The 129,942-nt window shown below is 34.7% G+C and overlaps 2 protein-coding genes across 2 annotated transcripts; one reads left to right on the top strand and one right to left on the bottom strand.

The window, feature by feature from the left end:
- Window positions 1-41,497: 41,497 nt before the first annotated feature.
- Window positions 41,498-78,780, top strand: LOC149414831 (nose resistant to fluoxetine protein 6-like). The gene is made up of 14 exons (XM_089643565.1): window positions 41,498-42,014; window positions 43,725-43,960; window positions 47,207-47,400; window positions 48,725-48,861; window positions 49,944-50,121; window positions 50,241-50,396; window positions 52,872-52,988; window positions 54,188-54,439; window positions 54,912-55,007; window positions 70,081-70,210; window positions 72,285-72,459; window positions 75,021-75,163; window positions 77,332-77,487; window positions 78,617-78,780. Exons 1-13 carry the CDS (start codon window positions 41,804-41,806, stop codon window positions 77,461-77,463), a joined length of 2,157 nt encoding a protein of 718 aa, XP_089499691.1. The 5' UTR covers window positions 41,498-41,803; the 3' UTR covers window positions 77,464-77,487; window positions 78,617-78,780.
- Window positions 78,781-79,904: 1,124 nt separating this feature from the next.
- Window positions 79,905-119,644, bottom strand: LOC149414830 (uncharacterized). Its single transcript, XM_089643399.1, has 10 exons — window positions 119,557-119,644; window positions 110,559-110,785; window positions 105,082-105,275; window positions 100,216-100,371; window positions 88,060-88,308; window positions 86,573-86,668; window positions 85,785-85,914; window positions 85,460-85,634; window positions 84,046-84,188; window positions 79,905-80,045 (listed from the first exon to the last, which is right to left on the bottom strand). Exons 1-10 carry the CDS (start codon window positions 119,642-119,644, stop codon window positions 79,905-79,907), a joined length of 1,599 nt encoding a protein of 532 aa, XP_089499525.1.
- Window positions 119,645-129,942: the final 10,298 nt, after the last annotated feature.

Genomic DNA, 129,942 nt, shown 5'->3' with positions numbered 1-129,942 from the left:
TGTGTGACTTTTTGGTGCGGTTTATGGTCCGGCGTAGTCATTGGACCTTATTTTTTCGAAAATGAGGCTGGAGCGACAGTTACGGTGAATGGTTCGCTATCGAGAGATGATTAATGATTTTTTATGGCCGGAATTGGATGGTATTGATCTGGATAACGTTTGCTTTCAACAAAACGGCGCTACGTGCCACAAAAGCAACGAAACCATTGATATTTTACGATTGAATATCAAAATAACACCTCTTATTGGAAAACCCTGTACAAAGCCAGGTAAAATTTTAAACACCCATTTGAGGTAAAACTTAACTGGTAACTTTAAATTCAGTAAATTTAAATGTTTCATCTCTTCTTGGAAAATAAAAATCTAGAAAATTCTAAAACAGTCTGGCAAGTTATACTGACTATAGATAAAAAAAATTATATTTACATAAGCTGTGCAAAAAAATTATGTTTTTAATAAAATATTATTAAAAAAACAAAATGCATTATTTTAAAATGATTGCTCAACGCACTTTTGAAACTATAAACTGTCAATGTCAAATCGTTCTCATAAAACCACAAGAGTACATTGCACACGTGCGAAGTCTTCACTAAAAATAAAAACAAAAACGGTTTGAGACTTAATTAAACAAAATCATTATCTTTTTTATAACCATATTTGGGACTCGTATGTTAAAATCAAAGAAAACTGGTTACTGCTCTGAAATTTTTACAGCTTTTTATGTACGGAATTTCTTGCTTAACGCCTTAACACCCATTTCCAACGACATTATTTCTTAATGAGCTAAGACGCTTTATAATATTCGATATATGCAGAGTTCGGGGGTAAATTGCACTATATTTCGATAGGTATTTCCACAAAAACGCAGAAGTTAAAAAAAAAATTGAAATGCACTTTTTTCAATACAAATAATTCAACTTTTTAACACGAAAACTTTGTTATTACGAAAATATTATTTATATTTTTAAATACAGTTTTTGAAATTTGATATTTTTCTTGATTTTCTTGAATGAATCAATTAAAGTAATGTGTTGTGTTCGTACAAACAGGTCTCCAACTCGTCTTGGAAGGAGTTTATAAATAATTGGTTCTTTTAGATAAATCAGGGATTTATTATTACTCCACGTAATATAATGGTGACTCGATAGTCGACCTAACTAGAAGCTGGCTAATTGGAATCTGAAACAGTAAGTTTCTCTGAGAGCATTCCCACTGGCCCTGGCGACTACTGGACACTGGCTCCATCTTGCGGACTTCCACACAAGCTCTATGCACTGCCATCTGTGCGTGCATCTATGAAGCTCTTACTTCCCAACATCATGTAATTTAGGAAAAGGAAATTAACCCACTTCCTGACATCCGATTTTGCTGAAACTCATCAGATAGACTCGTTGTCCATGACAAAGCATTTTGTCTAGCAAACACGCATACACAATCGGACAATAAGCATTTCTCTGAAATTGGATGACATTATATTTCAAAATTTACATCATTTAATGTATAAAGTAATTGTCGGTCCTATCTAATAGGGATTTCACATAGGTGTTAACACCGTAACCGGTGTACACCTATTTTAATCTGTCCCTCGAATGAATGATTCAATCCTTAGTCCTTAGCCAAACCAAAAAGAACATCTTTAAAATTGGCTACAGATGGCGCAAGTGGGTCGGATATTGAAACTAGATGTATTATAGTAAGCAAAACTTTTTACTACAAACGTTTTTAACGTTTGAATTTTTAACTTGTCATAAAACGTCTTTATGTGTGTGTACGCCAAGGTTATATCCGAACTAAATACCAAAATTGGGTCCAAGTCCATACATGAAAATTTTTTTTATTCAAAGTCCAGATTTTATTCGCATCTACAAATTAGGTACTAAGGTAAGACCAAGTACTCTGGGTATCGATTCTCCAATCCAGGCCGCTCGCAATCGCCGTCAAAAGTACATACGTTGGTCGACATTCATTTTCTTGAGTCTTGTCGAAGGTACATACTTACATACGCCAAACGTTAAAAGTCGTTCCACTCGAAACACGAGTGAGTCGAACCACTTCGAGAAAACCTAAAAGTTGTTCGAGTAGAATGACTGTGGAGAATCGAAGCCCTGGGGCTCTATTCCTGAATCGAGGGCGCTCGTAATCGCCGTCGAAAGTACGTACGTTGGTCGTCGTTGCTATTCCCGAAATTGGTCGAAGGTACATACTTGACGCCAAACGTCAAAAGTCATTCCACACAACAACTACTGGGTATAACCAGTAGAAACAGGGCAGCGAGTGTTAGGTTGTTGGCGTTTCTATGGAATTGGCTGTCAAAATCTAGTCTAGCTGTCAATTTTTGTTTTACCGCGCGGATTCCGCAAATGTAAAAGTGGGTGAAAATTTCCCACTTACTAAGTCTTTATCGGAGCTTACAAGCTCAATTAAGAGTTGCTTTTGGCAATTTGTAATATGTCCCGCAGCCATTTCTGTTTTGAATAACGAATAACTGTTGTCTGTTTGTCAGTCACACCATAGAAATCCCAAAAACATCAGGAACATAGACAATATTCACAGGGGTGCCAATATAATCATCTCTTCTACCAACTTCGACCGTTCGACGCTCAAGAATACGTAAAATTGAAACATTCGAAAAAGTTGATCCGTTTAACTCCAAAATCGCAGGCCTGGGCTTTTTTATTGCGGTTTTGCTGGCGAACTTACGAGTATTTATGTTTTTTATAGATGTAGTTATTTCTTATTTTCGTGAAAAAAAAACGATGTACGTACTCATATTAAATATAATCAAAGGTATTGCCAATATTTTTAAAATCTACAAACCGCCCATATTTATAAAAAATAATAATTAGTATCAATACACATCACACATATGTTTAGTTAAAATTACATAATAATGAGTTATTATGAGGATAAAAGATAAATCTTAATGTTTACCGGTACATTTTTTAAAGATGATCTTAGAAAGTCGGATAATTTGTGTGTATATAAAAATTCTCAATAAAATCCAAATCAATTTTGAACGTACCTAGCCAAAAAGAAATAACAGTTTTTGAAAGGTGATTAAATACGCTTTAATTTTTTTAAATTAGAACAAATCAATTTTCAAATATTTAAAAAATCTTTTCAAATTTTTGGTAATGGTTAAAAAAGGGATTGTTTATGACACGGCTCAAACAATTTCTAGCATCGTTTAGATGTGATCTTTCAGCAGGGCGATAATGAAACTATCTTTCACTCTGAAATGTGCACGGAGAAAATTTCCTAACAAAAAATCCTCATACTTAATTTTACTAAGAGTCTCTTAAAATTATTCATTAACCGATTAAAAACGGGATTGCAGGCTCTATGAAAGCGAAACTTTTTTTTTCTTACCCATTCCATAATTAGGTATAATCCAGCAACTTGTATCGTGCAGATTGTTTGTCTTGTCTGCGCTAGGCAATTCATTGTAAAACAATACAGTAGCCGTGCACTACGAACCTGAAATAGGTAGAAAGCGCCCGGCCGAACCTTCTTCCGTCGATGCTTTCGTACGCTGGCTAAAACCTTTTTTAACTGGTGGACGCATACTACTGGAGTTGTTTTGACAATAGCAGTCGAGATTGGGCTGGCTTTTAAAAGCCAATAATTCCCCAACTTTAGGGATTACTGATTAATATAAATACAGAGATTTTTTTTTTAAAAAAGCAGTTTCTTAATTTTTTTGTTGATATATTTTTATACATAATCATTAAAAATATCTTATGTAAAGAGAATTATTAACCGACAATATATATATATATTAATAATGTTTAATAACACACTCAAAAGAGCATTATTAACACATAATATATATTAATGATGTACAAAAACACATTCCAAGCACAAGTGTCCCATTCGAAGAAATAGATTTTGTTAAACAGTATCTATTGAAATTTTGTACACAGTTCTCACCACACCACATTCATAAAAATATTATCTGAAAATAGGCCTAGTTTTGTAATACGACTCCATAAACTGAAGTTAAAATCAGTATTTAGCCATTCGCCATCTCCGGTGCGACAAGTGGAAGGATTTATTACCCGTTCTACGGGTTTATATATAGTTTCCTTTTGATGAAATATTCTTCCAAACAAGAGACAAGAATTGGCTCAAATTCTAAGAGATAAAGGCGTAATAATGAAAACAAATTTAGAAAAACAAGTAAATTGCAAGACTAGATTCGGTTTTTCGTGAATTCCAGTGCCTTTATGAAAAATTTACTGAACAAGTTTAGTAGAGCATAATTTTTTTTAATGTTTTTTACCGACGTTGAACTTATGATCCAAAATCAGGTTGAAAATTGAAACGGAGATAGGTGGGTATAGAGTTTCAAATTTGCCATTCCCGGACTTTTTTTTGCAATTTTTATATTTGAAATTCATAGTGTGGGCGCATCAACCATATTTAAACAGATATGGCCAGAAATTTTAAATCTAATGCAATGAACTAGTTATTAAAAACTAAACAAAACCATAAATTGAAAAACGTAAGTCCACTTTTCCTGAGAATATTTTTCATTTTCTTACCTTGCTTACATTTGGATAATTGTTTTCGTTTTTACTCCCCATCTTCAATTATGGACCAATAAAAAGTCATTATGAATACAAACGGACAGTATTTTTCCACGAGAAATGAAAATCAACAATTTAGGAAATAAGGAATAAAACTTTCGATTAACAGGTAGAATTTCGATATTAAAAAAATCAATACATCTATCTTTATTAAAAAATATAATTTTTATAAAAATTAAAAATTGGTTTTACTTTTGTTCAACGACCAAATTGCACGAATCAACTCTCTTGAATGATCTAAAAACGAACTTCCATGGAAAAATATGATGTTTTAATAAACCAGCTTAACTTTGAATGATAGGGTCAGGTGTTTCGAACCATATTTTTTATAAAAGTTTGGAAGGGGAAAATTTGAAAAATTAAAAAAAAAATATATATATATATATTTTTTTTTTTTTTTTTTGACCTTACCTGAAAACCTTCCTTCTCAGAGACTGGAGTCAACCACGCTAAGAACTGAGCGAAATCCTAATTTGGAAGGACAGAAATTGATTTTGTTCATCCGATAACGAGTATATTTGCCGAGTTTCAGCTCGATTGGATGTGGGGAATTAAGTTAATTTCCACTTAATTCATACATTCTAGAAAATGAAAGGGAATTTCAAATAGCTGTATTTAAAAAGCATAATATTTTGGTCACGTATAATATAATATCAGAAGAAACACAAACTTATCTTCACCGTTTGAGAACCAATAATGCTTCTAAGCGCCAAACTTGTTTTCATTTATTTTCTGAATAATTTTATAAGAACGAAAAAAAAGTTAATCAAAAGAAACGATCGCAAATAATCTTAAGGGCCTTCCTTACTAGCGATCTCAATCGTTGTATGAAGAATCATGAATTGTCAGATTCAAACGACAATCTAAGTTATTAATCGTCAAAATATCGATAATGTAGCCACGCTTGGCTATCGTAAATACATTTTTCTGTCGAGATATATGTTTTTACTAACAATTTATTTTCGTTAAATACTATATAATGAACATCTAAGAATTCTCCTACTCATTCGGCTCTATGAGGTGGCCGTGAATGCACGCTTTCTACGGTCCGTCGTGTCAATATTTTTTCAAAGTTCGAAATTCCGCGTAATTATTACACTTCCATGAGACGTTTCAACAATATTCCACTCTATGCGTTGCGCGTAGGGACTATAATAGTGTGTCGCCTTTTTTTATGTTTCATCTGTGCGTTTCCGTCGAAGCTGTGTAGTGTCAAATAGTATTATTAAGAATCAATTTATTGTTAACATTTTTTTGGGTTTCTAGGTAATAAACAATTTAATATTATTAAGAATTAATATATTGTTAACATTTTTTCGGGTTTATAGGTAATAAACAATTTTATATTATTAAGAATTAATTTATTGTTAACTTTTTTTCGGGTTTCTAATAAATATAGTAATAAACAATTTGATGTTTTTAAAATATAAAAGTATATAAAATATTCCAGCACTTACAATAAAATAAAAGAAGCACATCGTATAAAAATGTTTCAGTCGAAAAGATCGAATGCCGAAATCACTTCGAAATTATTGCAAAAAACTTAAATCACTGTTAGAAGTATCCCTTAGCATTGAGAAAGATTGTGTCAAGCCGTATTTTACGCCTGAGAACGGCTGTACGTTGTGCAATAACGTACCGGAAGACTATGAATTAGGAAAAATAAAACAGTTTTATTTGAATATATTGAATGGTCCAAAACATGTATTTGGAGACCACTCACTATGCAAGGAACGGGCATACTTTTGCAAACGGGATACTGGCGACACTAATTACGTACCCAATATGACTTCGAGCTTGATAATGTCAAGAAACGCTTTTACAATTTTTGCATGCTACCCGAATTAATTGATCCTCGACATAATCGCTGCATGCCTATTAGAAATCCTGAGTATTTAGAAAAGTGCATAATAGCGAAAAGAAACAAAGTAAAATTGGTTTCAGCTAAAACCAAAACATGTAAAAAGGAATTGTTTCGAAGAAATCAATAACATTTTATTTCATTGAAGTGTCTTCAGAAGAAATTTCATTTATATTCCTAATGTATGTAGTAGGGCGGAGTGAAAAAACTTTTTTTCAAATTTCGTGTTTCCTATACTACCAATGGGTGCCTTGGTAGTACCCTATAAAGTACACAAAATATCATCAAATTCCAACTTCATCTTCAGGTGGCGCACTGACCCTAAAGTTCTACAAAAAATTGTGTTTTTTCAGATTTTGTTAGTAAACAAGCACATCATCTAATCCAGCTTAAACGTCACAAAATGTATTTTAGTTTTAGCCATCTAACTTACCCCTCTTCTCCCCACCTTTTGACACTATTTTGCGTAACAACAGTTGCAGTCAATCAGTAATTAACAGACATTAGCGCGGAGTGTACGTTCGTTGGAACAGCTGCGAAAACTTGATTGTGATTTCTTTGTAATATGCCTAAAACAAGAAAAATTTCTATGTGTTCTATGTTTGGTGGCCCAGAAAAATTAAAATACAATGTGTTGCCAACTTATTCGGATGTAATGAAGTATTATTTGTGGATTAGAAATGACTTGCAGTGGTTATCAAATGGAAAAGATCCTTCTGTGAAAGATATATGTGAAATAATTGCAATTGATCTAATTACGTTGTAGAATAAAGCGTCTATTCCTATTGTAACTGAACGTCAAATTGTAACTAAACTATCACAAGTACAAATGCTTAAAGAAATGTCGAGTACCTAAAAAGAAAACTGAATTTTATGAAGATGCAACAAAAAAACTCTTTGATATTGCTGTTTGCAAGTGCATTTGTGTCGATTTTTGTAAATGTTTAGTGAAAATACCCAAGAAAGAGCTAGAATTCCTGCAAGATCAGAGAAGTAGCCGCAAAATGTATATCGGCTCAAAAGATATAGTGGCAACCGAGGCTTTGGAGCGTAGGCAATTACGACTGATGAGGCATAATAAATTCCTTCAAAAACAGACTGTTGAGAAACCTCTGAGCCCCTCACCAGAGACTTCAGAGACCTCGGATGATAGTGTAAGATTATCAGACAGCAATCAAGATCCAGACTTTTATACACTTTTTCCGGCATACTCCACGCCATACACATCAAAATCACAAACAAATCAGATGAGGCATTGATTGAAAAATCTTGCCACAGCCTGTGACAGGACTGGTGTCTCCGACAGATCAGCATCAACCATCGCCAGTGCAGTTCTTCAAGATATTGGTTTTATTTCTAAACAAGATTTCTCAAAAGTAATAGATAGAAGTAAATTACGACGCGAGCGCCGAAAAGTTCGAGAAGAGTTGCAAAGAAGGCAGATTTCGAGCTTCGGGAGTTCTGACGGTAAAACAAGTGGGTTATATTTTGATGGTCGGAAAGACAAGACCATTGTGCAGGAAAAACATGATAACAAGTACCACAGGAGAGCCATTACTGAAGAACATATTGTTTTGCTCTCCGAGCCAGATTCTCAATACATTGGCCACGTCGCGCCTCCTTCTGGAACCGCTAATTCTATCAAGGATTCAATTGTAGAATTTTTAAATTTGCACTTCGGAGATTTATCAACCATTGTAGCCATTAGATGCGATGGAACGGCTGTAAACACGGGCTTCAAGAATGGAGCAATCGCATTGATTGAAAGACATTTAAATAGACCATTACACTGGTTTATATGTTTGTTGCATGCCAACGAATTACCACTGCGTCATCTTTTTAATACTTTGGATGGCAGTACTTCAGGTCCCAATACGTTCGCAGGAGTCATTGGCAAGATGTTACAGCACTGTGAAGACCTCCCTGTGGTAAAATTTGATAAAATTGCGACAGTCTTACCCGATATCGACGTGAAAATTCTAAGCAATGATCAAAAATATCTGTATGAAATTTGTCAAGCTGTAACACAAGGCAGCGTAAAAACTGATTTGGCTAATAAGCAACCAGAAAAGCTGGCACACTCTCGTTGGCTAACCTGTGCAAATGGAATATTGAGACTATATTTAGCAACAAAGTTTCCAACTCATAGTCTGGTTGAGATTGCTACGTTTGTGATAAAAGTGTATGCGCCAATATGGTTCACCATAAAAACAAAACCTCCAAAACAGGCTGTGGAGAGATGTGTGAAGCTGGTCACTGAAGCTAGCTTGGCTGTTTGCGGAAGTACAGCACGCCATGGATATATTCGAGCAACAATAAAATCGAGAAAAGAAATGCCGAAATTCGAAACAAAATTACACTTTTCCTCTGGAATTCAGGGAGCTACCCCATACGCATATGACACGACAGAAGGCTGAAATGATTAAAAAATATATATATTCTTAATGTTCCTTATATGTTAATGCAAATAATAAAGTTAAATATGATAATAATTTTGTTTTAAATTTTTAAAAAATTTCTAGAATCGATCATTTTTTCAAAATTTCAGGTCCTCTGCGCCACCTGAAGATCATATGTCAAAAAAAAATAAAAAATATTTTTCAACAGCTATTTATCTACAGCAACATTAAATGATATAGGGTTTTTGAAATTCGAAGAAAATTTTTTTTCGACCTCTTTCACTCCGGGCTAGTATGTAGTCCACATTTTTAGAAATAGGGAAAAGGAGGGTTGGAAAGTTCCTGGCTATTCAGATCTAGTCACTAAACAACTAAAGAAACAAACTACCTTAAAAAATTGAATATTAATAGTATTATTACTTCAATAGAAGAGAGTCCAAATATAATTACTAATCATATAAATTACTTCTTCAGTGACATTGGTCCAAGCTTCGCTAGTAATTTGTGCAGTGCTAATAAAACTATTGAGATGTGTCTGGTGAATGATTTTAAATCTGAACTTCACGTTACAGGGGACAATTTTTATTTTATACCAACTAGCATTTCTGAAGTCACAAATGTGATAAATGATTTAAAAATGTCTTTCTCGTGCGGTATTGATTCTTTAAGTGTTATGGTGTATAAAATGCATGTAGCCGAATTAGCTTGTCTCATATCTCACCTTGTAAATACAGGAGTTTTCCAATAAGAGGTGAAATTTTGATATTTAATCGTAAAATATCAATGGTTTCGTTGCTTGTGTGGCACGTAGCGCCGTCTTGTTGAAAGTAAACGTTGTCCAGATTAATACCATCCGATTCCGGCCATAAAACATCATTCATTTTTTTTCGGTAGCGCAGTCCATTCACTGTTGTCCATTCTGTTGCTCCAGCCTCATTTTCAAAAAAGTAAGGTCCAATGACTCCGCCGGACCATAAACCGCTCCAAACAGTCACACGTTGAGTGTAAAGAGGCTTTTTAACAATAACTCTTGGGTTTTTCGAGCCTCAGATGCGACGATTTTGCTTGTTGACGAAGCCACCGAGGTGGAAATGGGCCTCATCACTCAAAATGATTTGCATTTGATTCACTCAAGTGAATTTTAATAAGTTCAATGCGTTGTTGAAGCGTGTATCGTTCCATTTTATTAATGGCGTTGTTTCTACTTGTCAAATGTCAAAAAATGACAGCTTCAAAAGTAACATCTACCGAAATAGCGGGCTATTCAAAATAACACCTCTTATTGGAAAACACTGTATTAGCTTCGAGAGTGGGATGTTCCCTTCTCATTGTAAGTAATTCCCCTTTTTAAATATGGAGATCGTCTAGATGTTAATAATTACAGACCTATATTCTTACTCAATACTCTTTCAAAAGTAATAGAGAGATTAGCTATGTCGAGATTGGTATCATTCTTAGAAACATATAATATACTCTCTAGCAATCAGTTTGGTTTCAGAGAGAATACAGGAACAAGTGATGTAGTGTTGAGGGTATTGTCCAAAGTCAAAGTCAAACATGAATACAATGTCCTGAAGGAGCTTGCAGAACTAGAAAGCATTACCATAGAAAAGTGTGGTCTTTTCATACATGAAGAGTATCCGTATATGGGTGCGACACCAGATGGAATTTCTTCTGAATACACCGTGATTGAAATTAAATGTCCTTTCGCAGCACGCAGCATGCTCATATAAGAAGCAGTAAAATCCAAAAAAATTATGTTAGCAAAAATGGAGAAATTCTGGTAAATACATCTCACGATTGGTTTTACCAGGTTCAGGGCCAATTATATGTAACAAAAAAAGCTATTTGTATGTTTGTTGTATGGACTGAACTCGGATAAAAATCGAAAAAATTTTACGGGATGACGAATTTCGGCAGACTAATATGGTTGAACAGCTGAATCGCTTTTAAAATTTTTGCATGCTACCCGAATTAATTGATCCTGGACATAATCGCTGCATGCCTATTATAAATCCTGAGTAATTCAAAAAGAAGTTAAGTAAAATTGGTTTCAGCTAAAACCAAAACATGTAAGAATTTTTAAGAAGATCAATAACATTTTCATTGAAGTGTCCTCAAAATAAATTTCATTTATATTCCTTATGTATGTGGTCTACATTTTTAGAGATAGGGAGGATGGGGGGTTGGAAAGTTCCAGGCTATTCAGATCTAGTCACTAAACATATCTACGCCGTTCTCAAGCAACTTTCAATCCTGAATTATGGTCTCTTACCAGGGTGATACTGAACGTATCTTCCACTTTTGAACGAGGTACAGATTCATTATATGTAACTATATAAAATTTATTTTAATTCTATAATATGACATACTTATATAAATTAAATTAAATTTGTTTTGTCCTCGCCGGCTTTTGAACCCGTGACCTCAAATTAAACTATACAATTTAGTATTAACAGTGCCCCGCCGCACTGCGAAACCAGTCTGGAACAAAGGGAAGCCTTTTGTAACTCTTTATAATTGTATTTATCAAAAAAAAAATCCAAATAAAAAGTTATATTAAATGTTGTTACTGAGAACCTCCTCCATGAATCAAGCTATTGTAATATTGCATTACATTCTAAAATATATTTTAACATAATTTTCATAATCACAATATCTTTAATTAATAATAATTTGTTTTGCTCTGTGCGTGTCTTGTATTGAATGGAACGCACCGGCCAGCTGCCAGGTGCAGCGAGTTAGATATTCGAATTCGCGCTAGAAACATTTAGTAGCGAGGGCCGTTAACCATAAAACTGCATTTATGAAAAGTTTTTTCTTATACGAGTTAAAAACAAATTATTTAGTAGTTTACGCTTATATTTTTCATGACGTAATTAACAATTTTATTTTAATTCTGATGAAAGGAACCAATGGAACAAGCTTCATTGTACCTATAGCATATTTTTGAGTATTTATAAATATTATTTTAAGTGAACAAATTGTGACATAACACAAATTATTCAAATAAAATTCGCATGCGCACGTCGGGTTATGAAGCCGCGACCTGCGGATTCACAGCCGAGGATTAAATGATGTTTACGATCAGTTCAAATTTGGTTCACTTAATTTTTTCATGCTTCCTGGGGTGTCCCTGACTTCTTCTGTCATTCACAGTTTCATTGAATATTCTACTAACACACCTTTCTTCGTTCATTCGTTCTACATGCCCAAACTAACCAAGGATAAAAATTTTATAAAATTTCATAGTTAAAATTCAAGTTCTGTGAAAGCTCTATTCAAATTCTGTCATAATAAAACCTTAAGAAGACTTTCACAGAACTTAAACATAAACTTTGAATTTTGATGAATTATTCAAATTCTGTAAAAGAAAACCCTTTCTCTACTCTTGCTCTTCACGATTACAAACTTCGTTTTCTTTCTGAATCACCATACTGTACATTGTATAGGTTTTACACACATATGTTTTAGGAATCTCATGTATGCAGCATTCAGTCGAAGCTAATTTATTTAAAGTGTGAAAGTAGATCTGATGAATACCAGGCTCCCCTATTTCTGTAATCATTGACGGTGTTTATAATGATATATTATCATGTTCTTTCATAGGCAGTCTGCTTAGTTCCACTTGGCACTATGTTGAAACAGTAAAGAGTTCTCGTCCAAGTGAAATAGTGAAACATTTGAAAGTTCGTGAAATTGTTCCTAACATTTATTTATAGAAGTTCTTTGTTTTAACCATTTTTTAAAAGATTTTGCAATTATTTAAAACAGTTTTTTATCGAATAAATCAACTTATTTCTATTACATTAAGGACACTTTACAATACATCTAAAAGTTATTCTTTATAGTATTTAGGCATAACCCACGAAAAGCAGAAAGGCTTTTAGCTTCTTTAACATCTGTGGGTAATTCTTTAAAAATCTTAAATCCTTTAAAATAGAGATTATTTTGGTTTCCCGACAAATTTATTTTTGGAAGTCTAAACTCTCTGGAATGAATTCCGAAATTAAAATTTACATTCTTAAACATGTATTTCGGGAGCTTCTTAATTTTAAGCTAAAATATTAATATTAGGGTAATATTAATATTAATTTATATTGTAAATTATTCGTTTTCTCAAAATTGACATTCATAGTTTTTTCTGTATAATAATTATCATAGAATACCTACTACAATTCAATACTGCTCTATTTTGAACTATTTGCAATTTCTTTATCTGTGTTTGATTGCACCAGAGAAGGACACTAGAGCAGTAATTTAAATGAGATGCTAATATACTATTATTAACTAATTTATTTATATTTACATCTAATTTATTCATTATTCTTCTTAAAAAATTAACCTTTTTGCCATTTTCTTAGCTAATAATTCAAAGTTAGAGTTGAATTTGAGTCGATTGTCTATTATAATTCCCAATTATAATTTGAGTCGATTGTCTATTATAATGCCCAAGCTAAATATGAGTCGATTGTCTATTATAATGCCCAAGTATTTGTGTCGATTGTCTATTATAATGCCCAAGCTAAATTTGAGTCGATGGTTTATTATAATGCCCAAGTTAAATTTGAGTTGATTGTCTATTATAATGCCCAAATACTCTACTTCCTCTATTTCTTCGTTGTCTATAATAATTTTACTGAGTCCGTTGAATTTTTTACCTATTATCATATATTTATTTTTTGTAAAGTTGCACCACTCTTGGGCCGCTTGTAGCCGATTACAAAAAAAAATGATTTTGCCTGATAATTATATCTTCCTCCGCAGAGTTAGCGAGTCAGAGGCAACAGCGCTAATAACTGAGCGAAATCCCTATTGGGTAGGACCGACATTTATTTCGTATATTAACTGCTGTAGTATCATCCAATTTATAATAACCCTTTCAGACCCTGTACTCACTTTTGTGAGGGTAAGTTACTGATTTAATTTCTGACGGTGCAATGCTTCTATGGGTGTGTGACCAGTCTCGATCGTTTGTGAGCATGGCTGGGTACTTGAAAAATATTTTTTAATTGGGTAAAATTTCTATGCGGTGGCAACACCAGGATTCTTTTGTTGCACTTTTATGACAGTTCGATAAAGTCTTGTCGGTCTCCCTGTTTTTGCTCATAACTTTGCTTTTATTCAATTTCTTTAAATTGTTATTGAAGTTATCGTTGGTCAAGAGTGTAGTAAACAATAGTGTAGCTCTATTACAAGTTAAAAGTGTATTTTGTATTGATTAGATACATTTGAATTTTACAACTCACGTTTGTGAGCTCTGGTTCTCTACCCTGCCAATGTAAGTAATGTATGGGATAAGATATTTGTATTCATTAAATAAAATGCCTTTGTTTTTACTGTGTTTTTATGATTTGTATTTTATTTACAGACCATGGAGAATCTTATAAATGATCCAGATGCCATTACTGACTTGCTTATGAACGGAAATGAATCAGATATTGAGTTATTTAGCGATGATGATAACGAAGATGAATGGACCCCACAAAATAGAACCGTAAGCAGTTCATCTGATTCTGAGCCAGACGAAGAACCGGATAATCAACCACCAGCACAAAGAAACTACCAGTGGAGGAAAAGATCTTTTGTGAGAAAGACAACAACAACAACATTGAAAGTACCATCTCAAGTAATATCACCAGTCGCATTCTTTGAGAGGTATTTTACGCAGGAGCTTTTTGAGCTGGGAGCGAAACACACTGCACAATATTATTTAAATAAAACTGGAAACATACTGAAAACTTCTGCTTCTGAAATAAAAAAGTTTTTTGGTATAAATGCCCTGATTGGCTGTATTAAATTTCCGAGGATCAAGCTATATTGGCATTCTCGATTTCGATTTGATCCGATTGCATCAGCAATGAGTCGTGACAGATTTTTTATGTTCCGCGTCAATTTACACTTCGTTGACACATTTGCTGAAAATGCAGGCCATGCTAATAATATTTTTTGGAAAATCGATCCAGTGATAAAAGCAGTGAGAGACAGATGTCTTTCTATTGAGAGAGACTTTGGGTTTTACTCAATTGACGAGCAAATGATACCATTTCTAGGAAGATGTGCCGTTCGCCAATTTGTAAGAAACAAACCTCGTCCAACCGGACTGAAAAATTTCGTAATGACTGGTTCCAATGGAACAGTGTTGGATTTCGAGATATACCAAGGTGCGAATACACCATTACCCGATCGAACATTAGGTCTAGGTCCTGCAATAATTTTGCGACTTGTTTCAACTCTGCCAGAAGAAAGCTCTGTCTTCTTTGATCGTTATTTCACAACAATGCCTTTATTTGATAAACTCAAGGAGAAAAAAATTTATGGCACAGGCACCCTTATGCCTAACAGATTTAAAGGCTTCAAGTTTACCCCAGATAAACAAATGAAGAGAGGGGATTTCGAAGAAATATGCCGATCAGATGATGCTGTTTCTATTGTGAAATGGAAAGACAACAAATCTATTCTAATGGCATCTTCCTTTGTAGGTAGTACGCCCAGTACGCAAGTTGAAAGATGGGATAAAACTGAAAAAAAACACATACAAGTTCAGTGCCCAGCTGTTGTAAAACTATACAATGAAAAAATGGGTGGAGTCGATAGTTGTGATCAAAGTCTGGAATGTTACAGGACTTGGGTCAAGACAAAGAAATGGACGTTAAAAGTAATTATTCATATGTTTGACTTAGCTATCGTAAATAGCTGGAATGAGTACAGAAGAGTTTGCAACGAAAATAATTACAGAAAAAAAGATATACTGGACCTGCTGGATTTTAGGCTGACGATTGGAGAGTATTTGCTTGGAGGACTGCCACCCAAACGAAAGTTTGATGCAGATGCTGAAACGAGCACCCAAACAATACAGTCACCTTCAAAAAGATACCAACCAGCTGCAATTCCATTTGAAGACAAGAGGTACGACGGGTATGAGCACTGGCCCATTGTCGAATCTCTCAAAGCTCCAAGGTGTTGCAGACTGGAGGGATGTTCAAAGCGATCTCGCACCAAATGTATAAAATGTGATGTCTACTTATGCCTATCAAAAGATGTCAACTGTTTCTTAAAGTTTCATCGCAAATAATCATTGATTTTTGATAACTTACTTCGAATATTTTGTTAAACCAGTATCTCTTTTTGGAAATTGTTGAGACCCAGTACTCACAATTGTGAGTATGGCTTTTCCAAGAAAAATTGATTAATAAAAAATATTAAAAAAATCTTTTTTTCCTTTTTTGTTACCCATAATCACATTACTACAACGAAAAACTAAAAATTGTTTGTCAACTAGGCTCGGGTCTGAAAGGGATAATAATAATAATTGGATAATTTGTATAGCGCCGTTTTTGTGAAAAATCACCTCAAGGGCGCTGTACAATTTATTTCCTAGGATCTACATTTGTTATTTAGACCAACTGTGCCAGCACGAGGTTCGTCATCCGTTCAGGCATGTGTCTGCCGCCAATATAGCGCTGACATGTATCTGCTGCCAATAAAGAGCGCTGACACAACATCCTCACATAGACAACAAACCTTGGCAGCACCGCTGTGACGCTCGACGAAGACAGAAGATGGAGACTCTGCTGCAAGAGTCCTAGGTAGCGAAGGAACTGTACCAGCTGCTGCAGGGAGAGAGACTACCCCGTCCACCAACTGTGCCAGCACGAGGCTCGTCATCCGTTCAGGCATGTGTCCGCCGCTAATATAGCGCTGACATGTGTCTGCTGCCAATAAAGAGCGCCGACACAATATCCTCACATAGATAACAGACCTTGGCAGCACCGCTGTGCAAAATCACCTCATCCTAGTTTACCTTAGTCTCTCCAGTCACCTCCCAGCCTTTCATGCCACCTAGTGCATCCTCTCGACCCTTTCAGACTCCTTCCTGGCTCCAATACATTCTTTCTATTGTCGTGATCCGACGATTTCACACCTCTGTCTCAGACCCTTAGGGCTCGCTTATCGCAGGCTATCATAAGCAAAATCTTGAACCAAAGTCAAAGTGAAGTTTATGAGTGTCATCTGTAACAAAATACATAAACAAAAACAGAAAATAAAAACAAAGACAAAAACTTTAAACAAAATATGGCTTATCTGTCCTCCATGCAGACATCCTCGGTTGAAAAGGTCCCGTAAATCCCAACACCACTTGACACTTGAGTCAGGTATAAAATCTTCGACTGCATTGAGAAATCTTCGTTCTAGCTTCACTTTTAAAAATTAATCGGTTTAAAATGCTATAATAATTGCAAATTCCGGCTAAACGGTAGAAGTTACGCACATTTCGTGAAATAAGAAGGTAAGCACTATATAAAACACGGATGCTGAACAATTTTCAGCGATCTCTTAGCAAGGGAAACCTTCTGAAAGGATCAAACAAGCCGGAGCGGTTAAAACACGTCCGCAACGAAGAACCATTGTCGTACCTAAATATGATATATTGCAAAATATGTATGATTTAATGTAACTATGATCTATATTAAAATAATAAAAAAAAAAAAAAATAATAATAAAAATATAAAAAATAAATAAAAAAAATAAAAATAAATAAAAATAAAAAATATAGAGACAGGTGTGGGTAGAAAAGGAAGTAGTGTGGGGTGGGTTGAGGGGAGGGGTGAGAGGTGGAAAGGGGAGGTGCTTAGAAGATCAAAGACAAAAAATTACAATGGAAATAATATATGTTTAAGACTTTCTTCATGAAGAGAACATCGTTCTCGAAACATGTTGACTTTATACAAAAAATAAAGATTATCGTGGTAAAAAAAAAGTGTTTCAATTATTTTATTAATAAAAAGGTGCCACAAAGTGAAATTGCAAAATTTGAAGAAATTATTTAAGAGTTTGAAGAATTATGATAGCTTGATTCAGGAATATTTAGCTAATAGGGAAATAAAATGGAGTTTTATAACCCCTCGAGCTCCAAATCAGGGTGGGCTTTGGGAAGCCGCTGTCAAGTCAGCAAAATTTCATTTGCAGAGAATCACTGATAATTCAAACTTAACTTTTGAAAATTTGTATACTATATTATGTCAAGTTGAATCATGTTTAAACTCTCGTCCTCTCACTTCTTTGTCCAATGATATCCACGATTTATTACCTCTCACTCCAAACCACTTCCTGATCGGCACTGAAGCCTTGTAATTCCTGAAAACGATGTCCGAGAGATAAACTTCAACAGATTGAATCATTATCAAAAAATGAATGAACTTATACAATCTTTCTGGTCCAGGTGGAAACGAGACTATCTCTCCGAGCTGCAAAGGAGAATTAAATGACAGGGCTGCAACCAACGAGCCCTCCGTAAGGATGATCTGGTCATTCTCAAAGAAGACAATCTGCCGCCCGCTCTGTGGAAAATGGCGCGCATTCTACAACTGCATCCTGGTATTGATGGCATCGTGAGAGTGGTCACTCTCAAAACTCATCAAGGAATTTTCGTGAGACCTGTCCCATGTTGCCCATGGATTCTGATCTTGAACTCATCAATCGAACCGGCCCGGAGATCTCCCCAAAATAAATGAGAAAATGAAGTGAGGGCACAACTGGAGGAACCTCGCACGGCCAAATTTAATGATGAGATGCAAAAAATAAATAACCAACTTGGATTCCTTTGAGGCGTCTAATATAAAAAAAAAAAAAAACTACTCCTTGGCATGAACTTCAAACACCGCACCCAACATCTGGATGAATGCGGTTTGCAGCCTGTTACGATGCGATCAAGCAGAAGCTATCTCAAGAAGGAAGAAAAAAAAACATGAACAATTGTGTTGTGTCAGTGTTGTTTATTTTGAACTTTTAAATTATGTATAGGTTAATTTATATTTGTGTGTAGCGAAATTGTTATATCTAAGTTTAATAGTTTTATTTTTGTGTTGTCGCTTAAGTCATATTCTATTAAAAAAAATGAGTATTAATATTTTTTTGAGTTGTTGAGATATTAAATTTAATAATTTGTGTTGTAGTTCAATAATTAAAACCCTAGTAAATACAGTAGATTTACTCGGTTTTTTGGTGGGGGAATGTTTATTTTTCAAGAAATTATTTACTGAGGTAATTAGTTTTTATTTTCTGATAACACTGACAGTCGGTGAAGTAGATTCCTTGTTACCCAAATTCGCTGACAGGAGAGTCAGGAGGGGGTCATTTTTGTTGCTTGTGTCAGTTGGCCTTTATATAAATATTCATGTTTTTTGTTATTGCGAGTCATTCTGAACCAAACTTGATAAAACAGCAGGGTCTGTGATAATCTGGGGGAATCTATTAAAACCGGGTAGTAAATATATTATAATTTGCAGAGTGAATGTATTGTAACATTTATAAAATAAACCAGTGTCTTCAAAACAACAAATCTTCTTACTGAAGGAAACCTACAAATTTAACAATCACCTATTAATCATCCTCAATCTAATGGGTTGGCAGAGAATGACGTAAAAAAGTATTGTCAGAAAAAAAAAAAATTCAGTCGGGTTAAAATGAGAAGTTAGAATATTTTCTCATAGATTATAGCAATGCACCACACTGTACAACAGGGTTAGAGCCAGCAGTTGTAATGTTTGGTACCAAATTTTAATAACTAGAGGGGAGAAGGTTAAGGAAAATATGATTGTCAAATTTTAATAACTAGAGGGGAGAAGGTTAAGGAAAATATGCAGAGAAATGCATATAATTCCGCGGGTTTAATGTATATTATTTCACGGCAAGAGACTTAATATTCACTTCCAAGATTTGCAATGACACATTAACGAAAACGAAATACGTATAATTGTATTGTCAGTAATTGGCATCCATATATTTAAAAATGGATGCCAATTACTGATAAATAAAATTAAAATGAGTACCTATTTCATGTGCGTGTCTACAGTTTTTGAAGTTCATTTGATTTAATTTTAATTTTAATTGTTAAAAAAAATAGAATATTTATTTTATTTTATTTTAACTATTTATCATGCACATATTTATATACTATATATTCGAGGTATTTCTGAAATCGGCCGGAATCGACAGCTAAGCAGCTTTTTGTCAATGTCAAGGCCGGTCCTTCACGGAGAAAAATAAGTATTGCTGATTCATTAAAATCCGGTTAAAAACGGGATTGAAGGCATCAGTGTTAGAAACTAAATTTAAAAAAAATGTAACAATTATTTTACAAGCAATAATTATTAGCCTGAAACACTCATCCACGTTGAAAAATCTCCTGATAAAAGATACATGACGCCAACGGGACTTGAACCCGTGGGCTAATAATTATTGCTTGTAAAATAATTGTTACCCTTTGTGCTATGCATAAAAAATCTTGTCTTAAACATTAGTTTACCAATAAAATAATAATTAAAAAAATGTATTTGTAACGATATTTAATCCACTCCGCCCGCCACAGTCACACTTCTTTATATAATTATATTATTTACATTTACTCCACACGGAAGCCGTGCGGAAAAGAATTCCCCCAGGGCCTTTGTCATCTTTGGGGATGCTTTTTGGATGGTCTATTTAGGGAAAGGAAGGAGAGAAAGTCATAGGAAGGAAACGGTACGAAGGGTCGAAGGGTGGTAAGGAATCCGGGCGTCAATAGGTCCAGAAGGGACAAACGTATGAATCCATCCCTCTTGATGATCCAGCCCATAGAGAGTCCGGCTGGAGAGGGCAAAAGGTCTCCCCCAACCAGTCTCTCCCAATCCGACCCGCCACGCAGTAAGTTAGGTTAGGTTAGGTTAGGTTAGGTTACAAACGCATGAACCCGGGCACTCCCGCTTAATCTCCAAACGTAGCGAACTACTTGGGGTGACCTGTGGCAAGGGTGTTAGTTATCAAATAAATGGTTTCCGAGGCGGCGGTACCCATGCTCACAAAACATAAGCATGGCTGGGTCAATTTGTGTGAAAACTGCAGATTTGGCAAGCAGACATCCAGGGAAAATGTTTCATGCCATGTTGCTAAAAACTGCAAACAGGATATAAGGATTGTATATAACTTGCAAATATTGGCTACCTTTCTTATGTGATTATATTATTCAACATGGTTTACCATACAGTGAAATAGTTATAGAGTAGATGGATTCCGTAATCTCTGAAAATGGTCAGGCAGTTCTAAATATTTTTCAGCTGAATTGAAAACTGTTGTCGACTCCGTGAGACAGAAGAATGCGTATTTTGCACACCCATAGAATATAATTCTATCAATGCTAATCGATGAGAAACTCGTATAAGAGAGCTAGGATACAGAAGGATCAAAAAATAGGGTCCTTCAAACTTCAAGAGAGTTTCCATCCTCATAGGAATGATGATTTTTCTAAAAATAGAATTTTATGCAGGTTTTGACACTGATTTTGATTTAGAACATGATTTTTATCAATATTCCAGAGTTTAAGACCGTTTGGTACCAAAGAGCGTGAAAAAATGGATTCTAAAGATCGAACCCAAGTCTGAAATTAGTGCCCATAGGAATGATGATTTTTCTAAAAATACAAATTTATTCAGATTTTGTCACTGATTTTGATTAAGAACATGATTCTTATCACTATTCCCGAGTTTTAGCCCGTTTGCATAGAGCCTGGAAGGAGGCTCTAAAGAAAGAGGCTGTAAAGATAGGCTCTAGAGCAAGGCTGCCCAACCCCAGGCCCGCGGGCCACAGTGTGGCCCGCGAACGAATTATAAGTGGCCCGCGTGAAACATTTTCAAAAAACCCGCCAATTTGAAAAAGTGTCGTAAAACAAACAATGCAGCTTGCGCGCGGTCACCAGTGTTGCCAACGACGGCGATTTATCGCTATTTAAGCTACTCAGAACGAGAATCAGTGACAAAAAAATCTAACCTGTTGAACTTACTTTTGAAACAAAAATACACCGGTTTTCGACACAATATTTTTTGAGTCGAAATGGAATCCTGTAGCCACCCTCCCCCCCCCATGGAATTCGAAAAATTGCTGTGGGGTATCACATATGATGTTCGGGTGTGCGGAATTTTTTCTTAGCGAAGTTCCATAACAAACAACATGGATTTCAAATATTTTGTGGGGAGCACTCATTTAGATTTTTTTTGTGGGGAATTATGTTTTATAGAAATTCTCTAACAACCCCCCCCCCCCATGGAAATAGGAACCGTCAGGTATTCAGTGGCCCGCCAGTGATTCAAAATCGTCAATTTCGCCCAACTGCTAAAAAGGTTGGGCAGCTTTGCTCTAGAGGCTTCTAAAGATCGAATCCAAGTCTGAAATTACTGCCTATGGGAACGATGATTTTTCAAAAAGTTCAACTTTATGCAGATTTTTTATCTGATTTCGATCAAGACTATAATAATTATCACTATTCCAGCGTTTGAGCCCGTTTGGTACCATAGAGCTTGAAAGAATGGCTTCTAAAGATCGAACCCAAGTCTGAAATTAGTGTTCATAGGAATGATGATTTTTCTAAAAATACAGATATATTCAGATTTTGCCACTGATTTTGATTGAGAAAGAGATTTTTTTCATTATTCCCGAGTTTAAGCCCGGTTGCCTCCATAGAGCCTTAAAAATGGCTTCTAAAGATCGAACCCAAGTCTGAAATTAATGCCCATGGGAATGATGATTTTTATAAAAATTTAACTTTATACAGATTTTTTTACTGAATTCGGTCAAGACCATTAATATTATCACTATTCCAGAGTTTAAGCCCGTTTGGTACCATAGAAATTTAAAAAATGGCTTCTAAAGATCGAACCCAAGTCTGAAACAGGTGCCCATAGAAATAATGATTTTTCTAAAAATACAACTTAATGCAGATTTTGTCAATGATTTCAGTTAAGACCATGATTCTTTTCACTATTCCAGAAAAAAATCCTATTTTCTACCATAGAGCCTGAAAACATGGCTTCTAAAGATCGAACCCAAGTCTGAAATTACTGCCCATAGGAATGATGATTTTTCTAAAAATTCAACTTTATGCAGAGTTTTTGACTGATTTCGGTCAAGATCATGATAATTATCACTATATCAGAGTTTTAAGCCCGTTTGGTACCATAGAGCTTGAAAAAATGGCTTCTAAAGATCGAACCCAAGTCCGAAATTAGTGCCCATAGAAATGATGATATTTCTAAAAATACAACATTATGCATTATTCAGAAAAACATCCCATTTGATAGCAAAGAGCCTGAAAAAATGGCTTTTAAAGCTTGAACCCAAGTCCGAAATTAGTGCCAAAAGAATGATGATATTTCGAAAAAATTCAACTTTATGCAGATTTTTTGACTGATTTCGGTCAAGACCTTGATTATTATCAATTTTCCAGAGTTTTAGCCAATTTGGTACCATAGAGCTTGAAAAAATTGCGTCTAAAGTGTTAATTAAACACGAGTTTTCAGGAGACAGAACGAACTGGAACATTTATTTGAATAACTTTTAAAACCATAGACAACAGACCATTTTGATATAAGAAATTAACACCCCCACTTATCAAAATAATGTAGGTACACAATACACACATGTATTTCAAAAGGAATATGAACATTGTTAATTCTTTACATCCTGTATACCCAATAACTGCATAAAATAATAATGCTTAGTACTAGCTAAACCCTTTGTAAATATGTCTGCTGGCATTTCAGCTGTTTCCAAATATTTCAATGCTACAATTTTATCATTAACACATTCTTTACAAAAATGGTATCGTACATCAATATGCTTAGTTCTTTTGTTAAAGCTATTATTTGAAGACAGCTTAATCGCACCCTGATTATCATTAAACAAAGATATGGTGTATGACTCGGTTATTTCTTTTGACAAATTACTTAAATAAATAGCTTCCCTACAAGCTTCAGCCACACCCATATATTCGGCTTCAGTGCTCAAAAGAGCTACGGTTTTTAACTTCCCAAGAAATAACACATCCAGCATAATAACATAAACCTGTATAGGACCTACGATCTATGATATTGTTTCCCCAATCTGCATCAACAAATCCTTCTAATTTTGAATTACCATATCTAGTATATTTCAATCCAAAATGTTTAGTTTTCTTAAGATATCTTAAAATTCGTTTAGCGTATAACCAAGTTTCCTGGTTATAGCAATTATTAAATTGACTCAGAAAACTTACTGCAAAAGCTATATCAGGTCTTGTTAACACCGCCAAATACATAAGTCCGCCAATAAGCTGCTGATAAGGTATTTGACTTTCACAATTTTTAGTTTCTTTGTTAATATTCAATTTAGCCTCTAAAGGTGTATCTGCTACTTTACAATCTGCCATGTTAAATCTATTTAACAACTGATTAACATAATTCTCCTGGCTTAAGGTAACTGTACCATTAACTTTATCAATATTAACACTCATCCCTAAACAATTTTTGACTTGAGCTAAAACTTTTAATTTAAATTTTGAAGCCAATACATTTTTCAAATATTTACATTCAACATTATCATCTGAAAACACAAAAAAATCATCTACATACAAAGTAACTATTGTCTTTTTATAATCCTTAATTTTTGTGTATAAACATGGTTCTAACATGGAGCGTTTATAGCCTATACCAACAAGACATTCATCGACCTTCTTGTACCAGGCCCTTGAGGATTGCTTAAGACGTAAATAGCTCGATTCAATTTAAGTACTTTATTATTATCATTTCGAGAATCTAATAAACATTCTGGTAATTGCATATAAATTGTTTCCTCAAGGTCCCCGTTCAAGAACGCTGTAGTAACATCTAGATGTGTAACATCTAATCCAAGTTTGACAGATAATGCGAACAACAATCTCAAAGTTGAATGTCTAACAACAGGCGAGAAAGTGTCTGAATAATCCACATTTTGCTTCTGCATGTAGCCCTTGGCTACTAAACGTGCACGGTATCGAACATTATTACTATTGTCAATCTTTTTCCGTAACACCCACTTGCACCTTACTACAGTTTTACCATCCTTTGGCACATCCACCAGCTCCCATGCATTATTTTCTTTAAAAGAATTAAGTTCTTCTTTCACTGCACTTAACCACTGTTCTTTTTCATTTCCCTGTAATGCTTCTTCCAAAGATATTCCACTAGCATTATCAAACACACCCTCAGGAATACACGTATTTAGCATCCCATACCGTTCTGGCTTCCTAATGATTCTGCTGGATCTAATACGCTCCTCAAGTGAATCAGAAACATCTTCATAATCACTAGGAGTGTAAGTATCGTCTGATGTATCTTCGACTAGTATATCCTCTTCTAAGGTTGTATCTTCTGAACTTGATGTATCTTTGCAACTAGTGTCCCCCACTGGACATGATTTTTCTCCACTCTCGGTAATTGATATATTGACCTCTGGGTTCTTTTCATCTTCCATGATAATAACATCTCTACTTGTTAGAATACATCTTTTAATGGGATCGTAAATTCGGTATCCTTTAATATTGTCGGCATAACCTACCAACAAATTTTTTTTTGCCTTAGTATCCCACTTAAGTCTTTTTTCTTTTGGTGTATGAACCATCACCTCACTGCCGAATATACGCACATGGCTTAAATCTGGTTTTTTGTTTGTCCAAAGTTCATACGGTGTTTTGTCATTCAAGCCTGATGCGATGGATCTGTTTCTAAAATAGACAGCAGTATGTGTTGCTTCTGCCCAAAACTTCTGAGGAAGTCCTGCATCGAATAACAAACAACGAGCTGTTTCTACAATGGTACGGTTAATGCGTTCACTCATCCCATTTTGTTCAGGAGTGTACGTATTGGTTTTTTGATGTAAAATACCGGCCTCCTTTAGGTATTTTTCAAACTCATTGCTACAAAACTCTAAGCCATTATCTTCCGGAACGTTTTAATCTTTTTATTATGCTGATTTTCAACTAAAGCCTTAAATTCTTTAAAGAATTTGAACGACTCACTCTTTGCTTTCAGAAAGTAAACAAAGGCCATGCGGCTATAGTCATCAATAAAAATTAGGAAGTACCTCGATCCTCCAATAGAGTTCTCTTCCATAGGTCCACATACGTCTGCATGAATAGTGTCTAATATGCTGGTGTTCCTTGTTCCTGTATGAGTAAATGGAAGGCGTGATTGTTTACCTTCACAACATACAATGCATGTACTTTTGCAAAAACTGCTTTATCATTATATGACACACCAGTCACTGCACCTTTGTTCATCTTATCCATGTCTTTACAATTTAAGTGACCCAATCTCCTGTACCACACTTCACCAGTACTAACACCAGTTGATGATGTAAACAAACATTTCTTCTTTTCTGTTCTCAGTTTATATACACCATCTGTCAAATCTGCTATACTAACTAATTCATTATTTTTACTATAAATATAGCAGCATTTTTCTTTGAAGTTCACTTTATTGCCATTTTTAATTAACTGACTCACTGACAATAGGTTAGTTGTCAATCCAATCCAGTCCCCAAACACAAAGTACATTCTTGACAAGAACTTCAAATTCACTTTTGTGGTTTTTTGTTACAATAATTACATCACCTGAACACGACACTTTCAGTTTTTCATTATTGGCAATAACAATTTTTTCATCTATTTTGTGATCCGCAACATTCTCAATCCATTCTTTACTTGTGGTCAGGTGCATGCTTGCACCTGAGTCAACATACCAATCATTTTTGTTAAATTGTCCACTTAAAAACACCGCACTGAATGCATTAGTTTGTTGACGTTGAAAAACTTTCGCATTCGTGTTTTCATTACTTGGACATTGATTTTTATAATGTCCTGGTTGTTTACACCGGTAACATTTCACATGACTTTTGACATTTACATTGACATGTTGATTAGTTTGACTTTTGTGAGCGGGTTTATTTTTCTTATATTGGTACTTCTGCGAACCGCTTACGAATGCACTGCTAGCTTCACTGTATTGTGACGGTCTGTCACTTCCGTTTCCATGTCGATGAGTTTCGTTCTAATGGCATCCGTTGTAATTTTGATTCCTGAATGCTCGATTGCCATTATCATTGGCATAAATTTTTCTGATAACCCAGCCAACAATAAACAACCGACCCACTCATCACTGATGCCAAATCCTGTCCCACTCAATTTCTGACCTGTTTCGACCATTTGCGTTACATATGATTGCATTGAAGCACAGTTTTCCAAGCGAATAGAGATCAAATTACGTAACAGAGCTATTCTTCTTGTAAATCCAGAATCATCAAATAATGACTTTAACTTGTTCCATAGTTCCAACGTAGTTTTCACGTCTTTTATATGTACATACAACGCACTGTCTATAGTCATAATTAGTTTGGCTTTTGTTTTTGCATCATCTGCGGCTTCTAATGTCTTCCAGGTAACTGGCTTGATGCTATGCTGCAAATCCTCCAGAATTAGAAAATTCTCCGCGGCAAAAGTCCATTCGTTGTAGTTCTCCCGGCCTTTAAGTTTTGGAACATTTACTAGATAGTTCGACGCCATTATTGCAAACAATTATTGCATTCACTGAATAACACTTCCCTAACTTTGTTTCAACACGTTATTGAGAAAAAACAACTGTAACTTTTACTTTTAAAACGAAAGACGCTGGGCTCATAACCTGTAAATTAAACACGAGTTTTTGAGGAGACAGAACGAACTGGAACATTTATTTGAATAACTTTTAAAACCATAGACAAGATAATCATAGACAACAGATCATTTTGATATAAGAAATTAACATTTTAAAGTTGTTTCTTTTATATTTTTATTGAAAAAATTTTTTTTACTACTTTACATTTATATTTCTTATTGAGTTATTTTATTTTTTTTATTTTTACTCTACTCAAGCGAAACGATAATAAAACCTTTAATTTATCTAAAGCATATTTTTTAGTATTCATAATATACACCGATTCCTTTTAAAGATTAATCAAAATAGTGATTTAGCATTTAAGCTTCGCCTTAATGATTTGACGAGTTGAAGAGCTTTTATGATAGCTATGCATTCAGCAGATAAAATGGAGCATTCTTTGAGAAGATTGTGTGGGAAACACAATTTTCTATGAGGAACATAGAGTACACATCGCCCGTACCAAATACTGCGACGAGACGTGTGTTGGCACTTGGCGGGACAATATTTGGGAATAGGTCAATAAGTGATAGGAAAAATATGAATTTGGAAGGTTTGTTAATATTTTATGTAAATACCGCCCAAGAGTTCCAACTGCTCTGTGTATCATAACTGAGTATGGAAACTGTGAGACGGTGGCATCTTGTGGGCCCAGAGAGAAATTATTTTCCTCAGAGTCCTGTGTGGAGCTAATCCTTCGTGGTTGATAATAAACTATACGTTATTAAAGACATTATATGCAAAACATATATTTTTGCAAAATGTATAAAATTTTAAACTGAAGTCTTAAAAGAAAGTCTAAGTAAAGTAAACTAATCAATTTTCCCTTTGTCCCTGTTTCATTGTTTTAAAAATGTTTTGAATGTATTGATACTTGTTTTTTGTAGGAGAGTGGTAATCTGTTGTAAAGTTTTATGCTTCAGTAAATGAAATTTCTCTGTCCAAATGAAACTTAAATTCAAATCAAATCATAGATTTCATTGAACTGACGTTGAAGGATACCATTTGACCTCTCCAGCAGTACTCAGTTAACCCAATCGCTTTCAGCTCAGTCGGAGGGATAGATTCACACGTCCGCTACACCTGGGTCCATTGACCTCAGGATTCCTACCCACCCATCATACCTTTTTCCTTCTCTGCACTTCCTCCACACCATCCCCAAAGATGACATAGACCCCGAGGGTAAATAATTTCCTCAGGACATCCTATGTGGAGCTACTGTAAAAAAACATAAATCTAACTACCGTGAAAGATTTTTTTATTTTTTATTCAATATTAAATTTACAATTACATGTTATTACATCACATTAAGTTTTTGTTTTCTTTTTAATACATTACAGTACATCATGATTCACATTTTTTTAGAGCAAATGCTCGTGTTAAAAAGGCGGAGAAACGCGTGTAAATAATAATTTAACATATTTTTTCAGAGAGTGTAAAAATCATGAAAAGAATTTTTATATTTTTTTACATACATATATACATATATAACAAAATTATATCAAATAGAAAAGGATGTAAAAGAAGGAAAGAGATAAGAATAAGAAATAAGAGAAAATGATTTCAACATAATAATAATTGAGAGATTAGGTATATTGTATTTTTAAGTATAAACGATTTTAATATGCTATTGATATAGTGTTTTGATTGAGCTGTTGATTTTTTTATAATTCGTTTCTAATCTTATGTTAAGAGGTAATTGGTTAAACCATTTGACACCAAAATATTTATAAAATTGTTGGGCTGTGGTGGTGTTACAGCGTGGATACTTATAGAGCCAAGAATACTTTGTCTATTGCTGTTCGAAAAAGTTATTAATTAGTTAGTTAATTTTACAGTAAATGTATTGCTTTGCCTATATTTTTTGCTTTGATTCTGCTGTAAATTGTGTAAATGATAGAAAATATTAAAACCAATGGTGGTTCATATTTTATCTCATCATCTCTGATTATCTCATCATCTCTTACTGCACAATCGCAATTGAAAGAGAAAACCGCCAGTGGTAATCTTTTATCTTCACACTACGGAGCTGTTCCCGAAGTGCTATAGTAAATTGCAGTAAAGTGCATTACAAATGCATTAATGCATCGTTGCACTTAGTTATGCATACACTTAGCACCTTTTAAGCCTTTCAAACGATGCAAGCTTGAATTATGTTAAGTCAATAGGTCAAGTATATAAATAGTTCACCTTCAAGCTACGTAGGAAGTACAAAAAGTTTGTAGAACTGATATAATAATAGTTATTTTCAGATTGTATGCAGTGCCATACATTGAAAATCAGACAAATAATAAGAAAAATAAATTAGACAAAATAACAATACACAGATAGGCACAAAAAAAAAGAGGTGAAAAATATGATTTAAGATTTTCACGGCCAAAAGTATTTTTGTGATTTGTTTTTGGGGTGTTATGCCGTGTTGCGCTAACTCCTTCTTTAGCCAACGTTTCGGACAGCATTACATATAGATGATGTACACTGTAATGCTGTCCAAAACGATGGCTAAAGAAGGAGTTAGCGCAACACGGCATAACACCCCAAAAACAAATCACAAAAAAAAAAAGAGGTGAAAAAATTTAAAGACAAAAATTTGTGCCGCAGCCGTTTATGAAAGATATTTGAACGTATCTCGTCTTCAGAGGGCCATCATGGGTAGGGTTGCCAGATGGTATCCAAAAGGAGGACATGTCCTCCTTTTACATGTTTTGTCCTCCCTTACCTACTGTAAGTCCTCCTTTTTGCTAAACATCGGGCGGGACTGGAGGAAGATTTTTTAATTGTTTACAAGGCTTGTGAAGATTACTTGATGGAATGGGTAAAACCCTTGGAAGATTTAAAATGTTTTGAGTGGATGACATTGCTGAAAGAGAACGAAAACCTAGACTATGATGATTTAGTTTCATGCATTGAGTTCTTGAAAATCAGAGGTGTAGAGATTGAAGATGTTTAGCTACACGATCAATTTTGTAACTTGATTTCATTTCTTAAATCAAAATCAGATGAATATGAAGCATATTATGATTTGAAGATTTGAAGACAATCTAATTCAAAAGTGTTGAAAACATTGAATGTTTCTCATAACTGCTCAAGATCTACGAGTTTTATTTTTGTATAAGCGCACATAATGCATAACTCAGTGGAGCTAAGAGAGGAATAGACTAAGTGTGCATTCAGTTAAATCTTTAATTCTTACTCAATACAACTTCAAAAACATGACATGTGAAGATTTTTATAATTATTTGTTAAAAAACCAAGAACTTCTTTCCAAAATTGGCAGCTCAGCTAAATAAGATTAAAATAACATAAAAAATTCGTTTAATTTCTGAATGTCCTCCTTTTTTACAGAAAATCCTCCTTTTTAGACCCATCTGCCCTCCTTTATCAAATTATCATCTGGCAACCCTAATTATGGGGGACTCCATCCAGGCGACCATAGCAGAGATAATTGTATTATTGCGTTTACCTTGCATTTTCTTTATATCTCGTATGTATCTTTGCGTCTGTCTGCGCCATAAGCTTTCCATATGGTGGCGGAGAAGCGCTCTGAAAGGGAGCACTCGTCCTTCCAACAACATAGCGCTGCAGTATCTCAGTAGGCGGAATAGTTGGCGATAAGCATTATTGTAAGCGACTTTCAGCTTATGCCATTGGGATGAAGTGTAATCTACCACAGTTCTGACGTATACAGCGAAGTGCAGAAAGCGTTAACTAGTAGGTATCCTTATGAATTTTGTGCTGCAAAAGTGAAAACACCTTGACAGCATATCTGCTCTAACGGATATTGCTTTTCTTTTTCTTTCCATATATTCGATGTCGTTCAGGTCATCTGTGATAATATGACCCAATTATTTGACGCTACGACTAACATCAACTTTCCTTCCATTTAGCCATACGTACAGAGTACAAGGTTTATGTTTAGTTTGATGAATTGGAAGGTTCCTGCCTATCTGTTTGACAGACACCAGTGGTCCCGTAACTCCCATGAACACAATACATGCCAAAGAGAACATTTATTTGTAGGTTAAATTATAGGGAGTTTGCGTCTCCCGAAAATAACTACAATATTATTTTTACCCACATTCTTGTGAGGCTAGTATCATTGTAAACCTGCGCGCGATACCTCGCGCGGTAAATTATTATTACTGTATTCAGGGTGTTCCAATAAGAGGTGTTATTTTGAATAGCCCGCTATTTCGGTAGATGTTATTTTTGAAGCTGTCATTTTTTAACATTTGATAAGTAAAAACTACGCCATTAATAAAAACGGAACCATACACGCTTCAACAACGCATTGAAATTATTAAAATTCACTTGAGTGAATCAAATTCAAATCATCTTGAGTGATAAGGCCCATTTCCACCTCGGTGGCTTTGTCAGCAAGCAAAATTATCGCATCTGGGGCTCGGAAAACCCAAGAATTATTGTTGAAAAGCCTCTTTATCCTCAACGTGTGACTGTTTGGTGCGGTTTATGGTCCGGCGGAGTCATTGGACCTTACTTTTTCGAAAATGAGGCTGGAGCAAAAGTTACGGTGAACGGATTGCTATCAAGAGATGATTAATGATTTTTTATGGCCGGAATTGGATGGTATTAATCTGGACAAGGTTTACTTTCAACAAGACGGGGCTACGTGCCACACAAGCAAGGAAACCATTGATCTTTTACGATTGAATATCAAAATAACACCTCTTATTGGAAAACCCTTTATTATTCTGTCTCCAACAGCCTAGCCGTCGGATTGATCCTAAACCTCCTCTTGCGTACGCGATTTATTTGTTCGTAAAATTATTATTAGTGAGTTTTGTTAAAATAAAAAACTAAATTAGAATTATCCAAATTCTCGTTATTTCACACTGAAGATAATCACGCAACCTCGGATTCTGCGGATTTGAAGAACCGTAGAACCATTTAGCCAACAATCCATTTTTCAACTGGCGATGATAACCAATCCTCCAAAATTTGTTCCATCCCGATATTAAAATCAAAATCATCAAAACTTTGAAATCACATAATAATATAGGTAACATAAATATGAACTGGTTCATGTAATAATTTAATACCTCTTCTTTCTGCATAAATACTTTTGCTTACCAAAAGCTTAGTCATAGAGTTTTGAATTGTTTTAATGTAACCTATATTTGTCTTGCACGAGTTTTACCCCAAAACGTTATTCCGTATTTGATCGTAGATTTTGCTAGTGACAAATAGATCATTTTTAACGTACTTATAGGCATGAAATATTTAATTTTGTAAATTCGCCCCGCAATGGCTCGTAAAAGCTTGCGAAAAATTACTTATGTGGGTGCCCATTTCATGTGCGTGTCTACAGTTATATTAGGTTTGAAATTTGAAGTTTATTTGATTTTATTATTGAATTTAGTGTAATTTTTTTATTTTATTTTATTTTAATAATTTATCATGCATACATTTATATATTGCTGAAAACCAGCTGCATTCTGGGTCCGGAATGGACGGGACCTTTTTGTCAATGTCAAGGCCGGTCATGTACGGATAAAAATAAGGATTGCTGATCTATTAACATCCGGTTAAAAGCGGGATTGCAAAATCAAATCCACTCTGCGACCTACAGACACACTTCTTCATATAATAATATTTTTTTACATAACTTTACACGGGAAGCCCTGAGGAAAAGAATTCCATCAGGGCCTAATTTATCCTTGGGGATGCTGATAAGGGTCTTTTTAGGGAAAGGAAGGGGAAGGTTATGGGAAGGGAACGGTACGAGGGGTGGGTAGGAATTTGGGAGTCGATGTGTCTAAAACTGACAGACGTATGAATCCATCCCTCCCACTGCAGTGCAAGTCGATGGGTCGATAGAGAGTCCGGTTGGAGAGGTCAAAGGGTCTCCTTCACCAGTCTCTCTCAATTCGACCCGCCACGCAGTAGGTTGGCAAACGCATCGGCCGCCAAGATAAACCTCACCCCATGAGCCCGGGCACCACTACTTAGTCTCCAAATGTAACGAACCACTTGTAGGTGGTACCCATACTCACCTCCCAAATTGTTAATTACTAGCACAACAGCATGACACAACGAAGGACGCTGTTTAATTAAATTTCAGAAACAGTACTTTTATTAAATTTCTTTGTAAATAGCCTTTATAGGATCGGCTGTGCGGCCTAAGCCTTTATAGGATCGGCTGTGCGGCCTAAGCCTTTATAGGATCGGCTGTGCGGCCTAAGCCTTTATAGGATCGGCTGTGCGGCCTAAGCCTTTATAGGATCGGCTGTGCGGCCTAAGCCTTTATAGGATCGGCTGTGCGGCCTAAGCCTTTATAGGATCGGCTGTGCGGCCTAAGCCTTTATAGGATCGGCTGTGCGGCCTAAGCCTTTATAGGATCGGCTGTGCGGCCTAAGCCTTTATAGGATCGGCTGTGCGGCCTAAGCCTTTATAGGATCGGCTGTGCGGCCTAAGCCTTTATAGGATCGGCTGTGCGGCCTAAGCCTTTATAGGATCGGCTGTTTTCACACAAAACTTAAATTTGGATTTGAGGCCAAAATACCCAACGAAAATGAATAATATTTTTTTACTTCTTCAAATTTTGCAATTTCACTTTGTGGCACAATTTTATTAATAAAATAATTAAAACACTTTGTTTTTACCACGATAATCTTTATTTTTTATATAAAGTCAACATGTTTCGAGAACGATGTTCTCTTCATCAGGACAATTAATGTACTAAAAACTAAATTGTCAAGTATATAGAGACAGGTGTGGGTAGAAAAGGAAGTAGTGTGGGGGGGTGGGGGGTTGAGGGGAGGGGTGAGAGGTGGAAAGGGAGGTGCTTAGAAGATCAAAGACAAAAAATTACAATGGAAATATGTTTAAGACAGGGTTATTCACAAAATTAGTTTGATTATTAATAATATTTAAATTTCTATTGACATTTTTCCTAATTTCTAATATTTCTAAAAGGTCTAACTGAAAACCACTAACATTAGTGTGTAAAATTTTAAAACCAGTATTTATGTCAAATGAATGGTTCAATTCAATTAGATGGTTAGCAAATTCCGAATAATTATTGCTATTTAGACATCTCAAATGTTCCTTAATCCTTGTTTCAAAATTTCTGCAAGTTTTACCTATGTAAAAATGGTTACAATCATTGCAATTCAATTGGTAAACTCCGGATTTTTTAATTTTTAAGTCTTTGTCCTTGTTATTTAGAATATAATTTTTCAATTTATTATTCGTATAAAAAGCTGGCTGTATTGTAATAGGAATTTTTTTCCCTATTAAATTATAGGTTTTATGATTTACAAACAATATTTTTCTCCATTGCTTTTTAATATTATCCCTAAGCAATGGGTAAATGTAGGACAAATGAAATTTTTTCTTACATTTTTTGTTTAGTATGTCGTCTATTAATTTGGAGTTATAACTATTATTAGATGCTATTATTTTAATGGTAATAAGTTCAGCTTTGAAATTATTTGGGGATAACGGGATATTAATTAATCTATTGATCAAATGATGGAAAGCTAAGAGATTTTGTGAAAATGGATGGTTAGATGAGTTGTGTATAATTATATCAGCGTATGTTTGTTTTTATAATTATCTTCCCAGATGTTAAAGAGTGTCAGAATGAGTAAGTAGACTGTACTGTAATTGAAATTAAAATTGGTTGTATATTATAAGAAAATAAAAATTATGATTTTAAAATTCCACTCTTTTTTTATTTTTTTAACTTATTTACACTTTCTAAGGGATTTGTTGGATTGCACCAACCTCTCCACATTTTAGAAAAAAAGAAAATTGTCATTATTAAATTGTCATTATTAAATTGTATTATAATTGTGCAGATGCCCATTTTATTTTTTACTTATTTAATTTTTTCTGGTATGGCAAGTACAAGAACCCCCTATCTGACATTTTTTCCATCATCAAAGATAGATCCCGCAATGTTTGGTCGGAGTATTGGCACATTGCTAGTCAATCCAAGGGAGCCTGCTATGCCTCAATACAAAGGACTATTCCATCAAAACCGTGGTTTCAGCAATCCTTCATTTTTCCAAAAAAGAAATTTCTTCACTCATTCGAATGAGGATCGGACATTGTTCCGTTCCTTCCCATCTTTTTAAAATTCACGTCATTGACTCCCCAGATTGTACATTCTGTGGTCTAGAAGTGAGAACTTTAGATCACATATTTTTTGGTTGTCCCTCTCTAAACAAATATCCTCTCTTCTATCAAGCCTTATCTAAAATTGCCTCCCCTCCATTCAACATCTCATCTCTTCTAAGTCTGAACTCGACTCCAATTTTCATTATAATTTTGAAATTTGCCTATTTAAATAAAATTAATATTTAAATTCACCTTTCATTTGTCAATAATTTTAAATGATGGCCAAGAACACCCTTGAAGGGTGAAAGCCAGAAATAATGGAAAAAAAAGTACAAGAACATCACCAAAGTTATTAAAAATATATGTTCAGTTTGCACCATGACTTCTGTCAATATAAATATTAAATAAAGATTTTTAAGAAACAATGTTTAAAAATTTTACTCTAATCATTAATTTTGGATTTAATTTAACTTTTTGAAATCTCCTCGCATTGACATTGCAATTTATAATAAGTTAATTTTACCTCAAACAGAACGTCACTTATTTCATCATCAATTATTATTTAACAAGGGCCAGTTAAATAAAGGTAAATTGTTTGTTTTGCGTTTTACGTATGAAAAACCAACAGCGATTTAAAGAAAATCACGTAACTACATATTCCAATATCGAAGACTAATTAAATACTTTTCCTTAATAAAGATGGGAATTTATATAAAGCGTTTTCAGTTTTAAAATGTAAGTAATAACCGGATTCTCTCAAATTCCCTGATATAATCAAATAAAAATATATAAACATCATATCAAATTTGCATTGAATTTAAGTGCCCTTTTTGAATTTGGAACTGATTGTTCAGACAAGCGGTACAGTAGGTACCTACGTACGGGTAAAAAAAAATTTAAATCGATTAATAATTCTCTATTTGGAATGTACATTTACTTTTGTATAAAATTTTTCAAATTTACTAACGGCAAATTTACTAACGGCAAATTTACAAACGGCAAATTTACAAACGGCAAATTTACTAACGGCAAATTTACAAATGGCAAATTTACCAACGGCAAATTTGCAAACGGCAAATTTACAAAAGGCAAATTTCTATATATATATATATTATACCGTACACAGATTAAGCGATATTCCTTTTGGTAGTTTTTTGACTTCCACAAAAGTTTCTTATAATATAATATGGTCAGGCAAATTCTTCGATGATGTTATTGTATTTGGCTTAGTCATTTATTTTAGCATTAAAATTGCCTTTAGGACAATCTATATATTTTAACACTAGGTTTCTTTTATGAAAATCGTCTTGTTTATTTTACGAGAATCTATGTATTTTAGCACTAGGATTCTTTTAGGAAAATCGTCTTGTTTATTTTACGACACAATCGATATTTTACGAAAATCTATGTATTTTAACACAACGTTTCTTTACGATAATCGTCTTGTTTATTTTACGACAATCAATGTATTTTAAAACTAGGTTTCTTTTAGGAAAATCGACTTGTTTATTTTACGACAATTTATGAATATGTATTGTATTGTTTGATTCCCCACAATTCCTTTGAACAAGATAACCATACTCGAAATTTAGCACACAATAATTACTAGTGACAGTAGGTATCTATAACATAATATTTTAACAGATTATTTATTTATTTGTCTATTACAAAATTGAAATTATGTATCCCGTGACTTCTCACCGGTCTGCCCTAATACCTTCAATAAATAACACGTATGCACGTTTTTTGTTTGATTTTGATGCCTTGTTTTTTTTAAGAATGACGTTTGAAAGACTTTACGTAAAAAATGCCAGATAATAAAAAAAATTTAAGATGTGAAAGGATTATTCATAACTAGATAACAAACCGAAAATGTCTACCATAATTAAATAAATTTAATTATCGATTTTTTTTACTGAATTTTAATTATTTTTGTTTTTTTTATACAGGGTTTTCCAATAAGAGGTGTTATTTTGATATTCAATCGTAAAAGATCAATGGTTTCGTTGCTTGTGTGGCACGTAGCGCCGTTTTTTTTAAAGTAAACGTTGTCCAGATCAATACCATCCAATTCCGGCTATAAAAAATCATTAATCATCTCTCGATAGCGCAATCCATTCACCGTAACTGTTGCTCCAGCCTCATTTTCGAAAAAGAAAGGTCCAATGACTCCGCCGGACCATAAACCGCACCAAACAGTCACACGTTGAGGATAGAGAGGCTTTTCAACAATAACTCTTGGGTTTTCCGAGCCCTAGATACGACAATTTTGCTTGTTGACGAAGCCACCGAGGTGGAAATAGGCCTCATCACTCAAGATGATTTGCATTTGATTCACTCAAGTGAATTTTAATAACTAAGCGTGCATTATTCCATTTTTATAATTGGCGTAGTTTCTACTTGTCAAATGTTAAAAAATGACAGCTTCAAAGTAACATCTACCGAAATAGCGGGCTATTCAAAATAACAACTCTTATTGGAAAATCCTGTATGTGAATGAAAATCTTGGGAGCGTAAATTAGCGCACTTCCCGGCATCATATCGAGTTGAAACTTGGTAGACTCCTTTTCGATGACAATGCATTATGTACACCTTTGATGGGAATCGCATATGCACATGCGGACATACACGCATTTCTCTGAAATCGGATGACATTACAGTTAATATCCGGAGGTTAGTTAGAGGTAAAAGGGCAGAACCCATATTTTCGCTTCAAGTCTCATCTAAATATAATACATCAATGAGTTTGAATCGATTCATTCATTCGGACAAAAGAAAATAATAGGCAATATATTTTTTATCGTAAAATCTTAAATTTTTATACTTATTCACTGTAGATAATTTTAAAAATTAAATTTAAAATTTTAGATTTTGTTAGGAAGCTGAAGAATGAATTAAAAAAACGTGAAAAAACATTGTCGAATTAAATCGCGAGTATAAATAATTTAAGCAGAATTTTCGGGGTAAAAGGGGACTTTCGGCGGATATTCCAAACTAGTCCAAAAACATTTTTGGAAACATTCGGTACTATCGTAGTGCACAAATACATTTTTTCTGTAAGTATTTAGCATAATAATTCCAATAAAAAGTGTAATTTCGTTCGATGATTCCATTTTGGTCGCAAACACTGACGTCAGAATAAAGTCACAAAGTAGTTTTTTATTACATTTAAAAACGTATTTTTAAATCTTCTGACGACAAGTTTTTGTAAAGTGATTTGTCGTGTTAAAAATATATTATTTACCTACTACATACATCGATACATCATATTATATCTTCTTCCCCTTGTCCTATTGGAGTCAGGGACCCAGCAACTTCAGCGGCATCCATCAAAGCGGGTCCAGCTCCTCCTCGTAGTCGAGTCTATGGAGTCGTTTTTCTTAACTATGTCTGGGGAGGCCCACTGAACGTCTTCCTCTAGAAAAACGCTCATATTTTTCAGTAGAATTCAATTCTTCACATCATAGACTAAGTATTATATAGACGGGGCGTGTGAACCTTAAAATTAACAAAGAAATAAAAAAAATATTGGCTTAAGAATATATTTACCAAAAAGAAATAGCGTTATTTGGCTGTCGAAAGATCGGAGGAGGAAAGAAACATTGCTTTTATCTTTTGTTTGTCTGCACGGAACAAATTATTCTTCCATCAAATTCATCCCATGAGCGTTGTAAAGATTATTTTTCAAACACGAATTTAAGGCAGTTAAATACATTTTCGATAGGGGCTCTCGCGGAATTTCTAATTAACGATTTAATTAGCTATATGAATAATTTAAAAAAATCTTACATTTCTACGTCACACAACAAATTACAACAACACTTTTGCCAAAAAATTAATGATCTTCGCTGGTTTCGTAAACGTTTTTAGAAGTTGGGTTGCTAAGTTCATCTCTGTGACGCGATGCCTGTCAGACCTACTGTTGGTCGATAAAATTAACAAATTAGAACATGGGATTGAGCAAATAACTTTGTGCTGTATTTTATATTTTATGAAACTTACATATATATCAAGGCTTTCAAAGCTTAGCATCGGAATTCGATTGGGAGTTGTATTATGAAATTACTCAAAACAATGTGACTAAGCTACCTCAATTGATACATGACCAACCCACCTAAATTAAATAAATGACTAATCCACCTCTAATAATGTATAACCAAGCCACCTCAATTAATATATGACCAAACCAATTCAATTAATATCCACATATCTACAAGCCACCTCAATCAATACATGACTAAAGACATCTCATTTAATACATGATCAAGCTACCTGCATTAATACGACACCAAGCCGCCTCAATGAATACATATATCCAAGTTAATACATAACCAAGTAACCGCTATCAATACATGACCAATCCACCTCAATTAATAAATAACGAATTTACCTGAATTAATACGTATCTCCAAGCCATCTCAATTAAGCATGTGACCAAACTACCTCAATTAATACATGACCATATCACGCCAATTAATACGTGTGTTCAAGCCATCTCAATAAAATACAGGACCAAGATACTTCAATTAATATACGACCAAGTTACTTCAATTAAATATATGGCCAATCCACCTCAATTAATGCATGACCAAGTCACTTCAATTAATACACCTATGGCAGCGTGAACGTCGGGATCACCAGTATGGCAGTGTAAAGTCGGGATCACCAGTATGGCAGGATAAATGTAATTTACGATGGCTGCCGGTATCGTAAATCTGTGTTCAAGGAATTCTGATGATTGAAAGATAAAGGTCTGCGATCTTTGTTGAATTTATTTGCGAGAATGAATTTACAAGTTAAGTGAACGCAGAGACGGTGGTAGTAGAGAGTGGTGGGTTGGTCGAAAGTTGAAACTAGAATGGCAGAGAGTTGCGTTCCCGTCCGCGCCTGGCTCTCCCGGGGCTTCAGACGGCGGAGTAATTATTTAGTGTTATCATATGTGGGACGAGTTAAAGTAGTCCCCATACACCTAAAATAATACATGACCAAACCAAAACAATTAATACATAATTCAAAACCACTCTATCAATACATCACTAAAATATCTCAATTAATACATATTTCTAAGCCACATCAATTAATACATAACCGAGTCACCTTAATTAAAACGTATGTTCTAGCCACGTCAATAAAATTCACGACAAAGCCACCTCGATTAATTTTATTTATTTTATTTTATTTATTAGCGTTATAAACAGTCTTTATACATACATATATGACAGTGATCAGAGTAGTTATGTCATTGACCAATAAAATAACGACAAAACAAACCATAACAGAAAAATACATAACAACATACCTAATACAAACAATTCTGATAAAGTACATCAATTATCAAAAATGTGTTAATCAATTGAAATATTTAAAAAAAAAAAAATGAAAAATTAAGTTTTTTGGTTAAATAAGATGCAGTATCACTTTTTTACGGATGCTGTGAATTTAGCTAGGTTTGTGTTAAACACATCGATGTTTGGGCATAACCTATTAAATGTGCTACAGCTTCTTCTTATAAATACATTTTCGAGGTAATTTGTATTGCTTTTAGGAATATAAAACGTATCCAGAGATCGAGTAACTCTTTTTGGACATTTGAAATGAATATTTTGTAGTAAGTATGGGCTATCAATATGGTTATGAAGTATCTTATAGAGCATCAATAGGTCTCTGATATCACGGCGTTGTTCAAGAGATTTAAGGTTTATAGGGACATAGTATTCATCATGACCGAGGAATACTATATCACGTCTCTGATATCACGGCGTTGTTCAAGAGATTTAAGGTTTATAGGGACATAGTATTCATCATGACCGAGGAATACTATATACATAATACACGACCAAGGAACAAGCCACCTCATTTACAAGAGGCCAGTGTTTAGTAGAGTGATTTAGTAGTAAGTAAACATTTTAGTTTATTTGAAGGCACTATCCACGTGGAGACACAGCGTTTTAGTAGTAAGTAGTAAGTTACCGTTTAGCCACGTAATAGCTCGTGTAAATATACCATTAGCGCTATTAGTGGCTGCCAATCTCTCCACTGTGATGGCGAATAATCATTTATAAGTGAATCTTCTTACTGTGCGTACATTCTGAATTCTGAAACGACGCGCGACGTGTGTTTTTCAACAAACATATTATTATATTATAAAAAGCATTAAATTACCACTTTTTTAAAGATTGTTGTTTTGATGTTGTTATCTCTGTAAAATAAGATATGTTTTCTTTTCGACGTAAAAAGAACCCATCGATAAATTAATACAAATTAGTTTATTTTGACTTTTCTCATGCCATGTATTATTTCTTATTTGTAACATGTTGAAAAAAAAAGAATTAATATCGTGAAAATCCAGTGAAAATGTTAATATCTCTCCGTGGTGTGTTTGTGTTGGTGGCATTGTGCGTGATGTGTGACAGTGAAATGCTCAGTGACGGCTATCTTGAAAAGCAGTCGATATTATATGGACTAGTTCTGACTGCAACTAAAAATGGCACAGATTCCGACTGCATTAGACAGCTTATGGCAGTCGAAGAAGGAATCAGAAACAAAGAGAGATGGGCCGTCAAACGTAAGTAAACGTAAAAATAAGTGTATTTATTTTAATAAGGCTTCGCTCTTGCTAATATCTTCCTTGGCGTCTCTGACTTCTTCCACCATTCACTACTGTATACCACAATATTACTGTTAAAAAACTACATTACATTGATTTTAATTCGACTGCGCATCTCATTCCGGTGCAGAGATATCGCGTTAAGTATTCCTCGGGCGTCCCCGACTTCTAATACCATTCAAATTACTCTCTAAACACTCTTATCACTGTCGAGGACAAACTGTGAAATTTTCAACGATATCTGTAGGCTACTTTTCGAGTTTTGCGAGCGTAAACGTACGCACGCAGAATTTTTTGTGTGTTACGATTTTATATGAATAAATTGTGAAATAACACAAATTCATCAAATGAAATGTAATTGCGCACGCCGTGATTTGAATTCGCGACCTTCGAATTGCTAGTTGAGAGCCTTACCCCTAGACCACGGAGGCCGAAATTATTGAGAAAAAAATGTACATGTCATTAGAACTGTTATATAAATAAAAAATCCTTCAAAGGCAAATCCTGTGCGTGGTGATTCTATGATAATGCTATTGTGATTAGTATCACATTTCTGGGATTTACGAATTAAACAACGCAAAGTATTCTTTTTAGAGGATAAATTATGAAATAAAATCAAAAATATTACATTTTTAGTGGAAGTTTTAAACCAAACATAGTATGTATGGCATTACACAAATGGTGTAAAATATAGAAATTTTCAAACCAAGCCTTAACATTTAGAATTCTGACTAGAAGTAAATACTAACTGTGACTTATAAGAATAATATAAGATAATGTTTGTGGCAACGTAGTCTTTTCAAAGGTTGTAAGTAGTCAATGGTTTTCTTATTGTTTTCCTTACAATGTGTCAAAATACAACATGTTACATAATTCAATAAATCAACGTGAACTAAATTTAAGAATTTTTTTCTTCTCTTTCCTTTCTGATTTTATATGTACTTTTTTGTTATTTTTTCTGATTCTGAATTTTTTTTATTGTATTCATTATAAATATCTTATGTCTATGATTTAAAATAATACACATGACCCGATCCTAAATTTAATAAAAAAGTAGATTGTTATTAAGAACCCGTTGAAAATCTGTTTTCTAGCAGTTTATCGTGACTTCATGGTAATTATGTATCATTAAAATTTAAATAGAAATACATTTTGTCTAATTTATATTTGAATAACGTTAAAACAATGAAATAAAAAGCACCCAAAAAAAGAAGAAAAAACAACTCTAATTTTTTGTTCACAGTCGATCAATTATTTGTTTGTATAATCCTTGCTATATTATATACTGTTAACCCTTTCAGTACCGCACATTTGTTTCCACGCACAAACCATTTATTTATTATTTTTAGTTCTCAAAGGGTTATTTATTTATGAGGAAATCAAAAAACCTCAGACGAAACAATTACAATATTAATTTGCAATGTAACATGCTTAAAGATAACTTAAAATTAAAATAATTATGGATAAGTCAAAGAAAAACAGCCGAAACGGGATCGTTATATTTACGGTATTTGTAGTTGGAATAAGGATTGCAACCACCACTATAAGGAATTTCTTTCACAAATTCAAGAGATATTATTTTTTCTTCGTGTTCCCGAGGAAGAACTCTGATATTGATAGGGAACTTAACTAAATGTATAGGAAATAATGGTGTGATCTATTTCCCAGTGCTAGATGCCTCCGGTCACCCCGAGACAGGCTTCCACTGGGGAAACAACTATTGGCTAGGCTCCGAGGTCCAATGCAGAATCTCAAACTCCCCCGCGAAATCTAGCATCAGCCCCTACATCCCGCCCTATAACGATGACACCCTCCAGTCAGTTGCCGCCTTCCCTGTGGCCTACTACGCAGCCTATTTCTACCACAACTCAACATTCCAGATCTTCACACATTGTGATAATGAGGTGACTAATTTTCAATGGATTTCTACTACTGACTTGCTGACTAGAGAAGTAGAGATTTTAATCATGGAGATATTTTCAGAACCGGGATTACGGTGCTGGCAATTTTCGATCTCGGGATTCCGATAAGATTATTGAGTGGTATCATCATTTAATTATTATCATCATTTAATGATTATTATCATTTAAATTTTAAAATTGAAACTAGGGTTAAATCTTCCCCACAGGAAAAACTAAACCCTTCCACATACTTTTCGACAAATGATCATTTAGTCAATCCACATGATGCAAGTGCATTATATAAGCATAATAAATACAAAATAATACAAGAACAACATGTCAATTCACCAGAGATCAAGTGGGATATAATTCACCAACTCCAGATATTTTCATACCAGAGGGTTCGGCTCGGTAAAACTTCTAATTGTACCTTTAAATCCTACTGATTCCTCAATATGAATATTTAAAAAAAAAAAAAAAAATTATTAAAACACAAATAACTTTGTTTACATCAATTTATTTCAATACAAAATCTCAACATGTTTCATGAACCAAGTTCACTTCATCAGGAGCACAAGTATACTCAAAAAAACAAAGTTATTTGTGTTTTAATAAAAAATAAAATAATGCCATCACAAAGTGAAAAGCAGTTATAAGAAGTTTTCTTCGACAAATTATTTAAAAAATCTTTCGTAATCCTACATGTATTTAAAATGACTGATTTTTGCATTTTTATGTATAAATTCTTTGACAGATCTAATACGCCTAAATTTTGAATGAGAGGGCTAGGTATAATGCCAGTAGCCGAAATAAGAAATTGTAATATTTTCATTATTATCATCATTTAATGATTTTCATTATAATTATTTAAATTTTTTTCAGTCGCTATTTTAAACATTCTGAAAAAACCTGTTACCTCCACACTAGCAGGTGGTGTTGATTTAAATCCCCGTATCGTTTTTCTAGATTTACTCGTACTCCGGGCTTTTTCGACTTCAACATTTGCCAGCTCCTTTTTTAATTTAAATCCTAAGTTAATTTGTTCGGTTTTTTAAACAAACAGCTATTATCCGTACAGTCAATTTGTTCGGTTTTAAGAACAGCTCACGTGGTTTCATAAAAATCTTTGTGTCCCCCTTACCGTTATAGTTAGAAATATGAACTAAACGGTGTTAGAAAGAGAAACAATATCAAGATTTGCATTCAAATAAAGAAGGTAACCACAGAATACTTAAAATATACACCTCCATAAAACCAAAGGTTCCGACCACAATTTGAGAGAAATTTATGAGAGTTTGTAAATTTTTTAAATTCTTATTTTTATACTAGACGACAAAGACATGAGGTGGCAATAATGTGTATAATACATTTGTCTAATTTAATTTTTATCGTTATCAGTAATTTAAGTTCAGTATTTGGACGAACAAACGTAAGGTGAGCCATTTTTAAAACTTTTTATGTTTGACTTGTAAAATGTAAATATTTTTAAAATTAAGCCCACACAGGAGGCCCTAAGGAAAATTATTTACCTCAGGGCCTATGTTTTCTTTTGGGATGCTGTGCGGAGAGTCTTTTTTAAGAAAAGTCAGAAGAGGAAATTCTGGGAAGGTAAAAGGTATGAAGATTGGGTAGGGATCTACGGATCAGTGTGTCCAGGAGTGACGAACATATGAACAAATCCCCCCCACTGCAGCGCATTGTGATCGTGTGACCAGTCTAAGGATCTCACCAAACCAGCGTCTCCTGATCTGGCACGCCACGCTGCTTGTGGTTAGACGCATCCTGAACTCACTTCACCTGATGAACACGGGCACCCATGCTTTATAATATTTCTAATAATAAAATTAGATGACGTATATCATCATCTTTGAAAAAAAGTTATTAGTTTTCGGATACGTTCAAAAGTACCATTTATTTGGATTTTACAAATACACACAACTCTTCTGACTTTCTAGCAGATTCTTTAAGAAATATAGTAGTTAAAATTCCAGAGGCTTTAAAGGTTAATAGTGTTTGATATGTCGATATCTGTTCTTGTTTTTAAAGTCATTTTTGAATTAAGCCTACGTATGATGTTTTTTGCAAAATGTATTTGCATGCTACTATCCAAACGATATGTTGTCAATCGAAAAAAGATAATCCGGTTGTTGAAAAAAGGTGGTTAAACAAACAAAAATTCTAAAATATTACCAAAATATCAGTCTTTCAAAAAATCTTCTAGCACCATAATCGTTTTACAGGTTTTTCCAAAAAGAGGTGTTATTTTGATATTCAATCGTAAAAGTGTGGCACGTAGCGCCGTCTTGTTTAAATTAAACGTTGTCCAGATCAACACCATCCGATTCCGGCTATAAAAAATCATTAAACATCTCTCGATAGCGCAATCAATTCACCGTAACTGTTGCTCCAGCCTCATTTTCGAAAAAGTAAGGTCCAATGACTCCGCCATAAACCGCACCAAACAGTCACACGTTAAGGATAGAGAGGCTTTTCAACAGTATGAAAATCCCGATTTTATTCCTATTCCGAGCCCCAGATGCGACAATTTTGCTTGTTGACGAAGCCACCGAGGTGGAAATGGGCCTCATCACTCAAGATGATTTGCATTTGATCATTTGCAATTCACTCGAGTGAATTTTAATAATTTCAATGCGTTGTTGACGCGTGTATCGTTTCATTTGTATTAATGACGTAGTTTCTACTTATCAAATGTTAAAAAATGACAGCTTCAAAGTAACATCTACCGAAATAGCGGGCTATTCAAAATAACACCTCTTATTGGAAAACCCTGTATTTAGATAATTTCAACACCGGGATTACGGTTCCTAGAAAATTCCGGGATTTCCGAGAACCGGGATTGAAAGCCCTTTACAGGAGGTCCAGCTCCAACACTATAAAGGTTTTTTTAATCAATGATTATTCCCCACTTGCTGGCAGCGAATCACGTTTCACATTGACTAAAAATAGTTAGTTTCTAGAGGTAAAGTTTAGGAGAGCCTCGTAGCGTCAATCATTGGGGCAGATACGAGAGAAAAATTTGGGTTTTATGTAGTGATAGAACTACCATGACACGTCCTAAAGATAGCTGTATGTCATTAAGTGATACCTTTATGCACATTAGTATTTGTATTGCCTTAGCGATTAGGCGAGCTCAATTCGTTTTGGGCGTTCCCATTTCTTTAATCACACATCCAAAGAAATAAACAGTCTCCTTGAAATCTTCAACAGTAATTAGTATTATGTTTTCAGAGCAAAATAACGTTAGGTCTATGCGTCCCATCGAGTTGCGGAGAAGAAGATTTAGGCTACCTTCTCCAGGAGTATTTCGATTCTGGAGTCCTGGGCTTCCAGCAGCTGTACAACGTGTCCTTCAAACTGGAAAACGTCCATAAAACTAGACCAGACTCTACCTGGATGAGTCACCCTATCGCAATCATATTTCTGTGAGTAAATACAATATTGATCGGGTAGAAAGTTAATTCGTTCGAAAGTGAAACAATTTTTTTTATTTTATTAAAGCCGTTTTTATAAATTTACTAACTATATCTTACATGTCTCCTAAAAAATAATAATGCCCAATATGTTTCTTACAATCTATTTTGAATGTATTAATTGATATAGATTTTATGGTTTCCAACAGTGTATATATTTCATCCATTTGTAAAAAAAGCTGTTTTGCGTTTTGGATCAGTCCACTCTTGGTAATAAGATAGGATTACACGTCCTTGCGTTATGTCTGTGAATCTTACTGTAAACAATTTTTTGGAAAGTATTTTTATAATTGGGTCGTTTATTCATTTTTGTATAAATTAACTCAATTACAAGTACAGCTTTCACCATTAGAGTACTGGTTTGACTAGTAGAGTACTGGTTATTCTTGACATGCAGTCAATACAAAACATGTAGTGGTTTGGGATCACAAAACAATCCAAAGATCGAATATCTGTCAATATTATTTGTCTACAGGCGGGTTGCACAGTGCACGTGAGACGCTCACATCTAGCATATAAATAGTTAATAATAAGTAGTCAAGTAAATTAAAGTGTATGAATCCACTTATAATGGTGTATTCGAGCCTTCCCGTCAATTGTAAAGTATTGTGATGTATGGTAAAAAATGGGTATTCAAGCGATAGATGGCACCAGTCAGAAAGCTTACTCCAGAGTTCGACAGATGTCGCTAGAGTGTAGCAATTGCCTGTGGGGTATCCTTGTTAGACTTCAAGCTTCTAGAAACAGAGAATTACCAACCCTCGGGTAATAAACAGTGTAGTAAAATCCAGTCTTATATTTATTGTAACGAAAATACACGGAATTATAGTAAAGAACCTTTTACTTTATCAAGAGTTCCCAACACACTAAATCTGCTGGTAAGCAGAGATATAAAAAGTATTTATTAATTTACTTGCTAGTTGGAAGCGTCTAATCGTTTGAAAATTTCTGCAGTCATTTTCAGAAAACGGTTCATTTTGGTGATTAAAATTGAGCATCAGCTATCGTGGAGCTAGAATCGGTTACCAGAGTTGCCAAACTCTAAGCAAATCAGAAATAAAAAATCTGGAAGGTTCCCTCCATGAAACTTTAAATGTCTAAATACAAGTATGTATGTCCAGTATGTGAAATTTCGCATCTAAAGAAAATCTGATCAACAACATGACAAACCAAGGGAAAAATGCAAAAAATAGATTAATCACAAATGATTTTATTTTTACCTGCAATTAAATTGTATTTTAAAACTGCCTGTTTAGTGTGAAAGTTTTTTTTACAGATTCTGTACTTTTATGATAGCCGTTTTAGTGTTTTTGGGAACCCTTTATGACCTCAAAATATATCAACCTGCTTTGGAGACCGCAAATGCGTCAAACATATCTACAAAGGAAAGCAAAATGAAATCAAATTTTGAAGGTCGGTACATTTTTAAGATTTTGCCACAGTATTTCTTATAGTTTTTAAAAGATTGTTCAAGAATTTGTCTCACGAGAAACAATAGACATTTTATTAGCTAGATTAGAATTTACAGAAAAATCATCATTTATTTATTAAAGCCCTTCTTAGCGGCTTTTTACATATGAATGGGAATTGTACATAGTTATTTTTAATTATATATAACTATTAATGATATATAGACACATCATTAATGCTTATACGTAGTTAATAATTATACATAACTGAACTGCCTCATTAACAATATTTTGTCTTAGTTTTGTGAAAACTTTAAAATGTTCAGTCACTCTGTATAATTATTTCATATTTCAGAGAGGAATACATATGGTAGTTAGTCTCACAATTTCTCCTCTGAAACAAATTCTGACTTCTAGTATTACGTAGTGGATTTCGAAAGCTTAACAATCCAAGCAATTCTGAACTATCAAATGCATTATTTGGAATTTTATGTACAAATACCAAGTACGTGAAAATCCTTCTGAAAATTTAAGCATTTTCATTTCAATAAAATACTGTTGTAGTTTAGTAAATTCGCAGGAATCCCCATTTTAAAACCTATGGACTTATTTTTTTTCTTTCATTAGCTTATTCAATAAAATTATAATGTGGGTTCCGGACTAATAATTACTTAATATTATTGAAATTTCTAGTTGGCCTAGTTATAAATCACCACATTTGTAAGATTGTTAGAGATTTTCGTTGTGTTTAACAAATGAAAGATTTAATTGAAAATTTATGCCTAAGTCTTTAATTCGTGATAGTCTAAGAGCATTCTTATTAATGTAGATTACTACGTTAGAATTTATGACTTAATTTTGGATATTGCAATTATTTTTTGAATAATTTGTAGTATTGCTTGTATTACATAATATTTATAATGGTATATTTATACCCCTAAAGCGAATCAATTTTGATACATTTTTGGTCGATCATTTGAAATTGATTTTGCTAATCGGAAACATTTTCAAAATTTATTTCCACTTCTAAAGCTATAATTGATGTACTTTTTATACACTCAAATTAAAATGAAACATTGCTTTCAGTAACGAAGCAAGACTTTAAACCAAACAATGTGATGGAAGGAAAGACCATCAGTCAAATAAAACCGGATCTAAACAAGTTCCTTGAGGTAATCCTCAGTTTCAGTTGGTACACGAATTTCAACAAAATTTTCACAATGGAGTCAAATCCAAGCGTCCTGAAGCCTATAATTGGATTTAGGTAAGTTAATTAGTCTTATTTCTCACATCTTCTTACTCTCTTATTTTTTTTGAGGTTTTCCTCTTTAGACTCTTCTATTCTCCTCAATCACTGGTGTTCATATTTTTTTTACTTTTCAGGGTTTGTTTGACAACATTTGTCATAATTTCTCATAGCAATCTATTCGTCATGGATTACTACAATAACCGTCCCTTGACGTACTACTTAACTGACTCTTTCCTTGGACAGATAATGTCTAACTCGTCTTATTCGATCGATGCATTCTTCTTGATTGGGTAAAAATTACTTTGTTACTCTTTTATACGCCCATGGGGCTTTTACATATGGTTAATATCTTTTACACAATGGTTACATAAATATACAATGGTTTACAATTGGATAGTTTCACAATTTATTATTTTAAAATACATAACATGTTAAAAAATAAATATTTTTACAAAAATACATAGTGAACGGCCTAAGAACAAAATAGTGAATTTTGTGTTTTTTAGTATTTCTACACCAATGAAGAGAACTAGCTTTTGAGTTTGGTGTAGGAGTTAAAAGTAATATCATATAGTGTATGATAGTACAGGATGTGGTAACATTTTAACAAAATAAATATGGTTCGAAATAAAGTTTCTGCATTTTGTTTGATGTCATAATTATAAATTTTTTTTTCTTGAATAATATCAAATATGTTATTTTTTTAAATTCTTCGAAAAGACAATTCAAATATTTTATCCCTTTGTAAATATATTTGTTTGTTTAAAAATAGAGGAATTTGGAAATTTGTTTTCATACATGTTTGTAATTTTATTTTATTTTTATTTTATGATTTTTTTTACTATCTCAACTACCACACAAGACTCATGCCCGTATTATTATTGTAGTGTGATTTATGAGGTGTTCACATTGTAGTTAATATTTTCAGTTGCATAATGTCTGTTGCATAATTGAATAATATTGTAGATTTGTCTCTACATGAAGTTATTAATTTACATTTGTTAGTATTTACAAATAAATTGTTAGTTAAAATAAAAACAAACATAAATCTAGACCAATAAGTGGTGGTACCAAAACTAGAGTATGGCAATGAGACATGAAACTGGTAGAGAGAGGGTTAAAGTAGACTAGATAAGGGGCGTCGCCAGCTTACAAGCTAGAGCAGGGCAGCAAATATTTTTTGGTGAAACATCTTTTGGCTAAAATAATTTTAAGCAATAATTAGTCGTCTGAAATATCAATACAAATTGAAAATATCTCCCGAGTAAAAATTAGTGCCGTCAACGGGAATTGAACCCGTGCCTTCTAATGTCCGGTCAGGTGCTCTGAAACCACAAACACTGAGCCATGTCGGCTTATTTTCAACCCGCCAAATGATTCAATATGTACTAGTACCTCAATCAACAATTACTGCTTAGTATATTTTTTCTACCTACAAACAACCAACTTTATTTTTGTAGGAAAGGCTTTGTTAGTGCTAAATTTCTCACTAGATGGCGTCGAGGCATATAATACCTTCATTTATTGGTGAAATATTTTTGACTTGTCAATTATGACTATTTTTTGACATGATAAACTAATGTTTATAAGACAAGGTTTTTTGCATAGCATAAAGGACAACAAATAATTATAAGCAATAACTTATAATTAATATTAATGACTTATTATTGCTAAAAATTATTTGTTATTTTTTATGATATGCATAAAACCTTGTCTTGTAAACATTAGTTTATCATTAAAAAAAAATCTTTTGGCTCGCCTAGAGGGTGCATGAGAAGACGGGAAATTTTATGTACAGGGTTTTCCAATAAGAGGTGTTATTTTGATATTCAATCGTAAAATATCAATTATTTCGTTGCTTGTGTGGCACGTAGCGCCGTTTTGTTGAAAGCAAACGTTGTCCAGATCAATATCATCCAATTCCGGCTATAAAAAATCATTAATCATCTCTCGATAGCGATTCATTTACCGTAACTGTTGCTCCAGCCTCATTTTAAAAATAGTAAGGTCAATGACTCCGCCGGACCATAAACCGCACCAAACAGTCACACATTGAGGATGGAGAGGCTTTTCCACAATAATTCTTGGGTTTTCCGAGCCCCAGATGCGACGATTTTGCTTGTTGACGAAGCCACCGAGGTGGAAATGGGCCTCATCACTCAAGATGATTTGAATTTGATTCACTCAAGTGAATTTTAATAATTTCAATGCGTTGTTGAAGCGTGTATCGTTCCATTTGTATTAATCACGTAGTTTCTACTTGTCAAATGTTAAAAAATGACAGCTTCAATAGTAACATCTACTGAAATAACGGGCTATTTAAAATAACACCTTTTATTGGAAAACCCTGTATTATTCCTTTGTCCTCAATGTGTACCATTTTCATAGCATTCCCTAAGATGACATATTATGCCTTAAGAAACTAATTTCCCAGCCAAGCCGCCTGTGTGGAGTTAATGTTAAAAGCCGATCCTTGCCATGCCTTAGCCGTGCCGTAGGATTCATAACATCGCACATCCAGTGAATAAAATACTTGAGTAGGGTCTTGTTAAGAGCCAGAATAACAGAAGAGTATGGATGAAACGATATATGAATGTGAATTAAGCAAACAGTGTGTGCGAAGACAAAATGGCGGTCCCCTCTTTCTGGGAACCTGCGAGATTTTATGTTAGCTTCTGTTTAACATGTGTAAACACGGTTTACTTTTTAAATGTAGCATGAATTTTTAAAAGAATATAAGTAAACTTATCAAATATTATTTTCAGAGGTTTTTTGATGGTTCATGGACTGTTAAAATCAAAGGAACTAGCCGATGAATCAAACCATACCGTCACAAGACTGACAACACTTTATCTGAAGACTGTATTTAAAAGATTTCGAAGGTATGTAAAAAGTTTAATGCCCCATTTAATTCACTGAAACACATTTACCTTCATGCCTCCTCTGCGGTGCAAGGCGATGACTTGAGAGAGTCCGGCTGGGGAGATCAAAAGACCTTCCTTAACGGGCCGCCACTCAGATGGTGGGCAGACATGTCCGCCGCCAAGACCTGGACAAATCTTTTCCCATAAACCCCGGCGCCCCTTCTAAATCACATGGGGTGACGTATGGCAGAGAATTTGGTTATTCAATTAATGATTCCAGGGCGGCCGTACACCTACCCGCCTACCAAATTAAAATGCAATTTTATTCGAAATACTGCACAAAAGTTTTTGTGTGACGATCGACATGCTCACAATATCATTTCAGCAAGTTTAATAAGTACAGTATTTTCACATATATATTCTACAAACAATATGTCTATCTATATTCGCAAGTGCGCCCTACTGTCGAATTTGGCAGACATCTCTGGTCTGGAGCCCCAAAATACCTGAAAAAAACCCTTGACTCTGTGCAGAAACGGGCGGTCTGTTTGATAGATTCCCCAATCTTAACAGACGGACTGCAATCTTTAGAGCACAGGCGTCAGGTAGGTATGCTGTCCTTGTTCTATCGGTATCCCTTCGGCACCGGCACACTCTTCAAGACCCATGTTCACTCCTTCCTCTCCACAAAAAGACCCTCCACAAAGCATCCCCAAAGATGACATAGGCCCTGAGGGAAATTATTTTCTTCAGGGCCTCCTGTGTGGAGTAAATATAAAAAAAAAATTAAAAAAAAATAAAAAGTGGGGTTGCGTTAACCTCCCCTCATCCTGGTATAAAATAAAATAAATTTAAAATTTAAAAAAAAAGAAAACAATACATGTATTGAATTAATACAGATTAAACTCAGTGTAAAAGTCAATCTTAAGTTTGAACTTTAATTTTTCAGATTAACCCCAATGTACATGTTTAACATGAGTTAGCCAGTTGTTGGTTAGCCAGAGTTGGCCAGTAACCGTTCCTCCGCCGCGCTTAAAAATGAATCCGTTTAATTCTGCAGATTAACCACAATGTACATGTTCAACTTGAGTTAGCTAGTAACCGTTCCTCCGCCGCGCTTAACAATGCATCCGTTTAATTCTGCAGATTAACCAGTGTACTTGTATTGTCATTATAATGTCACTAAACTTTACAATTTATTAGTTTTATTTCTGCAGATTAACCCCAATGTACATGTACATGTTGACATTGACCTACACATCGGCTGCCAGCAACCGTTCCTCCATCGCCATGTTGACAAACGAGAGGAACGATCTACAGTGTCCCAAGTTCTGGTGGACCAATATCCTGTACATAAATAACATATTCCCAGGAACCTATTCCTCCATGTGCATGTCGTGGACTTATTACCTCTCCAACGATATGCAGTTCTTTGTGTGGATCGCTTTTTTATTCCATTTATCTAAGAAGTAAGTTGATATGTTATCATTTTAATAAGTTAATAATATTAATCTTTGTTTATTTCAGTTGAACAAAGCGGTGAGTGCAATACTCTGTCTGCCATATAAAAGCGTACATCTAAATAATTACATGGCATTAAGTTGAAAATAAAACATATTTAGCACTTGTACTACGACTTCGGTGGGTTGAGTGATATTCTCCATTTATGGTGTAGGGGCGCGCACTGCCTGGCAACCTCAAGAGCGCTGTGTGTCATGAAGATGTTGGGTCTCATCAGCACCTTGGCTTCTTGGCTCATTGGCGTCTTAACAAGTCGGCGCCAGGAGCTCCTATCGCACGTGTACTGGTCTGGCCCTGAGGCCTGATCTTTAGTTTACAGGCTGAAGTATATGTTCACGAAATTCGCTAAATCATAATTTGGGTTAAGATGCGCTATAATTGTGCAATTAATTAAACATTCTTTCTGTTTTGTTTTGACAGATATTTCAAAACATCTGTGGCGCTGTTGATCGGGACATTCGTCGGATCCTTGGCTATGCTAGGCGTAGTAACATATGTCGATGACTATAAACCATTGTAAGTATACATAAATAATTAGAATATGTTTTTGTAATAGGCGAATAAGCGGTGTCGTTCGGGTATCATATTATTCGACTAAAACCCTCCAAGACACATTTTTTGGGAATGTTACTTTTCAGTGGTTTCATGTAGAATAGTCTTCAAAGTACAATATGGTGAAGAAATTTTTGCTGATTAAAGCTAAATTTAGGCTATTTCGAATAATTAAATGAAACAGTTAAAAGGGAAAACAAAGCGGATGAAATCAACTTTTAATATAATAGTGTATTCGTTCGTCCTTTTGACAGCATCACCCAGTTTCCTGTAATGTATGTCACTCGAGTGGCGTCACTAACAAACAAATATACTACGCGCCAAGCAATCACTTGCGCATTCATAAAAGTAACTAATATATCTGTCATAAACCACCTCATAGCTGATTCAATCCCCGCAGCAAACGCGTGTAGCAAGCTACTAAAAAACATACATACTTTGATCCTTTCAGACCGATTCCTTTTTTATTATGACTATACATTGTATATGCAAAATATTATAGTCAATATATGTATAGTAAATTGTATTTCTTAGTCCTCCTCACTAGGGTGACCTGTGCTGAGGCGGACTAAAGTTATTCATTTCTGTTTTATTAGTTTTCTTTTTTATGTAGTTTTTAATGCTTTTTACAGAATTTTTTCACTAATCTCTTTCACCCATATCTTTATTCTTGATTTGTAACCATTCAAATTTTCTATTCGCTTCATATCTGAGGGAAGGATGTTGTGGAGTTTTGCCGCAAAATAAATGTAGTTTCTTTGTGCGATTGTGGTTTTATGACGTGGAATATTTTTAATGTCATTGTGACTTGACCTATGCGATATTGTAGAGGATTCAGTATATTTGAATAGTTTCAATAGTATATTTTTATCATTTATTTGTTGTATATTTGGTACATCAAAACTATTGAAAATTTCAATAGAAGGCGTTATTATGTGTACCTACTGCAAATAATAAAATCTAACAGATAATGAATAGAATAAGAATGAAAACTAATTTCTACCAAGTAACAAACTATTAATAAACTAAGAAATTTACTGCCAGTCAAATGTAAAAAAATGAAAGAACGCCGCTGAAACTGGATATTTTGACATAAAATTTAATGCGATCCAGTGGCACCAAAGTCACAAGCTATTGTTTTATTCTTTTGAATTTTTATATTTGACTTTGGCAAACTTTATTATAAGTTCGATCTTTTGATTTTTTTTTTTCGAAGTTTGGAAATTTTGCACGTTGGAAAAACTTTATTCTAGAAATTTTGATGGGAAAATGAGAAAATTGGTAGAGAATTTTTTTTATCTTTTTAATATTATGTAAGTTTATAAATTTTTCATGTTAAGAAATTTTTAATTTGTTGAAAAAAAATTTGTAAAAACTTATTTTGCTATGTTTTTGATTTTGGAAAAATCGGGTCGGGAAATTATGTTTTAAACTGAGAAATTCCAATTTTTTGACATCTTAACCATCGGGATTCTGTTTGAATACGTCCAAACGGTTTTTTGAAAATAACAATGGATTGCACTTCCATTTCAGACTGTACATTAAGATAATATTAATATCAGATCAGTTGACTTATTTTTTAGTTTTAAAATGTTACGCATCCTTCAAGGTTTCATCCTTCAAGGCTTCATCCGCTTTAGCTTACCACGAGGATAATACAGGATGTCCGGGGGTTAAGGTGCGTTAACTTCGGGAAGTGATTATACATGATGGTAGAGGTAAAAAATATAAATGACTTTTTTCGAAAAAAAATTTTTCCCATACAAAAATATTTTTCCATGGAAGAATATTTATTTTTCCATACCTCAATTTCAACGTTTGTACCTTAAAACTTTGGAATATAGACTAGCTTCTTTACTTGTACTATTACGTAGAATCTTACATTATACTTTATACTTTACCGCCGGACTATAATAATCGAACTAAACAACAGAAATAATTAAATTTTTTTAAGTTTCTTACGCAAGTTTTGATTCTTCATTGAAGTGATTTGAAGACAAAAAAAATATTATATTTAGGTTCAGGGTCCAACGTAGACGCATCTGGGACATATTGTTTCATGTACTTTAGGATTGCTTCAGTATTTGTTAAGAACAATATTGTGACAATAATTTTTTCACTCTAGTATTATTAGCCGGAGTGCAAACAAGAATCTATAATGCTGAAGAATAATGTATTCATATATGTCACTGTAACTGGTACATACTTATTAACTGTTTACCATATTTTTATATTTACATTTACATTTGCTTACCTACTCATTAGCTTACATACTCATTTTGATGCTATGTGTATATAATTTGAATAACTTCTTATACATATTTATTTTTTCTCCTTTAAATTCTATACTTTTTACTGTATGTCTTATATTCTATACTTTTTTTAAATATTCTATTATATTTCAATCTTTCGATATATATATTTTTTTTAAACATACAACAAACGATGTTGCCTCCCATGAGTTATCAAACTCATTTAAGGATCGCCAATGGGTAGTTTTGAAATAGAAGAGTAAAAAAATAAAAAAAAGACTTTTGTACAGAAAAATTAGACCCAACCCAACCCAATGTGCATGACACAATGTATTAAGAAAACATTTACAAAACATTTCACAGAAATATATTTTTTTCATATATTCTTTCAAATTATTTTTATGTATTTCACATACTATCTTAAACTACATACTCTTTATTTTATTTTGAATTGTATTTTTTTATTTTTTTTTTTTTATTGTTTTTGTGTTTAATTCGTAGAACTCAATTTAATTTTTTTTTAAATTTAATTAAAATCAAATTTAACAATATAATTATTAAGTTCTGGAAGTATTTTTTGGTTTTTGTTATTGTTACAGCTGTTTCGGCTTTCAAGAACAGTTTGAAAATGGCCTTGAAAACCGAAACAGCTGTAACAATAACAAAAACCAAAAAATACTTGCAGAACTTAATAATTATATTATTAAAATTGATTTTAATTAAATTTTAAAAAAAAATTGAATTGTATACATTTAATATTATTTTAATTTCTTCTATATTTCAAACTTGATTTTTTTTTTGTTGTACTGTATATTTAATCAACCACCATAAAACGGGCATGTGCCTAGCTTGGTGGTTTAAACACACCTAAAAACTGTAAAAAAAACAATAAAAACACTGAAAAAAAAAACAAAAAAACAATTGTCTTGAAGGTTACCTTGGACACTTTTTTTAAATGTTCTTCACAATAATTTATGTAAATTATGTAAAAAACGGAATAAAATAATAAAAAAACGGCAGTTAATCGTAACAAACCACATTGTAAAATAGTTTATTTTAACAATGTGGTCGATCTGGTAGAACCCTGGCTGACGTCTAAAGGTCACATTGTGTTAAATAAGAATATAAAATAAAATTGAAGTGATAACTACGAGTAAGTGCGCATAAATTGTGTAACAGTGTGTATTACTTGAAAATCTAAACTATTGCACATTATAATGAGTAGGGTTTACACCAGAGGCGGCTCCAGGGGTCCAGAAGTGAAAGATCAATAAAAAAAGTAAATATGAAATGAGTCTAGTTTTTGGACTGTTAATTCGTGGTGGAATTCCATTGTATTATAATTTAAACTTAAATAGTTTTTGCACTTTATTCTACTTATTTATTTTCACCAGGACCGGTTTACTATCCTACTACGGACATTTTCAGACTGGTAGTTGAAATTCTTATGCTACGGAATTTATACAAACTTAGGCAGGGATACACAACATTGTCTCTATATATAATAATTATATTTTTTCATAATTTAATGTATTATAAGCTATTTTTTTAATTTAAGGTACATGTAGGTAATTGTAACATTTATTATTAAAATGAAGAAATGATGTTACATAGTAAATAGATATTTTTAATTCTCATGAGTATAAATGAATTTATATAATTGAAATGGTTTGTGATTTGACTACTGATATTTTACTCTGCTAATGTTGGGATATTCCCTTCTTGTTGCTTAGGGCTAATTGCCAAAAAAAGATTCACTATGATAATTATTATTGTTACTATGGTTCTCCATATATTTGGGTTATTACGTTTTCATTTACATACTTTTACAACACTGTTCTCCGAAGTAAAATTATTTCAAGTGAATTTGAAGATTATAATGGATATATTAATGGTGATTATTCGTTAGCGTTATGTTCCAACTGTTTATTCATGACATATTTACGATCAATTTTCTTCGTTATGTGATTAATTTCTAATGATTCTAATCTATCTAATTTTTGTCCTTTGTTGCAAACATGAAGGATTTTGACATCTCTATCTTTATCAAAAGTATGTTGGTTTTCTAGTAAATGCATGGCGACGTTCGATAGATCCCCTTTTTGATTAACCCAACTAGCGAAATGTTCTTTTATACGGGTTTATAAGTTTATATAAATTCAATAGCACAATAATTTCAACAGTCTGAAAATGTCCGTAGTAGGATGAAACCGGTCCTGGTGAAAATAAATAAGTGGAACAAAGTGCAAAGGTTGTTTGAATATTAAATGTTAATACATATTTCACCCAAAAAAAACTACTAGTGCACGCTATTGTCAACAACTGCTGAGCTCTGTTAAATTTATAAAAATTGCAGTAAAAAGTAATCAAACCTATATATTTAAGTGATCAAACGATAAAGACTTTAAAAATCCACAATCTACGTGATTAATAAGTTAAATTCTGCATTGCATTCCATTAAAAGTGTACGAATTTAAATAATACGGAACTGTCAAAATTAATTGTTTTCAAGATTACGTTCAAACTACATCAAAAGTGCTCAATTTTGTTTTTTGCTAAGTGTAACAGTGTTAAATCACACAGTTTTTTCTTTTTTTAAAAGTTTTAAATCCAATTCTATTAATATAAAAGTAAAACTATCAAATATTGAAAGTGAAAGATTTAGCAAAAACAGCACTGTCATCTCTCAAGCTGAATTACAATATATGAAGATCTATTATCTCGCCTACTCATAACTCGGAAGTGGTTCAGTGGATAAATCGGTCACGCTGAAAGTTATATCAACGGCGTACGTTCGAGCCCCAACCAAACCAACTAAAATTTTTATATTTTATTTTTATTTTATTTAATCTCTAACGCACGACTGTTAAGTTGCGGGGCGCGTTCAAGGCCCAGAGAATCCATCGAAAATTGAATAAATTAAAAATATTAAAAATCTTCTAACTATGCCTAACTGCTTAGCATGTCCCGAATCGACGGGAACTACATTTGTATGCCTAGTATGTAAAGGAGCATACCATCTTCTCTGCGGTGGAATCACAGAAACCGCTTATCGACGACTGACAATGGAACGGCGCACTCAAATTAAATGCAAGAAGTGCGCAACCGTAGCGGTTGGCACTTCTTCCCAGGCGCAGTCACCGGTTTATGATATCAGTTGTGATAAACCCATTGGATCGGAGAACAGCGAAATCCTGAAAAGTCAAAATGCAATCATCTTACAAAATAATAAAATACTGGATACAATAACCTTCATGAGCAAACAGTATGAAGATATTCTCCTCCGCGTGCGGGAGTTAGAAGATAAAAATATGGTGTTAACAAAACAAAATTCCTCTTTAGAATCCCGAATTGACCTACTAGAAGGCCAGCTTGAAAATGTCGAAAGGTCGGCAAGAGCCAAAAATATAGAGGTGAGGGGAATACCCGAAATAAAGGGAGAAAGTTTGAAAAATATATTCCACAATATATGCCAAACCATTCAATCAAAAGTAAATACTTCAAACATTGAAGCGTCCTACAGGACACAAAAACACAAAAATGGACCTATTGTTTTTAAACTGACCTCGAATCGCGATCGAGAACAATTACTATCGGATATAAAAGCCTTCCACAAACAAGCATCCAGTCCCGAGGAGAAGCTCAACACTCTGAACTTAGGGATTGCCGGACCAAGCTCACCAGTCTACGTTGCGGAACACCTGACATTTCGTGCTAACCACTTGTGGTACCTGGCCCGCAAAGCTACAAAGGAAAAATTTTTTAAGTATTCGTGGATCAAATCAGGGCAGATCTACGTACGTAGAGATATCGGAACACCTGCAATTCGTGTTTCTAATGCGGAGACACTGGCACTACTCTCACCAAATTCATCACAATTATAGTTCTAAAATTATCATGTGTAAAACTTTTATTGTATCGTATTATTATTTTTTATTGTACTTGTTTTGAGGTATCACATATATTGTACTAGTGTCAGAATCAAGAATCCGTTAAAAGATACTATTCCTATTTCTATTGCTTTGAAACATCAACATTATTTTCTAACATTGCCAACAGTAAAAACTCTACATACAACTTGTTTTCTAAATTGCTCGCCAAGTTTTGTTCAGCTTCTAGTCTTCATCCGAAGTTTAGCTACCAACACCCTACACCAATTTAAAAAATGGAAGATAATATAAATAATATTTTAGACAATTTGTCGCAGATTCCATGTATCGAAACAAGTAGTTCTGTAGAAGTTCAAAAAACCCTAAATAAATCCAACCTAAAAATATTTTCCATGAATATCAGAAGCATGAACAAAAATTTCAATGAACTAATGATACTACTTACAGAACTTGACTCAGACTTTGACTTGATTATTCTGAGCGAATGCTGGATCAGAGATAACTATATTCCTAAAAACATAAAAAACTATAATCAATACAGTACTCAGAATAACCAATTACAAAATGATGGCGTTATTATATACATAAAAAATCATATACAATACTCTATAAAGGAAATCACAATAACTCACTCAAATTGTCTTAAACTTGAAATAGAAAATAGCGTTACTGTTCTAACTATATACCGATCACCGAGCACTTCCAATATAACACCATTTTTAAACTCGCTTAATCAGTTTCTGGCATGTATTAGAGATCATGAAAATGTTCTAATTATTGGTGACCTAAATATTAATATTATAAATACAATGCATCCCCAAGCAAACGACTACATAAATTTATTAACTCTTCAAGGATTTATCCCAGCTATTACAGCCCCTACTCGTGTCTCAGAGTTATCCGCCAGTTGCATAGACCACGTCTTTGTCAAATGTAAGCTAAATATCAAATCTCTCATATATCAGTGCACTGTGACAGATCACTACGCTACTATCACCTCCATTTCTCATAAAATTCAAAAATTACCAGCATCCACCATACAATTAAAGAAAATTTCTTATGACACTCTCTTCAAACTGGTTTCCAATGAAAACTGGTCAAATTTCTACAAAATTAGCGATCCAAACTTAGCGTGTGAATCTCTCATCAACATCCTACATAAGCATCTGAAAAATGCCACATCCCACACACACAACAATCAAAGTAGTCGTACAATTAAACTAAAACCTTGGATAACTACTGGTATTTTACACTGTATCCGCAAACGTGATAAACTTCATAAATATTGTAAAAATAACCCCACTGATTACGAATCTCTCTTATTTTATAAAAGATACAGAAATGCCTGTAAAAAAATAACCTGTACGGCCAGAGAAGATTATTATAGGAAACAGATAGAGGAAGCTGCGAATGATAATAAAAAAATCTGGAACATTGTCAAAGAAATATGCTACACCGACAAAATTACCACACCCATAAATAAAATAACCATCACAAATAAAACACTAAATGCAACCGAAAATTCAGAAACAATCGCAAATCACTTCAACCAATTCTTCTCTACAATCGGATCGGATCTAGCAAATAATATTTTAAAAAGAAATAGCAAGTCTGAAAATAATCTTGCAAATACTATCTTTCTCGATAATCTGAGCTATGACCCTTTCAATCTCACACTAACAACAGAACAAGAAATCACTGAAATCATCAATTCACTCAAAAATACACACTCCACGGGAGTTGGCAATATATCCACTAAACTAATTAAACACCTTAAACCAATCATTGCTAAGCCCCTTGTATACATCACAAATCTAAGTTTTCGAACTGGCCTTTTCCCAAATACTCTAAAACATTCAACAATTATTCCTATCTTTAAATCAGGGGACAGATCAATCGTCAATAACTATAGACCAATATCTCTACTGAGTCCAATCTCTAAAATAATCGAAAAAACAGTAAAACAAAGGCTCTACAAGTTTCTCGAAGAAAATAAAATCCTGTCAAAAAACCAATACGGCTTCCGCAAAGGTCTTAGTGCATCAGATGCAATTGCAGCTTTTACTAAATTAATTTCTGATAACCTCGATAAAAGTCGCAAGCCCCTCGCTGTATTCTTGGATCTGGCTAAAGCCTTTGACACTGTATCTCACCACATACTTTTGAAAAAACTCTCACAGATAGGAATAAAAGGTGTTCCTCTTAAATGGTTTGAGAGCTATCTAACAAATAGGTCCCAGTCAACTATTATTAACTCCGCTAAAGAGTATAGAAGTACAAGTTTGCCAATCACATATGGCGTGCCCCAAGGCAGTGTGTTGGGCCCACTTCTGTTTCTAATATACATTAACTCGTTATGCAATTTGGATACTGGTGGCACTATAATATCTTTTGCCGATGATACGGTTATAATATTTGCAGATGAAAATTTGAATTCAACATTTGAAAAAGCAAATCATGGTATAAATGAAATAAAACACTGGTTAGATTCCAACCTCCTCACTCTAAATATTGAGAAAACTAAATACTTACTTTTTTCCATACGCAAACCTAATCTCCCTCAAAACTATCATAAACTTACCATACATTCATGTTCACAGAAATTCAACATGGCTACATCACCTCACAAAAATTGTTCATGCGATAACCTTATAATATCAAACGAAATTAAGTACTTGGGGGTCATTATAGACAATCAACTGCGATGGGAGGCCCATATAAATTCTACAACAAAAAGGCTTCGCAAATTATGCTACATTTTCTACTCTCTCAGATCTATCCTTAACCTACAAACACTAAGATGTGTATACTTTGCACTTTTTCAATCAATTACTACATATGGTATAGTGGGATGGGGAGGTTGTGCAAAAACGATTCTTCATCCCATGGTTTTAATTCAAAAACTGTTACTAAGGATAATATTCAAATGTAAGCCAACAAACCCATCAGAACCACTTTTTATAAAACTCAGAATATTAGATATTCGACAATTATATGTTAAGACCATTCTCATATACATACGGAAAAATGACTTGGTGAATAAAACACAACAAAAAATTAACACCCGTTACTCGTCACACCTAAATTGTAAAATTCCCCAAACGAAAACAGCTTTCGCCCAGCGGCAGTTTTCTTAGATTGCTCCCAAAATATTCAACTCGCTGAGTATTGATATCAGAAAATCAAAAACTCACAATTTGTATGTCATAAGTGTTCAAAATTGGTTATTTATAAAGGGAAGGAACTTTTTCAAGGAATGCCTGCCATCATTAAATTAAGCTCATTTTATTTATTAGTCATTTTTGTTTTTTCATTCAATTCTGTAAAGAAAAAAGTTTAATAATTAATTAATTAATCTTTATTTTCATTATTTCAACAAGTTCATTTTCATAATTTCTACTTTATTTTCATTATTTTAACAAGTAAAGTAACCTATTTATTTGCTGATTGTGTTCATTTTATCTCATTAAGGGCCATCTCAAAACATTTTTCGAAACTTTACGCCGATAGATGGTGTTATTTTCAATATCGTCTAATAAAACACTTTTAACACGTTATGCTTTATAATATTGAGATGAATTATTGGTTTGCGAACGTATATAAGTAATATTAATCTGTATAAATTTTTATGGTACCTATAATTACATAATCGTAGAAAACGGCTGAAAAATACACAATTTCATTGCAAAAAATACGTCCAAAAGACATTTCACGCAGCTCCGCGCGCGTTGGTACAGGAAATTTTTATTTACCCAACCAAAACCATTTGCGAAAAAGACTCCATTTCAAAAAATTTACGATGTTTCGCATGAGTATGAAAGAGACACGAGATAGAGGTTTGTTCAATTCACTAAACTAAATCAATGCCTGGGAAGATTAAATAATTTATAAAAGGAGCCGGCTAGGAACAACGGTATGTGTGCCGGGAGCTGGCGTTAACTGGACCTTTTTTTTAAAGGCCGCTTTTGCTAAATGGACATAATCATACCAAGCGATGTAGGTATATACCTACATAGTAACCATGTATTCGCGCGGATGCTTGCTCACAAATATTTCGCGAATAAGTCAAAAGGTTACACATTTTCTTACATTTCTATGGGGCGCATTCATCAAACCAACGAAGTGGTTAGAATTGCCAGACGGAGAAACAAATTTGTCATATGCATAAGTCAGAAAGGGCTCTCGACGTAACATCAAGCATCTAAATAATATAGGCATTGTTTTGAAATCAGCTCGCCACGTGCGTCGTAATATATGAGTGTCCACAAAGACGATGCCTACAGTGTGCATATGAAGTCGCCTTTTCACATTAAAAAACTTTTTGTATTTTGTAAATGGGTATATTTTATTTTCACAAATGACAAACATGTCATGTTAATAATAGTAAATCCTCTATAGGGCAGAAAGGTGATTGAAAAAAAAAACTTTTTGTACAAATATCTTATACACGGTGTCCATAAACTAGTTGTAAAACTGCCATCACAGTAAGCGGAAAGCGTTGCCTGGGTCGTGATGGAGGAATTAGCCAGCTGTGGAATTGAACTCACGATGCCTGGCGGGAACGACGATAGTAAAAGATTTTTTATTTACTTATTTATTTATTTTTTATTCTTTTCACATATTCTGTCCATATTTCTTTTTTTTGTAAGATCCTTTTTCTTTCAATGTTTGTTTTAATATTTTGTCCGATAGCTTGAATTGGTCTACTTTGTCCAATTAATTCATCATCTTTCTCACAGAGAAGCAGTCCTGGATTTCTCCACAAAAATTAATTTTAGGGGTCTCGTCATTCGAACACTTGTTTTCTTTATTTCCGCGCCAGTGTTTGTGGGAACTAAAAGATATAATATAAAGGCATTAAAGGAGTATAATTTTTGAGCAACATTAAATATGAATCACCCTATACCAAACGAGCGACATGGGTCATAAAATAACAAGCGTGATGGTTAGTTAGTTAGGTAGGTACCGAGAAAATATTTAAAAAATAATAAAATATTTTGAAATAATTTCATAATACTTACCTGTATTCCGATTCGCCGTGCTGACGTTTCATCCCTCACTCTTTTCCCGGAATACTGATGATTCTTATAAAGGGCACGCCTCATTTTTATGGAATAACAATGCTGTACAAAATCGAAAAAAGTCACTTCAAACCGCGGCAGACAATGACTGTTGTAGCCCAGCTACACTACTCGCGAAGTTGATCGAAGTTGACCGAATACGATAGTGTGGGCACGAACTTCGCTTCGCTTCGGTCATCTTCGCTTCGCTTCGCCCGACTTCCGATTGTTGTCGGTAAATGCGCCCGAGTCAAAGGACTCGAAGTTCGAACACGAAGTTTCTGCCCACACTACTCGGTTCACTTCAGTTCGCTTCGAGACGTCGTGTTTGGTGGTTGTGCGTGCGCAGAGTCATAGTGACTATACGTAATAAAATATGGCTTCTACACTGTGGTCACACGACCTAATTTTTTTGTTCCTAGAAACACTCCAATCCGAGGCGGTTATTTGGGACCCAATTGAAAGGGACCATAAAGATAACTAACTAACTAACTAACCTTGAATAAACTTGACGGCCGGCATAGTCCAGTGGTAACGCATTGGACTGCCATTCCGAAGGTCGCGGGTTCGAACCCGGCGTGCGCAAATAAATTTTATTTGATTGATTTGTGTTATTTCACAATTAATTAATTAAAATAATATATAGTATATTTGCGGCACGTTCCAGAGTGGAAGATACTACCAGTATCGCCCTGGTGTAAGACCACCATTCAGAATTGAAACGTTGCTCCAAATGGCTTAAGCCGTGTTTAGTGACTAGATCTGAATAGCCAGGTACTTCCCCACCTTCCTCTTTCCCTTCCCCACTTACCTTCAGCCTCACAACATCCCCCAATTGGGGATGCCATAGTCTCACTGGCTCCAGACGGGAGCAGTTGGGACTCTTGTGAGGTATTCACTATAAAAAAATAAAAAATAACCATCACGCCGTTTCCCCGCAGGGGTAGGCAGAGAGGACGGACCGCCAAACAGCTCGGTCTTGGCACACACTCCTTGCCTCATTCACATTCATACATCGTCTCATACATACTCTTCTATTATTCTGACTCTTGACATGGCCCGACTCGAGTATCTGATTCACTTGATCGTGCCATGTCTTCCTCGGGCGTCCCCGACTTCTGCTACCATTCACATTTGCATCATATATCCTCCTTACACTCCTATCTTCGCTCATTCGCTCTACATGCCCAAACCATCTAAGCGTCCCTTTCTTAATCTTACTCATTACGCTTACATCAGCCTTGCCCTCTTTGCGGATCTCCACATTCCTCACACGATCAAACATGGTTTTACCACACATACGCCCTTGAGGTGATTTTTCACAAAAACGGCGCTTTACAAATTATCCAATTATTATTATTATTATTATTATACGCCTCAGGGATCTCATTTCAACAGCATTTAATCTACTTTCATCCTTTATTTGCCATTTATTTTGTGTAGCGGCCGCTTTGAATGAATGAATGAGAGAATGTGAATTGGCGGGCGTCTAGCTAGTGATAGTTACAGATTTAAGAAAGTTCTAAATAATTACAACCGCTCTCACTATAATTATTATACAGTTAATTTTGCCTTTTTTACTGCGTGCCAAAACCGCAAATGTTCCTTGCGACGAGTAATACTGGAACATTCGTAAAAAAGCAAAACGAACATTCTATCAGAATAACAAATCAAGCCGCGCAAATTGACATTTTTACTACAAATTTACTGACCACTTTAACACCGTAGGAATGGGCTAATAGCGTGCACGTGAAACATATGGCTCGCACATATGTTTGTCTCCTTCTAACACGGATTCGGACATTTCGGCTGGCGGTGCCCGCATAAAATAATTACTTTTGTTAATTTAATTACTTTGTTATTATAAGTGATAGAACAGTGAAATTTTCGTTCGCGATAAACTCATTACGAGTATTATTTTTCGGTACTAAAATAAATAAAATATTATCTGTAGTTTTCAAATGTGGCTGAAAAATAGATTGTATGGGAATTGTCACATCTGTTTCACCTTAATATCAACAGTTTAAAATACGGTTGATGTACACTTGAGCAATCTACTGAACTGGGAACCAGTAAAAGTGTCACCTATTATACACATACATTGCATGTAAAAAAAAAATACTTAGATTAACAAGTTATCAAATATTACATTTATATAATTATATAAACCTATGTATATAAATTTCGACTACCATAATACGGGCGTGTGTCTAGTGTGGTAGTCGAAAAGCATGTAAAAACTGTACACATTAATATTTCATGAATAAAGAAAAAAAAAAAAAAAAAAAAAAAAAAAATTGCTAATGCGTAATGAATATTATAAAAACGCCAATGTATGTTATTTATTTGCCATTACTCACCTATTCTGAAGCCGGTAGTACAATATTGTATAATTTAAGATTATTTATTTACACATATAACTAATTAATGTTGTTTTTTTTATTTAAAAAATCTTTTTCCATTGAAAGTTTTAATTTTAATCAGTAGACTTAAAAAGTAAACAATGAAAGCAAAATTACCTATATGTACATTTTATTGCACCCTCAAATGCACTGATAAAAATGGTAACCTTTCTTTTCAACCTCTTTATTTTTCTCTCTTGTAACATAAATTAAATTTCACTTTATTTGAATACGTTTGTAATGATGCAATGAATTGTTTGCGATTTATTTCGGTATGATATCCACGTAATTTGGCATTTTAAATTATTATTATTATCATTTTATTATTACATATCAATGTTTTTCATTTAAAATTTTCATTTTTACTTCTTAATTTTTCCCGATTTTTTTTGCCTAAATGTTATTTTACAGTGACGAATATTTATTTTTAAATAAACATGAGTCCCCGATGGAAATAATTTATCTCAAATTTCTTATTCTACTACTAATTAAAATACAAATAATGTCGCTGAACAATGTATTTAATTTATCATTTATATATTTATTTACCTGCTGACTGATAACTTATAGTTGGCTGTGCGATATTCGCGTAGACTTTCGACACATGGGTTAGATTATAATGGTTATAATCTAGGCAGGTATGTGTCTATGTAAATTAACGCTCTGTTCGCTGAACCAAAAATATTGGTATTCGCAAATGTGACTTACGGAAGAGTTGGTTGTGATGTTCGATATTATGGTTATTTTGGTAGCGCTCGTACGGTGGAGGAATTCACAGGCACTCGTATAAGATTGAGCTAATTATAACTCCAGCTAAAATTCGAATTGACACATCGGTTGCTTTATCGGTACTATAAATAAACCAATCACATCGGCACGGTGTTTTGGTCAACTGTCATTAGATGACGTTTTCAAAGCAACACTGCGCAGATTCAACCAGTAAAATGTATTATTTTAAAAAGAATCCTAGACTCCTTATTGGTTGGAGCGGAAAAAGCGTTAAAACAATTCAGCGTCACGAAACAGTTGGCTTCTATGAAAAAAATACTGCTTCATTACATTCAATAACTATAAAAAAAGTTGTACAAATAAAAAAAATAATGAAATAATGGGTGAAATTTTTTTTATTTATTTCTAGATTTATTAGGTCATATGGGAAGAGGTTAAATAGTGCGAGGCAACTGTTAGCCATTAGATTAAAAAACAATTTCATTTCACTTTGTAAACAATTGATTATTCATTGGTAATGCATTAACAGTAATTCTGGAGATATTATTTTCTTCCATAAATTTTAACGTCGATTTTCCCTTAAAAAATAAATATCACTTTGTGTTACTATAACCCTGCCATATTCCCGTGCAATATGCGTGAAAAAGCTACAATTCGCGAGAGAGAAAATACTAGCCTGATATTGTATTTTTTTTCCCTTTCAGCCCTGACTTGTTTTATGTGAAAGCTCCGCTGGTGTATTACCCTCCGTGGATGAGGATTGGCCCTTACATCATCGGGGCGTGCTACGGTTATCTGTACAATGCACTCGAAGGGAAATTACAGATGAAAAAGGTAATGAAATTGCCTTTTTGTATAAAATAGCTACTTACCTACTATTTTTATAGAAACTTGGTAGGTACTTACCTCTACTACCTTTATACAGACCAGGCAGGTACTTACCTACTAGTTTCTCCAGAAAATTGGACTTACCTACTATTTTTAAGGGCACTAGGTGGGTACTTATCTAATAGTTTTTGTGGAAAATTGGTACTTACCTACTCTTTTTTGTAGAAAACAGGTACTTACTAAGTTTTGTAGAAAATTGGAAAATTCCTAAAGTTTTTATAGACGGTAGGTACTTACCTAATAGTTTTGTGTAGAAAATAGGTACTTACCTACTATTTTTTTAAGAAAATAAGTACTTACCTACTATTTTTAGAGAAATTAGGCAGGTACTTACCTACTAGTCTTTGTAGAAATTTGGTAGTTCACTTCAATTTTTCGTAGAAAATACGTATTGACCTACTATTTTTTGTAGAAACTAGTTACTTCCTTACTATTTTTTTAAAGTAGGTTGGTTGTTACCTACGATTTTTATAGAAACTAGGTTGGTACTTACATACTGTTTTTTGTTGAAACTAGGTAGGTATTTACCTACTACTTTTATATAAACTAGGTAGGTACTTAATTAGTATTTTTATTGAAGCTAGGTAGGTACTTACCTACTATTTTTAGAGAAACTAGGTAGGTATTTACCTACTAGTTTTGTAGTAAATAGGTACTTACCTAATATTTTTGTTGTTTTACCTATAATATCGTTTTCTGTGCGATTTAATCGATAGCCGAGTTTTTTTGCTCCTCCCCAAGCAATAATTCCGTATTCTATTATCGATTGGCAAATTGGAAAATATATTGTTTTCAATTGTTTTATTTTATGTATGTTTCTTATGTTTAGGAAAATATCTATTGTTTTGAATAGTTTATTTGTGATTTGTTTGATGTGATGTATCCATCTAAGTTTATGGTCAATTACGATTCCTAGATACTTTATTTGTTCTGTTTTTTCTAGAGGAGGGCAATCGCAGATGTTGATGTTTAAACATTCGTGTATTTTTATGGTGTTTGTGTTGTTTTTTGACTGTCCCGTGCTATTTATACTGTACTTTGTGAATTTTGCTTTCGATATATTTAGTGTAAGTATGTTTGAGTCTAGACATGTTTTCACTTGCGAGATTCCTAAATTCGATATGTTATATACATTATTCCACTCCTTAGATTTAAAGAGTAAAACTAGGTCGTCAGCACAACTAACTATTTCATCGTCTTTTTTCATGGTGCAAAGTTCATTTATGTAAATAATAAAAACAACGGGCCCAAAACGCTTCCTTGTGGAACTCCATATGTAATCGGCAGTGGTTTACTAGTATGGTTGTTAATATTGACTTTTTGTGTTCTGTTACTAACATAACTTTTTGATAGTTCCTTGCCTTTGATACCCATGTTTTCTTAATTTTTTTAAAATTGATTTGTGGAAAATTGAGGCTTTATCTAAATGTAAATATATCGCTATGCAACCCTTGATCTAAGTTACCATGAATATATTCTATTGTACATGCCAAAGCTTCTTTTGTGCCTATTTTTTCTCTGCATCCATATTGTTTATCCGAGATTAATTTGTTTTCTCCTATTTATTTTATAATTTCGTTTTTTAATACTATTTCGAAAATCTTAGAAAGCAATTTTAACAATGTGATTTGACTATAGTTAGTTATTTCCATTTTGTCTCTGGATTTGTTAATAAGGATCACCAGTCTTTTTTGAGTACTAAGAAAGCAGGAGTGTGTTATACTAAAGTTGATTAAGTATGTTATAGGTGATTCTAAAATGTTAATGTTTTTACAGTGGAAATAAGAATGATTGATTCGAAAATGCGAATGTTTTTACAGTAGAAACATATCTAAGAATGATTGATTGGAAAATGCGAATTGAAACAAAATTCACCAAATAAGTTTGAGAAAAATGTAATTTTTTTTAATGCTGGAACATTTATCTCTGAAGCGATAGGTCCCCGGTCGAAATATAAAATAGGGGAAAGGATAGTAGATGATTTGTCCAACATTTATAAAGCTTTTCATTATAATTTCAGGTGACGATCTGGACGCTATGGACAGCAAGTCTATCCATTATTGCTTACTTATTCGTGGGCCTAGCGGATACAGACTTCCCTACTTACTTCAGTGTGGTGTTTTCCATGTTCTCGAGGAATCTTATTGCTGTGGCGACAGGGTGGATCGTACTGGCTTGTCTGACAGGACATGGAGGTAGATTATGAAGGTCTATTTACATCTACCGGCATAATGCAACTGCAGACGGTGTTTCGCGCCGTTTGCGGTTGCTTCGTTCCTTTACCACCATTCGCGGCTAGGCTCGCGGCTATTTTGTGGTGTTTATACGTAGCATAACTTGCCAGACACGTGCAGATATGTGCAGGTCAGTGGCGCACCCAGAATTTTATCTCGGGGAGGCCGAGTTAAAACAATGAAAATATTCTATGCATGAATATTATTTCAAATTTTTAAGACAAATGAAAGTCACACACAGAAAATATAGGTTTTACAGATGTTTTCACGTTCGTGTTAACAAGCAAATTTCAAAGGGTTAGAATACATAATAATTATTCGGAACCTTTTCGTTGTTTTTTTTATTATATGAAGAATTTTTGAATCATCTGTTAAATATCAATATATTAACGGTTTTTTTCCGATATAAATTGATTGAATAGAATTAAATTATTTTACCCTCGCAAGGTGCAGTCCGTTTCCGATTTTTTCCACCATGAGGTGCAGTCTAATGATACATATAAACATAGACAAATAGTTACTCTCATAAAGCTCCCAAAACCCACTGCAAGTTGCAAGAATCACGCACGCATAAAATTCTGTACTTTTTCTTCTTGGAAAAACTGCTATATATTTATTTATACTTTGGGGGGGGACGTGCCCCCTACTTGTTTCTACTACAGAGTTTTCCAGTAAGAGGTGTTATTGGAAAACTGTTATTGTTTTGTTGCTTGTGTGGTACGTAGCGCCGTCTTATTGAAAGTAAACGTTGTCCAGATTAATACCATCCAATTTCTGCCATAAAAAATCTTTAATCATCTCTCGATAGCGATCCATTCATCGTAACTGTTGCTCCAGCCTCATTTTCGAAAAAGTAAGGTCAAATGACTCCGCCGGACCATAAATTGCACCAAACAGTCACACGTTGAGGATAAAGAGGCTTTTCAACAATAATTCTTGGGTTTTCCGAGCCCCAGATGCGACAATTTTGCTTGTTGACGAAGCCACCGAGGTGGAAATGGGCCTCATCACTCAAGATGATTGCATTTGATTCACTCAAGTGAATTTTAATAATTTTAATGCGTTTTTGAAGCGTGTATGGTTCCATTTTTATTAATGATGTAGTTTTTACTTGTCAAATGTCAAAAAATGACAGCTTCAAAAGTAACATTACTGAAAGAGCGCGCTATTCAAAATAACACCTCTTATTGGAAAACCCTGTATAATTCTTGTCATTATTATATTTAGTACAGTAATCACTTAAATCAGGAGTTACCTTGATTATGATTTGTTGGTATGTTGTTCATGACGGAGGCCTTGTAAAAATAAAGTATTCGACTTCGGCAGACTTCCGGATATTTGTTAAAAATTTTGAAAAAACTACAGATTTCTATGTAAAAACCGCTAAAATATCTAAAAACGACGAAATATGAAAAATTTGGGTAATTTTGAACAGCTGTATCTCAAAAACTACTAAATTCACAGAATATTATTTGTTTTTAAATTGTAGCAAATTTAACCTACTTTCAAAAGTACTGTAATATTATTTGCTGAAAAAAGACTCTTCCTGGTCGAAATTGGCAGAAGCTGAACCAAAAATAAACAAAAAATCGCAACTACCCCATTCTATGCAAGACAGATGTTTGTTTATATTATAACAAAAACATGCACGACTACCATGTTACGCGCATGAACCTAGTATAATTATAATAATAAGTGTTATATTATCTTCTTTTTTTGTAACAAATATGTATATACACGGTGTCCGGAAACTCGTAGTACAAGCGGGAAACTGGAGAATCTACACCACATGGGGAACCCAAAAAAACATAAAGTTTTTTGATTTGAGCATTTTCACAAAAAAAAAAAAAAAAACCAAAAAAATATATTTTTCGGCTATTTTAGGGTTAAAGTTTTTTCTGGTGTTTAGGGTTGAACAACAGATGTTTTAACCCTGCAGAGCAGAAATATTTTATGATTACACCGGGTTAAATGAAGGGTGATTTCAAAATAATGCTTCAAATCCGAGTTTCTCCATTTGTTTTACTTTCAAATAGTTTTAATTAGTTGGGTCCTTTGATCTTCAGTAATAATTTATAAGAATTTGATTAAAAAAAGAAAAAAAAATAAAAAAATCAACTTCAAACTCGATTTACTCGATAACGAAAGCTCAAATCAAAAAAAAATATACTACGTAATCGACTCCAAATGTGATGTAGATTCACCAGTTTCCCGCTTGTACTACGAGTTTCCGGACAACCTGTATAATGATATCCTCACTGGCATCTCCCGTTCTGAGGATTTCATTTACATTTTATTAAAATTATCTAGTATATATGTAAAGTATGTATTTTGGTAGTCGAGAGAATACTATAAATAATTTTAATATTATTTAAATATATATATTATAAAAAAAAGTATTTACTAGTTTCCTCTTCTACTAAAGGCAGTGCTTTTCTGGTCTTGGGCAAAGCATGCACTGAAATATGTTTGTGAGCATTATGGTACGCGATCCACAGAATTCAGTAGTTTTTAAATTGCAGGAGCAGCCAACACCATGTTCTCGGCCAAGGGCTGGATGCCCTTCAATAACCTAACCTACACCGCCTACCTGTTGAACCCGGTGATCATATATCTACTGATGAGTAACAGTGACCACGCCATGCACACAGGGACCAGCACTGTTGTAAGCAAGTTGTTACCTAATATAATGCGGTACATGTATATAAAAATCCAAAAATGTGTAGATGTTCAATATTATACAAGGTTAATCATAGACATATGAATATTAGTAGACCTGCCCTAAGTGATTAAAAGCGTATTATTCCCCACTCCCCATACCGGTTCCATTGGAGCCGGCTGGGCTCGCGTATGGCTTCCCGTGAATCTTGAGAATGTGACGTCATCATTCTTGTTCGAACTAACGTCGAGCTATGGTCGAGGCATTTTATGAAATAACACGGCAAAATAGTGGCTTGTGATATGAAAACTTGTAAAAATAGATGTGAAAAGAGAATAAACCCAATTGTCGTATTACATTCCATATGTAAGCATCATTTTAAGCTTATTCACGTGTCGTATAATATGAATCAGTTGTAGCAACATATACTATCACATCGAGCCAACATTGGTCGAATGTAGCGATTCTCAAGTGTGCGCATCGTTGTTACTGGGAAGCAAATTATGAACACTTATAAAAGTGTCTTAACTAAATACGTAAACAAAATATTCGACTCTGAAAATAGAAGAAATTTTTTTTGCCGAATTTGGACTTCGCAAATTTGTTCATAACGTGGCGAGTAATTTGCGCTCCCATGTAAAAATGTCTATTCATTCAAAAGCAGATTTTACTTTTAAGAACTAAATGGTGATATTATAATGCGAGATGCCTATATACTGTCAGATTGATTTATTGACGAATCACAGTCAGCTTTACCCCCTTCGTTCTTCAACAGTTGATTTTACCCCTCACCTTTAATTTCTAGTCTATATATTCATATGTCTGTGAGGTTAATATTATTTATTACTTACAACAGTGCACAAACTTCTGGAGGTGATTCTACAAAGTTAAAAAAGATTAAAAAAACTTTTTTCGAAATCTATACAAATTTTTTTCCATAGAAGAATATTAATTTCTCCATACAAATAATTCAACTTTTGTACCTGAAAACTACCTTAAAACGTAGAAATTTTGAAAAAAAAACTTTTTTTTTACTTGTACTATCATGTAGAATATCCTCTCGAAGTTAACGCACTTTAAACTCGTATACCTAAAAAAGTATAGTAAAAACATTTTTTAATTAAAACAGTCGATAATAAAAATCAGACTAGAAATAAGGGCAGAAATAATCTTCCTGTTCCAAAGAGCGATACAGCAATGTGGTAGTTGGGACTCTTATGCAATGTAACAAACAAAAACAAAGTTGATGAAGTCAAAGGGTTTCTAATCGATGGACAGTCGCATCCACCGCCAAGTCTTGGACTTGGACAAACTTCACCCCATGAACCCGGGCACCCCTGCTAAGCCACAAACGTAGCTATGCACAGATACTGCAAATCGCCATTTTATCTATGAAGCGGTCGATAGATGCGTAGCTGTGACGTTATGTTTTATGATTTTAAGCTGTGTATCATTATTTTTTTTGTAAATGGTACCAATTACATATAATAAATAAACATTAATGATTTTAAATACATACACATACAGGAAACTGTATAATAATACCTAAATTTAGTCCGTTGAAGTTGAATTTTTTATATTAAATGAAAAAATACACTTTGTAAAACACCACTTTTATTTTAAATTAATATTAACAGCCAACCAGGTTTCGCTTAGCTCAAGCTTCGTCGGGGCTTATTTCAACTAAAGTTATTTTCATGCAGACACATATATATAGAAGAAAATAAAACAATGAGTGAAAGAGATAGAAATAAAATACACGAGTGAAAGAGATAGAAATAAAAGAGCAGAGACCTTATTAGTGCTAGAACGAGAAAGGATGTAGACTGATTACATGATTGAATATTCTATATTCTTAATAAAAAATTGAAACAAATAGCTTCAAATAAATTTCTTTTCAACAACCTGGTTGGCTGTTAATATTAATTCAAAATAAAAGTGGTGTTTTACAAAGTGTATTTTTTCATTTAATATATAATGTCACATCACAAAGTGTTTGCTTCCTTCGATAAAATTGATTTTTTTATGTCAAAGTTGAACAAAATCGGTCTCTACAGAGGCGGGATTACTGTGGGTACTGATTGGATCTCTTTGTGATGTAGCTTCACTACTTTCCCGCTTTTATCTCCAGTTTTCGGACATCGTGTAAACTTATTTCTTTTTTTGTTGTTCAGACACTGAATGGATTTGGGCTAGTGGGACTGACATATTTCTTCTCAATATTCCTGGTTATGTCCGTTGAGTACCCCCTGGATCGAGTGATAAACATCTTATTTGATGGGAAAGCAAAGAAGAAAATACCATAGTGTGAGGAAGACCTAACACAAAAGGTAAGAACAGTAATTAAGGCGCCGTAGTAAGCGTTCGAAGATGGTTTGAAAGAGAGATATGTTAATACGAATGTAGAGGGAGCGCGCTAATATTAAAAAAAACTATAACAATAACCAAAAATTTTGAAAATATTTAATAAAATACGACTCTTTTAATTTATTTTTTTAAATATATACAAACATTCCTAGGCTACGGATAACCTGACAATATTTGAAATTTGAAGTCCTCCATCACAACACATGCAACATTTTTCGCTTACTGTGGTGGTAGTAGATTTTCAAATATTGTCAGGTTATTCATAACCTGGGTATATGTGATTCTTTAAAAAAAATTATAGAATTATTTTGGTACCTACTTAATCGTTTGTCTGAAATGTTACGTGATTTCACGGATAATGAAAAATTTGTTGATGTAATGCATTACGCAGGAATGTGTCACATCACCCATGCACCAACAATCGAAATTAATACGTTTTTCAAATAAGAATATCTTTCGATGAGTCGGGCTATATCAACATTATATGAGACAGTGTTTGAATGTGAATGAAGCAAACAGTACGTGAAGAATCCTATCTGCATACACACAAGCGGTGTAAAGGTTAATTCGTTAGTTAATTAGATAAATACATTTTTATAATGGAATAACTTAGTGAGTAAACCTCAAATTGTAGTATTTAATCATTGAAAACAATATTAACAACTCTCAAACGACAGAAGTTTTAGAGTCGTTAAGATTGTCTTCAATGATTAAATACTACAAATTGAGGTTTTACTTTTTCATAAGTTATGAAATAATACTTATGGAATAATCCACTTGTAGAAAAGTCAATAGATGTCGCACATTACTTCAAAATTGATATATTTATCTAAGACACTATCTAGATTGCATTTTGTTCGAGTAGAATCTTGTAATCATACATAAAGATAGTAGCCAATAGAGATGGTAACTCTCAGTCGAAGTATGATACAGTTAAACACAACATAAGTAGGTATGGTCGAATTAATTGAAACGAATTGTTCCCTTACTGACTGAATCTGTTTCTGTCTTTTCTGTTTCACATCTTTCGTTCTAGAGTACTTTATATTGTATTCGATTATCGGATAAATAATTTTTTATTTATTTTTTCAGATGCTCGAGAAAACCGAGAAAAATACAAAACTGTTATGAAATTTGTGTGTATATTACCTATACACTTATAAAATCTCAAGTGCAAAGTGATTTGTTCAAATTGTTAGAAATATTGTTTATTTTATTATTATGTTTTGAGGCTTCGGGTGTAATCTTAATACATATGTAGGAATCATTATGTAAATAAATAATTTAAATATTTAGTTTATTTATAATTTATTATATTTACAAAATCAATTAAATGATAATATCAAACTTAACAATTCACAAAACTCAACCAGGCAATAAAAATTCCATATCCCTCCACTCTGCATCCCCAAAAATAACATAGGCTCTGAAGGAAAATATTTTCCTCATGGGGCATACTGTGTTACTTTAACGACAGTGCGACTGTCGTCTGGTGCAAAAGAGACGAAATGAGAGAACGAGAAGAAACTTCAGCATTTTGGTAATTATTCCGTCATCAAAATTCATAATTTACATTAAATGAGGTTAAAAAACATAACACGAACAATTACAAATAATAATAATATATAGCTTAAGATTATTAACCCCTTCATGCCAGACATTTAAAATTTAATTTGTCCGAATATAACTAGCTATTCTGGGGAAACTATTATTAAATATGTAAACACATTATCTGGTAAGATGATACAATTTATAAAAACATCATTTTGCAAAAAACAACTAAGTTATAATAACAAAATAAAATAATTTAAAAAAATTTAAATAACAGAAATTGTTTGTAACCACAAGTTACAATTATGTGAAACTCGTTTTCAATACAATTCAACTCAGTTTTCACTGGTAACCACAATTTAAAATTATTTGAAACTCGTTTTCAATACAATCAACTCAGTTTTCGCTGGTAACTACAAGTTACAATTGTGTGAAACTCGTTTTTAATTCAATTCAACTCAGTTTTCACTGGTAAACACAAGTTACAATTGTGTGAAAACTCGTTTTCAATACAATTCAACTCAGTTTTCATTGATAACCACAATTTACAATTATGTGAAACAATACAATCAACTCAGTTTTCGCTGGTAACTACAAGTTACAATTGTGTGAAACTCGTTTTTAATACAATTCAACTCTGTTTTCACTGGTAACCACAAGTTAAAATTGTGTGAAAACTAGTTTTTAATACAATTCAACTCTGTTTTCACTGGTAACCACAAGTTAAAATTGTGTGAAAACTAGTTTTTAATACAATTCAACTCAGTTTTCACTGGTAACGACAAGTTACAATTATGTGAATTCGTTTTTACACTTCATTTCTGTAAATCTAAGTGACTGGTGCGAGCGCGGTATCGCAGAGTTGTTCCGGGCTGCAACCTGAAGAGGAAGACTCGATGATAGCCATCTCCCGATAGGAGGTGATCCCAGAAGATGAAGTTTCATTGAATATAAAGTTAGCATACTTCTGCTGTAAATTAATGAATTTCCTCGAATTTTTGCGATGGCACCTAATCCAAAATTTCCTTTTCCCCAGATATTTCCACCCCCGACAACTTATCCCAATTAGCGATGCCATATTCTCACTGCAATAGTTGGACTCTAATGCACTATACTCGTATGCACATCAAAAAAATGTAAATAACCAAAAAAATTACATTAAATTTCTGTCCGGAACTCCTAGCCCAACGCAACTATTTTCAGCTCGCTATGACAATTCATCATAAGCTAAGACGCTTTGTAATATCAATTATATTAATTATCACAATATTATCTATTATACAATAATACATCAAATGAAAACCTGTTAACAAATTATATATGTATAAATGAATGTTTCTTCGTTTGTCCTTCTTAAACGTCGGAACGCAGATCGATCAACGTAATTTTTTGTATAGGGATAGTTAGAGGACTGGGAAGTAACATAAGTTACTTTTCATCCCGGTAAAACATTTCATTCCAGTGGAAAAATTCTTTGCACAGTAATTTCTCCCGAAGTAATTTTTTTCAGCGAAGCAGCGGGTAAAAGCTGGTAAGAACATCACTTAGAAAGAGAAAGATTATTTTTTTATTCAAATTTAAAATGCAGTGTTCTATTTGGTGTCATTTGTTCTTCTTGTTTAAAATCTGATTTGAAACATAATCTTCCGTTGGGTTTGGTTCGATTTTCAATTTTTGGGTCTGGAATGATTTGCAATTTTCCAAGGGGTTTGGGTTCGTCCTCGATGTTTGATTTGTGCCTTGAAATGACTTCAATGAGATTGTTGATAGGATATTCAATCAACACAACCAGTACTAAAGCGCCGACGAATGATACAACAATGATACCAAGCCCGTTCAGTAACTGAAAAAATTAAAAATACTTAATACAACAAAATTAAAACAAATAATAGATTACAAACAAATAAATATTCTTCATAATACGCGTAATGAATAGGACAAGATGAACGTATATATCCCGATGTAAGACCTCTATTCAGAATTGAAATGGCTTTAACCTTGTTTGGTAACCAGATATAAATAGCCAGGTACTTCCTTCTTTCCCTCCTACCCCTCCCACTACTTTTAGCCTCACAACGTACCCCAATTGGGTATGCCATAATCTCATACGGCATTTACTATAAATATAAACTTCAAAGGGGTATATCATAATATGACAGACCTAGAAGGTAATTCACCATCCTCCTGATAGCTTATCCATAGGATAACGATACATAAAACAAATACTCTCATTAGGTAGAAAACTCGGCTAACTTATCCGACATGTAGCCACGGTTCAGGTTCAAGTACCGAATAGTAAACCTTATCCTATGGATAAGCTATCAAGAGGATGGTGAAATACCGCCTTAAAGTAGATACAATCCATGGAATAAAGAACATAAGAAATGCGATGTGAATGTGACAATAACAACTGACAGACATGTTGTTTTAATTTCTGCTCTTGACAAATAATAGTGAAATATTCGGAATAATATTGAATTGTGAAGATTACCAATTGTTAATAACAGTAAAAACTTCAGATGGTGATTAAATTGAATACAAATATACAGTATAAAGTTATTAACGATTGGTATATTGTGTATTTGTATTAAAGTGAACACAAATACACAATATAAAGTTATTAACAATTGGTATATTGTGTATTTGTATTAAAGTGAAGACAAATACACAATATAAAGTCATTAACAATTGGTATACATATTGTGTATTTATATCAAAGTGAATACAAATACACAATATAAAGTTATTAACAATTGGTATATTATGTATTTGTATTAAAGTGGATACAAATACACAATATAAAGTTCTCGTACAATTTCTCATTAATTCAGTTATAAGGCGGCCGTCACAATCGTTCTGAGCACAAACACAACACAAGGTGAACACAAACCATTGTAGAAATGGAGTGCCCTACATATGATGATGCCACTACAGACGGACCGCGTTGAACTATCTCCTGCAATAGATTTCATATCCATTGTGGAGGTATCAAAGAAGAATCATATAAGAAGTTCTCTTTGCAAAAGCGATCATCGTGGCGCTGTCCAAATTGTAAATTGGGAAAGAGTGATACAGAAAATATACTTCAAAAAATATAAAAAATACAATTGGACTGGTTTGGGAAATATTAATGAAAAATCACATCAGATTTCACTAATGTTGCCAAATTCTTTAAAGAGTTCAATAAAAGAGACGCCTTAAACTCAAGAATGGAAATATTACAAGAAGTAAATATCACAAATAAGGAGAATGAAAAAAATTGCCTCTTGACAAAATTGAATGAAAACTTAGAAAGAAGAATTGCCGATATCGAGAGAGATCAAGAAAGAAGAAACGGACAATCTAATAATAGTTGTCTGGAATTTTGAGGGATTCCAAAATTTAAAGAACAAACAACTCAAACCCTGAAAGACATCATTTTTAACGTCAGCAAAATAGTGGACAGCCAGCTCAACACAAATGACACACAGAATATATTTATATAACGAAATAAAAATATTCCTCCAACCGAGAAACCCAAGAGATTGATAATTCGTTTTAATTCAACGGCTTTAAAAGAACAGTTGCATAATGTTTTTAAAAATTATAACAGATCTTGTGAAGAAGTCAGGAATAAGCTGAGAACGGGTGTGATTAGGTTATCGGGCCCCAGCACGCCGATCTATGTTTCCGAATTTCTGACTATAATTGCAATTGTTCTTATAGTAATAATAATTCGGCTTAAGCAATATCATAAACACCAAATTGTTTTTGCATGTGAATTATATACTTTCTGTACTCTTCTGAATGATAAAATGCCACAGATTAAGTACAGACTCTTACAACTCTTCAGTCATTAGATATTTCCTATTACAAGTACTTATAATACGAAAAATAACGGTTTTACAACTTCACCCAGTAAACAATTAATTTTAAATTCTAATGGTTATAAACAGACACGATGAAATCGATAGTATATTGGATTAATATCAATATTCGATGGGGCGTCAGATTAAAATTACATTGAACATCGGAACATTAGAAATATAGAAAATTGGAAGACTTTCTTATATTTTTGGATGATATAAAATTTGCTGTAAAGTTTCGCGTACTAATATTGAATGCAGATTAAGTGATTCCTATAATGCCCAAACAAATTTCAGGCTCTAATGAATATCACATATTAACCCAAATAGCTATGTGGTAGTTCATATCGATAACTTTTCGCTTTTAATCCCTTTTTTTCAAAATTAAATTAATTTCCTTTTAATTTTTTTCTTACCTTCTTCTGCCTTTAGTATATAAATTAATTTACAATTTGATATTAGGTACAGATTGAACAACAAAAATTAAATCTAAATAAATACATTCTTCGAACAGGCACTGCCTACGTTGACTAGGCCATAGTGTATTCACGCCTGTATTGCAGCTTATCCTCGACGTATGTTGTAATTTTCATTTTGTTAATGACTTTGGGCACATATCCAATATCCTATTATATTATTTGGCCTAATATGTTACTTATAAATGTTCTGCTTCAAATTTATAATGTCTTTTAATCTGCTAGCCGTGGGATATTTTAAAATGATACTACCCCCTCTCCCGGAGGTCATTTGAATTAGGGAACTGCCGTGTCAGCTATCAAGGTAACAGTAATGGGAGGAGAAGAAGATTATAGCTTCCTTGTGAGACTAGAATTTAATCTATATAGGCCATGCCCAACTACCGAATTGATAGTATAGCAACGTGTGAGGCTAGCATGAATTTGCATGCTCACGATCGCATTGTGTTTGTTCGTTCTTGCGGTACTTCTTGCATTGTCTCATTTGGTCGATCCCCATATATGCTCAAACTGTTGGTCTGTGTTATGTTAGGTTAGATTGAGAGGTGCATGCAAGTCCTTGATCATTGAAAAAGCAATATTTTTCGCTTATATTAATGGAAATGGGAATTCAAATAAGATTTAAAATATTAACTAGGCAGGTACTAACGGTTTCAGCTTCACCATAGTAGAGGTTCTTGTCTCTCATTGTGGTGAAAATCATGACAAGAGTTGGGTTGATGAGATATACGCAGTAAGTCAACCTAGCGAACGGGATCCACAGGTCCTTGGACATTATTCTGCCGAATTTACCTGGAATACAATCAATTATTTAAACAATATGTATTGGAATTCAAACAAGACTGAACAGGTGGAAACCACTATGTTCAACGCATAATTATTATGCAAACTGAAAGCGTAGAATTTTTTCTTTCTAACACTGTTTAAATCATATTTCTCACTGAAATAAAAAACGAGATAGCATAACTTTTATGAGACTGTATCACGCTGGGAGGTATATATTTCCCAGACTAACACTATAGTTCATGTTGTCTGTGAAGAATATCTCCCAAAATTGCCCAAGGGTTTAAATCATTACTTTTTTATTACGCTGGCTATTTTTATACACATGTACGTGAGTGTCATGTAGTGAGTAGCCAATGTAATCCAGGGATTATATCCCATTTTCGTAAGATGTAGGAATGCGGATGTTTTTGTTATTTCGAGAGGGTTGTAGATATATTAATTGTAAATTAGGTTGATTGCAGAGTATTTGTAGGATGGTGCTCGTGATTTAATGTTTGAAAGGATACCGAAAACTGACATGAGTTTGTCTTGGAAGACCAAGAAAAATTCCGGTAGCTTTGGACCACCTACAGGTCAACTATCAGTTTCTTTGAGACAAGTGTCCACATGTCCAAATTTCCACAACTAGTGAGATTAGCAATACGTCATTACTGTAAATAAATGTAATATTAAAATAATTAAATTAAAAAAGCCCCAGATACAGCAGTGATTAGAGTATGTGTGAATGTACCAGGGCATAGTACACTGAAGTTAGTAAAGGGATGGGTAGTAATCCTTGAAGCCAATATAGCACACCAGTTGTGGGGGTAATGTTCTGTTTTACATGATTTATGTGGAGATCCCAAGAGAGCTGGCAATCTACAATCAGGCCCAAATATTTTGTGCTCGTTTTATTTTCGAACTTATTTGTCAAATTATATTTCATAATATAAATTTGGAGGTCAATAAACTAGATCAATAAAATACGTATTAGTGTAACCATAGAGGTAAGGACACACTTGACCTATGTACGCAAGGTATTACGATATCTGAGCAACTTACATTCCATTCATATTCTTTGAAAATTGATGCTTTATGAACACTCTTGTCACACGCAAAAAAAATCCAACGCTCTCCAGGCAATAACGATCTGCGCTGGACAAATCAGCATGGGACGTGAAAAAGAAAAACTGCGGTGTTGGAACGCCTTCCAAAGAGTTGATTTGACATTCAAAGTTAGGTTTGTTTTGGCGTTTGGGGTTTCCTGACTCTTAAAATGGGTGTTTAGCCATTGTTACCAGCATTGTCGGTGAGACAGGCCACTATCAGCCACACGGAGCCCAGGGACCACAGCACCCTGGTGGTGGACAGGTACAGCATGCTGTAAAAGGTGCTGATATCTCTGGTGACGAGGCCGAACAGAGGGAAGCCAGTGCAAGCTGCATACAGGGCCCAGAGGAACCAGATGGAATACTGAAAAAGTTAACAATTATAAGTCAAAAGATTACAGACAGATTGCTTAACATTCTTAACATTTAGGAAGATAGTTACTAGTGTATGCCTCTTTGGCTTGGGACTGTGTATGAAAGTGGAAGAATTGTGTACGTGGTTGAAGTATCTTACCTTTCCAGTGGGTATTCTATCTCTGTGGCGATAGTAGAAATATGCGCTTAACACACCGATGATGTACGGAGATATCCTCATCCAAGGAGGGGAGTAGAATATATCCACTGTCTCGAATATCAAGTGGTAACTAGAAAAGATATTTTTAATTTAGAGTATGAAAAACAAAATCGTATTGCTAGTGTGAAGGGCAGTTAAAAACAAAAAGTATAGTACAAAACTATAACGTAAAAACGATTTGTGTGATGGTTTTTCAAGAATAATTCTCGCTACAAAATGTAGGTAGGTATATGAAATCCACAGCCCATTTTACCTTTTATTGTTTTTCATTGTGTTTGTAATTAATTATACAACTAGCAATTGGTTCGACATAATAATTAATATTTAAACAATTTTACTTTGGCAACATTGAGACAGTGTGAATTCTGATGATACCACTACACTGAGGCCATCTTAGCAGTGCCTACAGTTACTTTATAGAAGTATACAGATGACAAAATTATTATTGCAAGTAGTAATATATATAAACACATATTTTTAGATAATATTCCAATATAAACATCATATACAAATCAAGGTAATATTAAAAAATCCCACAACAGCAAAACCTGTATGAAGGTATTATAATAATTAATAATCGTGTGTATAACTTATCTAACTTATCTTCAATAAATTCCAGTTATTTCAAAGTAAACAGTTGCATTTAACACAATATCCATCTCACCAAAGATAACCAACCGCACATGCAACAACAGGAACCAATTAAGTAGTAGTCCAGATTAACTTACTAAGGCTTGAAGTTCATGATTTTAACCAAGTACGCTGTGTATACTCCGGATGCTATACAAAATCCCACTGCAATGCTTGTAGCCGTCTTGAAGTAGCTGGAAAAGAAAACAATGTAATTAATCAATTTTAGTTAAATTTTTAAATGTACGAAGGAAAAATATATAAAGCAACAACACGGCGAGGATATCAACCTTCAGCCGCCAGGACTTCAGCCTTCAGGCACCACTACTTGTTATAGGTATACAACCAGAGATGTGCAAAATGGGTACCCAAAACCATTTGAAATGCAAAATGGAAATGGGTCAAAACTTTTCAATTTGAAAATGCAAAATGCAAAATAGTTTTTAGAAAAGCATTTCAAATGCAATATGCAAAATACCTATTTTTAAAATGCATTGAAAATGCAAAATGGTTGGTTTCTCAGGTCAAACAATTAAAATAATTATAGAATTTTTAAACAATTTTGTCATTTAATAATGGACCTCAATGTAGAACAAACATATTACATGATGGTAAATCCAAAAACATCACGACTACAGATTAAAAACATAGAAACTGCTATCTAACATTTAATATTACAGCGTCATGGCCCCATGTTCAGTATTTGAATCAGTATTTTTTGTAATGGTATCACTCAATTGCCAGGCCTCCTACCAGGGAGTAACTTGACAAATGTAAATTATCTCTCATAGCGAGGTTGAGGACCGACTGATATTTGGAACTTATGAAAAAAGATGAGTGGAGATAGTAGGAATAATGTTGCAAAAAAGCATTTAAAATGGAAAATGCATTGAGAAAAGCATTTAAAATGCAAAATGCAAAATGGTTTTTAGAAAAGCATTTAAAATGCAAAATGGAAAATACCCAATTTGCATTTTGCATTTCCATTTGAAATGGATTTATTTGAAATAAAGCACATCTCTGTATACAACACATGGCAGAACAGACATGTTGGCTGTAACACCGGGTATGGTGTTTCTAAATATCATCTCTTTATATATTTTCAACATGAACCTTAAATGATTCAAGAGACTCTTAAATCGTGTCACACTTTACGTATTTATACTTTTTTTAAATGTTAATGATGCAAGCTTTGGGCAGTTATTAAAATCACTAATTTCGGTTGTGACTCTCTCTTGTGTCTATAACTACGATTCAATCAACTCCAGAATTTTTGCTTTGAATATGTGTCATTTTCAAAATTGGTATTTGTTTCGGGAATTCAGACAATAAAGTACTTCATGATTTTTCACGTGTCTTTGCTAGATAAATTTCTAACTATGATAGTTTGAGCTGTAAAGCATAGATGGCTTTGGTTATAGTTTTGGACAGATTGATAGATGTCACTTTTTGAGAACCATAAGATAACCATAGTCTACCTGCAAACAGACCAGCAGATACAACAACTTTTGGCTTCAATGAAGAAAAATGACTTTCTTGCTGTTAAAAAATTCTCTGTTCAATTTGTGATATCACAATTACTTACTATTTGGACATGTAAAGCAGTAGACTGGCAGCGATATAGAACTGCATGTCGTTGGAGAGATAGTAGCCCCAGGTCATGCAGACCTGCGCCGCACGAGGGTACACATTGCTGACATAGAGCAGGTTGGCCCACCAGGCTCCAGGGCACGTGAGGTCGGGTCTCTCGTAACTCCACAGGGCGGAGTTGCGGTACAGCCACTCGCTGATCGTAGGCGCGCACAGGGTACAGAAGGCGAATAGTGGCGTCAACCTGCAACATTATACTATAAGTAACAGCGTTTAAATAATAAAATACTTCATTGATAGACCATACCTCTTGGAATGCTAAAATTGTTCTTACCGAACAACTTCCGCCAGGGTCGCCATTACAGGCTCTATATTCCACATGGCAGAACAGATGTTCTGACCCGGCATAGCATGACAAGAAGTACGGTGTTGCTAAATGAATTCTTTAGGACTCTAGACATTTTCAATGTTGTCCTCGAAGGTTTCAAGAGTCATTTCAGGCAAGGACTCTAAAATATATTATTTTTAAATATTTAAGGTTTTGTAATTTATGTCATGTGTATTGGAATGTGATTAAGGGATGCGTCTGCCAACCAATTTGCATGGCGAATTTTACTGAAAGTCCTGCCAGAATCTCTCGATCCGTCGCCTTGCATCACAGTGGGAGGGATGGATTCATACGTCTGTCACTCCTTGACACACTAAACTCCAGATTCCTACCCAATCCTCATGCCTTCTTCCTAACACCCTCTACACAGTATCCACGAAAACGATGGGCCCTGATGGGCATTATTTTCTGATATGGAGGTAATGTAGAAAATGAACATCAGGAAAGGTGTTTCACCACAGACATATGAATATATAGACTAGAAATTAAAGGTGAGGGGTAAAATCAACTGTTGAAGAACGAAGGGGGTAAAGCTGACTGTGATTCGTCAATAAATCAATCTGACAGTATATAGGCATCTCGCATTTTAATATCACCATTTAGTTCTGAAAAGTAAAATCTGTTTTTGAATGAATAGACATTTTTACATGGGAGCGCAAATTACTCGCCACGTTATGAACAAATTTGCGAAGTCCAAATCCGGCAAAAAAAATTCTTCTATTTTCAGAGTCGAATATTTTGTTTACGTATTTAGTTAAGACACTTTTATAAATGTTCATAATTTACTTCCCGGTAACAAAGATGCGCACTTGGGAATCGCTACATTCGACCAATGTTGGAGGGTTGTCACAACCGCTATGTTCCTATTAATAATAAAATATTGAAATCTTTAAGAAAGAAAAGTAAAACAACTAAAAAAACAAATGAAATTATATACACACAGTTTTTACCAGCGATTCCTAAGAGTATTTGGAGTAAAAATTTGAACATCATTTTGCCTTCCGATGACATTTTTTCAATTAAAAACAAAAAACATGATTTTCTATCATACATCGCCACTCGGTATAACCTAGCGCATTACGTGATATGCACTCCTTCTCGTTCCAGCAGTACCGTACATACGAAACAAGCGCGTACCTAACACGTGGTACCTAAAGCGCAAAAGGCAAAGGCACATCCCTGATTCTTATGCAAACGGCTATGTATTTTGCGTCCAGATGTATCTCGATGTGATAGTATATGTTTCTACAACTGATTCATATTATACGATGTGAATAAGCTTAAAATAATGCTTACATATGGAATGTAATACGACAATTGGGTTTATTCTCTTTTTCACATCTATTTTTACAAGTTTTCATATCACAAGCCACCATTTTGCCGTGTTATTTCGTAAAATGCCTCGACCATAGCTCGACGCTAGTTCGAAAAATAATGATGACGTCACATTCTCAAGATTCACGGGAAGCCATACGCGAGCCCAGCCGGCTCCAATGGAACCGGTATGGGGAGTGGGGAATAATACGCTTTTAATCACTTAGGGCAGGTCTACTAATATTCATATGTCTATGTGTTTCACAGAAATTCAAATGTAACATTGTTATCAAATGGCTAAACAGCGCAATTTTGTTTTTTTTCACATTTGTGCTTTTTCTTGATCACAATTTGTTCAATAGTTGAAATGGACCCAGAATCGGCGTTGATTGGCCATTTGATGACAATGTTACATTTGAATCTCTGCGAAACACCACAACCTAAGCAGGTATTTATCAGATCAGTTGGCTTATTCCCATACATCGTATCTCATCAGTTTCACAACCATAGACGATAGAAATAAAGGGAGATATGGCATGGAAGCATGCTGACTGTCGCTGAGCTACGACCAAACTGCAGGGAGTATCTTCAATGAAATTTATGCGTTTAGTATGTAGTTAGAAAAATCTGTGTACATTTATGATTTTCAGTAGAATGGACTAATGAACTAATTAATAATGGTTCATGGCCTGTCTCCATTGTTTCTATTATATAAGGAATTCCACAATCTCTGCATGTCCAAAATAAAATCAATATGTTTAGGAAACATGGAAATCAAAATAATTTATTTTGTGAAAAGGACTTGCCAAAACTTACCTTTTAAAACGTTTGAATAATCCACTGAGAAAATCCTTTCTCGTTTCGCTGAACGTCGAGGGAAAAACTTGATTCTTAGGATTTTTGAAAAATGTGTAACCAAGTAAGAATCCACTGAAAGAAACAAAAAGTATTAAATCAATTTTATCTATATCTAAGATGAGAGACAAAACACCATAATCTCTAGTGACGAGCTATTCTATCCCTGATGTTCATGTTTACATAAAGAGTTACCACAGGCAAAAACCTAGAAAATCTTTAAAAAATTGACCATAAATATATTATGAGAAATCACACCAGGATCTCCTAGTTCCAAGGAGCAGTTGGACAATTAATCAAAGACATAATATACATTTCTGAGACCACAATTGAATAGTAAAATCCCACCCAGAAATTAACATTATAACGGTCCAATAATATTTTATGTATTTATTTATAATGTATTACAAAAAACATGGTAAGTAACACATTATTCCCAATGAGTTGAGATAAAACTCATTACGGGAAGTACAGACACATAAAATACATTTTACAAGGATATTACACTTTTAAAAAAATACAAACATATTGAAAAGGAAAAGAAAAATAAATAAAAAAGGAAAAGTACATTGTTAAGAATAGAGATTTTAGAAATACTGAGAGACATCTATACACATGAAACATAGTAAACCAACATATGAAAGCGAGCGAAAATTCACTGGTTTAAAAACATTTTCAGGAAATAATCTTTAAGCGTTTTAACTAATATTTTTTTGTTAGTTACTGATTGCTTTATTTCATTAAGTAATGCATTGTATTGTCTATTTGCAATATATTGTAATGAGTTAATACCAAATTTTGTTGTGTGGGTAGACGATGCTAGGTGTATTAGATTTTGGGACCGTGTTTTGTGCTGGTGTATGTCTGAATTAAATGCTGGTTTGATGTTAGTGTGTGAGGATCTATGTATGATTTGTAATATTGTACAAGTGATATTGTATTTAGGTAGAACCGTAAAAGGAAGTATGTTTGTCTTTAAATATATATCTTTGATATGTGTATCTCACGGTAGACGGTAGATATTCCTTAATGCTCGATTTTGAATCACTTGTATTTCTGATATTTGTTTTTTAGTAATAGTGCCCCAGATACTAACTAAATAACTCAGATGGGAGTGAATCATCGCATAGTATGTGGCCCGTAGTAGAGATGTAGAGAGAAGACCTTGGAGTCGGTACAGTACGCCGGTTATTGGGGATATTTTAGATTTCACATGCTCAACATGGGAATTCCACGAAAGTTTAGAGTCTATTAATAGCCCTAAATATTTCGTGACTTCTATATTTTGGAGCTTCTCAGTTCCAAGTGTGATATTCATGGGCACATAATCCTTATTACCGAAAGTTAGGTAGTGCGTTTTTTTTATATTGAGGATCAATTTATTAATACGCAGCCAATTAGCTAGAATTGAGACATCTACATTCATTTGAGACTCCAGGTCACTCAGGCTTGTACTGTGATAATAGATTACAGTGTCATCCGCATAAAGTTGGAGGTTTCCAGAGATACCACATTTAGTTATGTCATTGACATATAGCAAGAAAAGCAGAGGCCCAAGAATTGATCCCTGTGGCACTCCACATGTGATTTTACCTAAGCCACTCGAGACACCTTTGACTTCAACAAGACAAAATCTATCATCTAAGTAGCTTCGGAGGAGATTTAGGGGCTTCCCAACAATTCCCAAATATTCCAATTTCTTTAAGAGTATTTCATGATCGACCGTATCAAAGGCTTTTTTGAGATCTATAAATATGGCTGCCACATATTCACCCTGGTCTATATACTGTTGAAGGTTAGAGATAAAATCAAAGGCGGCACATTGAGTACTAGAATTTTTCCGAAAGCCATATTGTTGTGGTGTAAGGATATTATTCGCAGATATGTATTTTAGGAGTCTATCTTTGATTATGGTCTCAAATACTTTTGAAAAAACCGATAGAAGTGATATAGGACGGTAGTTAGAGATACATGTTTTACAGTCTCCTTTGTGTATAGGTATTATCTTCGCTAACTTTAATTCATTTGGAAACTTTCCCGAGGACAGTGACCAATTAAAAAGTTCTGTAAGGTGACCCGCTAATTCTTCTTTACAAGTCTTAAGAACTGATGGTGTTACTCCATCGAGTCCCGGTGGTGCTTTCAGCTTAGTTTTAGAGATGATCCTCAGTACCTCATCTTTGTTTGTCCTAGCCATGTACAAGGATTGGCAAGCCTTCGGTTCCACAAATACGGTATTACAGTCATCCGGGAATGACGGAATGGTAGCTGCTAGCTTTTTTCCTATTGAGAGAAAAAACTCATTAAATGCGGATGCTATTTGGCTCGGATCCTTAATTACGCAGTCATTTACCACGAGGGATTCTATTTCGTTAGTTGGTTTATGTGTTCGGTTTGATAGAATAGAGTTTATGATTTTCCAGGTTTTAGTGGGGTTATTTTGGTTTTGTTGAAAGCTGTTCGCATAATATTTGTGTTTTAGATTTCGCCTATAATTAATAATGGTATTTCTCAATCTCTTTTTAAGTGTTACAAGAGTAAGATTACCAGGGTCTTGTTTCCACTGCTTGTGAATCTGGTTTCGTTCTTTGATTAATGTATTTAATTTGGAATCAAACCACGGATTATTCAGTTGTACCCGACTTCTTAATCCTGTTTTTGGTGTAGTTGTACCTGATTCTATTGCCTTTTTAATGTGATAATTGAAACTTTTAAAAGGGTCTTCTGAGTTGCTTAAGTTGATCGTGAAATTGTTATCAAGAAGATAGGATTTTACTGACATACTGTTGATGATAGGTCTCGTAATCCGGGATTTGGTTCTATTATTAAAACATTTTTTTAAGTTGTTCTTATAATCAACAATAAGTATATTATGGTCACTAAGTGGATCATCAATATTCGATATAGTAGTCTGAATGTTTTGCCTATTTGATAAGATGTGATCTATTAAGGTGCAGCTTGCATCAGTGACTCTCGTGGGAAATGTTTTGTTATGTATTGAAAAATTGTAAGATTGTAAGATGTTGCAAAAATTTAATGAAGAGTGTGTGGATATGGATATGTCAATGTTAAAGTCTCCGAATATTAATGTATCTTGTATACTTTCGTTCAGTATTTTTTCTAGATGTATTAGAAAATCTTGCATATTTGTGTTGGGTTTTCGATAGATAGCATAGATGTTAACTGGTTTCCTATCACTGCTACTAAGCGTTATACCTAAAAAGGAATTTTCATTTGAGAAATTTTCAATAATTGCACACTTCATAGTATCTATCACATATATTGCTACGCCGCCTCCTCCTTCGTTGGGGCGAGAAGCAAAAACACTTTTGTAACCATTCAGGGAGTAAAACTTTTCCTCTCCAATCTTAAGCCACGTTTCCGTAATGACGAGCACATGTACAATGTACCGCGAACTTCTTACTTTTTCTTCGATCTTATCAAACTTATTACGGATGCTTCTCGCGTTCATATACATTATTCGTAGACAGTTCGTCACGGGATTATAATTCTCGATGGTGAGGCACTTATGCTCATGTATGTTACACTCCATAATCTATAGTTGCAAGGTCGTTCTTGAGTGCAGCGATGTAGGCCGGGCAGTTGTCCCTATCTCCAGTTGAGTGATCAGCAGGCTTACCAAATCTGGTGCATGTCGCGCAAACTGGTTTGATGGTGGAATTTGGGCAGGACTCACCAGTATAATTCTGTTGAGCACAATGTCCACATGTGGGTTTGGTATCTCTGCAATACTTGTATAAGTGACCAATCATGTGGCATTTGGTGCAGACAGTAAGGCCAATAAAATCTCGGACGCGGCAAATAGTCCAGCTTATAAATACTTTCTCTTGCTCGACTAGAAATTTACGTACGGTAGCGGGTACTGCGTAGATACGGTGACAAGCGTTACCTGTGCGAGCACCAGCCAGGTGACTTAGTTTACAGCCTGCAATAGTTTCTTCAATGTCTTCAACGTTGGGAATACCAGTGAGAGCCATCCTTAAAAAATCTTCGTCGGTCAGGTCCCGGGGAACATTAAAGAATATCAGTCTCGGTAGACGCTTTGACGGTAGTCGGGCCTTCAGTTTGCTCGAGTTGTCGAAGCAAGGTGCATTTAATAGCTTTTGTTGTTCGCCCGTGGTTGCCGTATTGATCAAGATACCTTTATTTCTTATTTTTTTTATTCCCGTGACCCGAACGCCTAGTTCAGATGGCCGAATTGTATCTTCAATCATTTTTTTCGTACCGTCACTGTCCTTTGTGGCGTCCGCATCCGTTGGAAAGATACAAACGGCAGGTCTTGGTGGTCCGACGCGATGTCCTTGTTGAGTGATTGGTGGGGGTTGGTGAGCATCATATGGCTGTTTTCGGGCGATGTCAGCAAAAGAGAGGGTAGCCTCCGTTACCACTGCCACTCTCCGCATTACAGGCCCGAGATCAGACTCTAATTGTATGATTTTTTGCTCAAGGTGCCTTTTTTCCCTCTTCTCGTGGCGTATTTTTATTTCTGCCATTCTAAGTTGTGCTGTAACTGTAGCTAAATCCGCACGCATCGTCTCGCGCTCCAACAACAGCTGAGATACGGATCTGAAAACTTCCGATACGTTTCTAGCGATCCTCAGCTGCTGGTCTTTTGAGACCTTAGATTGCTTCTCTGCTAACACAAGTTGAAGAGCTGTCAAATATGCTTGGGTTTCATTGAGCACATCTACTCCTGAAGCGCAAGGATATTCCGCTTCGGTGACGTCCGAGCCTTTGGATGACGTAACCGAGCTGTTTTCATCCGCATCCTCAATCGTGACGCACTTTCCTCCTATATCCTCTGGACTAGGAGACATCATGGTGCTTATGTGTCGTTTTTTAGGACGATTCATTATTAAACACTACTTTATAAGGACACATAAAAAAAAAACAATGTTTGAAACAAAGTATTAGTTCTGTTCAGCTTTGCGCCTGAAAATTCGTAGGTGGGCAATCGGTCTAGCTCTATGTAAATCAAAACAAAAGTCGCCGTATCGAGTTTTTATATCACGATTTTTTTTATATTTGCACTAATTGAGCACAAATAACTTTAAACAGTTTATCACTATGAATGTATCTACGAAATCCACTATCGGTTTTATTATTTTGATTTATTATTTATTATATTTTTATTATTTTGTAAAATTATTAACCTTTACACAGGCTAGTCCTAGTGAGGTTAATAATTAAAATGTAAACAGTGATACCGCATGTAAAGAAACAAATAATAATAATTGGAGCATTTGGTTCCGGAGAACAGGCAATTTGCCTATTACATATTATACATTATTTTTTTAGACTTTGTGTCCGAGTTAAATCTTCCCCATAGGAAAACTAAACCTTTTCACACACTTTTCCACAAATGATCATCTAGTCAATCCACATTTTGCAATTGCATTATATAAGCATACTAAATACAAAACAATCCAAGAACAACACGTCAACCCATTAGAGATTAAATGAAAAAATAATTCACCGACTCCAGATATTTTCATATCAGAGGGTTCGGCTCGGTAGAACTCCTAACTGGACCGATAAATCCTACTGATCCCTCAATATAAATATTTAAAAAATCTTTCGTAATCCTACCTGTACTTAAAATGATTGATTTTTGCATTTTTATATATAAATTCATTGAAAGATCTAATACACCTAAATTTTGAATGAGAGAGCTACGTATAATGCCAGTAGCCGATATAACAAATAGTAATATTTTTATGTTCTGAGAATGCTAAATTATTATTATTTTTCGATTTTATGTCCTGGTTAAATCTTTCCCACAGGAAAAACTATCTAGCGAATCCACATTATGCAAGGAAATTATATAAGCATAATAAATACAAAACAATACAAGAATAACACGTCAACTATTATTATTATTATTTTAATTTGAATATCAGTTTTGTTTTCTTGAGTCAATGAATAAATTGGAAAATTATCCATTTCCCGACATCCGGTCGACCTGAAACTCGGTACATAGACTCGTTGTCAATATATTGTCTATATTTTGATGCCACTCACGCATACACACGCGCGCACACATTATATTTAACACACAGAAGATTACAGCAGTTACATACGAAATAAGAATTTGGCTTAGTATGTTAGCGTGTTGACTCCAGTCCCTGGGGAGGAAGTTTCAATCCTTAGTCAAGCATGTTTATTTTTTTAAATTTTACAAGACAATTTAAAAGTTTACAGCAGTTAAGAGCCAGTCCCTGGGGAGGAATGTTTAATCTCCAGTGAAACCAAAAATAATATTTGTCTAAACTTAACATTGACATTTTTTCGGATTCACTGCCCAAATTCAAACGTGGCATAACTAACTAACTAACCATCACGCCGTTTCCCCGCAGGGGTAGGCAGAGAGGACGGACCGCCAAACAACTCGGTCTTGGCACACACTCCTTGCCTCATTCACATTCATACATCGTCTCATACATACTCTTCTATTATTCTGACTCTTGACATGGCCCGACTCGAGTATCTGATTCACTTGATCGTGCCATGTCTTCCTCGGGCGTCCCCGACTTCTGCTACCATTCACATTTGCATCATATATCCTCCTTACACTCCTATCTTCGCTCATTCGCTCTACATGCCCAAACCATCTAAGCGTCCCTTTCTTAATCTTACTCATTACGCTTACATCAGCCTTGCACTCTTTGCGGATCTCCACATTCCTCACACGATCAAACATGGTTTTACCACACATACGCCTCAGGGATCTCATTTCAACAGCATTTAATCTACTTTCATCCTTTCTTTGCCAGTTCCATGCCTCACTTCCATACATCAAGGTAGGTACCAGCACTCCGTTGTGGACTGCTAACTTCGCTTCTTTGGACAATTTTTTGTTAGCGCCTACGGCGTTTAGTCCTCCATTAACGGAATTACCTGCATTTACCCTTCTTTCGATATCTCTGTCAGCCTTCCCATCTCTCGTAAACATACTTCCTAAATACACAAACTCATCCACCTGCTCCAAGTATTCCCCATTCACAATTATATTGCACACTGTTTTCGTACTCTCTCTTTCAAACACCATTACTTTAGACTTACTTACATTCATCATTAACTCATTCTTCATGCATACTTCGTTCATCCTAGACACGAGAGACTGTAGATCATCTATACTATTAGCAATCAGCACCGCATCATCAGCATACAACAGGCAACATACTTTAAAATTATTCAAATTCGCGCCCAATCCCACCTCTTTCAATTCTTGCATACAATTATCCATGTATAGATTGAATAACCACGGTGACATTACGCAGCCTTGTTTAACACCTTTTGTGATATCAAACCACCCCGTAAAACCACCGTTTACCCTAACACATGCAACGCTTCCCTCATACAGAGACGCAATTGCCTGAATCAGATTCGTATTCACTCCATACTTGGACAACACCTTCCATAGCTTTTTCCTGTCGACTCGGTCGTATGCTTTTTGTAAATCTACAAAGGCACAGAAAAGTTTCTGGTTTTTTGCCAGAAACTTCTCAGTGAGCATACGCAATGAGAAGATCTGGTCCATGCACCCCCTTCCACTCATGAAAGCACCTTGCACATCCCATATTTTATCCTTTGTTTCCTTTCTTACTCTTTCAATCAAAATTCTACCATACAGCTTGCCAACTGAACTAAGCAGGCTAATAGCCCTATGATTCCCACATTCCATACGTGACCCTTTACCTTTGTATAATGGCATGATCACAGCCCTTCTCCAATCTAAAGGCGTGTAACCTTCCTTTAAACATTGGTTAAAAAGATTGCACAACCATGTGAGAATTACACGGCTACCTCCTTTAAAATATTCAGCAGCAATATTGTCAAACCCAACAGCCTTACCATTCTTCATACATTTAATCGAGCTTTCTATCTCATCCATGCTAATTTCGGTAACATTCACTCCATCGTCATTCATATCTGATTCGCCACTGGAATCACTGTCATTCACTTCGCTTTCGAAGACTTCCTCGAAATAATTCATCCATCTCTCTTTTATTTTTTCCTCATTCGTCAACATTTTTCCATCTTTTGATTTTATCACTTTCATGCTTCCGTTTTCTGGGCCACTCCGGGACCTTTTGACTTCTTTCCAAAACAACTTAATGTTTTCTTGGAAATGGTTTGTCATTTTCATTCCTTCTTCCTCTTCCAGGCGTTTCTTTCGTTCTTTCACTCCAACTCTTACTTTTTTCTTACATTCCTTATATACTTCTTTCGCTCGATACTTCTCTTCGCTGGAAGCACTGCCAGCCGCAATCAGACACAACCATGCTTTCTTCTTTTCTGAGACCAGTGCTTTAATCTCATCATCCCACCATGCATCACCTTTCTTCCTACCTTGCGTACTTATTCCACAAACCTCCCTAGCAGATTCACAAAGACACACTTTTATGTGGTTCCATGTTTCGTCTATGCTTAGACCATCCATTTCCTTCGCATTCAATCTTATCTCTGCACAATTCACATACTTACTTCTCACATTATCGTTTTGCAGTTTTTCTATTTTGACTCTTGTCGGAGCTGGTACCGTTTTCACTTTAGAGCGCCAACCGCGAAAGAGGTTTACTCTCGACACTACAAGAAAGTGGTCAGTTTCGACCTCAGCCCCTCTGAAAACTCTTGTGTCCTCGGTAACAGCTCTCAACCTAGAGTCAATTACTACAAAATCAATAATTGACCTCTCATTTCCTCTTTCCCACGTATATTGGTGGATACCTTTATGATCGAAGAAAGTATTCGACACAAACAGGTTCCACTCTAAACATACTTCAAGCATTCTGTTCCCGTTGTCATTCGTTCTTTTATCCCCAAACATACCTAAGACCGAATCAAATCCGTCACGTCTAATTCCCACCCACCCATTCAAATCGCCTGCCATTATAATCCTTTCGTTCATATTTTTTAGTCTCATTACAACATTCACACCAGTCCAAAAATCATCTTTCACTTCATCGCTTTCAGAATTAACAGGGGCGTAGCAAATAACAAGAAACACCCTTGTCAAACCGATTTTAAATCTGATCCACATTATTCTCGGACTTACACATTCATACTGCAACATACATTCAATCATTCTGGGAGACAGTAGCGCTGCAACACCTTGACAAGCCCTCTCCGTATCTGGTCTCCCAGACCAAATAACGAGCCTATCATTATGCTGCATTGTACCGCTACCTTTTTTCATACTCTCTGTTATACAAAGTACGTCCAAACATTTGCTCACCATAGTATCACACAGTTCGTTCATCTTTCTTTCCATTCCTCCTCTAATGTTCCATGTACCAATTCGACATTGATCACGTTCCGTCCTCCTCTTTGCGCCACCGAAGGGTTGGCGATGTGATGGATAGCGAACCTCATCGGCATCATGTCAATAATTTAAAATGTGCAATGAGCATACATACTGAACGTTTTTACCCAATATAATACATCAATAAATTTTAGAAAGAGTTGTTATAGGACATATTTGTTTATATGTAGGGATGTGGATAGGTACTATTTAAAATAATTATTATATGAAAACATCATTTTGAAAAGGAGATGGATTATCGTCCTTACCTCATACAGTAGAAAGTGTCCACGATAAAGGGTGCGTTCTGAAATACTTGTGAGGCGAAATCGTCATCGGAATAGTGAATCTTGTGGATGCCCTCGTACTTGTCCATGGCGTAAATGGTGATGTGGCCAAACACCATCATCGTCATCAGCATTGTCCTGGAAGCATGAGTGAATTACGTCATTTATTTATCATTGTCTTAATAAGATAAGACAGTTATTCACGAGGATAGCGACTTTTTTCAAAAGAAGAAATTTACCTATCGAATGTTAGTAAGCTTGAAAAACTAAACATCTATCCAATGACACTTATAAAAATGCAAAAAAAATATTAATGTTAATCAAAGAAAAATGTAGCACCTCTTATGAAAATGATATAAGTTGATTATACCGCTAAAGTATGTCCACTGGACCTAGTTTAGTGAAACCACGCGTGCCATGTCAGTAACGTATCGTTACTATATTAATTCATCAAGCATTTGAACAAAACAAATACGCATTTCGAATAAAGAATTTTTAATTCTCAAAATAAAATTGGTGCCTACTTTATCGCTTGTCCGATAGGAGCAGTTCAGATTTTGAAAATTAAAGGTTTATTGAAGTTGAATAATATTATGCATTATGCGGGAAAATTTCACGTTACTTTCGTACCCATGCACCAACAACCGAAATCAGTATGTTTAATGAGCTCACCTAAGGCCGTTTAATGGTAGCAGCACATCTTTTTCGTGTTCTTGGTTGAATACTTTTCTGGTGTTGTGTTCAATGTTAAAACCTAGAAGTATTTCCTGCAATATGCTCAACTTTGAGCATTCCTTTGGAGGATTTGCAGTTCCATTGGCTTTATATACCTGTCCATTAGTTCCATTTGCTGTTTCGTTGGTTCCATTTGCTAATTTGTTAGTTCCATTTGCTATTCCGTTGGTTACATTTGTTAATGCTTTAGTTCCATTTGCCTTTATGTTGGTACCATTTGCTAATCCGTTAGTTCCATTTACTATTATGTTGGTTAAATTTATTAATTCTTGAGTTCCATTTGCTATTCCGTTGGTTCCATTTGCTAATCCGTTAGTTCCATTTGCTATTCCGTTGGTTCCATTTGCTATTCTGTTGATTCCATTACATCCATTTCCAATTACATCATAATCAGTCAACTTCGTTATTCCATTGGGTCTATGTGTAATTCCGTGTACTACACAGTTGGGTCCATTTGCCGTTCCATTGCTTACATTTGCTATTCCATTGCATCCATTTGCTATTCCATTTGGTCCATTTGCTATTCCATTGCATCCATTTGTTATTCCATTTGGTCCATTTGCTATTCCATTGCATCCATTTGCTATTCCATTTGGTCCACTTGCTATTCCATTGGACATTTTTGCTATTCCATTGGATCCATTTACAATTAGATTGCGCTTACATGTTATTCCATTTTGTTCCTTTGTTATTCCATTGTCATCATTTGCTTTGTCATTAGTACCAATAGAACCATTATTGCATTTTTGCTCTGACTTGTTTGGTTCTTCATGAATATAAGCACTATAAAAAGTACCTGCAAAATTTAGCGCAAAAATTAGCGCCATCACCAGTCTGTAAAAAAGATTAAGGGTTTTTATAAAGTTTTTTTTATTGAACTCCATCGAATCTCTGCCGCCCTGAGTCAATGGGGATTCTAAAGGAAGCTGGATAGTAAGGAGACGAGGAAGAAAAAGGTTGGGAAGTACCTAGAATATTCACATATGGACGCGTTTGGATTCTTAACGCTGGTCCTTCATCAGGGCACATAATGGGTTGTGAGCACCTACCACTTCCCGTATCTACCGATTTTGTTGGGTAATATATTTAAATATATATATATATATATATATATAATATTATTTGCACCATTACCATAACATGTTACAGCACTCTGAAAAATTAAGTGAAAACGACCCGGAAATAAACCAGTTTTTGGAAAAGATTAAAAAAATTAAAAAACAGCAAATCGACTAAACAAACTCACATTTGTTAGATAATTTCGATGTAACTTTTGGAATCGGGCCGCAAACAATAACACTCCTTGTGTAGATGGCGATAAGGTTTAAATTTCCGCGCAACACCAGCCGCAATGTGTTGTATTTCATTTTGAGAAGTTAATGCTTAAAAATTTAATATATATACAATCAAACCGTAACCGAAAAGGGGTTCGTAAGTAGGAGATTTCGAACTTTAAAACAGTTTGTATAAGCCTGATAACTTATGTTTTTAGGCTTATATGAAAACTAGCTGACGGGTACCCGGCGTTGCTAGACTTTTCTCATATTTTTTATTAATATAATATGCACGTATTATTTATATAAACCTTCCGGAAGAAATTATATAAATGATAGTTAAAACCCTATCAAAATCTTTTGCTTGGTTTAGAAGAACTAAGCGCACAAACAGCAGACGCGGAAAGCGCCGTTGTTTTATACTATTAAGAGATGCTCGATCTTTTCAAAGGACAATATGTGGTATACTTAGAGATGGCAAAATTTAGCATTAATTTTCAGATTTTTTTAGCATTAACAATTGGAAATTTAGCGTTTTATAGCATTTTGAGGCATAATTTAGCGTTTTGTAGCAAAATAGAAAAAATGTATTTCCTGAATGTTTTTAGCGCATATTTTAAGTATTTTTGGTAAAATATATGTTTAACCTCCATTTGCAAGTATTTCCATGTAAAAGATTATAAATAATTAATTTTAATATTAAATTAATAAGGAAGGAAACTCTAAGTACGGGTCGACCACAAACACAACAAATGCAGATTGCGATTAACATCAATAGGCGTAATTTATTTCGCACAATTTGTGTAATGTCAAAAAGCAATTTTAGCCTACAGTACAAAAATATTAAATATTTACACATAAAATAGTAACAAAATCATAAAAAATCGTAATGTAAATATCGATTTTTTTAAATTCTCACATATTATTTTAACCCGGTATTTTCGGGAAATTCGCGCCTATTTCGCTAAATAGAATAATTTAGCTGAAATACGGCCAAAATCACGTTTTTCGCGTTAATTCGCGAAATAGAAATCACTGGAAACACTTTCAAATGCCTTGAAACGCAAAGAAAACTTATAAATGCCCTATTTTCGAAACATAAATATTTTTTCGCGTTTTTAGTTAAAACGAAATTTTGCCATCTCTAGGTATACTCACAGTATTTAATTAAAACAACAAAAATATTTGTAATCGATCAAAATTTCAAACCAAAAACGCTTGATTTTACATTACACCGTAGTGGTTCGCCTTCACTGACACGATAAAACACTTTCACGGAATCTTTTTTTTTATATTAAAATGCATTAATAAAACAAACATTGTTTTAAGCTGAAACACTCTCAGAAATAAATGTGTTTACTAATGAAAAAATGTGTTTTATCTATGCAGCCAAATAATTGCAAGAATTGTGGGAAATTAAATTATTTTTAGTTAAAGCGCGTAGTTAGAACAATCATTTCGTCAGTCCAAAGGTAAAACTCACCAAATGACATTTTGTCGAAAATTTACTTTTTAACATTATTTATCAGTTTTGAGTCTGAAACGTCTGGAACTAATCACAAAGCACATTCTACAATAATAACAAAGATAGCTATTGGAAAAACTCACTAAGTACGTACATTTAAAAATTATCTTCAGGTAAACCTTAAGAGGAAGCTACAAGCCAAAAATGTGTATATTCTTGGTATACCTTATATCGTAGTTAATAGGCATTAAAATCGCCTGATAAACGGAGTGTAGAAACGTTCGATTTCAAGCAAAAAACTGTTTTTTATTTATTTTCTAAATAACTTTAATAAGAAAGCAAAAAAGTTAATCAAGTGAAACTGTCACAGATAATCTTAGCTATAATACTGTATTTTTTTAAATTTGTTTCCTTTATGCGTTCATACCTTTCTATTAAAAAAATATATTTTTTAGTACCTAACTTTTATATTTTTTAGTGAGTAATTTATGCTTTTTTGTATTCTACTCAAGCGAAACGATAGGAAAACCTTCAATTTATCTAAAGCATATTTTTTAGTATTCATAATGTACACCAATTCGTTATAAAGATTAATCAAAATAGTGATTTGGCACTAAGCTTCGCCTTAATACTTGAATTTCGATAAAATTTCTCTGCAATTTAGCCCGTCGTCCCGCGGTTCAGTAAGCAATTGACAAGACCCTGAAATTTGTATTTTTCTGCTCAGCAACAAAAAAAAATTGTCTAGAATTCATTATTCTTTATGTTGTAAAGATTAAAAATGATTTTTACAGTATAAGTACATTACATAATATACAGACCGGACTTGTTAAAAAGAAAAAATATTAAAATTTAATAGACAACATAAGAAGTCCAATATACTTTCCAGGTCCCATGTGTTCAATTTTGCACCATTTTGGCGCTCTCCGAAATGGGGCCCTAGAAAATTGGTTGATTACCCGTGAAAATCGCGAAATGTTTTAATTGTAGGATTTATGAAGCTAAAGGTATTTAAAAAATATTTTCCTCAAGATCATGGCCAATCAACAAAATAATTAAAGGCGATCAGAAGTTAGTGAACTTTTAAATAATCATTTAAGTTTAGATTAGTCAGAAATGTTAACAAAAAAATACACATTTCAAATACCGAATTATTATTTAAATATTTAAAAAAAAATTACCTACTTTATCGCTTATCTGATATGATTTAATATATACCTATAACTGATAGGTATATAGGTTTAAGCGGGAATATTGAACTTTTTTAGTTTATAATTTTAATACTAGGTCGGGCGTTCCATATTTGAGGTGTGTGATGCCATTTAAAATTGACAATGACTTAGATAACTTAGCCTAGTTAGAAAAGTAACTCACATGAAAAGTGTGTGTTTGGGTGCGAAAATCCAGGACACGTCATCGTCTGTTTTCTTGACCCCCTCCATCGTCAGGGTCATGTTGTAGACGCGCTGGTGATGCAGAACCCCGGAGTCGAAATACTCCTGCAGCAGCTCCGAGATCTCTCCCTCCGAACACGAGGAGGGCAGGCATAATCCGAGAGTCACCAAGTCCTGAGATAAAAATTATTTATAATTATTAATTCAAAAGCTTAAACGGACTTAGGATGGATTATTTTTTCTGAATTTGAACAATTCTTCAAATTTCAACGTTAATTTTATTGAATTTCACTTGTGTTTTCGGGAATGAACGACTGCAAATCTTGGAAGCGGAAATTAACCCACTACCCGACATCAGATCGAGCTGAAATTAGGCAGATAGACTCGTTGTCGATGACCATTCATTATATCAACCTTTGGTCTCAATTACGTACACACACGTGGACATATACGCATTTCTCTGAAATCGAATGACATTAGAGCAGTTAGTATGCGAAATAAATGTCGGTAGCGCGGATGAAACCAGTTCTTCTTCTTCTTGCGTATGTTGGGGGGGTCAGAGAGGGGAACATCTGGGTTAGTAAGCAAGCCTAGGGCCTTAGATGTCGCCCTGTAAACCTCATCAATCTCACCGTGGATTTAATGCAGTGGTCATTCTTTGACCACATGTTCGGTGGTGGTAGTCTGCACCGCACCGCATTTTTGGTAAGCAACAGCATTTGGTGATACTTCGGGTGATTTTTTAATTGGCTGTTCTTTGCCACGCTTTTCTGTTCGAGTGTTCGACACTTATTTCTTCTTTTAGTTCATTCCACCGTTTCATACGCCCGTCGTCCGGAGACTATCAAATTCAGCTAAAAGACGTTCATTTTCTGAGCTCCATGTTGATAAATACACTTTACTGTAGCATCTGGGAATTAATTTTCTTCGCCGCTATAAAACAAGAGGTTCAAAAATGGATCTTAAAAATTCGGCTTCCCGAAAAATCCGAAAAATCCATTTTGCCCGTCTTAGATTCCATCGTGGTATCAGATTACAGGAGGTAAATGGAATCTGTATGCCTAAGTTTAACACGACTGGTTTGTGTTGGCTATGTGGGAAACTACTCAATATAGTTCTCTAAGGTTTTCCGTCTGGCGCTTTAGAGACAAAACACAAGTCAAGTGTGTATTCACGTCGCCATAGCATAGAAAAAAAGTTCATTTTGCTTAGCATCGTAAATGAGTTGACAATTATGTGCTGAATCCCAATCGGTGATTTGCTTTCAAGCTTTATCGGCCATCGAATAGCCCGATAGAGTGACGTGGATGTTGAAATCTCCCACGTACGCCGGCGGTTTATGGTGTGCTGGAAGTGTTGGTAACTGCCATACTTCGTTGGGAGGTTTGTAGATTTTAAATACAGTTGTAAATATTAAATATTGCTCCAGTTACTGGGGAGAAAGATTAAATCCTCAGTCAATCCATAAAAAAGTACATACTGTATTACAGTTATTTAAGGACTTGACCGTACTGAACATACAGCAACTATACATAAAAACTATAACTTTATATTACCAAAAAGACAAACTTAAGCATCATACTGTACAACACAATTACGAAACAAGAAACAGATATCAACACATGACCCCGAAGACAAACACCACCTGTGGACAAAGACAATTCTGGCTCCAAAAATTTTCAATTTAATGGAAAAAGATATTAAAGACCTGACAAAAGTATAAATATAAGACACAAAATCCACACATGGATAGTCAACAAAGGCATTGTATACTGCGGACAGATAACATCTACAATACTATAAATTATAGCACACTCCACGCCTGTATTTTTCTCTTTTCTTCTCATTCATTTATTTGTATTTACATTGTTTCTTATGTTTTTTTAAATTTATCTATCTAATTATTTATCTTTTCTATATATATCCTTTTATTTATATCTCTGATTCTAAGTAAATTCGCATTATCTAAAATTAGATTAAACTCCCGGCTCAGCCTAGTGAGGTGGATTATACCAAAAAAATTGTATGTTAATTTATTGGTTTATAAATAATTTAAAAAATATATATATTAGTGGATGTATTATGGTGAAAAAACTTTGTTTTATATTGGTTATTTTTTTATAAACTGTTACTAAAGATATATCTTTTAAATCTATATTTTAGCAAAAATAACTCTTTCATAATAAATCTAATTCTAATGTGTAATATTTAATATTTTTTATCTATACAATTAGCACACTTATTACATGTTCATTCATTGCTTTGCTCAATATAAGACAACAATTACATTTCTTATTTTTATTTTTAATTCAAGGCCATATTTTAAAAACCATAAACGCAAGTGGTAATAGTTCATAAATCAAATAACATGAAGAGTTGTCTGTTTATTTATGCAAATACAATCGACAAGTCGTCAATATTCATATATTTAAATACTAAAATGCATAAATAGCTTTTTCGCACAAAAGCATTTCAGTCACGGTTCTTTGGTACAAACGCTGAAGAAATAAATAGATAGAAGAAAATCGATAGTTGACGTGTCTGTCTGCCCAAATTAATCACATCTTTTCCTCACTTCTGATGAAATCGATCCAACATTTTGAAACATCTAAATTCTATCTTGAACAGACGAGGAGGTCAATAAACGAGTATCGGAGAGCATATACTATTGCTTCATTTATCTGGAGCTGTACCTAATTCATCGAACTCAAAAAGCCAGCGTCCACTAGCATACTATAAAATTCCATGTACCGAATAGGAACACAAGACAAAATGTAACATTCTTCTGTAATACATACACAATCAAATATCAGACACACTCTCTAACCTATAGGATGCATGATCTAGGCAACAAATTGTGGGGGTGTTATTTAATGACACCATTTATAGAATTAAGCGTAATCTATACCAGCACTTTGTTGAATCCTACAAATTAGAGGAGCGTTGGTAATATACATAGTTTTAGTGATTTATCTTATATATGTAGTATTGTTCTAGTTTCTATTTTATTTTATCTTACGTTTTATTATCATTGTTCTATTCTCATTATCACAGTTTTATATTTATGTATTCATATATCTATTTTCTACACAGTTTATAATGGATTACATCTACATACTGTTGTTATTTCCTATATAATATAGATATTCTCCTATTTACACTGCATCCATATATCAATTTTATGTAAAATACTTTCTAGGCATATAAATAAATAATTAAATTACGCTGATTTAAGGAATTCACAGAATGTTTACTGGCAAGAATTTGCTAATACCGCTGCCAAAGAGGTCGAGTTCAACAGAGGGTCTATGGAATTTGTACTAGATTCCATGAAGCAATATTGAAGTTCAACCATTTGTGGTTTTTTTATTTGAACCATCTTTTGGGGCACCTTAGTGTGTAAAACCGACTCTTGCGTAGCAATCGACGACGAATACAAGACGACGCTCTTTCTGCCCGGCCGGCCGCGAAAACTCTGTGCGGTATATTTGCTTTATCACTATTTTGATTCATCTTTATAACGAATTGGTGTACATTATGAATACCAAAAAATATGTTTTAGATAAATTGAAGGTTTTCCTATCGTTTCGCTTGAGTAGAATATAAATTAAAAAATAAATTACTCAATAAAAAATATAAATGTAAACTACCAAAAACAAACATTTTTTCAATAGAAATATATAAACGCGTAAAGGAAACAACTTTAAAAACATACAGTATTATAGCTAAGATTATCTGTGACAACTTGATTAACTTTTTTGCTTTTTTATAAAATTATTTACAAAATAAATAAAACCACTCCGTTTGTCAAGCGATTTTAATGCCTATTACCTACAATATAAGGTATACCAAGAATGTACACATTTTTGGCTTGTAGCTTCCTCTTAAATTTTCATTGGATATAATCTTAATAATAATGAATTTTAATTTTGTAGTATTTTTCTTTGATAATAATAAAATAAGTGTTTTATTTTCAAAAGTACAGTCTTGGTTACTTTAATTTTCACTTGCTTTAATAAAAATCAATTTCGCTATTTCACATCTGCCAGGCGTAACGTCTTTTTTTTCTATGTAAGGCGTAATTTTAGCTCATTTAATTCAATCATTTTTTTATTCGGTCAATAATAATCGGCATTCATCAATTTTCTACGCCTCAGAAAGGATTTCAGCCTCTGCTATAGTCTGACTACTACACAGATAATGAATTGTGTTGATCTCTCTGGGTCCTCGACATAGAAATGTCTTATGCAAATTAAGGACATCAGTTTTCTTTCAAATCGGTATTGATCACACTTCTCGGAATTATCTACGCACTGGGTAAAAATGTTAATTCTAGGGCAGTGGTCCTCAAATTGTGATGCGCTTATCGTTAGTGATACTTAAGGCGATATAAGACTAATCTCATCCTTAAGGATGTAACTTATTTATGTTTAAGATTCATAATAACAGTCTAACAGTAAAAACTAGTCCTTCTGAGCCCGACTCCTCGCGATGCCTTTAGTCGTGTTTAGTGACCAAAACAGAATAGCCAGATACTTTTCCCGGCCACCCTCTTTCTCATATTCTCCCCCTTTCACTCTATACTCCACGTAATTCAGATTCAATAGTCCCACTGGCTTTTGGGAGTTGTGATACGTACAAAAAAATCACATAAATAGTAACACTTGGTTTGGACCGTTTAGATAAAAGTTCTAATAAAAGTTTCAGGACCACTACAGTGAATAAAAAAGTGATAAACATAATATAACAGTTAACATGTGTGTTTTTCCAAAAATCACATGTGCCTGTTGTCACCAACAAAACAGGGTTTTTTATTGCTTTCCCAACCTACCTTCATATTAAATATGAAATTTGTCCTTATGTGCGGAACAAGGTGTATCGCAAGTTTACCATGATAGGTACCACCTTCCCGGAGACCACCTGAAGCGAACGAATGTACTAGTTGAAGCGAATGCAAGAAAACAGTAGGAGAAAATAGAATCAAGCAGAAGAGAATACAATCAAGCAGAATAGAATACAAATACAGAAATAGCAGAAAATTGCAGAAAATAGCAGAATAAAGTACAGAAAATAGCAGAAAAGAATAAAAGAAAAAAGGAGAAAAGAATACAAGAAAATAGAAGAGAATATAAGCAAGCACAAGAGAATACAGGAAATTGAAGAGAATACAAGCAAGCATAAGAGAATATAAGAAATTGAAGATAATACAAGCACATCTCACGATATTTCGAAATAACGATAGTGGAAAAAGAATACAAGAAATTGAAGAGAATACAAGCAAGCATAAGAGAATATAAGAAATTGAAGATAATACAAGCACATCTCACGATATTTCGAAATAACGATAGTGGAAAAAGAATACAAGAAATTGAAGAGAATACAAGCACATCTCACGATATTTCGAAATAACGACAGTGGAAAAATTAGCCACACAAATAAATAAATATATCAACTGACCTCCCCTCCCATATAAACCATCCTCTGTATATTGGAGTCGTGCCTGAAATAGGCGGCGTAGTAGGCGGTCGGGAAGGGCGGCAGACTGTGTGGGAGCTCCAGCACCCGGGAAGGGAGGATGCCCAGCCGCTTGCTGGAGGCGTACACCCTGCACTGCGACTGGGAGCCCAACCAGTAGGTGCCGCCCCAGTATAAACCTGACTGAGGGACTCCGGATGCATCCAATACTGAAAAGTAATCACAAACAGAAATAATAATAATAATTTTTTATTATCTTCCTTTTTTGTAACAAATAGATATTATGATATCCTCACTGAGATCTCCCGTGCTGATTTTGGTTTCAGTCTGTATTTGATGTATTAAAAGTTTTTTTCCTTTATGCGTTCATACATTTCTATTGAAAAAATATTTTTTTAGTAGTTTACATTTATATTTTTTATTGAGTAATTTATTTTTAATTGTACTCTACTCAAGCGAAACGATAGGAAAACCTTTAATTTATTTAAAGCATATTTTTTAGTATTCATAATGTACACCAATTCGTTATAAAGATTAATCAAAATTATCATTAATTATGCATTTTTCGCCTTAAGGTTCAAAATAGTGTGGTGAGCTTCTAGCATATCCGCTATGGATACGCTCGCACTCGTTAGAGATATTTACGTTCGTCAATTTGCTGATATCTATTGAAAATCCATCTGATCCTGATAGTCCATTCCTTACAGGCCCTAAGTCTTCGTAGGGGTCAGAGTCCAATCTCAGAGACAATATGAGGAATAGAATAAAGAATAACACAAGAAGTGCCTTGTGGGCGTGTTTCGTGATTCGTGATGACAAATGTAAAAGCCTAATTGGGCATATATTTTCATACAAAACTGTGTTACACCATGATTAAGGCGATGCCATACGTAGTAATGCAAAATCATGTTTTGAAAAAAAAAAATTGTCCAAAGAAGCGAAGTTAGCAGTCCACAATGGAGTGCTGGTACCTACCTTGATGTATGGAAGTGAGGCATAGAACTGGCAAAGAAAGGATGAAAGTAGATTAAATGCTGTTGAAATGAGATCCCTGAGGCGTATGTGTGGTAAAACCGTGTATGATCGTGTGAGAAATGTGGATATCCGCAAAAAGTGCGAGGCTGATGTAAGCGTAATGAGTAAGATCAAGAAAGGGACGCTTAGATGGTTTGGGCATGTAGAGCGAATGAGCGAAGAAAGGAGTGTAAGGAGAATATACGATGCAAATGTGAATGGTAGCAGAAGTCGGGGACGCCCGAGGAAGACATGGCACGACCAAGTGAATCAGATACTCGAGTCGGGCCATGTCAAGAGTCAGAACAATAGAAGAGTATGTATGAGGCGATGTATGAATGTGAATGAGGCAAGAAGTGTGTGCCAAGACCGAGTTGTTTGGCGGTCCGTCCTCTCTGCCTACCCCTGCGGAAAACGGCGTGATGGTTAGTTAGTTATGTTTTTTTGGTTTGAAAATTTGATCTCTTAGAAATGTTTTAGATGCTTTAATTAAATACTGCGAGTAGAACACATCTTGGCCTGCTAAATAATCGAGTATTTTTTAGATAATTCTTTTAATAAGCCTAGAAAAAATAATGTATCAGGCCTATAAAAACTGCTTTAAAGTTCAAAATCTACTACTTACGAACGCATTTTCGGTTACGGTTTTATTGTATAATGTGGCAAATTAAGTTCTTTATAAAATGATCGTAAAACAATTAAATATTTGTCCCTGAACGTCCGCAAAATAAAATAAAAGCCACTTTTGGCGATGTTTTTTTCTTGTATTTATCAAAAAAGACGGATTGTGTTGAAGGGAATTTAAACCTTATCGCCATGTACATAAGGGGTGTTATTGTTAGCGGCTTGATTCAAAATGTCACACGACGCATGGCATCGCATTAAGAAATTAAAATGGGATAGCGATTCACAATTTCATGCAAGTGTAAGAGAGACAGACCGCGTTCTATATAGAATAGAACTAAAAGATACTAAGTAAGTGGCACATTTAAGTGGAAGACACTTTTTGTCTTATTCTATGGATTGATTTCACATTGTGGACAGCGTTCAGAAGTGTATACGCCACCGGCTGACGTGTACCCAGCGTTGTTCGGGGTAAAGAATGGTTTGTAGTAAAGTTTATAAGTTGTGAATTCTATTTTTAAGATATATATAATTCCGTAGCACATTATGTTGATGTGAAGGTGAAGAAATGCAACAAGCATTAATTGTTGAAAGAAATACTAGTACATATTGGATTATTTGGCAGGTTGGGAATAAGCCGACATAGCTTAGTGGTCTAGAGCACCTGACCGTCAAATAAAAGGGTGGTGGGTTCAATTCCCGTCGGCAACATTTATTTTTTCTCGGGAGATATTTTCAATTTGTATGGGTATTTCCGGCGAATAATTGCTGTTTAAAAATAATTTGTTATCCTTTGTGCTATGCATAAAAAAACGTTGTCTTGTAAACATGAGCTTAACATTGAAAATACGTCATAAGTTTAACCAGCGTTAGCAATGTAAGCTCCCAAAAATATCCTTTTTACGCCTTTATTACAAAACATCAACTTTTCTCTATTTTCTAAAAATATTATATTCATGTTTTATGTAAAAAAAACCTTCCGGAATAAATTCTTTTAATGATAGGGAAAAACTTATCAAAATCCTTTGCGTAGTTTAGATGAACTAAGTGCACAAACAGACAGACGCGGTTTACGATATTGTTTTATACTATTTAGAGATTAGCAGTAGGTACCTAGTCCAACATTTTCTATATTTACAGTCTAAGAAATCAATTTAAAAATAATAATAATGTTTTCAGAATACGCCCTCATTATGGGGTTCTCATCATTGATCTCAAGCGCGGTGGGCCATTAACCAAAATATACATAAAATTAACAATGATGTGATGTCATGTTTATAATTTTGAGATCTAGTAACACGAGTCGCGAAACATGTGATTGCCTACAGGCATTAAAAACACGTCGGTTATACAACTCTACAAATTCCAGTAGAAATTATAAGTCGAATTAATAACATTTAAAGAAATAAGAAAGTTTGTTAGCGATAAACATTTACTTGTGTATATATAACTTTGCGAATTATTGGACACAATTATGTGATATGTGGTATGAAATGGGCATCTTACATGCTGATTTACTTATTAATTGGTCAGTATAGTATTTCCAATTCGAAATAAAAAAAAGTCAACTTGAGAACAATTCTCTTGTCTTTTTTTTATATTAACTCCACACAGGAGGCCCTGAAGAAAATAATTTCTCTCAGGGACTATGTCATCTTTGGGGATGTTGTGTGGAGAGGAAGGAGTGAACACAGAGGCCGGCAGTTCGTTCCACAGCCGAGCTGTTGAACTTAAGAACGAATCGTAGAAGCGACCCGTTCTCATGTGACAAATGTCAACCGTGTACAAATGTTGGGCGCGCGTTTGGCGTGTATCCCGACTACGGACCGGTGCCGAAGGGATCAATGACGCTAGTTCCTCAGAGCATCTTCCATTGTAATACCGATAGAACAAGGACAGCATACCTACCTGACGCCTGTGCTCTAAAGATTGCAGTCCGTTTGTTAAGATTGGGGAATCTATCAAACGGACCGCCCGTTTTTGCACAGAGTCAAGGGTTTTTTCAGGTATTTAGGGGTCTGGAACCCACATTATACGAGGCATATCCAGAAAGTAAGTGTACTGAGGCTCTCACGACCGAATTAATTTTATTTTCGATATGTTGGCTACACTTAAGTGTAGCCTGACTCTTCTCCTCCGCAACGAGACCTGTTCAAGGTCAGTACGTTGAGAAGTGTCAACGCGACAACACGTTTCGTGAAAAATGTCAATCCAATCTCCCGCCAAATGCGAAATACGCGGCGTCATCCGTTATCTCGTTTGGAAGGAAAAACCTCCGTTTGAGGTTTATAATGAGGTTAAAACTGCATATGGTGATAAAGCTATGAATTGTACAAGTGGGTACAAGTGTTCTCACCTCTTCACCCTCCACCAAAAAGTTCAAAACCACAATTTCAGCCATTTTCTTGGTGGCATCCGTGTTTTGGGACTGTCAAGGCATAATTTTGATTGAATATCTGCCTCAAGTGGAGACCATCAACTCTGCAAGATACTGTGAGACCCTAAAAAAATTGCGGAAGGCGATTCATAACAAGAGGAGAGGCATGCTGACAAAGGGAGTCAGCCTGCTGCACGACAATGCCAGACCACACACGGCCAACGCCACGAAGGAACTGCTTGCTTCGTTTAAATGGGATATCCTGAACCACCCCGCGCATTCCCTTAACCTAGCACCTTCAGATTATTATCTCTTTACCTCCCTGAAGCTGTACATGGGTGGAAAAAGGTTTTCAACCGACGAGGAGGTAAAAGAGGAGGTGGAGAAGTGGACGAAGGGGTTGGCGGGAAACTTCTTCGAGGAAGGCATCAAAAATTGATACCCCGCTTCACAACCTGCATTGAGAGGAATGGCGACTATGTCTAAAAATAGCTTACATATGTACTACGGTAATCATGTAATTTTTTTGTTTCAATAAAAAGATTTGTAACCTACAAAAATTCAGTACACTTACTTTCTGGATACGCCTCGTAATATACATGTACAAGCTGTTGAAAGAATACAAAACAAATTCTTACGTTTTATAAATTTTAAAATGGGTATTCCAGCAATTATGTCGAACTACAACACTCTTCAAATTGTCAGACACAAGAATTTCCACTGACTTGGTATTTCTATAAAAAATTCTAAATTATTTAGTTGATAGTCCGGTATTGCTAGAATTGATAAGCTTCCGGATTCCACAACGTAATACTACAAGTCAGAATTTATTTCAGTGCAGAAATTCTGGGACTAACTACCATATGTATTCCTCTTTGCCCAGAATACTAATGGAGGGAAACAATAATACCAATTCAGTGGACATCTTTAATTTATCTTCAAACAAATATAAGCTGTTGTTAATGAAGCAATTCAGTTATGTACAATAAATAATGTATATTTCATAATATTCTCATGTAAAAGCCCCGAAAAAAAGCGTTAATAAATAAATAAATAAACATTTTTTGTAAATATTTCGTGTTTGTTTCCATTAACAATTAACCTTGAACTTCCTCTTCTCATCTCCTTCCCCTCCCCTTTACCTTCAGCCTCACAACATACCCCAATTGGGTATGCTAAAGTCTCACTGGCTCTAGACGATCGGGAGCAAGTGGGACTTTTCTGCATTATCACATAAAACAAATAAAAATGTATGTACGGAAAAGTGGGTCACGGTTAAAAAGCACATTTTATTTTAAAAACACTTTGCATCAGTTAGATTACAATGAAAAACAACTATGTTTTTCAGCAACGGAAAATTGAAAATAATATATTTTAGATATTTCATTAAAAAATTATAGTTTGACGTCTTTTCTTCACGCTTAATTTTTAAATAATACTATTTAAAATAGTTTTTGAGCTAATTTTTTTATTATTTATTTTCTAAACCAAAACTAAGAACCTATTTTAGGATCATATGTGCGTTTTTTTGTATGTAAACAAGAGAAGAACAACACTAACCTTAAAACTTTCATATCAATAACAATGGCCGCCAAGCGAAATAATTGTTAAAATACATAATTTTTTTCGGGAACTTAAATACTTACTTTTCATTATTATTCAACTGAAAAAAGTTTGTTTTATTAATTAAAATTGCGTATACCGTGTCCTATTTTTCTGCATATAAGCATTTTTTTCGAATCAATAAGTAAGTTTATTTATTTTATTGATACATGGTTTAGAGAGTACATGTGGTTTTTTGTGATATTTCACCCTCCATGCTAGGGATGACCCTGTGTTATTGCGGGTGAATTTTACAGTTAAAATAGAGAAATAAGAAAAATTATGTATAGCTAGTTTGGGTTGCAAGAAGAGGATGGAGAAGCTAGAGAATTATAAGAAGATGAAAAATTTGAGAAATTATTAGTAAATAGATCACACTAAAGTTGGTCTTTATAAATGTAAAAGTAATTTTATGTCACATGGTATAAATACATGTAAAATACACATACACTCGAGTGGGGAAATCTATTATTTTTTTACAAGGATTATAATATGTTTGATGTTTGCAGAAATTAATGTAATTATTACACTTACAAAATTACAACGTGCACTAGTCAAAAGCCCGTCAAGTTTGGCTATATTAAAAGGCATCCGGTGTTGAGTTCTTTATGAACACTTATATAAATAACAGTATAAATAAAATTAGTTTTATAAATGAAATGCACCTCCGAAGAAAACAGGGTTTTTTCCAATTAAACTGTTTTAAATCCATCCATAGAATAATCCAAGTAAACGATTTATTTTAATTCAATTAAAACTACATGAAAGTGGCTCATTGAAGAGACGCGTTGGACCGGCTTCTTTCATAATTTACTATGACTAGATCACAATAGAAAGCAAAAAACGTTATGTTCTTATTATTCTTCTATTTGCGAAGTCGTCAATCATTGCGCGAGCAAAATTTTCCTGGTGGTAATTAGGAGAATAAGAAATTCCAGTCATTTTTTTACTATGAATGTTCACCTTCTAACTTCAATGTCAGTTTTTTTTGTTTATTTTTTATATTGGCAAAATGTATTGATACATACAGGTACATATATAATTACACAAAATGTTTTGATACATACAGGTCCTACATATATAATTACACAAAATGTTTTGATACATTCAGGTACATATATAATTACACAAAATGTTTTGATACATACAGGTACATATATAATTACACAAAATATAAGACAGTAACAAAAAAAATCCCACAAAAGCAAAGCCTGTGCGTGGGCATTATAAATTATGTATACATAACAGTGGCGGTTAAATAAAGAGAAAAATATATTACCTATAGATAGATGAATGTGATTTTACTGGAGTCTGCGAATTTAATAAAAACAGTTCAAGTTGAAGTTAAAGTAATTTTAAAAGTTTTTTTTAATGTAGACGGTAATGGCATCTTCACTCTCATTCTCACTTCCAGATTTTTTCTTACCCAGCTTTTAACATTTATTTTATATGAGTTTAGGTTTTGGTACATGTTGATGAAATTCGGCAAGGAATTAAACAATTTTGGGCCAATCAGAGGCGGATTTGCAGCCTTGGCCGCCCTAGGCCCCAGACCATGTAGCCGCCCCTTTCTCAGTACCCATCATATTGACCAGGAGTATCCAAAATTTTCAGTAAGTTCCTAGGGTCAAAACCGTTTTAATTTTCCTGCCATTATCATTCATGGTTCATGGGGTGAGATTTGTCCAGGTCTTGGCGGCGGATACGTCTGCCCACCTGCTGCGTGGCGGGCCGGATCGAGAGAGACTGGGTGAGGGAGGCCTTTTGACCTTTCCAGCCGGACTATCTTGACCCATCGCCTTGCACCGCAGTTGGAGGGATGTATTCATACGTATGTCACTCCTGGACACACTAATCCCCAGATTCCTACCCACCCCTCATACATTTTCCTTTTCAGAACTTCCTATCCTTCCCTTCTTAAAAAGACCCTCCACACAGCATCACCTAAGATGACACAGGTCGTGAGGGAAAATATTTTCCTCAAAGCCTCCTGTGTGGAATTAATGTAAAAAAATATGCTTGCTAAATTCGCTAGTTCAATTACTGTATAATTGTCGATTGGAAATACGCGAGCGGGCGAGCGACGGAGCATGATAGGTGTAGCGAGGGCGGCTGCGGGGCGTGGGGCCGCGCTGTGTGCTGTGTGTGAACACGCTCTTGCATATCGCTATTTCGTACGTAGAATATTTAGGTACTTAGGAAGTAATTTCTTGTTATCATCTGTGACTTTTTTGTCACGATTGGCCGCCCCTAATATCTGGCCGCCCTAGGCCCGGGCCTACATAGGCCTAAGGGCAAATCCGCCTCTGGGGCCAATATAGTTAATGTGTCTTTGGGCCAGCCTGGTTTTGCAGTGGGGCGCCGTGTACGCGCATATTTCGTGTCTCTGGCTAGAACAATTTGGGTTTTTACAGAAATTATAAGGAAAAAAAAATTTAAGACATTGGACACAGTAAATCCGCCTTATTTCCATAGTGACAGTTTCCTGAAACAATTGATCGGTGGGATTATTGTATGTACCTCCCCAGGCGATTATTCAGTAGTAAATGGATGAAAGTACCAATGCATCATAAACAAGCCTCATGGTTCTTATGTTAATGATATTGCTCATGCGTTTGAATAAGTAAATTAGGTGCCTCGGTTTATTGACAGTTTTTTCTATGTGATAAGTCCATTTGAGTTGATAGGCCAGTGCAATTAGCGCCAAAAAGGGGGTCGCGATCGAAGTAATTCCGGTAGTCCCAATTTTTTTATATGTTATATAAACTGATCCCCTGATATAAAATCTGAATTTCCGACCTTGGCGCACCTGTGCTCGCGCCGCCATTTTGAAAAAACTGGCCGAAATCGGGCAAAAATCTAGTTTTTCCCAAATACCTCATTTCCAATGCATATTTCGGCTAAAGTATATTTACAAGTATAATAGAACATAAAAAAACCTACAACTTTTGTAAACTAAATTTCTTCTATCTCTAATAGGTACCGAGGTAGAAAGTCGTAAAGGTCCGTATATTTTTGAAAAAACAAGTTTTTTGCGCGACTAGGTTTGGTTTTTTATAAATACCTCGTTTCCAGTGGAATTACATGAAAATTTTATTCATACCAATTATGTAGAACATAAAATTTCAAAAAAAACTGTGCAGTTTTTATGTTTATATAGTTTTTTTTTACCGATATAAAGAATAAACAAATCTAGGTAGGTACGCACAGAAAATCTATCACGGTTTATTATCACGTTATTAGATTTTTGTTTGCATTTTTAAATACATACATCTATAAATTTACTAGAGGGCACTTCGGTATGGGGGGGCTACCCCCCACCCTTCTACTCCTCCCCGGTTCCCTTCAGTTGCCGCGTGTCACGTCTTGAGCCTGGAGCGGAGTAACACAGCGTCAGTGTTACAGCAGCGTTGGAAGACGCCATGGAATCCATGGAAGCCATGGAAGACATTTATAATTTTCTTTCCAACAATTTAGACGAATGTCAGTTTACACAAGAACAGTTAATGGGTAAAATAAAAGGAGTCTTTCGGCCTTGTATAAAAACTGTCAGAGCGAGACTTGAGAGCCACTACGGTGACGAAATCCTCTTTGTTGAGCGGGGGAAAAATACACCAGTAGTGTGCTTCAAAAGCACTGGCTACAAAATAATTACTAACCATTGGTATCAAGACAGGAGCTCCAACCCCGTGGAGGAACGTCGTCGGATTGTAAGAGCTGCTGCAGATATTATTAGAGAAGATATTCGATCACAAGTGTACACATTGGAAAATTACAGCCCATCAGATGACTTTCTTCAAGATGTGAACTCGGTGATTCCTCATACAGTATCAGAGTTTTATGAGAGAGTGATAGGCAAAAAAAACCTGGAAAGGCAGAAGGATGGAAAAGGAAATGTGTTGCCTTATCGCACGCCCTGATTTCACGGCCACGATCTTTCGTTTCATCACTCCTAACTAGTGTAGGTGCATGTATGTACAAAAAATTTGGTTAAAAAAAACTCATTGATGCGCTTTCAGCCCTTGGATTTTCATGTTCCTACAAAGAGGCAACTCGACTTGAACAGTCTGCCATTCTTCATCCGGAAATTCCTATTCAAGATAATACCTACAAGAATTAAGAGGGATGATCGAGACGTTCAAACTCTCATTTATTTGTTTGCTTGCCATGAACCATTTCCTAAAACAAACGTGATTATATCTATTAGCAGTGGCACAATCGGGGATAGCAAAGTCACTTGTCACATGCACGTAATTGATGGAGGATATTTACTGCACAAAGTTGTATGGGGTCGTGCTCAACCTTTTTCAGTAATTTTCCAGCAATATGTCAGGTATGTACAAAATCATTATGGATCCAATGCAGTAGTGGTATTTGATGGATACCCAGATTCTATGGAAAAGAAAAGCACTAAAGGGGTGGAAAGAGCACGGCGTGCCAGAGTTACAACTTCTGCTGAAGTTTTTTTTTTGAAAGCATGCACCCACAAGTGCCACAGGAAAAGTTTCTGGGAAATGAGAAGAAAAAGTCTCGTTTTATTTCCCTACTCAGAACCTCATTTGCACGATCCCACATAACGACAGTACAAGCTGAAGAGGATGCTGACGTTCTCATAGTGAACACAGCAAATTCGTTGTCATCTCAACATGATGTAGTCATAATCGTTGGTCAGGATATTTATCTGCTGGTACTCCTCACAGCTCTCTCACCTCCCAAGGTATATTACCAAAAAGTTGGAAAAGGTAAATCATCTAACGCGTTGTACTCGAACAAATGTTTTAAACACATTGAAATAGATGAAAACATTTTATTCCTTCATGCTATAAGTGGTTGCGATACAACTGGAGCTCCGTTCTGTCAAGGCAAACACAAATTTTGTAATATTCTTCTCAAGAACCACTCAGTGAATGAACTTGTTCGTGTATTTCAAGACCCAAAAGCAAAGACAGAAACAATCGCTTTGGCTGCCGAACACCTATTTGCACTTTTTGTATGGCGGCAACGAGAAATCAAATTTGGAAAATTTAAGGTACATCATTTTTGTCAAAGGAGTAAAAAAGAACAAATTCAATTTATCCAGGCTACCACCCACCAAAGATGCAGTCCAGCAACACGCTTCAAGAACATACTTGCAAGTGCAGACTTGGCTTGGTCACGATAAAGATCCGACTGAATGGGAGTGGAAAAAGGATATTGTTGGGTTACTTACTCCAGTAACAATGTTGAAGGAAGCTGCACCTCAGGCCTTGCTGAACTTCATATCATGTCAATGCAAAAAAGGTTGCGCTGGAAAATGCACCTGCAGAAAGTCGGGTTTGAAATGTTCCCTACTCTGCATTCATTGCAATGGCAACTCCTGCGAGAATGCTGTAGAAGCCTTCGTTGATGACAATGACGAGGAATATGATGACCCAGTTGCCACAAATTTGGGTGATAAGACAGATGAAGAAGCTATTCAGGGCCAGAAGTAAGAAACTATAGTCAAGGGCTCGTACTTCTGTCTAAACTGATCTACCATTAATTTTATTTTTTGTTATGCTGACAACTCAACTAATAAAGAAAAGAATGTCAATAAATGTTAATTTTACGAAATACCAATTTTTTATCTTATTTATGTACCTTATCATCTTCATTGTATTAATAATCTTAAATGTATGTTGTGATTACGTTGATAGGCATGTCAGACCAAGCTGCGAGCACAAATGTAGTGGCTTGGCCTATTTTAGTGGTCTTCCCATTGGGAATGTATGGCGACCGATATGCTGAAATAGTCTATCTACTATATTTATAGCTAGGTCTGACACAGGCATGACGATTGTTGTCAACGTATATGTTCTTAGAACAATAATTGTTAAAGAAAAATAAAATCAAGGAATGCCAAGTGTAAGACACCTAACCTCTGTTTCAATTTTTGCCTGGTTTTGGTGGATTAGAGTAAAAATTTGAGATGAAAAATATAAATTATATACCTATTTCTTTAACGAAATTTTATTTTCTACAAAATTATTATCAATAAATTTTTCACAAAATTGTACTGGAAACGAGGTATGATTTAAGATTTTCACGGCCAAAAGTATTTTTGTTATTTGTTTTTGGGGTATTATGCCGTGTTGCGCTAACTCCTTCTTTAGCCAACGTTTCGGACAGCATTGCAGTGTCCATCATCAGGGCAGATGTCTTATTTGAGGTTGTGTTAAAATGTGAGCTTAAGTATGAGGTTGTGATACCGTGTTGCCAGCTCCAACCCTCTGAGCTAACATTAACGTATCATTTTTTTATATTTAAAGTGGTTTTCTTCGTTTAGCTCTGGTGTATCCGTCAATTACCGGATACCAAGAACTATTAAGCTTAGCTCCATCGTCTCTATTAATGTTTACGGGATTTTTATGAATTTCAATGGCCTCCGTAATCAGCCGTGCTCTATAAGTTTTTGGTGGCGCTACGTCGACGATGTCTTCGCCATTTGGCCTCATGGAACGGAGAAACTAAACGAATTCCTGGACCATCTTAATTCTCTCCACAGCAAAATTAAATTCACAATGGAACTGGAAAACGAAGATAAAATCCTGCCCTTTCTAGATGTGGAGGTGATGCGGAAACACGATGGTAGCCTAGGGCATACTGTATATAGGAATACGATGTCTTCGCCATTTGGCCTCATGGAACGGAGAAACTAAACGAATTCCTGGACCATCTTAATTCTCTCCACAGCAAAATTAAATTCACAATGGAACTGGAAAACGAAGATAAAATCCTGCCCTTTCTAGATGTGGAGGTGATGCGGAAACACGATGGTAGCCTAGGGCATACTGTATATAGGAAACCAACCCATACGAATCGGTACTTACACGCTGATTCGCACCACCACCCAGCGCAGAAGAGAGGACTTATCCATACATTGGTGACCCGAGCGACCAGAATATGCGAAGAACATAAAATCGGAGCGGAACTTACGAAGCTGACCGATGCACTGGAGCGTAACGGCTACCCAGCAAGTCAGACAAGGCAAATCATAAGAGCCAAATCTGCACCAAACGAAGACAGAGTTGAACAAGAGTCGAAAGGCTGTGCCTTCCTGCCTTATGTGCACAATGTGACAGACAAAATTGCCAAGCTTTTGAGAAAGGAAAATATCAAGACTGTCTTCGGAACAACAACAAAGATACAGGACTTACTGAGGTCTGCAAAGACTAAGTTTCCTCTGGAAACAGATGGAGTGTATAAACTCAGCTGTTCCGGATGTGACAAGGTCTATGTAGGCCAGACAGAGCGGACTATCTCCAAAAGAATTTCGGAACACTTCAGAGCTTGTAAACTCGGCCACCCTGACAAATCGGCAATTGCCGAGCATTTGATTGACACCGGGCATTACTTTGGATTTGTTCCTGAAATCCTGGGGAGACCAAAAACTTATAGAGCACGGCTGATTACGGAGGCCATTGAAATTCATAAAAATCCCGTAAACATTAATAGAGACGATGGAGCTAAGCTTAATAGTTCTTGGTATCCGGTAATTGACGGATACACCAGAGCTAAACGAAGAAAACCACTTTAAATATAAAAAAATGATACGTTAATGTTAGCTCAGAGGGTTGGAGCTGGCAACACGGTATCACAACCTCATACTTAAGCTCACATTTTAACACAACCTCAAATAAGACATCTGCCCTGATGATGGACACTGCAATGCTGTCCGAAACGTTGGCTAAAGAAGGAGTTAGCGCAACACGGCATAATACCCCAAAAACAAATAACAAAAATACTTTTGGCCGTGAAAATCTTAAATCATATTTGACGAACCTCTATGGGGAGGAAGTTCACACACTGGTACGACGATTGGAGAATCTGAGAAAGAAAAGAAACCATTTTTTGGGCAGCCTTGCTTTTCTCAAGAGGTGTAAAGAAGAATCGATTGTACCAGTACACATCCAAATAAAAAGACACATCACATCCCGGAAAGCAGATAGAGTATTCCAAAGAGCGGAGGCTGCACTATTAAGGGAGAGGATCCACAATGTGCGAGGCGAGCTGGATGGAGTATCTCGGGACCTTTTCGCTCTACATCTGCACCTAAGTGCAACCCTTACCGAAGAAGACTGGAGAAAAGTTGACAACATGACTTACCAACAAGCAGTAAGATCTAAGCAGTCAACAGATGCGAGACAGAAACAAAAGTTTGAAAGGCTCAACCGAGACAAAAAAGGTGATCGAAAACAACTCGATCAAAATAAAGTTGTCATCAACATTTCGACCCTTGCGTTGAGCCCAGACGCAACTTCTGTACTGGCAAAGGGGATGAATTTTGCAGTGGCCCCCAAAAAGATACCTGTGGAATCCATCGTATGTGGTGTAGAGACTGCACTACATACAATGATGAAAGTACACAAAATGTCAGAGGTGCAAGCAGAGGACATCCGGCAAGAGACTTGCCATATTTTGAAAAGGGCTGAAATACCCCGCCCCAATATCACGAAAGGAGAGTTTATGGCCCTAAAAGAATTACGCGCCAATGAGGAAATCTTGGTTCTGCCAGCCGATAAAGGAAATGCCACTGTCGTGATTAATACGGCAGACTACACAAAGAAGATGAAAGACCTCTTGTGCGATTCAGGCACCTATAAGAAGATTAAAAACAACCCCACCAACAAGATTGACATAAAGACAAGGGAACTAGTGAAAGCTTCTAGCATCAGGAAAGAGGATTGGTCTAAGCTTTTTGTAAAAGCCTCTAGAACTCCTGCCCTGTATGGTCTCCCAAAAATACATAAAAAGGAAATCCCAATGAGACCGATTTTCAGCGCTATTGGCGCTCCTACATACAAACTTTCCCAACACCTCTCAAGATTACTGCAGATGCAAACTGGTAAAACTGAATCGTGGATTAAGGATTCAACAGATCTGATAAGTAAGCTCAAGAAAGTTAAGACTGAGGAAGGAGATATTCTGGTCAGCTTTGACGTCGTGTCACTTTTCACAAATGTGCCTCTAGAAGACTCCATGACAATGCTCAGGGAGATATATGAGGAAGACATTTGCAAACTTTTTGAACACTGCCTCAAAACGGGATACTTTGCATTTCAGGGTGAACTATTTGAGCAATTGGAGGGAGTTGCGATGGGCAGTCCGTTATCGCCAGTACTAGCCAACTTTTTTATGGAGAAGTTTGAAGAAGTGGCACTCGACACAGCTTCGGCTGTCCCTAAAGTATGGTGGCGCTACGTCGACGATGTCTTCGCCATTTGGCCTCATGAAACGGAGAAACTAAACGAATTCCTGGACCATCTTAATTCTCTCCACAGCAAAATTAAATTCACAATGGAACTGGAAAACGAAGATAAAATCCTGCCCTTTCTAGATGTGGAGGTGATGCGGAAACACGATGGTAGCCTAGGGCATACTGTATATAGGAAACCAACCCATACGAATCGGTACTTACACGCTGATTCGCACCACCACCCAGCGCAGAAGAGAGGACTTATCCATACATTGGTGACCCGAGCGACCAGAATATGCGAAGAACATAAAATCGGAGCGGAACTTACGAAGCTGACCGATGCACTGGAGCGTAACGGCTACCCAGCAAGTCAGACAAGGCAAATCATAAGAGCCAAATCTGCACCAAACGAAGACAGAGTTGAACAAGAGTCGAAAGGCTGTGCCTTCCTGCCTTATGTGCACAATGTGACAGACAAAATTGCCAAGCTTTTGAGAAAGGAAAATATCAAGACTGTCTTCGGAACAACAACAAAGATACAGGACTTACTGAGGTCTGCAAAGACTAAGTTTCCTCTGGAAACAGATGGAGTGTATAAACTCAGCTGTTCCGGATGTGACAAGGTCTATGTAGGCCAGACAGAGCGGACTATCTCCAAAAGAATTTCGGAACACTTCAGAGCTTGTAAACTCGGCCACCCTGACAAATCGGCAATTGCCGAGCATTTGATTGACACCGGGCATTACTTTGGATTTGTTCCTGAAATCCTGGGGAGACCAAAAACTTATAGAGCACGGCTGATTACGGAGGCCATTGAAATTCATAAAAATCCCGTAAACATTAATAGAGACGATGGAGCTAAGCTTAATAGTTCTTGGTATCCGGTAATTGACGGATACACCAGAGCTAAACGAAGAAAACCACTTTAAATATAAAAAAATGATACGTTAATGTTAGCTCAGAGGGTTGGTGCTGGCAACACGGTATCACAACCTCATACTTAAGCTCACATTTTAAAACAACCTCAAATAAGACATCTGCCCTGATGATGGACACTGCAATGCTGTCCGAAACGTTGGCTAAAGAAGGAGTTAGCGCAACACGGCATAATACCCCAAAAACAAATAACAAAAATGGAAACGAGGTATTTATAAAAAACCAAACCTAGTTGCGCAAAAAACTTGTTTTTTCAAAAATATACGCACCTTTACGACTTTCTACCTCGGTACCTATTAGAGATAGAAGAAATTTATTTTTACAAAAGTTGTAGGTTATTTTATGTTCTATTATTCTTGTGAATCTATTTACGCCGAAAATTGCATTGAAAATGAGATATTTGGGAAAACTAGATTTTGGCCCGATTTCAGCCAGTTTTTTCAAAATGGCGGCGCGAGCACAGGTGCGCCAAGGTTGGAAACTCAGATTTTACATCAGGGGATCAGTTTATATAACATATAAAAAAAATTGGGACTACCGGAATTACTTAGATCGGAAATCGCTAATTGCACTGGCCTATGACAGTGAATAGTTACACCTAGGTATTTAATACACTTTCCTGATTTTACATCTTCGCAATTTGAGCATGTCGCCGGGTTACAATTAAGATTATGGAACTTCAGGTTAAGATTATTTTTATGGGATGACTTTTGGATATTGTAGAAGGGAATAAAAACAGTTTTATCACAATTTAGACTCTATCGAGAATATTTCTATAGCCAATCTTGGACTGTTGCAATGCATTTGTTGGCTTTACTAATTGTATCTTCCCAATATTGTATTTACCAATATCGATTGCATAGTTAAAATAAGTTTCAAAGTTTGCGTTGAACAAAGCTCGCCAAAACGATCGAAATCTGACGGGGTACGCGTGACGTCATACGAACCTTGGTTTTGTCGGTTAACAGGTCAACCCCACTCGGGTCGGTGTCATTATGAAAACAAACAAACAAACAAAAAACAATTTAAATATATAGGAGATTTCCAAAAAACATATAATAATAATTTGTAAACGGCTAAATAAAACTAATGTATTCACATTCTGCATTTGTTGATCTAAATGAATGTGTATTTTTTAAGCCACAATATTGTGGTAGGAATCTAGGGATCAGTATGTCCAGGAGTGATGTACGAATGATCTATCTAATAAGCAATTGCGTGTACAAATGAAGGAGTTATCATTTTTTTATGAAAAATTTCTATGGCACTGACATTAAAAATGAGGCTATCTCTGGAATCATTAGGTTGGCCATTATATCCTTACACACAGATATACTACTATTTATTTGTCAGTGCTATAGAAATTTTTCATAAAAAAATGATAACTCCTTCATTTGTAGACGCAATTGCTTCATACGAAATTTTATAGCAAAATCCATTTCTAGCCAAAAAAAAGACCCTTGAAAATTCAAGTCTTTATGTCTATGAAAGGCGATTTTCAGCCCAATGTGCGACGAAAAGGTCAAAAGAGACCATTTGGAGGATCAAAGGATCTACCCAAACCAGCCCCTCCCGATCTGGCACGCCACGCAGTAGGTGGGCAGGCCCATCCCCTGGGCCCGGGCGTACCTCACCCGATTAACCCGGGCACCCCTGCTAAATCACCAAGCATAGCGAACCACTTGTGGTGACCTATGGCAGAGGTGTTGGTTATCCAATAAATTGTTTCCAGGGCAGATTCCCAAATTGAGCTAATTCAACCATATCAACTTAACTGCATCAACTTTTTAACTGCTTCTTACTTCGACTGAGAGTTACCAACATTGTCTAATGTCTCCAGTGGATTTAACGTTATATTTTATGTAACGTCTTGTAAATCTATTAGTTGTTAATCTCCCATTTCAACAACCAAACGAGTAACAAATTTCAGTAAACGCCAAAACAAACATAACCTTAACCGTCAAATCAACTTGTCGGGAGGCCTTTCACCAATGCCAACTTTCTTTCACACGTCCCACGCCGTTCTGGACACCGCAGATCGGCGTTACGTAGTACCTATTTGATTCTTGCAACGTTATGTTTTTGTAAAATGTACCTAACATTTTACCAGATAATGTGTTTATATATGTATGAGAATAGTATTTATCCTAACATAAGTAGTTTCCGTAGAATAGTTAGTTATACAGAGATATGATTTAAAATACTAAATCACTATTTTGATTAATCTTTATAACGAATTGGTTTACATTATGAATTCCAAAAAATATGTTTAATATAAATTGAAGATTTTCCTATCGTTTCGTTTGAGCAAAATACAAAAAAAAAAAAAATTCAATATAAATATATGAACTATGCTTTGCTTTGCTTTCTTATGAAATTATTTACAAAATAAATAAAAACAAGTTTTTTGCTTGAAAACGAACGTTTCTAGACTCCTTTTGTCAAGCGATTTTAATGCCTATTGCCTACAATATAAGGTATACCAAGAATATACACATTTTTGGCTTGCAGCTTCCTCTTAAGGATGCGTCAGCAGCGCCGGCACTCAAGAGGTTAATGTGTTGCCTACGTGGGCCCAGTGTGTCCTTACCTTAAGGGTATCTTTAAAATGAGTTTTATTTATTGATATTACAATTTTTCTTATCTTTGTACTTGTAACTTCAAAAGATACACTGAAAATGTTTTATTATCTTCATTTTTTGCAACAAATAGAGAGAATAAGCCTCACTTGGATCTACATGTGGTCAACGAATGCCCGCTCCATTCATTCCGTGGCGGGATTAATGAGGTCCACATGGCGACGCCTGAGGCCTATGACTGGCTCGCAGACCTAGATTTCGCCCCTCTGACCCCCCCATACTAAAGAAAAAGACTGGGATCTTTCGTACATAGAATTACATTCATATAATATTAAAATTAATAATTATGAATATGTATATTATATGGTGTTTTTTTGTTCGGTAGTATTTGGTGTCCGTATATATGATCAATTTCTGATTTCCATATGTTTTATTACCAGCTTGTTATTTAATGTATTGTTATGAGTTTTGAATGACGGTGGGATTTTGTTGTAAAGTTTAGTACCATAGTATAGGGAGCATTTTTACCCAAACATTGTGCTTGTAGGATATGTTTTTGACCTTGAGATCTAGTGTTCATAATATACATGTTAGTTGTGATTTCTTGTGTTTTGTTTTTATGAATATAAAGGAGTATTGTTTTAGAATAGTGTTTTTTAAGTGACATGATGTTAAGTTTGTTGAAGATTTCGTCATAAAACACAGAATATATTTTTAATTGGCAAAGATTTAAAATTTACGAATAAAATCGAATTGAAAAATATTGTGATATTGACAAACATCCTTCAATCAAATCTGAAGCCCGGTAAACATAAATATATGTTCAAATACGGGCTAGCGTGGTGACCTTCGTAGTGAAGGGTCTAGACCAGCTAGGCTAGAGCAAGGGTTCCCAACTTTTTGAGGTTGGAAGCTACTTCTGACTGTAGTTTTAGTGGAAATAAACTTTTAACCCGAATCTTACAAGAATTTTTGCTTTTTAGTTTTAGTAAAACGTTTAACAATAAACTATTCCATTAA

Source organism: Hesperophylax consimilis, chromosome 19 (assembly GCF_061612785.1).
Source record: "Hesperophylax consimilis isolate HC1 chromosome 19, BYU_Hcon_1.0, whole genome shotgun sequence".
NCBI classification, from domain to species: Eukaryota; Metazoa; Arthropoda; class Insecta; order Trichoptera; family Limnephilidae; genus Hesperophylax; species Hesperophylax consimilis.
The sequence above is the reverse complement of the archived record's forward strand: the minus strand, read 5'-3'. Positions and strand labels throughout refer to the sequence as shown.

Bases quoted from the DNA above. Each gene is read 5' to 3' on its own strand.
- LOC149414831 (XM_089643565.1), top strand. From the start codon at position 41,804: ATGTTAATATCTCTCCGTGGTGTGTTTGTGTTGGTGGCATTGTGCGTG. The intron at 50,122-50,240 runs GTAAGTTAATTA...TTTACTTTTCAG, and splicing joins AAGCCTATAATTGGATTTAG to GGTTTGTTTGACAACATTTG. The intron at 72,460-75,020 runs GTAGATTATGAA...TTTAAATTGCAG, and splicing joins TTGTCTGACAGGACATGGAG to GAGCAGCCAACACCATGTTC.
- LOC149414830 (XM_089643399.1), bottom strand. From the start codon at position 119,644: ATGTCTTCCATGGCTTCCATGGATTCCATGGCGTCTTCCAACGCTGCT. The intron at 85,915-86,572 runs GTAAGTTAATCT...TATCTTTTCTAG, and splicing joins ATCATGAACTTCAAGCCTTA to TTACCACTTGATATTCGAGA. The intron at 80,046-84,045 runs GTTAGTACCTGC...ATTAATTTACAG, and splicing joins ACTATGGTGAAGCTGAAACC to CAGAAGTATGCTAACTTTAT.